The sequence below is a fragment of the Aethalodelphis obliquidens genome, unplaced genomic scaffold, assembly GCF_003676395.1.
Source record: "Aethalodelphis obliquidens isolate GAN/ISIS:26980383/991018 unplaced genomic scaffold, ASM367639v1 scaffold9, whole genome shotgun sequence".
Taxonomy (NCBI): Eukaryota; Metazoa; Chordata; class Mammalia; order Artiodactyla; family Delphinidae; genus Aethalodelphis; species Aethalodelphis obliquidens.
In genome coordinates this window covers 45,965,743-46,080,585 of record NW_020837953.1, presented here as the reverse complement: position 1 = coordinate 46,080,585, position 114,843 = coordinate 45,965,743, and the positions used below count along the sequence as shown (strand labels likewise).

At 50.2% G+C, this 114,843-nt stretch overlaps 2 protein-coding genes across 3 annotated transcripts; both read right to left on the bottom strand.

Moving 5' to 3' along the window:
- Positions 1 to 15,832: 15,832 nt before the first annotated feature.
- Positions 15,833 to 34,770, bottom strand: SLC2A7 (solute carrier family 2 member 7; the record flags this gene model as incomplete). Its single annotated transcript, XM_027108312.1, is given in 17 exon segments — positions 15,833 to 16,054; positions 16,657 to 16,730; positions 16,733 to 16,780; positions 18,577 to 18,605; positions 18,607 to 18,641; positions 22,309 to 22,389; positions 24,673 to 24,722; positions 24,725 to 24,782; positions 25,423 to 25,520; positions 25,523 to 25,609; positions 26,089 to 26,159; positions 26,161 to 26,209; positions 27,713 to 27,865; positions 28,668 to 28,758; positions 28,761 to 28,797; positions 31,131 to 31,291; positions 34,681 to 34,770. Coding segments are annotated over 17 exon segments (1,434 nt in total), but the record flags the coding sequence as incomplete, so codon positions are not given.
- Positions 34,771 to 43,672: 8,902 nt separating this feature from the next.
- SLC2A5 (solute carrier family 2 member 5) lies at positions 43,673 to 105,092 on the bottom strand. Of its 2 annotated transcripts, XM_027110291.1 has the most exons (14): positions 104,954 to 105,092; positions 103,927 to 104,284; positions 91,311 to 91,524; positions 60,567 to 60,665; positions 59,608 to 59,768; positions 54,703 to 54,827; positions 49,408 to 49,560; positions 46,591 to 46,716; positions 46,292 to 46,479; positions 46,063 to 46,173; positions 45,486 to 45,587; positions 45,112 to 45,187; positions 44,533 to 44,660; positions 43,673 to 44,440 (listed from the first exon to the last, which is right to left on the bottom strand). In XM_027110291.1, exons 1-14 carry the CDS (start codon positions 104,973 to 104,975, stop codon positions 44,237 to 44,239), a joined length of 2,067 nt encoding a protein of 688 aa, XP_026966092.1. In that variant the 5' UTR covers positions 104,976 to 105,092; the 3' UTR covers positions 43,673 to 44,236. The 2 variants fall into 2 exon arrangements, with proteins under 2 accessions (XP_026966092.1, XP_026966093.1); XM_027110292.1 differs by lacking the exons at positions 91,311 to 91,524; positions 103,927 to 104,284; positions 104,954 to 105,092 and adding an exon at positions 77,793 to 79,862.
- Between the last annotated feature and the right edge of the window lie 9,751 nt (positions 105,093 to 114,843).

Below are 114,843 nucleotides of genomic sequence, written 5' to 3'. Positions count from 1 at the left end.
AAATCAAGGCGTGGACAGGGCCACGCTCCCCCCAAAGCCTCCAGGAGAGAATCCTTCCTGCCTCTTCCAGCTCCTGGTGGCTTCAGGTGTCCCTTGGCTTGTGGCTGCATCCTTCCAGCCTCTGCCTCCGTCTTCACCTCACCTCCTCGTCGTCTCTGTGTCTGTGTCCCTCTGTCTTTCTCTTATTACACTTGTCATTGGATTTAGGGTCCATCTCAATAATCCAGGACAATCTCATCTCAAAACCCTTCACTTAATTATATCCGTGAAGATCCTTTTTTCCAATAAGTTCACGTCTACAGTTTCTAGATGGACGTATCTTTTTGGGGGACTGCCATCCAACCCACTGCATGTGGTGAAAGGAAGCTTTTCCTGGAGCAGTTCCAGCTATTAAGTTCAGAAAGAATCATCTTGCAACTGAATGAACAAATGGGCCCAAGAGCTGATCATCACTGGTCCCTAACACCAGCAGATGGAAGGTTGACGGGGTCTTCATACCATGGATTTAAGGACACTTAGCAGGGTTAACGCCACTTGACGTGGAACAAGCTGACATTCTGGATGTCTTGGAGTACCCAGCACTGCCCATGAGGACCAGTGGCAAAGAGAATTTTTTTTTTGAACCTGGATGTAATTAAGGCTTTAACTATAACAAGCAGTTTTCAGGAAATTCGGAGGATAGAAGAACGTGTATTCACCAAGAAGATATAAGCTCCGTGACAATGAACTCCAAGGACCTCAGAGGAGTATCTGGTGCCTAAAGGTGCTCAATGAAAAGGTGCTGAATGAATGAATCCAGACTGTATAAACGAATCCTAAAAATCAATAAAAAAAAGGCCCAGCAACCCCAGAGCAAATCAGAAAAGAGGATGAACTGACAATTTACAGAGAGAGAAAATGGGAAGGATCCATAAATATGTGAAGAGTCTCAGTCTCACTAGTAATTGAGGTAATAAAAATGAAAACCTTAATGCGATGCCATTTCACACCCCAGATGGGGATCTGACGATACCACATGCTGCTGAGGTTGTGGAGCAAACTTCCTCCTGCTGGTGGGGGTGTGAGCTGCTCCAACAGCTCTGAAAGCACTTGGACGATACTTGCAAAATGTGCATAGCCTATGACCCAGAAACCCCACTCCTAGGGGTTTACGTTAGAGAAACCTGCGTATATGCATGAGAAACAAAAGTGTTCGCAGCAGCAGTACTTGTAATTGAAAAATAGGGGAAATATTTTGAACAGGATCACGTAAAATAACATACTGGGCAGCAGTAAAGAATGAATGAACCAGAACTACACCTACCAACATGGTAGAAAGTCACAAGCAACAAAATAAGTAGCAGGAAAAATATAGTGTTGTATTATTTATAAAAGCTGAACAATAACAAGGGAATTATATACCTACATAATTTTAAGGTGTATTTAAAAATACACAGTAAAGGTGATTCATAAGAAAAACTCCAAATTCAGAATGTTACTGAATGCACAGTGAGGCCAAACAAACCGAAATGTCAGAGTTTGGAGCAGAGAAAGATTTGTTGCAGGGCCATGCAAGGAGAATGGGGGGCTCGTGCCCCCAAGACCCTGAACTCCCCAAAGGGTTTTAGCATAGCATTTTAAAAGGCAAGGTGAGGGAGGGGCATTGTTGGTCGTTGCAGACTTCTTGGTGTTGGAATCCTTTGTTCTTGCAGCTGTCCACGTGGGTCAGGTCATGATGTTCCTGTAAACCTCCAACAAGAAAAGTGTTATTCTCTGTTCTGCAACTTTTTATCTGTGTATGAATGGAAAAGTGTTATAACCTTAAAGGTCAGAGCCTTGAGAATAGGCTATCCTATATACTTCAGGCTATAGGCAACATTCTTAAATGGAAGCAAAAGTACTAGAATACAAAGGTTGAAGTAAAAGAAACAGATTTAATATGGAGTCAGATTTGTTCTTCCCTATTACAAGAGTAGTGGTTGCATCCAGCATGGGGAGGGAGGGGTGGGAAGAAAGAGCCCTCAATTGTGTCTGTAATGACATTGCTTAAAATGGGTGGTGGATGCATGGCTGGTCATTACTCTTTGTTAATTACTATTTATTCCTTTTAAAATATGGAATCACTTTCCTACTCAAAACCCTCTAATGGTTTCCCATTAAACTTTGAATCAATTCCAAAGCCCTAAGTTTGGTCTACATAATTTGGCTCCTGGCTACTTCCTGGACATCTTCTGTTACCACTTTCCCTTTTGCTCACTGAGCTCTGGCCATACCAGACATACCAAATACGGTCCAGCCTCAGGGCCTTTGCATATGCTATTCTCCCTGCATTGAATGCAGGGCATAGGCTCTTACTCTTTCTTGTTATGCTTCTCTACTCACATCTCCACAAAAGCCACCAGACCAGCTTTTGTTTTACCCAAGAGATTGACAATGAACTTGAGATGACCCTGGCTCTCTTATGAAGCACTGCAGTGGGCTGCTTCTTCACCCTCCTGAACTATGATACCAGGGTTGGGCCCATTGCTGTGTGGTCATTTAGGGCAGGCGCATCTGTGGATGGGGGAAGAGGTTGTAAAATGACTCTGGACCAGATGTGTCATGTAGAAGGGGGGGCATTGTCATTGCGGGTAGAATCGTGGTGGTCTCCAGGGTCCTCTCCTATGAATCCCTGGGCTGGATGAGCCACGTGCTCTCTGCAGCCTCCCTGGGCCACCAGCAGATTGAGACATTGCTCTGGGGAGACACACAACTCCAAGTACAAGGTGTGAGGCTGGTGGAGGCTTTGGGATGAGCTAGGCAGGAATCAGACTCAGCGTTGACCCAGCTTCTAGGGACATTTTAATTACATAAAATTAAAACCCACTCACATTTATGTTGTGCTTCAAAAGTTACCAAAAGTTCCCACAGACCTTATTGAAAGGCTGAAAATGAAAGTTTCTAATCATCAATTGATATTTTTATAACTTTTATAGAACCTATAAATACTACTGTTTAATCGTATTATTACTTACTGTTAATTTATGATGCTAACTTTTCACTATTACAAACGACACAGAGTAGGAATTTGGATGAATTTAGTTTAAAAACTAAAAAAAACCCAACTAAGACAACAAAATTCCCCAAAACACCAAACACCCAAGGAAAAATATAAAATTGCTTCAGGTGGTATTAATCTGGGGCTAATGTTATTTCTCTAGATTGTCACTGTGAACACTTTTTAAACTAAATTGCTGTCAACTTTGTTTTCCAAAAGTTTTCTCCTGGGAGCCGCTGAGGATGGAGAACACATCCTCTCCCGGTGAAAGCAGAAAGAATCTGCTTTTTAAACAGCCTTAAAAACAGCTGCTGGTTGTCAGTGGGAAGAAAGTCACCTGGCCGACTGCCCCCCTCAAGGGCAAGGCTGGGTCCCCCCGGGAGCAGAAGCTGGGAAGACCACCCCCCTTAGCGGGCCCTGGGATTTCAGAATTCCCAAACTGGTTTCTGTGAGTTCGTGGTTCTCGAGAAAAGTTTTGAGAAACAAAATATCCCTTAGAAACGGCCCCTTAGCTGTTCCATGGTGTTCTCAGCTGATGTTCCTCTCTCACCAGTGCCAGAAATTTCCCCAAAGGCCTTCTGTGTTAGTGCCATTTTGTGAAAAACTAACTAAAGCAAAGGTGTTTGTGGAGGACGCATTAGAGGGCTGAGCGGACGGGCTGCGTTTGCAGGGAAGATGCTGCCCTCCAGTGGCCACTCTGAGGATGGCGAGGTCCATGCCCAGGAGACCTTGGCTATCCCGTCCACCCCTCCCGTCTTTCTTATTGGTAAACTGGGATACACAGGACCCCTAAAGGTCTCCTGTAAGTTACAGGCATGTCAGGGACAAACAACACAGTGCATGTTCCTGGACTACCATCCTTTCTCACACAATAAGATGTGGGATTGCTCTGGGCTATGGTCCCTTTTGCCTCTATGTCCTGCTTTTAGAATTTCAAAGCACTGTCACCCTGGATGATAGAAACCCAACCGTTCCCATCTACCCTCTTGTCACCTGGGGGGCCACCTCCCCTGCCCCCGCTGAATGGACAAGGCTGGCCACTCAGATGCCCCCTCTCAGGCCTGAGTTAGCGACTTGAGGCCCAGCTCACATGAGGCCGTGCAGAGGGGCCCAGGACTGGTACCTGGTAACCCCACACCTCACATAAGTGAATGTTGGAGGAGCAGACACCCTGCCCTCCCAGGGACAGCTGTGTCCAGAGAGAAGGAGGCAGGTGCTGGAGAGCAGCAGAGAAGGACCTCCAGGACCTCCAGAGAGGGGGGTCAGCGTGGCTGAGGTGGGGGGTGATGATGACCTGCTGGTGACCACTGGTATGGGCTGTACTTCCTGCCCTTGGAAATCCTGCCCCCCGCCCCCCCCCCCCCAGGTCTTGACTGAGCAAGCATGATTGCATTTTTGTTCTCCACAAACACACAATCCCCAACTAAGACACAATACATCTTATTTTGTTGGAGCCTCTGAAGCAACCAGGGATGCTGGAGGGCCTGGTTTATCTCCAGTTGAAGAAACTGGGACAAGAGAGTGTGCTCTGACACACAGCATCTTAGTAGGGAAGCGCGAACTCGAAGTCCTGGGCTGCAACCGCTTTCTCGCTGACCCGTTCGACTGTTGGAACTGACTTAGGGAACAAATCAGGAAGAGGCATGGTGTTCATTTTCCGGGGTGCAGCTCAGCAGCCTCAGCTCCACCAAGGAATACCCCTGGGCTGAGTTTTAGGGTGTCAGGACCCCAGCATCTCCCAGAAACATGGTAAATGTCCCGTTGGCTCCTGCTCCAGAGTTCCCCACCCCACTGCTGATAGCATAACAGGCTCCTGGGGGTGGAAGCTGAGAGAGAGAGAGGCCCCCCACTGCTCCAGGGTGGGCTGCTCAAGCACTGGCCCCTCTTTCAGGGGGGACGTGGGAGAAACCTGCTGATCACATCTTTCTTAGAGGCAGACACACGTGGGCAAACAGAGCCATCATTAGGCCCTGGATCAAAAATACCAGATGGGACCACTAGCCTTTGTCAAGAATGAAAGAACCCACCATCCATGGAAGGGCCCCTTGAGGCAGTGCCCCCTCCTCATGTACAACAAGGAGGGTGTCATATGTGCTTCTCACTCTGTCACCGCCTCTCCACCTGGTGAGCTCCACGTCACCCTTCAGGATGCAGTATTCGTACCCACGAGCTAGGGCACCCATATCATGCACGTTTAAGAGCAAGGAACAGAGGTGAGGAGGCTAAGCCATTTGCTCCAGGTGCCTCGGGTACCAGATGGCAGAGCAAGATCTAGAGCCAGGCCTCCTGTTCCTTAGGTTAGTTTCTTTCTACTCATTTCCCACTTGAGGAGAACCACAGGGCTCCTGTCAGAAGTTTATACCATCAGAGATTAAAAATCCTTTATCGTCAACATGCTTCTCTTTGAATCCCCAAATGTGCTATTGAGCACTTGAAAGGTGGCTGGTGCAAATTGAGATGTCCTGGGATTTCACTGACTGAGCATAAAAAATGTCAAAATATCTCATTAATAATTATTTTTATGTTGGTTACATGTTGAAATAATGTTTTAGATATGTTGGATTAAATCTAGAATATCATTAAGACTAAAAAAAAAAACCCACAAGCTTCTCTTTGAAAATGAAAACACTACGGGGAGTTCAAAGATTAGGCTGTTACCAGTTATTTAAATCTTAGTGTGAATTAAATGGCATAGCTCAAGCCCAGTAAATATTTGCAAGGTGAAGGACTATGATACTTTTCCTTTGGGTTTAGAATGGTGTTTTTTTTTTTTTTGCGGTTCGCAGGCCTCTCACTGCTGTGGCCTCTCTCGTTGCGGAGCACAGGCTCCGGACGCGCAGGCTCAGCGGCCATGGCTCACGGGCCCAGCCGCTCCACGGCATGTGGGATCTTCCTGGACCGGGGCACGAACCTGTGTCCCCTGCATCGGCATGCGGACTCTCAACCACTGCGCCACCAGGGAAGCCCCAGAATGGTGTTTTTTTCTTTTAAAGAGGTTCATAGAATGCATTATTAAAAAATTAATTAATTAATTTACTTTTGGCTGTGTTGGGTCTTCGTTTATGTGCGAGGGCTTTCTCTAGTTGTGGCAAGCGGGGGCCACTCTTCATCGCGGTGCGCGGGCCTCTCACTATCGCGGCCTCTGTTGTTGCAGAGCACAGGCTCCAGATGCGCAGGCTCAGTAATTGTGGCTCACGAGCCCAGTTGCTCCGCGGCATGTGGGATCCTCCCAGACCAGGGCTCGAACCCGTGTCCCCTGCATTGACAGGCGGACTCTCAACCACTGCGCCACCAGGGAAGCCCCAGAATGGTGGTTTAGATGAGGATGAAGAGGTGGGAGTAATTTGGAGTGTCACAGGCTGCTGGAGGGCTAGGGTTGATTGCGTGAGGGCCTGAGGTTGTTGGCTTGAGGGTTCATGGATACAGTGATGAAAGAGGGTCTGGAAGGTGAGAAGGCACTGGAAACTATTTTCTCTGTGGTGACCCATGGTCTATCGTCCAAGCCAAGGGTTTGAAGGGCTTCAGAACTGAGCCAAAGGAACCTCCACCTGAGCCTGGTGGGCCGTGAGGCCACCGTACTGAGCCTCATCTCCTTACTGGGCTCTGGATCTGAATCTAGGAACCTCTGGGGCCACAGAAGAAGGTTTGCTAGGGCATCAGTGGGGCTGTTCCTGGAAGGATGGTGGTGGTAGGGGAGGTACAAAGTGAAATGGATATGAAGACACAGCCAAGGTCAGACAGCTCAGGGGCCAAGCTCTGTGGGCAGAGGCAGGACTGTCTGTGGCTGAGGGGGCATGGCCTGGGACCTCTGAGAGCCCTGAGTGCATGGATAAACCTGTGGATCCCACCCTACATCACAGGAAGAAGGAACCACACCTGGGATTTTGAGCACCTATATGGGCCTCAGGGGGTCTGTGGGCATTGTTAGTAAAATAAAATTAGGATGCAAGTCTTCCAAATGTGTATATAAAAGTAAGCAAAGTTAATCAATATAGCAAAAGAATGGAAATTGAAAAAAGAAAATAGCAAGAACATATAAGAAGCAAAACATAAAATAAGATGCCAAAGAGCAAAACATTGATTATAACAAATATAAATGGATTAAACTCTGATATTCAAGGGCAAAGACTCAGATTAGATCAAAGAACAAAAAAATCTAGAGCATGTCTAAAACATAAGACACAGAGAGGTTAAAAATACAGGGGTGAGTGCTTACATACCAGGCAAATGCAAACAGAAAGCAAGTCTTGGTTGCTTGAATGTAGAATTCAAGATTAAAAAGTATGAAATATAAGTTGAAAGAGTAGCTATAGCATATATTTGAGATGTTGTGGTATGATCAAGTTGGTGTTTCAACAGCACTGGCTGAGGGTGCCAGGAATACCCATTCCTGACCCAGAGCCCCCTTCCTTAGAGGTCTCTGTGAGGAGCAGCTAATTCTCTTCTTCCTCCCCAACACTCAGTCCACGTGCTTTGGGTGGGGTGGTCAGTCACGTGCTCCATCTTTGTTGGCCACAAGGATTGTTTTCAGGGATACAGGGTTCCAAGTGGCCCAATCAAAGCCAATCCCAGAATTTGGGGGAACTCAACCACAACATGCACAAAACTAAACTCAGGGTTTTCCTCCACAAAACCCAGTATCCTTCTTGTGACCCCAAACTCTAAATGGTAGCACAATGCACCCAATGAACGATGTAAAACAAAAACAAAACAAAACAGCAAACCTTTTAAACATCTCCCTCTTCCTCACCCACCATCCAATCCACTCCTAAGTCCCATTGATCTTATCTCCTAAATACCTCTTAACTCTCTCCGGTTACCTCTATTTTCCATTGACCCCTTTCAAGTCCATCATCCCTTCCCTGGGCTACTAAAGCAGCCTCCTCATTAGTCTCCTTATTTCCACACTTGGTTGCTCAATTCCAATCCAGCTGCTGTCAAAACAACCTTTCTAAAGTGGAACGCTGACAGGGTCCAAGGGTGAGACTTGAGTGAGGGCCTTGTGTTAGGTTAGGATCATCGGGAAGGCTTGTTAAAACACAGGTTCCTGGGCTCCACTCCAGAGTTTCTGATTCAGGGGGTCTGAGGGTGGAGGGTAGAATCTGTATTTGTAACAGGCTCCCAGGTCATGCTGACGTAGCACTTGAGAATTGCTAGTGTCGCTTACCTAGTTTACCAGAAGTCTGCATTGGGGTGTGGGTCTAAATCTCCAGTGACCTGTGAAGAATTTCTCTGACTTGCTTTGTTCCTTAAGAAGCTATTTCATTCAGGACTTTTGTTTTCAGAGACAGAAAACCCAAATCAAGCAGGTTTCGGGAACAAAGGAAATCTATTGGTTCACTGAACTGAAAAATTCAGGTGAAGCACAAAAAAATTCAGGCTCGGTGGGATTCCAGCTCACACCATGTCGTCAGAACTAAGTTCATCCTCCCTCAGCCCTGCCCTCCTCCCTCTGGCCTTGTTCTCACGAAAGTGGTCCCTCAAAGTGGGCGCCAGAAGCTCCAGGATTCTGTCCTCTGGGCTCAGCAGCCAAGATGGAGAAGTTCCCAAGATGGAGAACTGGAATAGGGACCCCTATCTAAAGTGGGACCCTAGGGAGAATACCTTCAGCAAAAGGGAGAGCAGGACACAAGTCCACCCAATAAAGGGAGACAGCATCCAGGTCTCAGATCTAGGCGGAGGGTGAGAAGGTGGGCCTTGAGCAAATATTCATAAACACCAGCTGGCCCTTCCCTGCCTTCAGGGTTCAAATTCATATTATCTGTTTGTTAAAAGGACTCAACAATGAAAACAATAGAAAAACACATACACCCAGCTAAACCAAAAAAAAAAAAAAACCAACTAGAAACTTCAATGGCCCCTCCTGGTGCCTGACAGGAGCACACACAGAAATGTTTTGGGGACAATTGCAGATATTTGAACATGGCAGAAATATTAAATGATATGAAGGGCTTACTGATATTTGAAAAATTTTTATGTGAAATAAAAGTATTTAATAAAAATATGACTTTATTTTTAAAAGATCCATAATGAGGTATTTAGGGATGAAATTCATGATGTCTGTAATTTACTTTAAAATATATCCACGAAGAAGGAGGAGAGGAAATATGGCAAATTTGTAAGTGTTTTTTTTTAAAAAGTCATTACTGGGACGTATCTAGGAGTTTGAGGAGACTGGAGCCTTTCGAGACCTGAGAATGAGGACTAAGGGACTGTGACAGGCAGAGCGGGGAATAAGCACTGGAGTCTGGGACTCTCTTACTTGCTCACATTCTGTGCCCTCACAGGGAAGCAAAGACTCTAATTGCCAAGTCAGGAAAGTCAGCAGGAGCCCTGACCCCTGTCCACTCCTGTTTCCAACCTTGGCCAATGGTGTTGACCCGTCCCTCTCAGAAACCAAAGCACACAGATCCTCCCCCAGCTGGTGACCTAAGCACAGGGCCAGGGCACCAGCACCCACCAGTCTGTGCACGTACAGACTGCCAGCAAGAAAAGTCTTTCAGCTCAAAGGCCTGGACCACTCTGAAGCTCCCATCGGGATGACGGGAATGATGGTGAAAATGTTCTTGATCAGCGGGGCTCCCTTTCTGGAGCAAGGGCATGACCTAGGGTCAGACTCTGGGGACAGAAGGTGGTTGAGACGGGGGTATCCCTCTTTTTTATAAATATATATTATTTATTTATTTATGTAATGGCTGCACAGGGTCTTAGTTGCAGCATGCAGACTCTTAGCTGCGGCGTGCACGCGGGATCTAGCTCCCCGACCACGGATCGAACCTGGGCCCCCTGCATTGTAAGTGTGGAGTCTTACCCACTGGACCACCAGGGAAGTCCCAGAGACGGTGGTATCTAACTTTGACATAAAAACGCAACAAACTGAATGACAAGGGGGAATGTAATGGGTGAGCATCCTTACGGAGATGCCGGGAAGCTGTCTATGACAGGACAATGGATGGGACAAACACAAAAGTGAGGACCATGGGGCCCACCTGCAAGGAGGAAGGTTTGGGATCAATGTAGGAGGAGCGTTTTATGGCATAAAACTGCTGACACCAGTTGCCAACATGAATACGCACGCACTTCATGCCGGCCGCTGTGCAAAGTGCTTTCAACATTGGCTTAGTTCGGGTTCCCCGGAAGCAGAGCCTGAGTCAAGGGCAAGGAGTTCATTTGGAAAGTGGAAGAAAACACGGCAAGGGAGTGGAGAAATGATCCTGGAAAGAGCAAGGAGCCCATGAAGGGTGTGTTATGGGGCCAGCTACCAGCAGGCATCTGTTGCTTTAATCCCAGAAGGGACATGAGGAAACATGTAGAACACACTCAGATGGACCTGGCGGGGGTCGTGGAAACCAGAGCATCTATACACCACCTCCATCAGCCAGCGGTGCAGGGCACCCACCACCCAGCTCTTCGGGCTCACCTGGGCTCAGAAAAATGCCTTCAGGTGAAGAGAAGGAAGGCAGACATGGACATAGAGTGTTAGCCAGAGCACGCGGAGGGTGTCTGCCCCCCACACGTTGACACATATAATCCTCTCGACAATCCTACAAGGCAGGTGCGAATACTATTATTATCCCCATTTTTCTGATGGGAAAATGAGACAGAGAAGTTAAGTAACTCACCCAAGTGCAGAGCCCGGAAGTCTGCCTCCAGAGTCCATGCTGGAATGGGCTGTCTTTGGAGGTAGTGAACTGCCTGTCAATGGAGGTATTCAAGAAGAGGTCCGATAACAACTGCAGGGATGTTGAACGAGGGATTCCTACTGGGGACAGGGACTAAGAGACAGCTAAGACCCCTTTCAGTGTTGAAATCCAAGATCTTATCAAGAGGCAGGGGGAGTACCTGAAAATCTGGTCCAGACAGACAACCTAGGAGGCTCTGATGCCAGAAGATGGGGGTGGGTGGGTGGCGGCCTAGAAGAAATCTCTGCTAAGTGGGTTTTCTAGTGGCCACCTGGCTCCACATCTTGAGGAGAACCCTGGGGAACTGCTGGAGCCCAAACCTTGCTAGCCGTGCAAACAGCCAGCTCTTCCTGATGACCAGGAGCGTGTTCGCCTCAGGCAACCTCCGATCCCACTAGCACAAGGATGGATCCACCCACCTCCTAGGCTCAGGGTCCTCATCTGCAAAATGATGGAGGTGATGGGACCCATCTCTGGTTCCTCTACCACCGAAGTTCTGTGATTCTGGGTTCAGACAAGGAAGTGAAGGCCAAGCTTCTAGAACAGTCCAGGCACTCTTGGTATAGCTGAGAACAGCACAGTGTGAATTACAAAAAAGCCTGGATTATGGCATAATTGCAAAATAGTGAATGTTTCCTTCATTCAAGCATACAACGAATGGCAAATTAATTGTTAATCAAGTATCTATGAGAAGAGGTCCTATGAGTCCTGCTTTATACATAATTAATTTTCAATTGCCAATATTTTCATTGTTTTTTTGTTTGTTTTTGTTTGTTTGTTTGGCTGAGCCTTGCCATTTGTGGGATCTTAGTTCCCTGACCAGGGATTGAACCCCGGCTCTCGGCAATGAGAGCTCGGGGTCCTAACCACTGGACCACCAGGGAGTTCCCCAGGATTTTCTTTTATGCATGAGAACTGAACTGGTATGGTTCTTTAAGAGCTAGTTTTCTTTAGAGGACTCGCCACTCCTCCCTACAAACTGCCGGCCATGGCACATCAAGTCCAAGTGCAACTGCGAATTCCCAAGAGTGAGATCTGGCCATACGGGATTCCGTGCGGCCTCGCCCTGAGGACTTGGCTCACTCCCTTCCTTCCCGGGAACCTTGATCTGGGCATCCCTCCTTATCTGCAGAACCACGTCTTGGCAGCAACTGGGCTTACGTGTAAAGATGAGTGAGTCTGTGCAAACCAAGCAAAGTACAAGAACTATTCTTCATTCTCAAACAAGACACAAGTCAGGGGCACATGGACTGACTCGGTCTGAACCCCAAAGCTCAGAACAACACGGATGAGGCTGCACGGGGAGAGGCTGCAGCTGTTACAACTTGGAGCCATGGGTCACCTGACCTCGAATCAAACCCAGTCAACAAGCATTTATTGAACACCTGCTAGAAGTGCTGAGTATGGTCAAGACTTTGCTCTCAAAGGCTGATCCATCTCCACGGGGTGGACAACAGAGGGGCTGCTGTTCCCATGCAGCTGACAAGGGGAAGAAATCCCAAGGAATTCAGGGACTTGCTTTAGGGTCAGGATGTCTATGGCAAAGCGGGGGCTGGACTTCAGGCCTCCTGCTTCTCAAGGTCGCACAACTCCCCACCACGTGCACAAGTGCCAAGAGACAGCATGCTTTACTAATGTGAATTTTGAAAATGTTTTTATTAGCCAGTTTATTCCTTATTTAAAATGCACAATCTGATGTTTTGACATCTGTACACATCCATGATATTATCCCCACAGGGAAGATAGTGAACATTTCCATCATTCCAAAATTACTCCCAAGCAACCACTGATCTGTTTTCTGTCGCTATAGATTAGTTTGCATTTCCTACAATTTTACATAAGTGAAATAATATAGGATATACTTTTTTGTCTGGCTTCTTTCATTCAGCAGAATTACTTTGAGATTCATGCATACTGTAGCATGTGTCAACAGTCATATCTTTTTATTGCTGCATAGTATTCGACTGTATGGATATACCACAGTTGTTTATCCATTTACCTAGGGATGCACTTTGATACTGTGTCCAGTTTGGGGCCATTACAAATAAACCTGCTATGCACATTTGTGTACAAGCCTTTGTATGGACATACGGACATAGGCTTTAATTTCTTTGGGTAAATACCTAGGAGGGAATGCTGGATCGTATGGTAGATGTATGTTTAACTTTGGAAGAGACTGGCAAACTGTCTTTGAAAGTAGCTGTACCATTTGCATTCCTAACAGCCGTGTACCAGCAAGAGTTTCTCCACATCCCCGTCAATACTTGATGTAGTTGGTCTTTTTAATTTTAGGCATTCTAAGAGGTAGGTAGAGGTATCTCATTGTGGTTTTAATTTGCATTTCCCTAATTACTAATAATTTAAGCATCTTTTCATGTGCTCACTTACCATCACATGCCTTCTTTGGGGAAGTGTTTATTCAAATCTTCTGCCCATTTAAAAACTGGAGTCGTTTGTTTTCTTATTATTCAGTTTTGAGAGTTCTTTATACATTATACTTCTAGATACAAGTCTTTCTCAGAGATATGATTTGCAAATACTTTGTGCCAGTCCATGGCTTGTCTCTTCATTTTCATAACAGTGCCTTACAAATAGCAGAAATTCTTAATTTTGTCCAAGTATTGTCCAATTATTATAAATTTGTCCAATTTATCAACATTTTCTTGTATGGATTGTGCTTTGTTGTTTTGTGCAACTCAAGCTCACAAATATTTATCTCTTATGTTCTATTCTAGAAGTTTAATTTAGTTTCATTTAGGCTTATCATCCATTTTGAGTTTTTTTATATATGATGTGAAGTATGGATAAAAGTTCTTCTTCTTCTTCTTCTTCTGCTTTTTTGTAGTTGCACCAGAACATTTGTTAGAAATACTATCCTGTCACCATTCAATTGCTTTGGTCAAAAATCAGTTGTTTATATCTAAATCCGTTTTGATTACTGTAGCTTTATAATAATTTTGACATCAGGTAATATGAGTCCTCCAACTTCATCTTTCTCAAAGTTGTTTTGGTAATTCTAGCTTTTTTGCATTTCCACATAAACTGTAGAATCAGTTTGTCAATTTCTATGCCCCCCCCAAGACGTCCTGCTGGGATTTTGATTGGAATTGTGTTGAATCTATAGATTAACTTGGGGAGGATTAAGCCAACCTTGCATTCCTAAAATAAATCCCACCTGGACAGGATATATTATTGTCCTTATAACACTTTATTATATTCTATTTAAAGTTGGTTAATAATTTTCCTATCTATGCTTATGAGGGTGTTGGTCTGTAGTTTTCTGTCTCTAGTTTGGTTTTGGTATCAGAGTAATGATAGTTTCTAAAGTGATTTAAGAAGTATTCCTTCCTCTTAATTTTCTGGAAGAGTTTGTGTCACATTGGTATGATTTCTTCCTTAAATGTTTGGTAGAATTCACCAGTAAGTCCATCTGGGCCTGGAGTTTCCTTTGTGGGGAGGTTTTTAACCATGAGTTCAATTTCTTTAGTTGACGGAGGACTATACAGGTTATCTATTTCTTATTGTGTGGCCTTTGGCACTTAGTATCTTTTGAGGAGCTTGTCTATTTCATCTAAGTTGCCAAATTATTGGCATAAAACTGTTCATAATATTCCCTTCTTATCCCATCACCTTGCTGTATTCTATTGGGTAGAAGCGAGTCACGTTTATCCAGGCTCAGACTATACGTTCACTCCTACCAATGACAAATGCACCAGACCATCTTCTATGCTACTCCAGAGGCAGCTAATGTGTTTGGATGACCCTGGGCTCACTCGGCCAATATTGTGGTGGGTGTCTCCTTTATTGTTTTGCTCTTGCACCACCAACTGGGTCCAGCACCATGAGACCTGGGCTTCCACTTCAGGACAGGCTTATCTGTGGCTCATGGGAAAGGCTGGTGGAGAAGACCTCTAGATGGGGTATGTGATCTAGGAGGGAGGAATCATCATGCTGGGGGAGAATCCTGGTGAGCTCCTGGAATTCCTGTATGAAACACCCAGGCTGGATGAGCCACAGGACCTGCTGGGGCCACATCTTGAACCTCCTGAAGATTCAGTCACTGCCACAGGGCATTGGACACATTCTTGTAAAGAGAATGAGGCCTGCGGGGGGTTGCGTTCTGGGATGAGTGTGCTGGGGGGCTCGGCTAACAGATAGGTTATAACAGTAATCATAAAAATAACCCCTGACATTTGTAAAATGCTTCTTAACTTACCCAGCGTTTCCACCTGGTTTATATGAGGCAAGAATGATGAGCCTTAACTCAGGGATGCAGAAACTGAAGCTAAACAAGATTAACTTACTTGACAAAGGACCAGAATAGGCAAAAATGTTGGGGCCCCAAAAAAGATCTTAAGATGGTTTTAAACGATTTCTGTAAATTTTTTGACATGCCTCTGTTCAAAAGTTGCAGTCTGATTCCACCCACCCTCAGTGTGGGCTGGAATTAGTGACTAGTTTCTAAAGAACAGAATGTGGCAGAACTGATGCTATCTATGTGATGTTCAAAGCCAGGGGTGTGAGTGTATGTACCATTTTGTTTCTCTCTCTCCTTCCCCCACACGCAGGAATCCAGCTACCAAGGTATGAGGAAGCCCAGATCATGCGTCAGTTTCAGCCAGCATCAACCATCAGAAATGCGAGTGAACAACTCCTGCAATTTGTACACGCTGACCAGGATTAGCCCTGCAACCTACAGCTACAGAGAGAGAGGAAGCCACCCCAGGAAGGCGATGGGATCCAGAGCCTTGGTTTCTAGTTCTTCGATTCTCTGACACTTTGATCAGGATTCAGCCTCCATATCAAATGCTGAACTTGAAAATTTTTACTTTAAAAAAGTGTGTGCAGCCACCATTTGAGTTTTGATGCTGATGTAGAATTGGAGAATCTATTCTTGCCAATCAATACTCACGTTACCTGCCCGTCCTCCTAGGTCATTCCTCCCAGGGTTAGCGTTGGAAGCTAACTGCTTCTTAACTAAATCAGGGACCCAACTGGAAGACCAAAGTCTTCCATTTGCCCCTGGGGGCACGGAAATCTCACAGCAGTCACCCTCCCTCGAGGCCTGGGGCAGGGAGACCCTTCCTCAGAGAAGGAAGCCTTAAATGTGCCACCTGGGGGATGTGTGGAGCCACTAAAAGGAAGTCTCCCTGGGAGGCAGAGACGGTATGTGAGGCCCAGCATCTGTGATTTCTTCTTTCTTCTCCAGAAACTCCACTCTGTTTCTCTGGGCAAAAATCCGCTTTATCTCCACACATGTTCGGCCCTTGGTCTCAGGAATGACCACGTAGATGTAAACAGCAGTGAGGAGGCAGATTCCGGCAAAGATAATGAAGCTGTAGGCACCACTGACCTCCTAGGCCAAGAGACAAGAAAACAGGAGGGGACGGAGGAAGAAAGGAATGCCGGGGACAGCTCTGGGTGAGGGCTCTGTGAGTCACACAGGAGTTTCTCAGTGGCCAGTTCTACTTTACACCCAGAGGAGTGGAAGAGCTGGACAACTGGGTCCTGCCCTCACATCAGAAAGGACTCGGCCTTTTAACAACAGGGACAGAATGTCCTCTAGACTTGACCGCACACCTTCAGAAACAGAGGAAGGAGGTGGACGTGGGGGAATCGTTCCCTCACCCTGGCTCTAGCTTGCTTTGCACTTGGCCGACCAGAGCCCCTACATAATGAACGCGTCACCGCCTGAATGTGGGACCTGCCTTCAGTGGTGGGAAACTGGCGTACTTACAGTTTGGTTGAAGTGGCGCCCTGTGTGTTTTATGGACCTTGGAGAGTCGCCCCCCCTTGTCGAATTCGCAGATGTTCTTAGCAGACGAGGCACCCCTGCCTATTTCCCGGAGCCCCTTCTGCCTGGGGCGGGGCGGGGGAGGCAGGGGGTGCAGGAATTGGGGGCAAGGGGCCGCCCCCCCCCCCCCCGCGCCGTGCTCCCCACCGCATGTCCCCACTCACCTGGATGGACGGGAACACGAAGCCCACGATGACGCTGGTGAGCCCGAGCACGGCCCCGTCCACTGCGAAGGCGGCCGCGAGGGCTGCAGGAAGATCTCGGTCCTCACCACGGAGGGCACGGGACCTGGGGGCAGAGAGCGCAGGACCAGGGGAGCGGAGAGGGGCGTGGAGGGCCCTTTAGGGGCACAGTCTGTTCCGGATGGCCGAGGGAGGAAGTTCACATCTCTCCTCCTGGGTGCGCCCATAGCTGAGCTTCGAGCTGAGCCTCTGAGGGCCTCAAGGTCACACCAAGGCCGCTCTTCCCCGTGGTGGTGTCATTTTGAAATTCGCAGACAAGGGGAGGGGGAGCAGAGCTGAATGAGCGCTTGAGCGTGGGACGTGCTGCCCCCTGTGGTAGATCTGGGGAATGGCAGGCACCTTGCCTTGGGGCAGTTTCTCAACCTTTTTTCATTCAGGAGTCTTGTCTAAAATGTCTAAGGCCATTTTTCCCCCTTAATCACCATCCCTCATGAAATTATAATACAACAGATATACTTTATATCCGTTTATATACAGTAGGTCTATCTATGACTTTATATATTCATTATATATTAACATATTATCTATATTCTTTATTACAAAAATAAGATTCTCTCTCCCCCCAGTTAATTTCCGACCCTTGAAGATGGAGAGGAATTCAGAGCCCCGGAATGAGCTGCCCTTGGGAAGTCAAATGGGAAACTCCTACAACTGGCGAGGAGGGGGCCCCTTCCTCAGGGCTTTGTGCCCTAAAGGGGTAGCAGTGAGGGAAGTTATCGACGCTGCCCTCCCTGGCCTCCTGCCTCCTGCCCCCTGGGGCCAGGCAGCCAAGCAGCTCTTTAGGAGGTAGCTCACATGTCAAATCAGTCCACCATCTGATCCCACATCTGCCGGCACAGCTGATTACTCCTGGTCTTCCAGGAGGAGCCCGAGGCCCAGAGAAGCACAGTGGCTTCCTTTGGGAAACGCACAGGCAGTAAGGGGTGGAATGGCCCAGAACCCAGGTCTCCTGACACAAACACCAGCACTGCTCCCACCAGGCCCTCCTGCCTCCATATTGGAGGTGTGCCGGGAAGGCTTCCTGTCGAAAATCCCACTTAAATATCCTTCAACACGACGGTGTCGGTCTGATTCACAGCTGCATCCCCAGTGCCTGGCGCAGCAGGTGTTCCATCAGCGTGTGTTCAATGGATCAATACCTTTATTTTGGCTTATGGACAGCTCTTTCAAAACCAAGATTCTGCAGGGAATATTCTAGTCTTAGGAGTCAGAGGGGTCTTTCCGCAAGCAGTGGGGACTGCGTTAGATTCTCAGGAGGACACACAGGGGTGGGGAAGCCTGGAGTCTGGACGCTACCCCCAAGGAAGGTGGAAGTGAAGGCCCAAGGCTGCCAGCACATGGACACGGGGATAAAGCAACACAGGACTGTAGCTGTAGGCCAGGGGACCAAAGACAACTGAGCCCCGGGTGGGCTGTGGGCTTGGAGGCTAACGTGAGCATGTAGAGGGTTTGGATGTAAACTGAGGGGCCCCCAGTAGGGTCTGGCTGGCAAGAGCTCCCTCTTTGCAGAGGCTCATCCCCTTCTTGGGCACTGGAACTGAAGCTGGGCAACTCTGGGAGCCACAGGAGATTGGGGGGCCCCAGCCTGGCCGTGGCACTGGTTGGAACTTAGTAAATGTTTGTTGAATGAATGAATGAATGAATGTGAGCTGGAATGGCCTTTCAAGAAAAAGGTAAACTGAACTGAGAATTCCAGTGTGGGTGGGGCTTGTGTAGGAACAGGGGAAAAGGTGGAGAGAACATCATGAGAAATACCAGTCAAGGGCATCCATTCATTCAACAAGTACCGGGCACCTCCTGTGTGCTGGGCCCTGGAAGGAGGTGGGGCATGCAGGTACTCACTGGGCCCGATGGAATGTCCTGTGATGTAGGATGATGCCAAGGTAAGACAGCTCAGGGACCGTGCTCTGTGGGGAGAGGCAGGGCTGTCCGTGCCTGAGAGGCCCAGGCCTGGGACCTCTAAGAGCCTGAGGCCAAGAGCCCCACATGCGGACAAGCCCACATGCGGGCCTCACCTTCCTGCCACAGGAAGGAGCCACACCTGGATTTCTGAGCACCTGCGTGGGCCTCCAGGGCTCTGAGGGCAAGAGAGGGAAGATGAGACCAGGAGTGAACCTAGCATTCTAGTCAACGGGGGCGTCCGGGAGCTGTACCTGATTGAGAGAAACGTAACAGGAGGAATGCCGACCACTTATTTATTTTCTGCCCTTCACAGATGCTAACCCACTGAATCTTCTTGACATCCCTCTGAGGGAGGATAATATTGTTTCAATCCTACAAATGTGGAATCAGAGCACAGAGAGCCTGAACACAGACAAAGAGGACACTGGGTCCCTCAGGGGTCAAGCAATGGCCCAAGTCAAATGATCAGCAGCAGATGGAGCTGGGACCCGGATTCTGCACTCTCTGCTAGAATCCTTCTAGAAGGCATCAGACCAGGAGAGCTGGCAGACCCCTATCTCTGCTCCCCACTACCAGGGCAACAGATGACACATACTCAGGGTGAACAGACCTCAACCAAACTAAGTATGCAGGTAACGATTTCACTACAGTTATGAAAAACGCTGAGAAGGTGGGGTTCGTGCAGGGCTGGCGGTGGAGGTGAACCAAGAACGACTCCTTCAATGAAGTTGTCTCCAAGGGGCAAGGTGAGAGATGAGCTGGGGGAGGGGCAGCCTCCTAGAATGGATGACTTGGGGATGAAGAGCCAGCCTGGCCGCTGAGCAGAGGCGTGACGAGCTCTGATTCGCGCAGGCAGGCAGGGTGGGGTCCATTTCAATATTTGAAGCAAGAGAGGAGTTGGCTGCAGCTGGAAGGGATATCCTGGGTCTGGTGCCACCTGGGTAGCTGCTGGTTACGTTTTCAGGCAGAGCCAACAGGACTGGCCAATGGGTTGGAAGGAGAGAGTGAGTGAGAGAAAAAAAGTTACCGGGGATGCCACCAAGGTCTCCAAAAGGCAACTGGCAACTATCTCTATAGATAATGTCCAGTTTTATTTACTTCTTTTTACCTAAGTCCCTAAATGTTCTAAGAACTTAGATTATTTTCAAATGAGAAAATAAGGTCTTTAAAAAGGAAACTTTGATTAAACCAAAACAGGACTGTAACTAGCTTTTTAAAAAAAATCACTTCCTTTTTTTTTGGTAAAGATTTATTTATTATTTATCATTTATTTATTTTTGACTCCGTCGGGTGTTAGTTGTAGCACACGGGATATTCGTTGTGGTGCACGAACTTCCCTCTATCTGTGGCACGCGGGTTCCGGAGCGTGTGGGCTCTGTAGTTTGCGGCACGCTGGCTCTAGTCGAGGTGTGCGGGCTTAGTAGCCCCACAGCATGTGGGATCTTAGTTCCCTGACCAGGGATCGAACCTGCATCCCCTGAATTGTAAGGCAGATTCTTTACCACTGGACCACCAGGGAAGTCCCTGTAACTAGCATTTTCCTCGATAGCTGCATCATCACCCTTCACCTCGCCTGTTCCTCCACAGGCTCCCCTGCCCTGCTGTTCCCTGAACACAGCCAGCTTTGTCCCCCTGAAGGTCCTTGCACTCACCCAGGAATTAAAAAGGAAGTCATGATGGAGAGGACAGCTTGGCAAAAAAGGTGAAGAATGAAGACATTGTCTCTGAATTACAAGAATAATCTCTTCGCACATTCTCATCCTCACATACGATTGCAGTTTCAACTACAGACGGTACCCTGACTTAAGAAGGTCCAAAATTTTCAAATTTACCATGGTGGGAAAGTGATACACAGTCGCTAGAAACTATACTTCAGGGAGTTTCCTGGTGGCACAGTCGTTAAGAATCTGCCTGTTAACGTAGGGGATGCAGGTTTGATCCCTGATTCAGGAAGATCCCACATGCCACGAATGGCCACAACTACTGAGCCTGCGCGCCTAGAGCCCGTACCTGAGTGTAGCAACGAACACCCAACGCAGCCAAAAACAAATAAATTTATAAAAAAAAGTAAGAAACTGTACTTTGAATTTTGATCTTTTCCCCGGGCTATCAATAGGCAGTACGATCCTCTCTTGTGATGCCAGGCAGCTCCCCGTCAGCCACATGATCATGAAGGTCAGTGACAATCACGCTGTTTTTCACTTTCTGTACAGTATTCAATAATTTACATGAGACATTCAACACTTCATTATAAAATAGGCTTTGTGTTAAATGATTTTGCCCAACTGTAGACGAATGCACGTTTTCTAACCACATTAAAGGTAGGCTGGGCTAAGTGATGATGTTTAGTAGGTTAGGTGTATTAAATGCTTTTTTTTTTTTTTTTTTTTTTTGTGGTACGCAGGCCTCTCACTGTTGTGGCCTCTCCCGTTGCGGAGCACAGGCTCCGGATGCGCAGGCTCAGCGGTCATGGCTCACGGGCCCAGCCGCTCCGCGGCATGTGGGATCCTCCCGGACCGGGGCACAAACCCATGTCCCCTGCACCGGCAGGCGGACTCTCAACCACTGCGCCACCAGGGAAGCCCCTGCGTATAGTTTTAATTGTAAAGGCACAGTTACTGCAAAAGCAACAACAGGGCAGAAACAGCTGAGGATATACAAAATGCTGTCTGCTTTCAGAATATTTCATACTATGGCCATCCTATGTATTTTCAACATTTTTGTATAACACGTATAACAAAAATATGCTAAGAAAATGACAAATTAGAGTGACGTATTTCTTGTTGGGCGGCCTTTTGTGTTTTAATCTCGCTCTGACACTGTTCCCAGTTACTCCATAGCCTCTCATTGCTTCTTTTCCTACTTCTTTCTGATCTGGGCTCCAAGATATTTTTAATGGTAGAGACCGACATGCTTGTTGACACGTGTTAGGATTTCAAGATGAGAGCTCTACCCCATTTTGTACTCGCGGCACACATCAATCAGACCAAGCTCACCTGCCAGCACCTCACCTTCCTTCATGTCCCCCATCCTAACCTTCCGGTTGGCCTGTGAGTGGTGTTCCTACTGCAGTTAAGGTATCTTTCTCTTCGTCTTCCCGCATACGAATGCGTTTGGTCCCTGGTCATCACTTATCCTCACGCTAGTGTAGAGTCTGCCGTCCACGCCGACCTCCGTCCTCAGTTTCTTCTGCTTGTTGAATGGAACGACGTCCGATCTTCCGTCTCTTTATTCTACTCTAGATCATTATTGGTGGACATCTTCTAGTGCAGTGCGCTTAAACATTTGCATATTGAAATATATGTTTTATGGAACTTCTTGTTTCTCCTTTACTTCATGGTTAGGACATTCGATTTAATTATTTATTTGCATGTACATGGGTAGGTAATTGAAGTCACCCACGAACTCTACTTCAGGACGGGGCGTTACATTGCACACGAAGGGGGCGTGGAGTTTGACACGCAGAGTTTGAGATCACTGGCCCTAGCGGTGTGGGTTCTGTTACAGGGACCTCCCACCCCCGCTGTTCATCCTCCCCTGCGTGCTCCGGCCCCCGTCCCACCCCTCTGCGTGCTCCGGCCCCCGTCCCACCCCTCTGCGTGCCCCGCCCTCCGCCCCACCCCTCTGCGTGCCCCCGCCCCGTCCCTTCCGGGCAGAAGAGCGAGGTCCGACCTGGAAGCTCAGCGCCGAGACGCGGATGCCTTAGCCGACCAGCAGGAGGCGCCGCCTACCCAGCCGCTCGACAGCGCCTGCCTGGAGGGGAAGGACGGGCGATGAGGAGCCTCGACGGCACCAGGCGGGGGGCGCCCGGAATTCTTGGGCCTGGGCCACCACTATCTCCTCAGCCCCTCCTTAAGTGCCCGCTCGCCCCTGCTGCCTGCTCCGTGGAACTTAGGCCCTTATCCCGACGGGAACTTGACGTTCGTGCCGCAGACTCTGCACCACTACTCCTCCCTGTCTCAGGCATCTACAGACCCCGGGTCTAGGCTCCTTGACCACCTCTCCCCCGCCAGCCCCCCGCACTGTAATAACTATGTTTTCTAGTTTCTGCGTCTGATGCTTTGACATCTGGGGGCCTTCCTGACGCTGGAGGGACTGCCCCCCACACACCGTTAGCCGGTTTCTAGAGATAGCAGACCGCTCAGCTGTGCGTGCGCCTTTCACATGGAACCCGCCCGGAGCCGCCCCCACCCCACCCCACCCCCTGCTCCATCAGGCTCTCACCTGCCCCCGCCGCCCCCAGCCAGCGTCCCTCTGCCTTATCGCCCAGGGCAGGTACCAGACAACCAGGAACAGCCCGGCATTGGTGCCCGGGAACCGCCTGAAATCTTTCAAACTAGGCAGTCCTAAACCTGCTTACCCTGCCTTGCCTGTTCCTTCCCACGGAAACCATAAGAAAGGCTCTTGCCCACGTACTGCTGTCCGCCCCCCCCTCCCCGCCAGATGCTTCTCCATGTGGCCTTGTGTGCACCTCTCTCCCTTGGGAACCGTGAGCAACGCTCTTTTCAGTGGCAATCATCTCACACCCCCGAGATAATAATAATGCCTACATTTTAACATAACCCCCTCCCATTACCTGCTGCTTCAATTCACGTCGAGGCCGCCCAGAATCTGGCCTCACTTCATGAGGGTCCCTCTCACCCCCAGGTACTTTCTTTTCCACTGTCAGGACACACACCTCCTGATCAGCCGGTACCTTCTCGAATATTCCAAGCTTGGACAATGCTTCGTCCGACCAGCATGCCTGCCTTCCTTCTTGTTCTAATGCCCTTTTCATTCTACTCCATCCTCACCTGTAGCACCCACAGCAGTGCTACCAGCAAGGCATCACTGTCACCCCACGCCAGGCCCTGTACGGTCACTTTACACGTCCCCTCCGTCCTTCCAACAACCCTACAGACGGGGATTATCACTGCCATTCAGTGAGGGCCCAACAGGAGCAAAACGGCAATCCCAGGATTGTATAAACGAGGTAGAGGTAAGCCCAACGTCTCCTTCTGTGCTTAGTACCCAGACACCGCTCCTCAGGGAGAGAGAGGGAGGCGCCCCTGTCTTTCTGGCTTGGCTTTCTCCAGGTAGGATGATGGGGAAGAGGGTCCTAGTTATGACGATGTACCCTAGAGGAGGAGGGCTCTGAGGACAGAGGGTGGACCCTGCCCTAGAGGAAGGCGAGGGGCTACGGGAATCCGCTGGAGGAAGGGGTGCACAGACTCCCGGGAGGGTGGAGAATTGGGCCTGGGGGCCTCCCAGCTCCTCCCATTTCCGGCTCTTTTCCTTCACTCGGCCCTCCCCACCATGCTGAATCCTCTGAAGTTTGATTGGGGCTTAAACTGGCTCTGGGGAAAATACAGATAAGTAATAAATAATTTTTTAAAACACTTTTAAACTCCAAGGTAACTCAAGAAACAGGAACTAAAATAATAGTGAGATAACTCGGAAAAGTTCTAGAGAAAGGACCATCATGGTCACTTGACCTTGTAAATGTCTATTCACATTTTTTTTTTTTATTTTTGGTACACGGGCCTCTCACTGTTGTGGCCTCTCCCATTGCGGAGCACAGGCTCCGGACGCGCAGGCTCAGCGGCCATGGCTCACAGGCCCAGCCGCTCCGCGTGGGATCTTCCCGGACCGGGGCACAAACCCGTGTCCCCTGCATCGGCAGGCGGACTCTCAACCACTGCACCACCAGGGAAGCCCCTGTCTATTCACTTTTTTAACACAGGCATAAGTGGTTCAGATTTTAAATATAAAACTCTGAAATAATAGTTTTATGCCAACAGTAACAACACGTGCATCAGTATACTGGGTATTTCAATCACCGTAACCATTGTACAAAGGAAGAAACTTGAATTTTAAGGTGTTTAAGTGGCCTGGTTAAGGTCACACAGTGGTAAGTGTGGGCACGTCCGAAAGTCTGTGTCACTCCAGTCACCCCAGGAGCAGTGCCACCAGCAGTGGACCCTGGGGGGCTCTTCTCTGTCTGCGGGGCACCGACTCAGAGATGCCCAATGGGAGGGACGCTTGTGGGTGGCTCACCAAGATGAAGCTCATCCCTGTGTTCACCACGCTGGCACCCACTGTTACGGGGAATGAGCCCCTCCATGCCAGCCGAGGGAGGCGTAGATCACGTCCGCGTAGTAGCTGACCTAAAACAAAAGCACAAGGGCTGCGAGGAGAGACCTGAAGGCCCAAGCCGCTGACAGCCTTCCTGACTCAGTCAGGACACACAGTCCTGAAAGCCTAGGGGACCCCTTGGACAGGAAGGAGGCAGTAGGTGGGAGAAAAGAGCCGTGACCTGAAGACTTGAGACCTGGGATGGAGGCTGGCTCTGCCGGAGCCCGGGTTATAGCTCTTCCCCTCTCGGGGCCTTAAGTTCTGCATTTGTAAAATGGGACCCCGAGAATTTTCCCTCTGTCGCTTTGTTAGTCTATGATCTCAGGCCCCACAGAATGACCCCTCGCCTCTCATTCCAGGCCTAGGCAGCCCCAGGCTCAAGCTTCTCTCCTGGCCCAGCCCCAAGGATGTGGGCAATGCAGCACTTCTGAAAGCCACCACGTGCCCTGGCTCCTGCCTGAGCTGTGTACCACTCGATGTCTCCCGCTGAGCAACCGTGAGTCCCCGAGGGCCTGATGCCATCACTTCCTGACACTTTCCTTAAGCACCATATGGGTTACGCATCTAGTCTCCGACATTTCTGGAAGCAGCCTCCCAGCCCTGTTTTTGCAGATCTTCACCCTTCGCCTACACCATCAATAGATACAATTATAGCAAAAGAACTGCGCATACCACGTTGACCCTGCAGAGCTGCTGGCCGGCCATGGGCAAGACGATGGAGACCAGCTGCCAGTGGACAGGTGGACACGTGAAGAGGCTGAGCACAGACAGTGGCCCTCGGCCCTCTCGGCCTGGTCCTCCACGCACATTTCTTCCATCTCGTCCTCCACGTCTGCCCAGCCTCTCAGCTTCCGCAGAGCTGTGGGGAGCAGAGCGGTCCCCTCCTGTCGCTGACAGCAGCTGACCCAAGGCTTAGAGAAACACAGGGGCACAGGTCCCCAGGAGCTCGGCCCAGCCCTGGCCACAGGCTCCCCGTTTTCCCAGGGCAGGATGCTCATTGGACCCCAGCTAGGTCCCCAACACCATGACCGTGTCCCCAGTCACAACCCCACCCCCACCTGGGCAAGCTTGCAGAAGTCAAGGCCCACCAGCCATGATGCTGGCTCTCACCATGTTCTCCACTGGACCAGACCTCAGAGTTGCCCTGGACTCCCCAGTGCCAATGGCACCTCTGTCCCGTCCCACTGGTGCCTGCGTTGTGGAGTGCATTTCCCCACCCTGCCCCCTGCCCGTTCTCTGCTTCGGGCACTAGGGAGGGATGTTTGGCGGGCACGGGGAGGCGGCTGGGAAGTGAACATGGTGGGAGGGTCTTGACAGAGCAGCCTGTATCTCCAGTACCTTGTCGAACTTCTTCATCTCTCTTCTGAATCAGGGTGGACCTGGGGCTCTCGGGGAAGAATGGCAGAGGGGAGCCAAAACAGTGCGGGGACCCCCGTGAGTGCTAAGAGCACCGGCCAGCCTGGAAGGACCCAACACTGGGGAACCCCTGCCCTTCAGCTGACCTTCCGCATGTCCCGGCTCTGTCCTGACTCTCCTCTTACAAACTCACTCACCCACATTGTTCCACCCCTCCGTGAGAGCCAAGGACAGCAGGGACCTAGTCCTTGCCAAGATGTGGCTGCCCAGAACCCACCCACAGCAGGGTTCCACATTTTAAAATGGAGAAAATAATTACAATTTTCAGAAGATCTGCTGTTAACTCATTCTGCAGGAAGAGTATTGCTTTTCTTAGGAACAGCATATGATTTAAAAGTGTGAGCCTTGGAAAACGTGAACCCATGTCTTGTTTCCTAACTTTATGGCTGGAAATGGCATAATCTCTGCCTTGCTGGAGGCTGGGGTCGAGGAGGGTGCTGGAACCAGCACTGTGGCTGTGTGAGCTCCTTCTGGAAGGTCTGGGTTAAGGAGGCAGCACTGAGACTCATCTAAGCCTTACTAGCTATGATGGGAACTGGAAGAGGCATTTTACTTCTCTAAGCCTCGGTTTTCTCATCAGTAAAATAAAGATGATGGTGATGATGATGGTGATAAAGTGCCCCCTGAAGAGTGGTGAGGGGTGACAGGCATCGCACACTAGGCATCACTACAAGGCAGCTGTTGGCAGCAACGGGCCCAGCCTGGCTTCCCCTTCAGCTGCACTGGGGTAGTTTGGGAATCGTTAAAACTAATGACCTTTCACTGAGCACGACTGGGTCCTGAGTCTCTTCAAGGTACTCTGGGGAATACAAAGTCATAAGTCCACCCATTAAGGAATTCCTGTGGAATTTAGGTAACTTGAAAATGTTTACGAGGAAAAAAAAATAAAGAAACCCCACTGTGTTCTTGTGGGCCTTTAATGCTGGCCTGCATTCCAGCCACACTCTCGGGGCCATTCTCTCGCCCACTCCCCCAGAGGGCCATTTCCCCCTTTCTCCTCTGTCCTAAAGCTTCCCTCCTGCTTCCCCAACCCTCCCTCTCAGGCAATGGCCTGGCCACCTTCCACTTGGAGAGTAGAGGCAACCATCCACCCACGTGACAGTGACCGTGGCTGTGCGCCTGCCCCTCCTGCATCATTGCCCTCGCTGCAGGACCATTCGCACAGCGTCCCAGCTGAAAAAACAAAGCGAAACAAAAAACCCTTCTCTCCAGCCTGCTTCCCCTTCCAGCTACCCCCCAACTTCTCTCCTTCCTTTACAGCAAAACTCCCAAGAGTCGTGTGTGCCCCTTGTCTCCGATCTCCTCCCAGCCCCACGCACAATTTGTCCCCATCGCTCACCCAAACTGCTCTCGTCAAGGTCACCCGTCTCCAAACAAGCCACACATTGCCCAACCCAAAGGGCACCTCTTGGCCTCACCTCACTTGATCCGCCAGACACGTGGGCACAGCCGAGCCCCATGTGTCCAGACCCTGCCCCCTCGGCCCCCCCATAGCTCCCACGCTCCCTCTCACCACCACCCCCGGACCTTGGTGAGCCACAGGTACCTGTAGGGTTGCCCAGGATGGCTTGCAGGCCGAAGATCTGTGCTAGGAAGATTCCCACGATGACAAACACCTCCATCATTGTTCCCAGAGCACCCCTAAGGTTCTTGGGAGCTAACTCTCCCAGCTACATGGGAAGGGCACTGTAGGAGGTGCCTGGATCTAGCAAAACAAAAACCAGGGGAGGAGAAAAGAAACAGTCCCAGCCTCCTGGGGCCCCGGAAACCTGAGATTTAATTAATCTCATAGTCCCTGATTTCTCTGTGGCATCAGCACCACTGACAGGCAGCCTGTACGCCCCCCACCTCCCCTCCACGGAGATGGAAATTGGCCACGTGGACTTAGTTCGCACTAAGAAGGAAACCTTTCCAGAATCCTCAGACTCCCAGGGGACACGGCAGGATGTCCTCTCCTTCCTAGCTGCGGAGCTGGGGCCACTTGTTACAGGCGAGACTGTGTTCCTGGGATGTGGGACTGAAAGATAGGTCTTTTGCTTGGGATTATTTTCTGATTTTTCTGAAGCACAGGTTACTTGTATCACTTTTGTTTTTTTTATAGAAGAAACCACCCTAGTTAAGAAACCTTGGTCCCCTGCTGACAGTCCCCAAATTCTGTGCTCTTTTGCTTGAAGCTTCTCACCCTCCGCGTGAACTAGACACCTTCCTTGGAAGATACCTTGTAAAGCCTTATCAGTTTGTACTTCAAGGTAAAAGTGTGTTTTTAAAGATCTTCCCCTGATAGAGTTTGTTAAATAAGGGGAAGGGGAGAGAGAACATGAGGTTTTCGAGAGTCTGGGGATGGAGACAAGAGGATGCCCCCAAAGGGAAAAGAGCCATTCAGAACCAGGAAGACCCTGCTGCCCCTGCTTCCCGCCTTGGCCAGTGTGTCTGACTCAGACCCTTCTCCCCACAGCTGACCCTGAGCATGGGCTTGGGGCTTCAGCCATCACTGTAGGTACCTGCACAGAATCCCAGTGCCACTCGAGAAAAGATGATCAGCTCGGAAGGTTTGGTCACTTTGCTGACTCCCTTCGGGATGGCGGGATGGCAGGGATGGCGAAGTCTTTGTTGATCAGCAGTGTTCCCTTCCTGCAAGGACAGCAGAGCCCAGAGGGCATGGGGGCTGAGGCAGCAGAAGCTCTCCTGACACCAACTCCTATTCTCCAGGGCAGCCGTTACAGGAGTGCCGGAACGTGCCTGAGAAAGGCTGATGGCTGGGAAGCGCGGAAAGCAAGGACCAGTGGGCAGAGGCCCCAGGAAGGGAGGTTTGGGGTCAGCAGGGGTGGCGGGAGGAGCGCGAGCATGCTAACCATTGGAGCTGACTGAAGACAGTGAGGAAGGAGGAAGGAATGGGCCTGCCTCTGCAAGGAGGGAGCTTCCTATCACTGGTGGTATTCAAGCAGAGAGTAGGCCGGATGAAGACTGTCAAGAATGGTGAACAGGGGAACCCCACAACAGGTGGAAGACAGAGCTGGATTAGATGATCGCTAAGATTCCTCCCAAGGCTGAAAAACCATGAGTCTACGAAGTGGGGGGAGGGAGTGTCTGAAGAATAGAACACGCTGGATGCCCCTGCCTGTCTCCCAGGATCCATAGCTACATTCCAGACTGTGTTCTGTGCCCCATGCTGACTGGCATCGGTGGCTCCCTTGCCCCCCTCATCCCCACATGTGGCTTGGATTTTGCCAAAGGAGAAAACAGCAGTGGATCAGGAAGGAAGATGGTGGCCCAGCTATAGGGTGGCTGCTGGCTGCACCACCCTTGGTGATCTCTCCACACGCTGCCCACGTTCGAGGACCATCAGGGCCCTGAGTGACACAGGTGCATCATCTCTGAGGCCAGGAGTGGAGGAGGGGGATCTCTAAACAGAAACCCAGACACCCCTCCTGGGGGGACAGTCGTAAGAGTTCTACAAAAGTCCCCTTCTAGGCAACACTGAGGACTCATCAGATACACAGACTGGTTTTCTCAGGCCACTTTTCTCTTCCTGGGGTGGCCATACCTCTGAGAGAACTGCCATCCAAGCCCAAACTCAGAGCAGAGGATCAGCCAGCCCAGAGGCTGCAGGTCAGGAGAGAACAAACAGCCCACACGAACCCCTTCCTGGTGACCAGGAAGCCTTAGCTTAGCTCAGGGCTGGTCCTGGCCCCACTAGGGCAAGGCCAGCTCCACCGCACCAGCTGGTCTCAGGGTCCTCATCTGCAAAATGAGGGCAATGATGAAACCATCTCTGAGGTCCCAAGTTCTGTAACTCTGGGTTCAGACAAGGAGGTGGGGGCCAAGCTGCTAGAACAGTTCAGGCACTCTTGGTGTAGCTGAGAACAGCACAGTGTGAATTACAAAAAAGCCTGGATTATGGCATAATTGCAAAATAGTGAATGTTTCCTTCATTCAAGTATACAACGAATAGCAAATTAATTGTTAATCAAGTATCTATGAGAAGAGGTCCTATGAGTCCTGCTTTATACATAATTAATTTTCAATTGCCAATATTTTCATTGTTTTTTTGTTTGTTTTTGTTTGTTTGTTTGGCTGAGCCTTGCCATTTGTGGGATCTTAGTTCCCTGACCAGGGATTGAACCCTGGCTCTCGGCAATGAGAGCTCGGGGTCCTAACCACTGGACCACCAGGGAGTTCCCCAGGATTTTCCTTTATGCATGAATACTGAACTGGTATGGTTCTTTAAGAGCTAGTTTTCTTTAGAGGACTTGCCACTCCTCCCTACAAACTGCCGGCCATGGCACATCAAGTCCAAGTGCAACTGCGAATTCCCAAGAGTGAGATCTGGCCATATGGGATTCCGTGCGGCCTCGCCCTGAGGACTTGGCTCACTCCCTTCCTTCCCGGGAACCTTGATCTGGGCATCCCTCCTTATCTGCAGAACCACGTCTTGGCAGCAACTGGGCTTACGTGTAAAGATGAGTGAGTCTGTGCAAACCAAGCAAAGTACAAGAACTATTCTTCATTCTCAAACAAGACACAAGTCAGGGGCACATGGACTGACTCGGTCTGAACCCCAAAGCTCAGAACAACACGGATGAGGCTGCACGGGGAGAGGCTGCAGCTGTTACAACTTGGAGCCATGGGTCACCTGACCTCGAATCAAACCCAGTCAACAAGCATTTATTGAACACCTGCTAGAAGTGCTGAGTATGGTCAAGACCTTGCTCTCAAAGGCTGATCCATCTCCACGGGGTGGACAACAGAGGGGCTGCTGTTCCCATGCAGCTGACAAGGGGAAGAAATCCCAAGGAATTCAAGGACTTGCTTTAGGGTCAGGATGTCTATGGCAAAGTGGGGGCTGGACTTCAGGCCTCCTGCTTCTCAAGGTCGCACAACTCCCCACCACGTGCACAAGTGCCAAGAGACAACATGCTTTACTAATATGAATTTTGAGTGACAACAGCACCCTTCTTCTTTACCTGCCTCATTTGTCAACCAGCAGGCCAATAAGCAGGGACCCCACCAAGACGCCCAGAGGAGACATGGACATGGTGCAGGACCACAGCAGCAGCATGACTTTCTTGTCCATGAAGGCTCCGTGTCGCTCAAAGTAGGTTTCATTATAAAAGGACTTCAAGACCTGGAAGACATTGCCCCATCCATAGACAATCAGGTAACTCATGAGAGACCAAGAAGTAATGTTCTCAGTTGCCCCTGGTCATTGTCCTGAAGGATGTGTCTATCAATACGCTCAGGACACAATTGATTCTCTGTTGTTACCTGGAGATAAAAAAAAAAAAAAGCCTACAGTATGATGGGGTGAGATGAGGAACCAGGCTGCTCAAAATGTTAAAAATTCACTGTTGGGAATTCCCTGATGGTCCAGCAGTTAGGACTCCAAGTTTCTACGCCAGGGGGTGCAGGTTTGATCCCTGGTTGGGGAACTAAGAACCCACATGCTGAGCGACATGGCAACAACAAAAAAATTCACTTTGCAGAAACTTGCTGTGCAAGAGGCAACATAAGAAATATTGTTACTTCAAGACAGTATAGTACTGGCACAAAAACAGAAACATAGATCAGTGGAACAGGATAGAAAGCCCAGAGATAATCCCACACACATATGGTCACCTTATTTTTGATAAAGGAGGCAAGAATATACAATGGAGAAAAGACAGCCTTTTCAATAAGTGGTGCTGGGAAAACTGGACAGCTACATATAAAAGAATGAAATTAGAACACTCCCTAACACCATACACAAAAATAAACTCAAAATGGATTAAAGACCTAAATGTAAGGTCAGACACTATACAACTTTCAGAGGAAAACATAGGCAGAACACCCCATGACATAAATCACAGCAAGATTCTTTTTGACCCACCTCCTAGAGGAATGGAAATAAAAACAAAAATAAACAAGTGGGAGCTAATGAAACTTAAAAGCTTTTGCACAACAAAGGAAACCATGAACAAGACGAAAAGACAACCCTCAGAGAGGGAGAAAATATTTGCAAACAAAGCAACTGACAAAGGATTAATCTCCAAAATACACAAGCCCCTCTTGCAGCTCAATATCAAAAAAACAAACAACCCAATCCAAAAATGGGCAGAAGACCTAAATAGACATTTCACCAAAGAAAATATACAGATTGCCAGGAAACCCATGAAAGGATACTCAACATCACTAATCATGAGAGAAATGCAAATCAAAACTACAATGCGGTATCACCTCACACCGGTCATAATGGCCAGCATCAAAAAGTCTACAAACAATAAATGCTGGAGAGGGTGTGGAGAAAAGGGAACCCTCTTGCACTGTTGGTGGAGTGTAAATTGATACAGCCACTATGGAGAGCAGTATGGAGGTTCCTTAAAAAAACTAAAAACAGAACAACCATATGACCCAGCAATCCCACTACTGGGCATATATCCTGAGAAAACCATAATTCAGAAAGAGTCATGTACCACAATGTTCATTGCAGCTCTATTTACAATAGCCAGGACATGGAATCAACCTAAATGTCCATCGACAGATGAATGGATACAGAAGATATGGCACATATATACACTGGAATATTACTCAGCTATAAAAACAAAACAAAACAATATTGAGTTATTTGTAGTGAGGTGGATGGACCTAGAGTCTGTCAGACAGAGTGAAGTAAGTCAGAAAGAGAAAAACAAATACCGTATGCTAACACATATATATGGAATCTAAAAAAAAAAAAAAGTTCTGAAGAACCTTGGGGCAGGACAGGAATAAAGACGCAGATGTAGAGAATGGACTTGAGGACACGGGGAGGGGGAAGGGTAAGCTGGGACAAAGTGAGAGAGTGGCACTGACATATATACACTACCAAGTGTAAAACAGATAGCTAGTGGGAAGCAGCCGCATAGCACAGGGAGATCAGCTCGGTGCTTTGTGTCCACCTAGAGGGGTGGGATAGGGAGGGTGGGAGGGAGACGCAAGAGGGAGGAGATATGGGGATATACGTATATGTATAGCTGATTCACTTTGTTATACAGCAGAAACTAACACACCATTGTAAAGCAATTTTACTCCAATAAAGATGCTAAAAAAACAAAAAAGAAATATTGTTACTAATTGTATGACTTTGGGCAAGTTCTACCTCTGTAAGTCTTAGTTTCCTCCTTAGTTATAGAAATAATATATATCCAATAGAGAATTTAAGAGCTTCACTGTGATATAGGGATGGTACATTGCTTGACTGAGAAAAAAATGTTCCTTCAATGGTAATAATGATAAGTATATTAATATAAGCCATGAGCAACTACTGCAGTACCTCCTATAAAGCAGAATTAAGTGTAGCTATAAAGTAATGAGAGTGATTTTTTTTTTTTGCGGTACTCGGGCCTCTCACTGTTGTGGCCACTCCCGTTGCTAAGCACAGGCTCCGGACGCGCAGGCTCAGCGGCCATGGCTCACGGGCCCAGCCGCTCCGCGGCATGTGGGATCTTCCCGGACCGGGGCACGAACCCGTGTCCCCTGCATCGGCAGGTGGACTCTCAACCACTGCGCCACCCGGGAAGCCCAATGACAGTGATTTTTAAAAGTAGAGCAGGACTCATACACCCAAATGCATGGGAACAGACACTGGGTCCTGTTCTTGCCCTTTCAGGGACCTTCTTCCTGTAACTATTCCCTGTCTGTCCTGCATCACTGGTTCCTTTATTTTTTTGGCCACGCGGCATGGCTTGTGGGATTGAAGCTTGTGGACCCAGGTTCAATCCCTGACTTGGGCCCTTCACAGTGAAAGCACCAAGTCCTAACCACTGGACCACCAGAGAATTCCCAATACACCTTTCTTTATTGCATCCTTCTCATCACAATACAAACATGACTCTTGCCCTATAAAACCCTAACACAACCCCCCTTCTCCCTTCAGTAAGCTTCATTTTTTGTTCCCCTGTACAGCAAAACTCCTTAAAAAGCTGTCTCTCCTCCACTCTGCCCATTCTCCCCGAACCCACTCCAGTCAAGCTTTTGTATCAACTCAGCTGCTCTTGTCAAGGTCACGCATGCCCTCCATGAGGTCAAAGCCAGTGGTCAACTCTCACGCTTCATCTTTACTCGTCATCAGGGCCTGTCCCTCCCTCCTGACTCACATGCTTTACTAGGCCTTTGGGAGACTCTTTTTCCTTTGCTTCCCCTCACCCCAATCCTAACCCCTAAGGGTTTAGTCCTTGACTCCATCCTCTTTGTCATCTGCAAGTGGTCTTCCCAGGGGAAAGGCAGTGAGACTAAGGCCCAAAGCGACTGGGCAGGGAATCCAAGCCCATCTCCTCCCACCCGCTTCCCAATGTGCCTGGAAAGGATGACATTGTGGGGGGGGGGGGGGGGGGAATAGCCCACAGCTCTAGTCATTCCCTGGTCTGCAGAGGCCGCCTCCCAGGACTACTAGAGGAAGGCAGCTGCTTCCGGAAGAAAGCTGGTGGCTTCCGGAAGAAAGATGGCGGCTTCCACACAGCAAAATGGCCGCCTTCTCCTGCCCACCTCTTGCCCACCCACCTTGTGCAGTGTATTAACCACAGCGATGTTGCAGCCGTATTGGAAGGCCTCGCCAAAGGCTGTGCTCGGCGTGGCCAGCACCAGCGTGGATTAGAGGCGCTGCGGGAGAGGAGGTTTACGGTCAGGGACTGGGAGGTTAGTCCTGGGACTTCCGGAAGTGGGGCCGAGGCTGGGCTGGAAGTGGGGGTGGAGGACCCCAGGCCATGTCCAGGGGAGTGGGGGAGGTGCCGGAGGTTGGGGGGAGTGGATGGCATCATTTCCTGTTCCTTGAACGAATCCCCCTCCTTAAAGATACAGCTATGCGTCTCCTCTGGGCCTGGCCCTGGATGAAGTAGGGGAAGCTTCAGGAAAAAGGTCCAGCGTACTGTGCCCTTGAGGAGCTTATATTCTAGTGAGGGGAGGCCAACAAAACAAAAACACAGACAAGTACGAGACCTCCAAATAACGATAATGCTATGAGGACAATAAAACAGGTAATGGGGTAGAAGCCAGTGGGGGACAGAGAAGGGGGCTTTCTGAGCAGGTGCCTTTAAGCTGAAACCTGAAAGGGTGAGGTGGGCCTGTGAGCTGCTGCGGGAGGAGTTTTCAGACAGAGGAAGCAGCAAACAGAGGCATGGCTTGCCTTTCACTCCTGGACAGGCCCTGGGGAAAACCAAGGCAATCACGTTTCCATGGCTACCGCAGCACCCAAGGTAGTTCCCGGGAACTGACCCCCGGGGCCAAAGTCTGAGGAGGGGCCAGCAGAACTGGGGCAGGGTCTGTGGCTGCCTGAGTCAGTGCCACCCAGGGCTCCACCACGGTGCAGAGCCGTGGCCCCAGACCATCCCCCCCTCTCTGCTTGCCTGTTACCTATACCTCTGACCCCCACCCCCACTATCTGCCTCACTGCAGACAGCCCTCAGCCCTGTGCAGCCAGCAAACCGGCCAGGCAGACAAAAGCAGGATTTGGGCAACTTCAGAGGCTGGGGGAACGGGACGGGGACAGGGGTCTCCCACACTTCCCTAGAGCTGGACTCAACCCCTCCTCTCTTGTGTCTGAACTGGGATGTTTGGGGAAGCTGCTTCCCCCCCACTGCTCTCCCAGGGCTGGTGGCTCCCCAGGAAAGGCAGGGGCAGGGTTGTCCTCTCCTTGCTAGAAGCTTTTCAGGGGTCTTCCTCTCCCTCCACAGTCCCCTCACCTGGTGGCAAAGGAACAGTGGCAGTGACAGTTTCCTAGACTCGGCACTTACCCCTTCCCTGGGGTGGGGTGGGTGGAGGAGTCCCTGTCCCTCTTTTTCTCCGTCCTTGTTCAGCTGAGAAACAGGTGTGCTCTGCCTCCCAAGTGACACCTGGGTCCTGCTCTGTGTTGACAGCCTGGGGCCTGTGAGACTTTATTACCCTTTTGGTCTCTGGACCCTGCTGACTTTCCCCAGGAGAATATTTTCCTTGGACGTGTTGATAAGATAAAGATTCACACTCAGCGTGAATTTTGTCTTTGTCTCCATCAAGTCTCAAACCAGAAACTCTCTGGTTGCACCAAGGAGAAGAAAAACACCACCTGCCCTGGGTCCCTAGAAATGAGGTGTCTTGGAAACCAAGTCGGGCCTGATTGCCGGGATCCTTTATGCGTCTCCTGTGTTATCTCTCCATCTGTGCTTCCTCTTATGAATTTGGACTAATTGTCCATTTGGGGGAAAGAGCAAACTAAATGCTTTTAAAGAGATACAACTTAGTTATTTCTACTTACACTTATTAGTATTAAATAAGTCAATAAAATATTGAACAAAAAAAGTGCTTATTTCAGAATTATCACTATTAGAAAGAGAAATATCATATGATATCACTTATATGTGGAATCCAAAAAGAAATGATACAGATGAACTTATTTACAAAACAGAAACAGACTCAGAGACTTAGAGAATGAATTTATGGCTACCAGGGGGGAAGGGTGGGGGAAAGGGATAGTTAGGGAGTTTGGGATTGACATGTACACACTATTATATTTAAAATGGATAACCGCTGATCTATATTTCTATTTTTGTGCCAGTACCATACTGCCTTGATTACTGTAACTTTGTAGTATAGTCTGAAGTCAGGGACAGATGAATGGATAAAGAAGATGTGGTATGTGTATATAATGGAATATTACTCAGCCATAAAAAATGAAATTGGTCATTTGTAGAGATGTGGATGGACCTAGAGTCTTTCATATACAGTGAAGTAAGTCAGAAAGAGAATAACAAATTTTGTATATTAACACATATATGTGGAATCTAGAAAAATGGTACAGATGAAGTTATTTGCAGGGCAGGAATAGAAAGGCAGACGTAGAGAACGGACGTGTGGACATGGGGGAAGGGCAGGGTGGGCTGAATTGGGAGATTAGGTTTGACATAAATCCACTACCATGTGGAGAACAGTTAGCTAGTGGGAACCTGCAGTATAGAGCACAGGGAGCTTAGCTCGGTGCTCTGTGATGGCCTAGTTGGATGGGACGAGGTGGGGGGAGGGAGGTCCAAGAGGGAGGGGATGTGTGTATGCATATGGCTGATTCACTTCGCTGCATGGCAGAAACAAACACAGCACTGTAAAGCAATTATACTCTAATAATAAATAAAAATAAAATAAAATGGATAACCAACAAGGACCTACTGTATAGCACAGGGAACTCTGCTCAATGATACGTGGCAGACTGGATGGGAGGGGAGTTTGGGGGGAAATGGATACATGTCCATGTATGGCTGAGTCCCTCTGCTATGCACCTGAAACTATCACAACATTGTTAATCGGCTATACTCCAATATAGAAAAAAAAATTAAAAAAAAAAAAAAAAAAAAAAAAAAAAGGAATGATCTATATTAGCAAAACAAAAACGTAGGGAATAACTGGATAAATTATGACAAATCAACTGGAATGCCAGGCTGCCATTTCAAGGGATAATTATGAAAATTACGTAGGGACGTGGAGACATGTTATGAGCGTCATGTTAGGCGACTAAAGCAAAGTACACTTGTGTGCCTGGGTAAAAACGTGTTGGCATGTGGACAGCAGCGTGACGGCACATGGACAGCACATGACGGCCACCGGGATAAGAGAACATGGGGGCCTTATTTCTCCTAACGGTCTGCTCATGACAATTTAGGTATTCTCCCAAGTGCTACATGTTTTGTCTGCTGTGCCCCTCATCCCTTCTGAGGCCTTACTAGCAGAGTGTTAACTCTTGGGAAAGGCCTGGGCCCGGGACACTTCCCTACCAAGACATGAAGAGCCCTCACGGCCTGTGCTGGGCTTTTCACTCTGGGAGGGAGTATCTTTCCGTTTCAGGCTCAGTGTGCGCTCCAGGGTTCTGCTTAAAGCACGTTCAGCAGTGGCCAAAGGCAGGCCCCCAGCTTCTGTATTTCAGCCCTCACGGGGTGGGGCGGGGAGAAGGTGGGGTCCTCCCACGCAGCACAAAGTGGGGCGTGTGCAGCCTCCAGGGCTGTGCATCCACTGGCTGGGGGGTGGCGGATGCTTGGCCGGGAGCTGGATCTGGCACGTGCTCTCTCTCCTCTTTTGCAGTAAGTAGACGCTGTACGCCTTGAGCATGGTGTGTGAGTGCTCTGTCCTCAGCAGCCTTGAGTCATGCGCTCCTCTCTCCCCTGGGGGGCACCTCCCTGCCTTTGAACCTTGGCTGTACAGCCTGGTCCCCAGTGAGCAGTGAAATCTTAACATTTCTATTTCTACCACGTCTGTCCAAGGCCATCTAGGATTTTTCTATCACGTCCCTGAAAGTTCTTCCAGCCTCTTTCCATTGCCCCATGCCAAAGCCACTTCCATATTTTTAGGTATTTGTTACAGCTTCCCCTGCTTCTCAGCACCAAGATCTGTATGAGTTTCCTGTGGCGACTGTAACAAATTACCACACATTTAGTGGGTTAAAACCACACAAATGTATTACCTGACAGTTCTGGAGGTCATAAGTCTGACAAGGGTCTCAGTGGCCTTAAATCAAGGTGTCGCCTTTCTGGAGACTGTAAGGAAAGGCCATTTCTCTGCCTTTTCCAGCTGCTAGAAGCCTTCCTCCATCTTCAAGGCCAACAATATCAGACTGAGTCTTTCTCATGCTGCCGTCTTTCTGGTTCTTCCTGCCCCCTGTGATTACACTAGTCCCACTTGAATAATCCACTGCAGTCTCCCATCTCAGGGTTAGCAGACCACAGTTATCTCTCAGTTTGTTCCTAAAGGCTCTCGAATGCTAGCCCACTCCATCTTTCCACTTTATCAGCCGAATTCTGTATCCTTTTGGCAGAAATCACAATACCTAGTCACAATGCTTACAGTCTAATAACATTGATTCAACACTGTATGCCTCTCCTCCTTTCTCTGAGTCAACCGCAGCAACAAAGTCAAGCTGATGGCAAAACCAAGCTCCTTCCTGCTGTTCCTTCCGCTTGAAACATTCCTCCCCCAGGTCTCAGGTCAAATGTCACCTCCTTGGGGAGGTCCTCACTAGCACCACCCTTTTGAAAGTAATCCACACCCCTCACCCGGCGCTCTCCACCGCTTTGCCCTGAGCACTATCTGAAACGACCTCCAGTATTTGCTTACTTGTATTTTTGGCCATTGGATCCATTACATCCACTGGCTGGGACATAGTAGGTGCTCAACAAATATTTGTTGAATGAGTGAATGTCCTTGATTCATGATGCTCCCTCCCCCACTACCCTCCAAACACCTTATCCTCCCTTGCTATACAAATCTCACCCATTCTTAGAGGCTCAGCTCACCACATTTTCCTTGAAGACCACTCCAGGTCACGTCCATTCAGTCAACGTTTACTAAGTGCCAGCAAGTGTCAAGCTCCCAATCAGCTATCGGAGCTGCTCAGATGGTTAAGACAAGGCTCAGAGCAGACTCAAAACTAGACACAACAGTCTTCTGTCGATTCTCATTGCCCCATAATTCCCATTTGCATGTGGTTTGCATCTTCCTGCCTAGACTGTAAATTCCTTGAAGACAGCAGATGCCACATAGGCAACTCTGCCGTGTCCCAGTGCTGAGCTGGATGTTGGGTGACTGGAGAGCCCTCAGCAGCACTTGATCAGCTGGTTAAGGAATAACAGGGGAGGGGAGGAAGAGGAACCATCCACGGGTAAGAGAACCAAATCACCACGCACTTTTACGATGAAACCCATGCAAGCGAGGGTCAGAACGGCAGCCACCTGCCGCCTCATTCTTCCTCTGGGAACTGAGGAACCAGCCCTCGAGGAAGCTGATTGAAGATGGCAAGACTCTGTGTCACTTTCATTCCAAAGTGGGACTTCAGACTCTGCCCTCCAAGCTCTTCCATAACAAACATCGCCAGCGCTGCAGCCCTCCCATTCCTGAAGTCTGTCTGCTGCTGGTTAAGTGACATCAGGACAGAGGGCAATGTAGTGAGGTTTCCATGAAGAAAAATCTATTCGATTTAGAGGACTGAAATTTATTCTGTGGTCACATCCTCCCTATATAGTAAAATGCCCTTTCTTTTTTTTTTTTTTTTTTTTGCGGTACACGGGCCTCTCACTGCTGTGGTCTCTCCCGTTGTGGAGGCTCCGGACGCGCAGGCTCAGCAGCCATGGCTCACGGGCCCAGCCGCTCCGCGGCATGTGGGATCCTCCCAGACTGGGGCACGGACCTGTGTCCCCTGCATTGGCAGGCGGACTCTCAACCACTGCGCCACCAGGGAAGCCCTGCCCTTTCTTTTAAATCACCTACTTCTCATTATGATAGTAGTTGAGAGTTATTATTATTATTTTAGGTTTTTTTTTTTTTTTTTTTTTTTGCCACACCACACAGTGTGGGATCTTAGTTCCCTGACCAGGGATTGAACCCACGCCCTCAGTAGTGAAAGCACGGAGTCCTAACCACTGGACCACCAGGGAATTCCCTATTTTAGGTTTTTACTCACAAAATAAAAAGTAGGCAGCCCAGCGCTAGTTCACCCAGTTTTGGTCTGTGAAATCCAGAAGTGTGGAAACCACTGGTGAAAGCTACCTGCCTCATGGGGTTATGAACGTGTTGCCTTGCGGCTGGCAACTCCTCCAATTATGCTCTCCCTACATCATCTCAGCCTCTCGCTGCTCTGCTCTCGCTCTTAAAATCCTCCCAGCCAAGACTCATCGATTCAAAACACCCTGCTGTGTGCTCTGGGCACCGTGGATACACAGCAGCGAACAAACAGGGTCTGTAGCCCCTCACCGCCATCCCTCAGGGCTAACTGCCCTGTCCTTGACTGACCTTGAACGGCATCCACGGACCTCCCATCTCCCCACATTTTCTAATGGAGTGGCTCTTTAAATTGCAAATCGGATCAGAATTGTCTGACTCAAGTCAGCCAGTGACTTCCCCTCATGTTCAGAATAAAATCCCCAATCCTCCCGGTGGCCTGCTGAGTCTCTGCCAGCTACCTCCTTCCTTTCCCTTTCTGCTGCAGCTGTTCCACCGACCTCTCGTCACTCCCGAGCTGCGGCCAGCCCTCTCTCACTTCAGGACGTTTGCACCAGGCCGGTGCCTGCGCAGATTCTCTTGTGGCTGCCCCCTCGCTCCCTCAGGGAGGCCTTCCTCCCCCTCCCTGGAGAACAGCCGTTCTCCACCTGTCACCCTCACGCTACCCGATCTTTCTGGATCGCACCTCTCACTCAGCGACATGGTTTTCTTCACTGTTGCAGCCCCAGTGCCTGGAACACAGTAGATGCTTGATAAGTATGTATGTTTCCCCCAAATCTTCATCCTTGCTCTTCCGGCTTCAGAGCCATACGGTCAACTTCCTTCTAGATGTCTGCTGTGTGTACCGTGAGCTCCCCCATCTCAACAGGTCCAAAACTGTTAGTCTTCTCCCAAAACCTGCCGCTCAGCTCCCCAAACCATTCGCCATTGGCCCCTGTTAGAAACCTGGCACGTATGCCAGATGCCTCACCTGCAGTGGCCGAGGGCCCCTAACTCCCACCCAGTCTCTCTGAATTCTCCCTCACTTCTCGGCCTCACCACTGCTGGCTTTGCAGGGCCCTTATTATTTCTCACCAATCGGTCTCCCTCCCCAAGTCATGCCTGGTCTTGTTACTACAGCCACACTCTCTGAAACTCAACGGTCACGTACCACCAGGTTTATCTTTATTTTTTGGCTGTGTTGGGTCTTTGTTGCTGCGCACGGGCTTTCTCTAGTTGCGGTGAGTGAGCAGGGGCTACTCCTCGTTATGGTGCGTGGGCTTCTCATTGCGGTGGCTTCTCTTGTTGCGGAGCACGGGCTCTAGGCAGGCGGGCTTCAGTAGTTGTGGCACGTGGGCTCAGTAGTTGTGGCGCACGGGCTTAGTTGCTCCACCATGTGGGATCTTCCCGGACCTGGGATCGAACCTGTGTCACCTGCATTGGCAGGCGGATTCTTAACCACTGCGCCACCAGGGAAGTCCCGCCACCTTTATCTTGAGGACAAGGTTCAGGCTCAGTGTGGCTCACAGAGACCTACAGAATCTAGCTCGGGCTTTCTGGCTTCACAAAGCTACCTGGCGTTCCCCTCAAACCCTCTCATCTCTCTGTGCTGTTCCTCGCCTGGAATGACCATTCTTCTCTTTCCTACTGCATTTTCTCGTGGAGAAATCCTTCTTGTCTTTCCAAATTCCCCATCTTCCTTCTGTGCAACCACAGCACCAGGCCCATCTTTTTCTCCTCCTGTTGTATTTTACCAACGCATGTAAGTCCACATGTCTATAAATATTTCTGTGTGTAGCCACCTGTGTCTCTATGCAGCTGAACAATATCTCCAACTCTAGTCTATTACCACATGGATCATTGTAGACTCTCTCTCTTGGCTTATCTGTAATTTCCCACTGCAAGAGTGAGATGGTTCCCAGCATCTGCCATCCGCTTACTTGTTTAATCCCAGTATTCATGCAGAGTGGGGTCTCTCACTGTATTTTACCTGTGTGTTTATTTGTCTACAAGATCAACATCCCAAGCGCTTAAAAATAACTAAGTGCTTAATACACACCAGGCACTGATCTAAAAGCTACAAGCATAGAATTTAATTCTCATAACCAACCATGTGAGGCCTTTACTATTAGCTCAACCAAAAAGGAAACTGAGGTACAGAAACACCAAATAAGTTGCCCAAGTCGCTCAATTACTAAGTGGCAGAACCGTGGTTGACCCCAGAGAATAGACCCGCAGAATCGTGAGCTCCAGAGCCTCCCCTGGGTTAGAGGTGCTGCAGGTAACATGAGCGGAATTAATAATGCCACAGTCCCTTAATTCTGACGTTCTGGCCTTACTGTTTCTCAGCACTGCGAGCTGCCATCTATGGTTGTTTTCTGTGCCCCCTCACACTGTAGGTCCCTGTGGCAGAAGGTAAGGATGGTTCAACCACAGGATCGTCTAGGCCTTCACTATATTTGTGAGTCATGGAATTCACCACCTGGGGAATCCCCATTCCACCCCCAAGAACACTGCTCCCAACCCCACCTCTGTCCCACCGGCCCCTGGCCTCTGCCTCCCTAACTCCCGGGAGAAGATTTCACATCCTGTCAGAAGCCTTTCAGCAGGCGGTCCCTCCACTTCCCTTCCTACGCCTCAGTTTTCTCCACCTTTTTGTACACACCCTCTTCACACACACACACCCCCCTCTACGAAAGCCTCTAGCTCTGCTGTGTGTGTGTAGGGGGCACTGCCTCTTTCTCCCGACACCCTTTCCTGTCCACCTTCAGGGCCCCTCGGTGTTCGCTATGCACCTGAACACATGCAGAGGCTTCCCCAACCTTAAATCTTAAAAATCTCAGCTTTGCGACCACCTCTTCTCTCACTCCTCCCCTTCTTTCAGCAAATATCGTCTGAGCGGCCTCCTCCATGCCAGGCTCTTTTAGGCAGTGGGGATTCCGGGATAAACAGAACTGGCCAAACCCCTGCGCTAAGGGGCTGACACTCCAGTGCAGGCAAGCTGTTTGAAGGAGCAGGGAATGCCCCTCGCCTTCCACCGGCTCACAGAAAAGCAGCACGTCTTGGTGAAAAGTGATCATATTTGTTTTATTGAGTATACAAAGGCAATTCTATTGTCCTCTAATAATATAATTTGGGAACAATAATCTCTGACTTGGTTAAAGTCTCCACAGGGACCTGCTTCCCAGATTCCTAGACTTCATGACTCACGACATCATACTTTTCAAAACTAGTGTTTCTGGAGATGGATCTGACAAGAGGATGGATTCCACCCTGAACATGGGCCCGTGGCCCCCGGAAGACTACGGGATTGGAGAAGAACTAGTTTCTTTGGCCACGTTTGAGTCCTTCCATCTCAACACCATGGTAAGGGCTTTCATTATAAGAGCCGGTGTTGCCAGGAGCCACACAATGGCTGACCCAGCATGGCTGAGGGACAGCTGCCCGGCATGCCTTGGGGTTGGTGATGGGTCAACCTGGAAAGAGACAGCCTGGCTTTAAGAACTGCACAGAAGCCCTTACGACAGTCTCATCAGGGCCTGCCTTCCACACCGGACTTGTCCTAGTTCTGGATTCATAGCCCAGGAGGGAATCTCCACGCAGACCTGATTCACAGGCTCCTCCTCTCGAGTTACTGCCCCGCAGTAGAGGGCGGAAAGTCCTTTAGCTCCTCCTTTTCTGGGTGCACCTCTGACATTTTGTTCATCTTGGTGAAGATCTCATTGATTTCTATGAAGGTCTTGGACTTGGTCTCGGGGACAACCAGGAAGGTGTAGATGGTGGTGAGAACACATATCATGGCAAAAATGATAAAGCTGTAAGCTCCGAGGCCCACCTGTGGGAGGGAAGAGGGTTCGTGTTCTTGAAAAGGTTCTCGATTTACTGCTTGAGTATTTTGGGCCTCTGGGGCCCCTGGGTGGCACTTACTTGAATGAATGGGAAGATCAAGCCCACAGTGAAGTTGGAGAGCCAGTGGACACTGCCCCCCACCATGTAGGCGGCCGGCCGGGAGGACTGCAGGAAGATCTCGGTGATGAGCAGTGCGGGGATGGGACCTGGGGAAGAAGAGGAAGAGCTGTCTTCCCTGCCGGCCGAGCAAGCCCACAGAGGGTCCTGGAGCCCCTGCCCGTGCAAGGTTCCAGAGGCATCCGGCCCAAGGCGGGGCAGTGTGTCTCCAGGACTCCTGGTCTCGTGGAGAAGCAGTGTGAGAAGGCACCTAGCAAGAGTCGGACACAACAGGCGACATCCTGTGATGTCCCTAAAGGGGGCCCATGACCACCTGTAAGGCTCTCTGTGCCGACCACACGGGCACCGTGCTCCAGCCTACACAGGCTGCTTTACCGTCCTCGCTCAAAGCCCTCTGCCACAAGAACACAGGCAGAGAAGCCATTTGGGCCGAATTCGCCCCTCCCTGGAGCCTCTCTAAGGAGCTCAGGTCAGCAGTTTCTAGGGCTGGTGGTACAGGAGGGGGCAGTGAAACCACAGAACCAGCTCTGGGGTACATACTGGGCCCAAGGGCATGTCCTATGACATAGGAGATGACGCAGGCGATGCTGACGTAGGGCATCCAGGATATTGTGTCCTGTGGGGAGAAAACAGAGTTGGATCACACCTGGCAAGGCGGAGACAACCTGGGACGGGAGCGTCAGGACTCTCGGTTCCCGGAGGGCCAGTAGCTCTGCCTGGGTTGGGAAGGCGGGCGCCAGGCACCTCCTTCTACAAGCAGCGCCACCTGGATGCCCCTGGAATACCGGCTGGAAGTGGGAAGTGCGCTGCTGGGGCGGGGATCGGGGCTGCACGGGATCCCCAAGCAGCGGACTCGCGCATGCGCACGAGGGCGCAAGCCCCCCCGCCCCCGCCCAAGGCGCCCCCTTCCTCACCTGCAGAGCCAGGGCGGCCGTCAGCACGCAGCAGGCGGTGAAGCAGATGGAGAAGCCTAGGAGGAGCAGGAATCTCCTCCCCAGGAGCTCCACCACGAAAACCTGGAGGGAAAGGGCGAGGAAACGTGGGAGGCTCAGCAGGCCCACCTCCCCTGTGCGCCCACCCGCTCGTGTGTGTGTGTGTGTGTGTGTGTGTGTGTGTGTGTGTGTCCTTGAATGGCCAGCGGGCCTCCGCACTGCGCAGTCCAGGGGCCCCATTTGTCACACGGTGGCCCTGGCACAGGTAGTTGTCCCCAGTGTGAGACGTTGGAGAAGAGCCGCCTCTCACGGCGGTAGCTTACGGAGTGGACGGTGGGGACGGGCCTCCATCTTTGGGGCCACAGGCTACCGACCCCCCCCCCCCCCCCCCCCGGCGAGAGACAGGCTGGCATCTGAGGACAGCCCAGAGGCTAGAGAGGAGGGACCGAGGGGCACGTCGCCACTAAGCTCCGGGCTCCTTCCTGGGCCAAGACTCCCCTCTCTCAAGGTGCCCTCCATCCTGGTGGCAGACAGGGACTCGGCTCCCGGGGGCACTCACGGCGCAGACGGTCATCAGCACGTTGACCGCGCCTGTGCCCGCCGTCACGTACTGGACATCCTGTGCCCTCACCCCGGCGCTCAGGTAGATCTGGTCTGCGTAGTAGTAGATCTGGAAGGCCACCCCCGAGGCTGGTGAGGCCGGCCGGGCAGCCTGGACCCCTCGGCGGATCCCTCCCCGACCCCGACCCCGTGCCTGCCCGCTGCCCCGGCCCCGGCTGCCCTGGTACCGCGTTCACTCCCGACAGCTGCTGGCCGCCCATGAGGACGACGATGGAGATGACCTGCCACCGCAGGGACCTCATTCTCAGCAGCTTCAGCACGGAGATGAAGCCCGCGGCCTTCTCGGCCCTGTCCTCCTCCCAGATCTCCTGTGTCTCGGCGTCCACGTCGTCCCAGCCGCGCAGTTCCCTCAGCGCTGGGGGAGAGAGCAGGGAGGGCGCTGGGGGCTGAATCACGCAACCCCCCGCCCCCCAGCAAAGATGCCGCAACCTGCGTCGTTTCTTCCGGTCTCCGGGGAAAGCCTTACCGTTTTTGGCAGCCACGTCATCTTTCTTCTGAATGAGCAGGTACCTGGGGCTCTCGGGGAAGAAGGGCAACAGAAGGAGCTGCAGTGCCGCGGGGATCCCGGTCACGCCGAGGAGGATGGGCCAGCCTGCAAGGAAACCAGTCCTACGTGAGAGCTGGCGCCCAGCCTCGTCTCCTGCTTCTCTCCGCCTCCAGCCCCACGGAGCCGCTCTGGCCCATTATCCTGATTGGTTTTCTCTGGAGCTGGAGCTTCTCTTCCGTCCCCAGCACCTAGGATGGCGCCTAACCAAGAGCGGACACTCTAAATACTTAGAGAATGGAAGCTGACGAACAGCCACTACCCACCTATCAGACGAACAAAGTGAAAACTTCTGACAACACCAAGCACTGACGAGAATGTGGGCAGGTGGGAAGTGTCCACACCGCTGTGTGGACACGTGGCATCTTTAGGGGACAGTCTGGCAGGAGCTAGTGATGCTGGACACCCACGTGCTCTAACCCAGCAGTCCCGCTCAGGAACGCACGCCTGGGCCACCAGGACACCGGAAGGACAAGGGCAGAGAAGCACTGATTATAGAAACAAAACCCAGAAACAAGGCGAATGTCCACACAGTAGAATGGACACATACATCTTGGTTCATTCATAAGATGGAATTTTATACTGTGGTGAAAATGAAGCAAGTCAGGACAGGAGCCAGTCCCACCAATGTGATGTTGGGTGCAATGTGGTTCCACACGATGTGGTTCCACAGTATTAAGTCCGGAAACAGGGAAAATTAACTCTGTCTTCTAGAAAAGTGGTGAAACTCTTCTAGGGAAGAGTAAGGATGCGATGATCATAAATGTTGGCATGGTGGCTCCCTTTGGGGGCAGGAAGGCTGTGATTGAGGGGCGCACAGGGGGCCGGCGTGGTTCTAGTTCTGGGCCCTTATGTATGTTACATCACTCAATAAAAACGGTTAAATAAGTGAATGAGTGGTTCAGGCTCCTTCTAGGAGCTGTGAATGCCCGACTCACCCCCTTTTCTCCTATGCAGGTGATAACTGCAGACATCTGCGTGCCAGGCACTAGAGTCTAACGGCTTTTCACATGTAGCCCACTTCCCCATCATAGCAATGTCTGGAGGCAGGTACCAGGATCAACCCCATGTTACACCTGCAAACACTGAGGCATGGAGGGCATGTAGCTCCCTTGCCCGAGATCAGTTATTTGGAGCAAAGCCGAGATTCAAACTCAGGCACATTGAACCCTGAATCCCCATCCTCCCAACCTTCTCCCACCTCTTGGCTCTGAATCCAGCGCCTAGCTGATCCGGGTCCCGCTTCTATCACCCTTGCACAGGCTACAGCGAGTATGGACGTGCCAGCCATTCGGGCCGTTGCCATCTGCCCTCTGGCCCCCACCCCGCCCCCGACACTGAAACTCTTCTCATGAGATCTCAGTGACCCCTAACTGCCAAACCCAGACACCCTGTTCCAATCTTGACCCCCGTGACTTCTATGCAGCCTTTGTGCTGTGACTGCCCACTCGCTTCCAAGAACTCTGACTATTCTCTCTGGCCTTCCTTCCTTCTTCACTGAGTACCTAGAATGTGCCATGAATTGCGCCGGAGATTCAAAGATGAGGAAGGCTAAGCCCTGCCCTCCACACTCTTGTCTAGAGGAGGGTACCAAGGGCTGATTAGTCACCATAAAGGATGGAGGGACAAAGTGAGAGTCCACCACCACACCTGCAGCTCCCTGCATGCACAAAGAACTTTATGCTTCCATCCCCTCTGCCCACATCTGGAATGCTGGTCCTACCCGCCCCCCCAAGCCCAGGTCCTCTCTGAGACCCCCTCCCTGGGTGGAACCATGGCTGCCTCCCACACACCACAGAGCACTTCGCAGGTGCCAGGGATCCGTGGCTGTTTCTGGGTGCAGCTGGTTGGTTACGTGCCATCAGCGGGGGACAGGAACCTAGCTCCTCCACTCCTGGGCCCAGCTCTTTACAAGGGCGATTGAAAGGTGGGAGAGCTGGTAGTTAAACTCGGACTCAGGCCTGCACTGCCTGCATTTGTGTCCTAAGGAGACATTGGACATGTGATCCAACTTCTCTATGCCTCAGGTTCTGCACCTGTAAAATGGGTACAGTAATAGTACATGCTTCATAGGTTGTTTGGAAGATTAAATGGATTATATAAAAGACTTCATGTCTGGCCCATACGTTTTGACTGGTGCTTTGTTAGTGGTGATTTCCCTTTCAGAGGTTCGAGACCCAAGAGGAAAGAAAGGGAGGTCATGCAAGAACAACGCAGTTATGAGTTGCTGTGCATCTACTGTGTGCCAGGCCCCAGGCTCTTGGGGTGCGGGGATGTGCGGCTCTGAAGTCTGGGTCTGGTGTGGATACCAGCCCTGAGGCTCACCACCTCACCCACGGAGGCTGGGTCTTGTGACCCTCTTTCCTGGTCTGTGATGGGATGATCACGGGCCCCTGGGCAGCTGCATTGCTGGGAGGCTCCAGTGCAATGGTGCCGAAGGCCTTAAGCACAGAGCCTGGCACCCTGGTAGCCGTCATTACCACGCCCCGGGTCCCTGTGTGACAGCCACCAAGCAACAAGAGAAAGATAGCAGCACCTCCTGCGCCCTCACAACTCCCTCATCCGTGTCCCAACAGGGACTAGAGAACGTCAGTCTGTCCCCACCAACTTGTTCAGGCCCGCTCTGGGCAACCTCCAGCTCAGCACTGTGGGGTCAGGGCTGTGCAGGGGCCCCGTCGTTTAGAGAGAAAAGATCAGCTCATAGGAACGGGCTGGGGGTCTGAGGTGTCCTGAGCTCACCTTCTTCGTTTGCGAGGAGACTCCGAAGACCCAAGATCTGGGCCGCAAGGATGCCGACGGTGATGAAGAGCTGGGGCACCACCCCCAGGGCCCCCCGCAGGTTCTTAGGGGCCAGCTCCCCTAAGTACATAGGGACGACATTGGAAGACAGACCTGGGAGGGAGGGTGAAATAAAGACACCATCAGGAAACATTAATCTGGCAGGGATGAGCTCTGTCTTCAAACACATTTATTCTTCCTCAGCAATCGCATTAGTTGGGCTGAAACTGTCTCAAAACTGCAGGACTAAGCAAACCACCCCTCTTGCAATCCTTAGGCCTTCTAACTTTAAGAGAAAATAGTCTGACCAAAGAAGTTCATGGACAGTGCGTTTGCTTCCAGACTGGTGTCACCTGGGGACACAGGCCACCCGGACCTCAGGTCTTCCCTCCTGATTGGCTTGGTCTCGGAGAGGAAAAGCCCCGGTGTGGTTAGACTCTCTCTCCTCTCTTGCTCCTTCGGGGGGAAACCTGTTACTAAAAGGCCAAGGACCCCTGCCCACCAGCTTTACCTTCTGAGACTGTATATTACATAATAGGCTGATGCACAGACATCGAAGCACAAGCTTTATTTGTCAGTAAGCACTGAAAACTTACATATATATTGTAGACTAACTGCATTCTGGGATTTGTGTAATGACTGAACTACTTCTGACTCCTCAGTATTTGAACGTGTTGGTTTTCCCGTCTTACTGATGTCTGACCCCCTTATGAATAGGTGAAACAATTTAATAGGCTCTAAAGTATTTTCACAGATATTATCCCATTTAGTTCTCCTCAAAGTCCAATGAAAGGTTGGGGGTCTGGGAGGAAGGTCAGATGGGTTGTTACTGGTCCAAGTATCGCACGTGGAGCCAGAGGCAAGCTGGTGCTCAGAGAGACGTGGGGTCTGAGAGGGAGGCTGTGGCCAAGGGCAGACCAAGGGAGACAGTGTGGGGTGAGGGGAGGCTGGAGCCGCTGGTGATGGGAGGGTATTTTATAGCACTGAGATAAGAGGAAACTGACGGCCAAGTTTTCAGCTCTGCAATTCTGCCCAAGGGCATCTCTGCTTAGTATTTTATTATTATTATTTTTGGCTTTTTTTAAAACATCTTTATTGGAGTCTGATTGCTTTACAATGTTGTGTTAGTTTCTGCTGCATAACAAAGTGAATCAGCTATACATATACATATATCCCTATATCTCCTCCCTCTTGAGTCTCCCTCCCACCCTCCCTATCCCACCCCTCTAGGTGGTCGAAAAGCACCGAGCTGATGTCCCTGTGCTATGTGACTGCTTCCCACTAGCTATTTTACATTTGGTAGTGTATATATGTCCATGCCACTTTCTCACTTCGTCCCAGCTTACCCTTCCCCTCCCCATGTCCTCAAGTCCATTCTCTATGTCTGCGTCTTTATTCCTGTTCTGCCCCTAGGTTCTTCAGAACCTTTTTTTTTTTAAGATTCCATATATATGTGTTAGCATACGGTATTTGTTTTTCTCTTTCTGACTTATTTGACTCTGTATGACAGACTCTATCTAGGTCCATCCACCTCACTACAAATAACTCAATTTCGTTTCTTTTTATGGCTGAGTAATATTCCATTGTATATATGTGCCACATCTTCTTTATCCATCATCTGTCGATGGACACTTAGGTTGCTTCCGTGTCCTGGCTATTGTAAATAGAGCTGCAATGAACATTGTGGTACCTGACTCTTTTTGAATTATGGTTTTCTCAGGGTATATGCTCAGTAGTGGGATTCTGCTTAATATTTTAAAAGGGGCATCACAGTTCATTAATTAATACCAATTCTTTCTGATTTTCAGACAAAGACAGACAGTCTTTAGAGCAGCTCCTAGGTGTCTTGTGTGGTGGACGGGGGGGACACTGCGGGCCCAGTGCTCAAAGGGCTATGGAGAAAGCGAGGCCCTCATGTTGCCCGGTCACCATTCAGGCCCTGGTGGCCACTTCTCAAGTCCAAGTGCTTCTGAACTTAGTTAATAGCAACTGGAGAGACAAACACCAGGAGGTTTGTGAAGAGATGGGATTCCCTTCATGTCGGTGGAGAACAGTCTCATTCTGTCTTAAAAACAACTCCACGGGGCAACCCCCGGCCAGCCTGTTCTGACACCAAAGCCAGAGAAGCAGCTTTTAAAGTTTAAATTCCGTTAGTGAAAGTCTGAAGCGTTCTTACCAAAGGTGTTGACTGACAGCAAACCAGCAAACTGAGCATCTGGGGGTCCAAGCTGCATTGACCCTGAGCCCCCTTGGTCAGAGTGGCCGTTTACTTCGTTTTTAGGGTGTCTAAGTACCACGGGGCTTGATGACACCCTTTCCTGACTTTTCAGGAAATACGTGAAGGAATGAACAGCAGATAGATTAAGCTTCTGCTGGAGTTCTTCAAGTATGACCTGAAGACACAGGGGGTTCCTGACACCTTTCAGGGGGTCTGCGAGATCAAAACGGTTTTCAGAACCGTCCTGAGATGCTACTTGTCCTTTTCATTCTCGTTCCCTGACCAGTTTTCCAGAGATCACACGCCCTCTGACGTCACACCAACAGAACACAGAAGCAGGTTTGAGAACCTGGCTGTCTTCCGTTAAGTCAGACACTCAAGAGATTTGCAAAAATGTAAAGCAGGGCTTCCCTGGTGGCGCAGTGGTTGAGAATCCGCCTGCCGATGCAGGGGACACGGGTTCGAGCCCTGGTCTGGGAGGATCCCACATGCCGCGGAGCTACTAGGCCCGTGAGCCACAACTACTGAGCCCGCGCGTCTGGAGCCTGTGCTCCGCAACAAGAGAGGCCGCGACAATGAGAGGCCCGCGCACCACAATGAAGAGTGGCCCCCGCTCGCAGCAACTAGAGAAAGCCCTCGCACAGAAACGAAGACCCAACGCAGACAAAAAAAAAAAAAAAAATGTAAAGCAATACCACTAAATTTTTTTGTTTTAGAAACTAGAATTATTTTCATAAAGACATGTAATGGGCTTCTTAGTGCTATCTTAAAATGAATTAATACCTTTCTTGGTTGCAATTTCTAACATGGTAAATATTGAGCAGTATAACACATACGAGCTCCTTAGAACCCTCAATAATTTTAAGAGTGTAAAGGGGTCCTGAGGCCAAAAAGTTTGAGAACTGTTGACCAGAAGTCATGCTTATTTAAAAGCAAAGGTTGGTTGGGAATTCCCTGGCGGTCCAGTGGTTAGGACTCTGTGCTTTCACTGCCGAGGGCCTGGATTCAATCCCTGGTTGGGGAATTAAGATCCGGGAAGCTGTGTGGCATGGCCAAAAAAAAAAAAAAAAGCAAAGGTTGGGATGTTAAACTGTGATCTTTCTATTGGAGCCTAACATTTCTTTTTTGGAACCAACTCTGAACTGTTGGCTGTCAATAGAAACGTCACAGCACCTGTCCGCTGCTGACAACTTCCAGGAATCGTCCATTTTTCATAAAGCTGAGCCCGGCTGCAGGGAAAAAGTGCAGGAGCAGGGCCAGGCACCTCGGGACTCCTGGCCAGATGGTAGATGAATGTCCGGGTGCTCTCAGGGAAAGCTAGAATGAATGAAGTTTGCCAGGGGGCCCATCAGTCCCTCCTTGAGGTGACCTCTTCTGTCTTCGGGAATCTTGTTTTCCTCTTCATCTCCCCAGCCCTGCAATCCCTCGCCACTTCCCCCAATACCAGGCTCCTTGCTGTCTCCTCTATTGTCAGTAAACTCCAGGGAAGGGGTTTGCTGACATCCAGCCAAATTATCCCTTCTTCATCCCCATCCCTGTGTTTGGAAGGAGAACGAGTCACTTGAAAATGCCACAGCCTGGTGGGGGGCGAGTGAAGTGCCCAGGGTGCAGCATTTCCAGGGGCGCTTACCCTTGGGGGCCCACCCTGCAGTGCACGGCCCCGAGAGTGGGCACCTCGCTTGCCTCGATGGCCCTGGCCCTTCTGCCTACAGAGGAAGCCAACCTGAAGGAAGGCCACGGCATGGCTGAACCATGTCTCTTCAGTCTGAAGCCATCATGGGGGAATTTTCTATAACCAGGGAAACCCGGCCTGGGCAGAATGGCTTTGGAGAGGTTACTACCATTAACTCTTTTCTGGTAGAGGGATTCATGCATCTGATAATTTCTCAAGCTTTTTTGACCACAACTCACGGTGCAAAACACAGAAATACATTTTACATCCAACTTGGTTCTCACATATGTATAAAGATAAAGAACTGAAACAACGTTTCAAAAGACAATCCTTGGGCTTCCCCGGTGGCGCAGTGGTTAGGAGTCCGCCTGCCAATGCAGGGGGCGCGGGTTCATGCCCCGGTCCGGGAAGATCCCACATGCTGTGGAGCGGCTGGGCTGAGAGGCCCGTGTACCACACACAAAAAAAGACAATCCTTATCTTTACTACACGTGACACAGTCTACCCTAGTTAAAAGCAAAAAAAAAAGAAAATACTGTTTGCTGAACGGATGTCACCACCCACCAACTGATCCTGAGACAGGCTGGGATCTGGGACCCTTTGCTGCAGTGTTTGCACCTGGACAAACATCTCCTTGAGCAACAAGCTGCAGAGAAACTATAAGGGACTAAAAATAACTGTGTGCATTTGTAGTTGGGGCAAATTATGGACAAAAAGATACAAAAAGACCAAAGAAAACCCAACTGTCACCTCTGAAGAGCCAGGAGAAAACACTGGATGTCTTGAGCACAAGCAGTGTACTGCGCATGCCCCCTGCACTCAACAGCACAAAGGGGTGGGCAAAACACCCAAGCCACCCCTCTGGCCTGATGCCTGGACACACCTCTTCCCTCACCCCATATAAGGAACGAGCTCGCCCCCCACCTCGGGGAGTGAGCAAGGGAACCTCTTACTTGTTTTTGCTCCCTCCTGCGGCTGCAGGGGCCCCAACAAAGCCTTGCCTGTATTTCTTGTCTGGCCTCTAGCCAATTTCTGTTGACTGGGGAAGGCCAAGAACCCTGGTCAGTATCAGTCCCAACCTGCAGTTTAGAAAACATTGAGATAAAGGACTGGTTGGAAGGACCAGTCCTGTCCTAAGATTCTGTATCTCAGTCTTTCAAAGAACAGCTTTCTTCACAGGAAACTCCACAGTGAAGATCTGCCCACGGTCCACACACATCCCTATAACGCAGGGGCTTAAGCGTCTACCCACAGCAGAGGTGTAGGAACAGCGTGACCCTATATGCTTCAGAGACCCCAGACTGGTTCAGACGCCAGGTGCCTGTTCTCCCTCCCTCTGACCACCCCGAATCACAGAATGGTTTACCTGCACATATTCCCACCAAAAGTCTGGCCACAATTATCATCTCAAATGACTTGGCAACTTCACTGCATCCCATTAAGATCGCAGGCACGATGGAAAAGATGTTGTTGAACAGCAAGGTTCCTTTTCTGCAGAGGACAAAATACCAGTCGGTTTGGTTTAAGGATCTGCCACTCCTTTAACAAATGTTTGCCGAGCACCTACTCGGTTACAGCAGTTGCTGTTGTGTTGTTCGATTTGCTGTTGACCTAAGATGGATACAGGTCCAGCGCATGGCCTGGTGTGGGAATATTCTCTGTGGGAGCAGATGTAAATGACCCAATGCAGAGGGCATCAGTAGTGAGGAGCAGAGGGAAAGGCTCGCATATTACAATACAGTAAAGGGTTCTGCCACCATAAACTAACATGATTTTAGTGTAATCTTGAAACCCAGACTGGATGAGGACATTAAAGGAAAGGTTTAGACCAATCTCACCTATCAACATAGATGTGAAACTCCTAAATGAAATATTAGCCAATTGAATTCAACAGCATATATAAGACTGTTTCAAGGTTAAAAACACCATATGAAAGATTGTACTGGGGAAAAATATAGGATTATCAATTGAAGTAGCAAAACAAGTCAATACAATTTGATATCGATCATGATTTAAAAGAAAACCTTAACAAACTATAAAAATGAGGGAACTTATGTAAGCTGATAAAGGGTATCTCCTGAAAACCTATAAAAAAATCAAACTTAATAAAACTTACAAAACAGTCCAATTTAAGTCAAGACTGGAGTAGGACTTGGGCCCTGGAGAGCCAGACAAAGGCAAAGGGAAAGCTTCTCTGGAGAAGCCCCTCCCATTGGGCTCCCCAGGAGTCCCCCAGCCAGGTACCCCCACCCCCTGAGATGAAGCGTCACCATTACAGGACACACAAGACAATCCACCCCCTGCAAGAGGCCGCACATACAAACAGCACAGCTTCAGACAACAGGATCAGATAGAAGCCATCAAATATGTTTTAAATGAGTGGCGTCATAAAATAAGGACTCAAAAGCGTACTATAGAAAGAACAAGAACATGCATAAAACAGAACTACCCAAAACAATAGCAAAGAAGATAGATTTTAAAAGCAAATGAAAAATATAGTCATTGAAATAAAAACGTAGTAGGTGAATTGCAGCTGAGGAAACAATTAATGAATAGGAAGGCAGACCTGAGGAAGTTACATAGAAAGCAACAGAGAGAGAGAGAGAAAAGATGGGAAGTATGACCTATTAAGATAGGGAGGATTATAATATCACTAGTCACAGTAGCCAGAAGGTGGAAGCAACCCAGATGTCCACCGACAGATGAATGGATAAACTAAATGTAGTATATTCATACAACAGAGTATTATTCAGCCTTAAAGAGGAAAGAGATTCTGACACGTGCTACAATACGAATGCACCTTGAGGGCATTAGGCTAAGTGAGATAACCCAGTCACAAAAGGACAAATCTTGTAGGATTCATTCATATAAGGTCCTTAGAGTAGTCAAATGCACAGAGACAGAAAGTTGATTGGTGACTTATGGGAAGATAAGAAAGGGGAGTTATTGTTTAATGGGTACATGGTGTCCATTTTTGTAAGATGAAAAGTTATAGAGATGGGTGGTGGTGATGGTTGCGGAACAGTGTGAATGTACTTAATGCCAAAAACCTGTACACTGGACTTCCCTGGTGGCGCAGTGGTTAAGAAGCCACCTGCCAATGCAGGGGACACGGGTTCGAGCCCTGGTCTGGGAAGATCCCACATGCCGCGGAGCAACTAAGCCCCTGCGTCACAACTTCTGAGCCTGCACTCTAGAGCCCGCGAGCCACAACTACTGAGCCCGCATGCCACAACTACTGAAGCCCATGTGCCTAGAGCCTGCGCTCCGCAGCAAGAGAAGCCACTGCAATGAGAAGCCCGCGCACCACAGCCAAGAATAGCCCCCGCTTACCACAACTAGAGAAAAGCCTGCAGGCAGCAATGAAGACCCAATACAGCCAAATTAATTAATTAATTAATTAAAATTAGGGGAAAAAAACAACCTGTACACTTAAAAGTTGGTTAAAATGGTAAATTTTATGTTATGTATATTTACCACACTTTTTTTTTTTTTTTGCCGCACCGTGCCACTTGTGGGATCTTAGTTCCCTGACCAGGGATCAAACCCGGGCCCTGGCAGTGAAAGCGTGGAGTCCTAACCACTGGACTGCCAGGGAATTTCCACCACAATTTTTGAAAAATAGTTTTTTAAAGAAGTCTCTTTACAGACAACAACAACAACGACAAAGGCACGGAGGAACTTCCAGAAGAATATAGAAAATGGAGGAGAGAAAAGATCTGTAGAAATGATGGCTGAAAACTTTCCAGAACTGATGACAAAGACATGAAACCTCAGACAAGGAACTGCCATGAGTTCTGGGATAAATAAATCAGCCATAGCTTACTCATGAAAGGGAAGATTCAACAGTGTAAGGATGTTTAGTTTTCCTCCAATTAAATGATAAATCCAAGTCGATTCCAAGCAGAATTCTTTTTCAGGGATTTCGATAAGCTGATTTTTTTTTTTTTTTTTTTTTGCGGTACGCGGGCCTCTCACTGTTGTGGCCTCTCCTGTTGCGGAGCGCAGGTTCCGGACGCGCAGGCTCAGTGGCCATGGCTCACGGGCCCAGCAGCTCCGCGGTATGTGGGATCCTCCCGGACCGGGGCATGAACCCGTGTCCTCTGCATCGGCAGGTGGACTCTCAACCACTGCGCCACCGGGGAAGCCCTCGATAAGCTGATTTTAAAATTAACACAGAAGACTAAAGGAACATGAATAACTAAGATAAATTTGAGAGTAAGTGATTTTTTACCTGGAAAAAAATTAAAATAAAATTGGCCTTCCCTCTCCATTCACCTATTACATACAAAATAAAATTATCCCAGATCTATCTGGGAAAGACAAAATTGTAAAATCATTTTTTTAATTATAGAAGATTATCCTTATGACGCCTGGTAGGGAAGACTGTCTTAAGACACAAAAAGCAAAAATCATAGATGAGTTAAATGTGACCACTTGAACATTTAAAGATTTTGTATCAAAAAGATACTACATGTACAATTAAAAATAAAGCAACAGGGCTTCCCTGGTGGCGCAGTGGTTAAGAATCCGCCTGCCAATGCAGGGGACACGGGTTCGATCCCTAGTCCGGGAAGATCCCACATGCCGCGGAGCAACTAAGCCCATGCGCCACAACTACTGAGCCTGCACTCTAGAGCCTGCAGGCCACAACTACCGAGCCCTCGTGCCACAACTACTGAGCTCCTGTGCCTAGAGCCCATGCTCCACAACAAGAGAAGTCACAGCAATGAGAAGCCCGCGCACCGCAACAAGAGTAGCCCCCACTCGCCACAACTAGAGAAAGCCCACGTGCAGCAATGAAGACCCAAAAAGCCAAGGAAATAAATAAAATAAATAAATTAAATAATAATAAATAAATAAGGCAATGGATTGAGAAGACATGTGCCGGATACAACAGAGTACAGTGTGGACGTTACTTGCACAATGTGCTCAGAAGTGAAATTTCCTCCCAGCACCTCTGTGCCTCCTTTTCCCATGTGTGAAGAGGGGATGGGGCTTTTGTAAGGATTAGTGCAATTAGTATCCCCTAAAAGCACTTAGGATAGAGGCTGGCAAGTAGGAACCCATCAATTAATTGTTAGCTGCTACTGATATTTAAAGAACACTGATAAATCTTTAAGAAAACCACAAACAACTGAATAGCATTTATCACATTTTCAATTGGACTAGCAACTGTCAGCTCCATCTTCAGACCAGACGGCTAGTCCTTCACTCAGGAGAAGCATCCTGCAGATCTGTGACTTGACTGACGCTCTGCCCACCGGTGGTCCACAGGGAGAACTGTGCGTTCAACACCAACCTCCCAGCAAGACTTCAGGACCTTAGATCCTGAACCACAGCTTGTATGCTTCTATTCTCAGATTCTTTTTGAAAAAGACTGGAGAAGGAACCGAGGTCTGGGGTCTGGCCTTGAGCTCACTAGATCTGTGGCTGAGAACGGGCACTTTACCTCAACCCGCCTCCGCGTGCCCATCCTCGAAGGGAGGGGCCTGGAGGGGAAGAACTCTTAAATACTGTTCATAACAAGGCTGCTTGCTCTCTCACGCCCATGGAATTTACCAGGGGGGTGGGAGGGCTTAAGGACCTTTCTTGGAATCAAATACAGAATCTCTGATGCTTCTAGAATTCGGGGCAAAGATTTAAGCTCTGCTCTTGCCACTGATGACACTCAGAGTGAGGGTCGCCCTGGGACCACACGGTCTCACACTGAAGGGCTTGACATTAATCTCAGCCGTTTCAGAGTTTCACAGGAATTTAATTTGGGCTACATTTTGCCTGTAACTGGATTCCAAGGTAAAAGAACAGAGCAGTTAGCTTGTGTTCATTTAGGAAGCAGAGTTCAGGAGCACCAGTCTATGGTCTGCATTGGGCCTGATGTCTTGGCCATGCCATCTGGCATTTGACTCTTCTAAAGGCCAAAAGGAAGTTTTGGAAAGGACGATTTCAAGGCAAGAGAGGGTAAGAGCGGGAGTGAGTCCTGATCTCTGAAGCACTCTCTGCTCTTTCCATGCCCACCCCAGACCCTGAGACCCATCACCCCCACCCAACTCCAGCCCTGAGACCTTCATTGCCTAAGTCCCCAAACACTTGGTCAATGTCTGGTCTTCTTAACCACATTAGGAAACAACCACCAGGGAAGCCCAGGAAACAAAAATCATTGCAGCAATCATTACCTGGTTTTAGGATAATGATTTCTGCTTTAGGCCCAGGTTTTAAACTCTGATGCAGTCTATGAGTTTCAGGGAGTTGAACATTCACCTTGCCTTACCTGCCTAATGTATTCACCAAGGGGCCGACCATGAGGGAGCCGAGGAGGCCTCCAAAGGGAAACATGGACACAGAAATCGACCACAGCAAGGTCAAGGAGAATTCGTTTATGTATTCACCGATTCTGTCATAGTAGGTCTCGTTATAAAATGCTTTCATGAGCTGGAGAGCAAAGCAAAACAGAACACCAAAATAATGTGAGCTGGTTTTGCAGAAAGAACAGTGTAAGTTGTTGGGCCACCCGATGGGATGAGCTGGGCATGTTGGAACATCAACACGATTAAGTGGAGGAGAGGAATGAAGATTAACAGCAATTAGCAGGGGGCACCCATGCCGGGGCGGGCGGCTGGGAGGCCGGCCTCTGATGGGCAAGCTGCCAGGGATGTTTCTTTTTTTTTTCTTTAAAGAATTTGGTTGGTTCTCTTTATTATTTATTTATTGATTTGGCCATGCCCCGCAGCATGTGGGATCTTAGTTTCCCAACAAGGGATCCAACCCGCGCCCCCTGCAATGGACGCTTGGAGTCTTAACCACTGGACTGCCAGGGAAGTCCCTGCCCAGGATGTTTCTAACCCCAGAGAGGAATGACTCCAGGCTTCCAATCACGGAATCAGTGCTGGATGAGCCTGGTCCCTCCAGACTCTGCTGTGGATTACGAGGCTGCGGAAGATCAGAGTGCCCCCAAACCTACCCCCCACCCCTGGAGGCCAGCCCACCATGTGTCCAGCCAGGCCTGGCTCTCCACAAGAACCTGGTGCGTCCCCAGGACCCCGTGCCTGTGCAAGTCCCTTGGGCTTGCGCTGTTTATTTCATGGGTTTCCCCCACCCTTCACTTGAGGTCCCACTGTGTGCCCTCAGCGTCTGTACAGTCCCACCCTAGTGGCCACCCGGGGAACCGGCTACTCCAAACCCACCTCCCCGTTCCCGGGGGGCTGCGTCTCGCCCACCATAGCGACCTACCTCGGCAGGGGAGTTAATAGCGGCCACGTTGTACCCATACTGGAAGGATGACCCAAAGGCAGCTATCAGCGTCGCCAGGGCAAGCACTGGTGTCAGCCTCTGCAGGAGAGATCACGGCTTTAGGTAAGGAAGCAACCCGGGCTTCCAGGGAGCTCCTGATTTACTCAGAGTCTTGCAGAAAGATGGATGTAATGGGATCTGAAGACCCGTGGTCTTTCAACCACTCCGTGTCTGGAAACCTACCCTCCACGCACCTTGGGTGGAGCAGGTTTCTTTGACCGTAGCACTTAAGCCTGGATAATCCTTTGTTGTGGGAGGCTGTCCTGTGTGCACTGTAGAGACACACCTCACCCCATCTGGGACAACCTAAATGTCTCCAGACATGGCTAAATGTCCCTGGGGGCAGGTGGGGAATCACCCCTGGTTGAGAATCACTGGGTCTCAACAAAACCGAAGGGTCACCCCCTCCAACACACCACCTAATGACTGAGCTGCTCCTGCGACATTCCTGCGCGGGACTGCCTCTGCTGATTGCAGCAAATGCACTCAGGCACTGCTGCAAACACAAACCCCCCAAAAAGTCAGAGAGAAAATGTGAAAATTTTTAATTTTTTAGGGCCACTGATTAACTTCCTTTAGCCTCTGGACTGTTGCTCTAAGAGGCAGAAGGCACGGTGAAAGAAATATTTAAATATAGACTTCTGGGGACTCTTAAACACACACATCCTGTGACGATACCCCCTTTGACACCTGGGTAACTGAACACTCATTTAAGACAATCTTTAATGACACATGGGAATTCATTAGTAAAAGAATGAAAATTGGGAGAAAAATAAAAGTGGAAAGAGCTTTGCTCTTAGAATCTATGGATCTCAGTTTGAATTTGCTCACTGCCACTTTCTGGCTTAATTTCTGTGATCTTCAGTTTCCTCATCTTTAGCGTTAGGATAATAACATCTCTCGGAGTTATTGCAAAGATTCATTATGGAAGCGTCTAGCTGTGGAGGTGAATCCACTGACTGGGGTGGGCCTGGGCTCTCTGAACCCACCATTGACGCCCTTCGTCCTGTACTACAACCGAGGTCCCCATCACATGAGACTCAGCCCCTCTGGTGGCGAGCTGAGGTCCTCATGTCTCCCCTGGGCAGCATCCCCCCGAATCTAAGGGGGAACCTCTTGAGAGAGGCAAGTAGGAGCAGGACAGGCAGAGAAACAGTGGGCACCTGGGCCTCGCCTCATGCCCGGCGGGGACTGCTGAGCTAGTGGCCCCCTCCCCGACCCCACAGAGCAGGTGCAGGACCCGCAGGAGTCCTGGTCAAGAGCAGAACCGCAAGTGAAACTTTGCCCGTCTCGCCTCTTCCACCAAATAATTAACAAATGCTTAATTCACAGGAAGTTTCTGGTAAAGATGATAAGAGCCACAGACAAGGCAGCCTATCAAGGAGCAGCCGGCTCTGGTTTCCAGTCTCTCCTCAGGCCCCACCACCCCCTCGGGCCAGGGGGGCAGCAGGTGACAGAAGTGGGGGGAGCAGGGGATGGTGCCCAGGAGGGGAGGCGGGTTCCAGGGCTGTTGCTACACCGTGTTTTCTAAAGGCAGGGGGTACACAAGTAGGCATACCCACCCCACCCCCAAAACCCCACCCAGGAGGTAGCATGGGGCCAACCATGTTACACTTCACCTTCTGAAGTGCTCTAGGTATTCATTCATTCATTCATTCATTCACACATTGAGCACCCACTGTGAGCCAGCCATGGTTCTAGGTTCTAGCTACTAGGGATATAGTGGAGAAGAAAACAAAGATCCCTGCCCTATAGCTGTCCTATTGCTTGATATGGTGGAAGGGAGGAAGGAAGGAGGGGAGGGAAGGAGGCGAGGAAGGAAAAAAAATGTTGATTAAAATTTCTCCTCTTCTAATTCCCTTCCCAGTAAATGATAAACTATAAATGCACCAGGCTTCATTCATACTGCAGGTGCAACTCCAACATTCTGCTTTGATGGGTCCTAAGGTTTGAAGTCCTTAGCAAAGCTCAGTGGGGGAGCTGGCTGGTGTCCCAGGCCTCATGCCCCAGACTGGGGGGATCCTGCCAGGTACGTGGATAGCCAGCTCTCTGACTGTTTTTATGGGATTCTAGCAAAAATTATCAGAGACCTCACGCTGTACAGTGTCTAAGCCTAGAGCACATAATTCAACTTCTATTCCTTGGCTTCCTCCTTGAATTCAAGCCATAGGCACATTCTAAGGACCCGTAGGAATCAGGGCTCACCCTTTGTGGAAATAGCAAAGACATTCTGGGTAAGTTCTCAAGTTCTTACCGACCTTGCTGGTCCAAATGCCTTCATTCTTATGAAACAAAATTATTTTTAAGGCCGGAAAAGAAAAATTTAGCATAAAATGTTCTCTGCCATTTAAGCTACTATCCCCTCCCCTTTAGTGTGCATTAAGCATATGCATTACACATTAACTAGATCCCCTTAGAAGACACAGGAATGCCTACTCACACAAAAAAAGAAAAGAAAAACAACAACAACAAACAATACCCTCCTGGCACCAGCAAGCTAAATCCTTAGGAGATAACATTCCTTTCCCAATCCTGTAAGGGGTCACAATAACTCACTACTCACCTCGTTAGACTATGTAAACTGTCATATGTTACTTTGATGTATAACACTTCGTCTCAAAAATTATATAACTGTGCTCTGACTTCTAACAGGAAGAACAGTCCTCAGAGCTTTCTTTTTTTTTTTTTTTTTTTGCGGTACGCGGGCCTCTCACTGTTGTGGCCTCTCCCGTTGAGGAGCACAGGCTCCGGACGCTCAGGCGCAGCGGCCATGGCTCACAGGCCCAGCCGCTCCGCGGCATGTGGGATCTTCCCGGACCGGGGCACGAACCCGCGTCCCCTGCATCGGCAGGCGGACTCTCAACCACTGCGCCACCAGGGAAGCCCCCTCAGAGCTTTCTGAAAGACTGGCTGCCAGGTTATAATCCTCAGGTTGGGCCGAATAAATATTTCCTTTCTTTCTTAGATTGACCGTTGATTAATTTTTTTTCATGGACGATGCAATAAACATTGCATTGCATATTTATTGACAGCTGTCTATGATCTGTGTACCATGCTGTAGTCCAGTGAGCAAAACAGCTGCCCTCAAGAAGACTGTGGTCCAATGGGAAAGACAGACATGTTTTTAAAACTTCATAATAATTTAATAATGAAACTAGAACTGGAGTAAGTTTTATGAAGAAAATCCACAGAAGTGGTTAAAGAGGGGAGTCAGGAAAGTGACTGAGAGAGGATGGGGGCCCGGGTAGGGGAGTGGCTGAGGCAGGGGAGCAAGAGGTACCAGCTTTGAGGACTATTTAGGAAGTAAAGTCAAGGGATTCGGTACCCCTTGAGAAAAATGGAAATCAAAACCACAACGTGATACCACTTCTCACTCATTAGGATGGTTAAAACCAACAAGACAGGTAAATGTGTTTACGAGGATGTTGAGAAAATTGGGACCCTCTCACGTTGCTTACGGGATTGTAGAATGGTGCAGCCACTTCGGAAAAGAGGCCGGCAGTTCCTCAAAAAGTTAAACACAGCGTAAACATATGACCCAGCAATTCCACTCCTAGGTATATACCCAAGAGAATGAAAACACATATTCATGCAAACTTGATCACAAATGTTCATAGCAGCATTTTCATCATAACCAAAAAGCGGAAACAACCCAAATGTCTATGAGCTGATGAACTGATAAGCAAAATGTGGGCTATTCATGCAATGGAGTATTATTTGGCCATGAAAAGGAATGAAGCACTGATACTCGCTACAAAGTGGATGAACCTTGAACACAAGCTACGTGAAAGAAGCCAGTCACAGAAGACCACCTGGTTCCATCGATGTGAAATGTCCACAATAGGCAGATCCACAGAGACAGAGATAAATCAGTGATTGCCCAGGGCTGGGGGAGAAGAGGAGGAGATGGGGGGAAATGCGGAGTGACTGTCAGTGGGTAGGGGGTTTCTTTTAGGGGTGATGAAAATGTTCTAAAATCGATTGTGGTGATGGATACACAACTCTGTGAATAGATATTGAATTATATACTTTAAATGGGTGAATTGTATGGTCTGGGAGTTAGAGTCTCAATAAAGTTACTATATAAAAAAGGCATGTAGGAAATTCAGGGCTTAAGCTTTCTTTTTCTTTCTCCTCTTTTCCTTTTCTTTCCTTTCCAAGAGGGGAAAAAAAAGAATTTGGTACCGGGCAGGATTAGGGCATGAGGGAGGATGTCCAGGTCTCCGACCATCTTATTGAAAATGACAAATGGCTCAGTGGCCTCAAGACGTGAGAGGGGACCCTCCTCAGAGGCCAAGGGAAGCCGGGACTATGAACTGTGCTTTTGAGAAAAACTAGGAACCAAATCCCTCATGCCCAAGGTAAACTGGCTTCCTGTTTTTCAAAATGCTGAGAACATTCTGAGACTTCAGTGAAGCAGCCACCTTCAGGGCTAGCCCTCTGACAGGGTGTGATTCAAGCTCTCTGGGAAGAAGGCCCCACCCAAACCATTTCTCTCTTAGGAATTTGTCTCCAGTTTCTCTCTCTACCACCAGAGAGACACTCTCAGTCTCAGACTTTTCTTTGTCAGGCGTCTCCAGTCAGAATGCAAATATGCCTGGAAAAGTGAGTCCCTATGAATTATTAACACTGTAAGTCACTCTATCACACTATGGAATGAACCCAAAGTTTCACAAACATTCCTTGAGGTCCGAGTGACGAGGGGAGAGAGGAGAGACAAACGTCATAACATTTTAGAGCTGGAGGGGCCAGGTGTTGTCGCTGCAGGGGGTTTACAGCGTGGCCACTGCAGCCCAAGAGCAAGGGGTTGCATCCTGCCTCTCCTGCTGCTGGCTGTGTGGCCTAGGGCCGGCTACTAAACCTCTCTGTGTCTTGGCTCCTTCATCTGTACAATGGGGACAATGATACTGCCTTCCTCACAGGACTGATATGGGGAATAAGTGAGTTCATATATGTGAAACAGGCCCGCAGCTGGCTCGTGGTGGTACACGCTCCAAGCATTACACACTATATCACGGTTTGCTATCAATATTAATGATTAACGATGAGGACCCAGAGGGGAAGTTAGTAGCTCAACGACACTCAACTAGCTGGTGGTGGAGACACTCCACGAAAAATTCTGTTTTCACTTTCCAAAGCATTTTGGCTTGTTTTTCTAATCATCTTATTTGTTTCTTTCAGGCCGAGAGTCCTTTTTCCCGGCGGAAAGCCCTTGATGCCCACCAGATTCATGTCTTTTCTCCTTACATATGAGGAACCCAAAGTCCAGTGAGGCCGTGGTCACACAGCCACCAGGGCACAGCCAGCCAGGCCCTCCCCACCAGCCCTGCGCGGCCCCTGGCAGCCCAGCCTCTGTGGCCTGAGCTGCCGCCCCGCTTCCACTCAGCTCCCAAATCCCTCCTTGGCTTCCCTTTGTGGTTTGAAGGTTCTTGTACAGTCACCACTGGAATAGTTCTGTCTTGACGTCTCCTGGGACACCCGGCGTATATTCACCCAAAGGGCCAGGTCTGCCCTCAGGCACCTGGGAAGGGGCAGCCTGCATCCCCCTGGATGGATCCCTGGAGGAGGCCCCCTTCCCTGGGGGACTGCAGGAGCAGGTGGCTGTGATCAGCCCATATCTTTTGCACGTGACCGTTGAATCATCTCCTTTCCAAATGTATCGTGCGTTTTCAGGGGCCGCCACGCAGGGTGCTTCTGTTCTTTTGCAGTCCCACCCGGGGGCACAGCTGGGCGGTGCACTTCTTTGAAGAGACGGCACAGACCAGACCAGGGCCCCCCTGACCCCCAAATCCCTGAGTTCTTATTACCTCACAGCTCGTTTTCTATAACATAGAGGCGATAACATTTGACCTAACACGTTCTTGTTGTCATGAAGTCCACAAGACAATCCCTGTGGAGTGACGCAGTAATCTCTAAAGCAGGCAATCTCGTGGGCGAGAGCGCTACTGGCATCTAGTGAGTAGACACCAGGGATGCTGCTCGACATTCTACAACACCCAGGCCGGCCCCCCATGGCCAAGAACTATCCGGCCCCCAGAGTCAGTAGTGCTCTGCTCTAAAGGATGGTCACAAAATAATAACACTTATGGGGGATCCACTCTGTGCCAGGTAATTTACACACATGGTCTCATTTACTTGTTCCAGCATCCCTCTGAGGTGGTATGGTTATTACTCCCATTTTATAGGTGAGAAAACCAAGGCACAGAGCAGTTAAATAACTTGCCCAAGTTCCCACAGCTAGAATAGGATGGAGCAGGAATGAATCCCAGGTACTTCTACCTCTCAGACCTGTCCTTAATCTGTGAGCTACAGAGCATGGACCCAACCTGCCTATGGCAAGGCTCTCCTGTCCACGACTGAATAAATAATAATTTGCACAAATAAGTACCTCCCCCATCAATATAAGCAGATGCTGTTGTGATGAATAACATGCAAATTTCTTAAAAGTGTTAATAAATTTATGTTACCTTTCTGTCCTTATGCATTTTCCTCAATCAAAAGACTCTAGGACTTCCCTGGTGGCGCAGTGGTTAAGAATCCGCCTGCCAATGCAGGGGACACGGGTTTGAGCCCTGGTCCGGGAAGATCCCACATACCGCGAAGCAACTAAGCCCGTGTGCCACAACTACTGAGCCTGCATGCTGCAACTACTGAAGCCCGTGCGCCTAGAGCCCGTGCTCTGCAACAAGAGAAGCCACCGCAATGAGAAGCCCACGCAGCGCAACGAAGAGTAGCCCCCGCTTGCCGCAACTAGAGAAAGCCCGTGCGCAGCAACGAAGACCCAATGCAGCAAAAAAATAAATAAATAAAAAATTTAAAAATTTATTAAAAAAAAGACTCTAAAAGTACAACAGCAATTATATGGAGGGCAAGGGTGGGTGGGAAGAGGTGCAGAAAAATCTTTCGTCTCTAAAAGAAAAGGATTCTGATTATCTAAAAGGGAGGGAACCTCTGCTACAGGTCTGAGTTCAATTCAAATCCTGCAACATCTTTTCTATCTTCTTTTCGTACTGGCTTAGTTCTTCACCTGCTGAAAAGGTTAGTGAAAATGCCCTGAAGCGAAAATCAAAACAAATCAAAAAACTCTCACAGGCCCTATTGTAAGGATTTTGTTGCTGGTTTCCGAAGCCCTTCACCTCAAGTTCTTACGGTGAGGGAAGTTGTGACAAACTCTTCCTTTGAGTCTCATCATTTCGGTTCCAGCCCCAAGAACCTCTAAATCTCAATGTGTCTAAATGTCTCCTCTCTCTAGCCCCTGTAAAAGTCCAGCTGCTGGGTGAGCTCTGAGGGGCAGGTGCCCCAGTGGTCCTCACCGTGCACAGGGCTCCAAAGAGCATCCCCAGCAACGCCGAACAGGCCCTACCGTGGGGCTGCTGCTTGCTGTCTGGACAGCAAACTTACCCCTTCCCTCCTGACTGCGTCCTCTTGCTCCATCTTTGCTCTGGAAGCGCAGGGTCCTGCTTATTTCCTTTCAGCCCAAATAACAAATGCACTGAATGGCGAGAGAAGACATTCTGGCTGTACTTTGGCCAAGCCAGGTAACAGCCAATAGCATTTTTATAGGCGGGCTAAGGCAGAATAACCCTTTCGGGAACCCAGAGGTTTGTCTCGTTTTCGCTTCTTCTTTTAAGGGAGATGTCTGGGGTCTAACTCAGCAAGTGGGCACCCCCCAGGGACTGCAGGCGCAGTGCCTTCCCGATTGGGACAGTCTGCGGTATTTCCTTACTGCGAAAGTCAGGCTCGTGGTGAGTGACTGGAAGGGTTATTTCCGTCACAAACACATGGAAAGCAGCAGGTTCCAGTGACCCTACAACACAGCAGGTAACATGGGGGCAGGAGATGGGGTCATTAGAGGCTTCTCAGGAGTGGTCCCTGGCAGGAAGCCTGCAGCCAAATCTCTCCACTAGGAAGTTGGCTTTTGCCCAAACTACCACGCAACACTTTTCTCAGAAAGTTTATTTTCCTTTTTAAGGAACTCAGAGTCGCCTAGAGATGAGATTTTCCGTGTAATCATCACTATTGCAAAAGCAGTAAATATTTCAAATCCCTTTATCTGCAGGGCAGGGAAAGTGAGTCACAGCTGCTCGTCTGGGTCCTCCATGCGTGGCCAGGCCCCTGTCGGCCCCCTGTGCTCAGCACGTGTGCGGCTGCCATGCGGCCACCACACCAGGTCAAGTGGCCAAAATCCAGGGCAGGCTCGCAAAGCCGATGGGCTTTCATCTTTACCGGGCACGTTCCCTGTTTTATTTGCTGTGGCGCAAATCCAGTTAATGTAGTCACATCTTCCCCTGTTCACCTTCAAATGACAGTTAACTGGGGGTCCACTGTGTGTCGGGCACTGGTCTTGGCATCAGTGGCAAACTCGGGAATTGTCATCAGGTGTCTCTGTGTGGGAGGCTGAGAGGAAGGTGACAGCGTGTGTGTGTGTGTGTGTGTGTGTGTGTGTGTGTCTGTGTCCCCATTCACGTGGGGGGGGGGGTTTGGGGGGATAGGGAGGTGTTGGGAGCAGTGGGGGGCGGGACTGACCGTTTCCTTTCTCTAACTTCATTTCCTGTCCTTTTTCTCCTGGGTCACAGCCCTAATACCATGATTTCCCACTGAGGTTTGGCAAGACCAGAGGTTCCCAATTATTTCAAAGAGTTTTGAAAAATTCTGCAAAGAAAATGCACTTTAGTTGCGGGGTGGAGGGCGGGAGAGGGGTGGGGGGGTGAAGGGAAGGGGACAGGTTGGGAAAGCAAAAAGAGCTGTCAGAAGTTTGCCACCATGGGTCATTGCCAGGTCCAGAGGAAATCAAGAGAACCACTTCTAGGCCCAGAGCTTCCACTTCGCTCCCTGGGGAGCTGAAAGCTGAGAGATGGGGCTGGTGTCGCCGATGCAGACCTCCCCTCCCCCGGCCTCGACCTCCCACCTGGAGTGGAGGTGGTGGGAGGAGCCGGTGGCACGGCCTGGGACGGAGGGGGCTCTCCTGTCCTGGGGGGGTGGCGGGGGTGGAGCCGCAGTACCTGGCTCGGCGGCCCCGGGGCAGCGCAGGTACAGCCTCGGCGTCACCAACGCCTCAGCGGCGGGAGCGCAGCGCGAGCGGAGAGAACGCGGCGGGGAGGCCGCCGGGATGCTGGGCCGTGGGGCGCTGTCCCCTCGCCCCTGCCCCGGGTTCCCCTCAGCCCTGCCCGCGGCCTCCTCAGCCCGGGACCCTCGAGCCCCGCGGCGGCCAGTAGACACCGAGGGAGGGCACCTGGGGGCCCCGGAGGGCCGGGAACGGTCGGGAGTGGGCCCAGAGCTCGGGGACTGTCCCCACCCAAGTCCTCTGTGTCCCCTGCCCGGTCCTTCCAGGCCCCGGGACCCGGGCACAGCAGCCTCGGGGTCTCAGGCCGCCTTTAGGCCCTTGGGGGAAGGGGGTCCTTTGGGCGCCCAGGGATCTGGGGGCTCAGAATAGGGAGTGGCCCACTGGTCCGAGGCAGGGACTGTCCCTGCTGGGGTCTTGCAGGACCCTAGCGTCAGGCCGACCTGAGGTGTGTGGGCCAGGCTCGCCCACTGCAAGTGTCTTTTTGGTTTTGTGAACTTTCCACGTTTACTTCTTACCCGCGGGAGCTGAAAACGGGGGCGGGGAGGAACAGGGTGTCCCATCTCTGGCCCTCGCCCTCCCCACCCTGCCCTTGTCTCTGTCCTGCCTGCACTAGGAAGGGGACCTGCCAGTTGAAACCTATTTTTGCCTTGGGGTTTAAAATGACAATAATAAACAACACTGATTAACCCAAGGATATTTTGGTTAATTGCACATAGCAGGCCAAGGTGTGTCACAGGAACACGTACTAATGTTTCCAAGAAACGGACCTGTGCTTGAAACTACCTCTGTTGAGAGCCAAAGAATCACTTTTAAAGTCAAAGGAAAGTGACCAGACCCGCGTTCTGCCAGGGCCTTCCTGACTTTCTCTTTCCCATCTTCCATACAGTTTGATTCATTACAGGGAAATTATATTAGGATTTTATCGTTGAGGGAGAAAAGGACCCAAAGCTAGTTTTCCTCTTTCTTCGAGGGCTGTGTGTTAGGTCCACCCTAACCTGTCACAGTGGGGAAAGTGCTTGCTAAGATCCTTGCTTGTCAAGGATTCTGACGTGAAGATTTGGGTCCCAGATCTCAATTCCCAAATCATTATTATTAACATATATTATTACTATTAAACGTTATTATTAACATAAAATGTAAATATGTTAGCACAGGAATTTAGAAGACTTATCAGAATCTGAAAACAGTGGTTATTCTGGGATGTGAGATTGGGAATGGTTTCAATCCTAGCATATGTTTACATTTATATGTACTGAGTCTACTACTGTCCTAGAGGGGGGATACAACAGGGTGCAAAAAAGAAAAAAAAGCCTTGTCCTCAAGCAGCTTAGACTCCAGTTAAGAGAGCAGAATTCAGTCAGATAAATACACTGATGAATTTATAACTATAAAAGAACTCTAAAGAAGGGGGTTGAGGGGCTGGTCAGGGAAGGCTTTCCTAAAAAAGTGAGCTTGGGGCTTCCCTGGTGGCGCAGTAGTTGAGAGTCCGCCTGCCGATGCAGGGGACGCGGGTTCGTGCCCCGGTCTGGGAAGATCCCACATGCCGCGGAGCAGCTAGGACCGTGAGCCATGGCCACTGAGCCTGTGTGTCCGGAGCCTGTGCTCCTCAACGGGAGAGGCCACAACAGTGAGAGGCCCGCGTACCGCAAAAAAAACAAAACAAAAAAAAAGTGAGCTTTAGCTGCGATGGGAAGGAAGGATGAATAGAGCTTACCTAAGCAAAGGTGGTTGGGGTGGGGACGGGGTGGTGGAGAGAGCCTTCCAGATAGGGAATAGTACGTGCCAAGGTCCTGTGGTACAAGAGAAATTGCAATCAGTGTAGCTGAAGAGCACAAAGCAGAAAGGAAGGCTGGATGGAGAAGGCTGGGGAGGTAGGCAGGGCCAGACTGTATTTAGCACCTATAGACCATGTGAAGGAGCTTCATTTTTGTTCTAGGAGCAGAAAGAAGGCCTTAGAGGGTGGAGGGTGACCAGATTTGTGTTTTGAAAAGTTTACTGTGGCTGCCTAGAGGAGAACTGATGAGGGGACAAGAGACCAGTGGATTTGGGGAAGAGGAGAGGGAGGTGTTCTTTGCTGCAGAGCAAGTGAAATATGCCAGTGACTTGGACCTGCGTGGTGGCAGAGATTAGAGAAGCAAATGCATCTGAGAGACATTTAGGTTGTAAAATTGACAAAACTAGGTGACTGACACCAAGGGGAATTAAGAGGATTTTTGTATCACTTTTAAAATAAAACAAAAAATAAAAATGGTCTATCTGAAAATGAAGCTTTTCAGAATTAAAAAAAAAAGTTTGTATAGGAAAATTTAACCAGGATGTAAGCTGTTGAATTAGCATCACAAAGCAGGTCGGCAAATCCCTGGGCTGTTCTTGAAACCGAGCAGGACCCTGTGGTGCTCTTGGGCACGGAAGCCTTTCTGTCCCCCCACTTTCTTGTTTTGTAGGGAACAGACTCCAGCCTCCATGACCGTCCCTCAGTTCCAAAGGGCAGATTTGAACAGTTGCCAATCAGGGAAGGGAGGGGATGCAGAGACAAGGGAGGAACACCCAAGAAACAATAGTGCAGCCTTGGGGCAGGTCCTGGTTCTGCCTCAAGGGATGCACATGACAATATCTTTAAGCTCTTTATGGAACTAAAACCCCCAACAAATGGAAGATGTCAGCATTCTTCATTCCAGAGAAGCTTTTCAAGAAGACCACATGAGGCCAGATTAAAGGAACCACAGAAGCTCATCAGATTACCTGAGACCAGATTAAAGGAGTACAGGCTCTGCACACACCCTAATCTTATCAGCAACCCCATCCTTGAACTATAGCTATAAAACTCCTCACCAAATCCTCCCGGGTTGGGACATATAGTTTGTGAGGGGCGCGAGCCCACTGTGTCCCCCTTTGCCTGGCAAAGCAATAAAGCCATTCTTTTCTACTTATTCCAAAACTCTCCGAGATTTGGCACTAGCACACAGATACCGAGTTTCCGGCATCATTCTGAGACCAGATGATACCAGGACTTTAAGTCACTCTTGGTCTCATCTCTCCTAGGAATGTTCTGGAATTTTAAAGTTTTGTCGTGGGCCTCTATTGTACAGACTGCTGCGGCTCCCCCAACCCATCCTCAAATCCATTTGCCCAGTCCTTCTAGTAATAGAATTTGGGGCAGGACCTGAGGCTGCCCAAAGGAAAGACTAGGTTTCCCATCACCCTTGCGGTTGGCAGGGACATACGACAAGTTCTATCTAAAGCGACGTATGTGAAGGTGTCGCGTACTGGCTTGTAAGAACCTTTCTCTCTTCTTTGTTCCTTTTGCCATCCTGCTGCCTGGAATACGGGTGCCACCAGCTTGGGCCACAAGGGTGAGGACACACAGGACAGAGCAAGGAGATGGAAGGAGCTTGGGTCCCTTCCCCTTCGAAGTGCTGCTCCTACCCAGACCACTGCTTGGACTTTCCATGAAAGAAAAACACCCCTCTTTTTCATTTTCTGTCACTTGCGGCCAAACCCATTTCTTACTGATATAACCATCAAACATTTGCCTGAAAGTCTGTTAGGACAGAAAATGGGAAAGGACTCTTACCCTTGAAGAAGCTGTGAAGACATCTCTCTCCCTCTCTCTCTCTCTCTCTCTCTCTCTCTCTCTCTCTATATATATATATATGTATGTATGTATTTGTTTGTTTTGACTACAGCCTAAATCGGGTTTTAAAATGTGATGACATGGCTCTCAACTGGAAGCGAATGGCCTAAGAACACTCATTTTAAAGAAGAAAGTGAGAACCCCCTAGCTGCTGGGTGCAAATGTCAGTGGAGATTTACCCAGGCTGCTGTTTTCATTAGGACTGTATTTGTTTTTGTTTGTGTTCAGATTTTAAAATTGCCTGGGGGTCTGCCCCAACCCTATTTTCCCCTTAAATCCTGTTATTTACTTCTGTGGCATATGATGGAAAGTGGAGTTCTTTGGGAACATGTGCATCGCATTATAGCAGAAGCGCCTGCACGTGCCTCGGAGGGCACAAAACGAGGCTGCTACCAAGGTGCAGAGTGTGTGTGGATTGCTTGATTGGAGGGAGGGGTGGGAAGGCAGGAAACAGCTCTGGGTCATCCCCATTCCAGGTGTAGATAAGGAAGAAGTAATTAGCAGGTGCCGGCATGCATCCAGCTATCTACACAGGCAGCGCTCCTGCTGCAGGGGGCCTGGTAGGATGGATGACACAAGACTTCCCAAGCCCAGTGCCCAGTGGGGCCAGCTACACCTCACCCAGGCCCGCCTGGATTCTGGCCATCGGAACCCAACTCTGCAACGTGGGTGGAAGGAAGAGGGAGAAAACAAGCCTGGTCCAAACCTTCTTGCTCCACAGGCCAAGATTTTATCAGATGCCCCCAAGGCAGAAAGGCTGTGGCTCATGCTGACACACCCGGTGAGTAAACTTCAGAGATGATACAAGGTTCCTAAGTTTTCTTTCCAAGAATAGAATTTGACCTCACCTATCAGAGTGCCCATGCACTAAAGAGTGACCTTTGGGAATCATGGACAGAATGCATGAAAGCCAGGGGCTCAGGAAGCTTCTCAGGGACCCAAGTGGCTTCGTTGGTTACACATTACCTTGGGTAGACAACTCTTTTTTTTTCAAACTGTGGTAAAAAACTTATAACAAAAATTTGCTTTTTTAGGTGTACATTTCAGTAGTGCTAAGCATACTCACTGTTGTACAACCAGTCTCCAGAACTTTCTCATCGTGCTAAACTAAGGCTCTATATCCATGAAACAATAATTCCCCCCAGCTCTGGCAACCTCTGTTTTACTTTTCGTTTCTATGAACCTGACTATTTTAGTTGTTTCATATAAGTGGGATCGTGGAGTATTTGTCCTTTTGACTGTCTTATTTCACTTAGCATAATGTCATCAAGGTTCATCCATGTCATGAGCAAGGATGTGGAGAAGCTGGAACCATTGTATGTTGCCAGTGGGAACGTAAAATGGTGCAACTGCTGTGGAAAGCAGTTTGGTGATTCCTTAAGAAGTTAAACAGAATTACCATGTGACTCAGCAATTCTACTCCTAGATATATTTTAATTCCAAAAGAGTAAAAACAGAAACTGGCACTCAAGCAAATATATGTATATGCATATTCACAACAACGCTACTCACAATAGCCAGAAAGGGGAAACAGCCCACACGCCCACCAACGGATGACTGGATAAACAAATTGTGATATATACACACAACAGATTATGCAGCTGTAAAAAGAAATGAAGTCCTGACACAAGCTACGTGAACCTCGAAAATATTATGCTAGGTGAAAGAAGCCAGGCACAAAAAGGTCACATATTGTATGATTCTATTTATATGAGAAATCCAGAAAAGGTAAATCCAAAGAGACAGAAAGCAAATTGGTGGTTGCCAGGGGCTGCGGAGAGAGGGGAATGGGGAGTGACTACTTAATGGGTGTGGGATTTCCTTTGCAGGTGATGCAGATATTTTGGAACTAGATAGAGTGGTGGTTATATAACACTGTGAAGGTACTAAATGCCACCGAACTGTACACTTTAAAAAGGTTAATTTTATGTGAATTTCTCCTTAGTAAAAGCGAGGGAACAAATGCTGGAATACTCTAGAATAGCATGCTACTTTGCCCGTGTCTTTCTGACTCTGGGGTTAGTGACCTTACATTAATAGTGTTAGAGGATAATTTTCAAGAAAAAAGGTAAAAATTATGACATTTTTCCTTCCAGTTTTATTGAGATGTAACTGACAGCACGGTTTGAATGTAAGGTGTACAGCATAATGGTTTGACTCTCGTGCATCACGAAATGATTTAGTGAGCATCCGTCATCTCCTATAGATACAAAATATAAGAAAAAGAAAAAAAATATTTTCCTTGTGATAAGAATGCTTAGGATTTACTCTCTTAACTTTCATCTATAACAGGGTTCCCCAACCCCCAGTACCGGTACCAGTCCAGGCCTGTTAGGAACCGGGCCGCACAGCAGGAGAGTGTGAACCTTCACCTGCTGCTCCCTGTCGCTGGCATTACCACCTGAACCATCCCCACCTGCCCCCCCGCCCCGTCCGTGGAAAAATTGTCTTCCACCAAACCGGTCCCTCGTGCCACAAAGGTTGGGGACCTCTGATATATAACATACAGCGATATTAATTATATTTATCATGTGGTACTTTACATCCCTAACATTTATCTTATAACTGGAAGTTTGTACCTTTGGACCACCTTCCTCCAATTCCCTTCCCCCTGCCTCTGGCAGCCACGAATCTGACCTCTTTTTCTGTGAGTTTGTTTGTTGTTTTTGGAGTACAATTGACCTACAGCGCTATGTTAGTTCCTGGTGCACAACACAGTTATTCTATATTTCTATCCTTTTCAAAGTGATCACCACGATAAGTCTAGTTACATGAAATAGGTCACCGTACAAAGATACTACATAGTTATTGACTATATTCCCCACACTGTACATTTCATGCCTGTGACTCATTTATTTTGTAACTAGAAGTTTGTACTCTTACTCTCCCTCATCTATTTCTCTCCTCCTCCCACCTCCCTCCCCTCTGGCACCTGCCTGTTTGTTCTCTGTAAGTATGACTGTGAATCTCTTTTGTTATGTTTGTTCATTTGTTTTGTCTTTTAGATTCCACATAGAAGTGAAATCCTAGAGTATTTGTTTTTCTCTCTCTGACCTGTTTCACTTAGCATAATACCCTCTAGTTCCACTGGCAAGATTTCATTCTTTTTTATGGCTGAGTAGTATTCCACTGTGTGTGTGTGTGTGTGTGTGTGTGTGTGTGTGTGTGTGTGTGTACCACCTCTTCTTCTTGGCTGTGTCTCCCAGCTTGCAGAATCATAGTTCTCTGACCAGGAATTGAACTCCTGCCCTTGGCAGTGAAAGTGCAGAATCTTAACCACTGGACCGCCGGGGAATTCCCACCACCTCTTCTTTATTCATATTTCAATGGACACAGGTTGCTTCCATATCTTGGCTATTGTAAATAATGCTGCAGTGAACATAGGGGTTCATATATCTTTTCAAATTAGTGTTTTCATTTTCTTTGGATAAATACCCAGGAGTGGAATTGCTGGGTCATATGGTAGTGCTATTTTTAATTTTTTAAGGAACCTCCATACTGTTTTCCATAGTGGCTGGGCCAGTTTACAGCTGGGCCAGTTTACATTTCCACCAGCAGTGCGAGGGTCCCCTTTTCCCCACATCCTCATCAACACTTACTTTTTGTCTTTTTGATAACAGCCGCCCTGAAAGATGTGAGGTGATATCTCATCGCATTTCCCTGATGATTAGTAATACTGAGTATCTTTTCATGTGCCTGTTGGCCATCTGTATGTCTTTGGAAAAATGTCTATTCGGATCCTCTGCCCACTTTAAAATTGGGTTGTTTGGGGCTTTTTGATGTTGAGTTGTGTGAGTTCCAGCATCAGTTACCTACAACTTGCAGAATTGTAAGCTCAAAGGTAGTACAAGGGCAGAGTGCTGTACCAGCGGGAAGGATGCTGTAAACCATGCGCGACTTTCCCCTGAAGCTCACACTCTTCCCTACAGTCCGTTGAAAAGAACCTCGGTGGGAGCATCGCAGATATCAGCACAGGCTGTAAATCAACGCCACCCCCGCCTCCCGCTGGTCCGTTGTTGAACGGTTACAGCGTCCCACAGAATCTAGTGCTACGTGACGCCCCAGGGCCAGAGAATACATTTTACGTGTCCAGCCTGAGGCCTTAAGGAGCATATTACGGAATCTAGAAGCCCAGTGGGTACTGCCGGGCCACCCAAGTTCTCCTTGAAGCCAAGCCCTGCAAGCATCCGCCCACGCTTTTGAAGCCCCCGGAACCAGAGTTCCTCTAGGTCTCCTGGGTCTGCAGCAGCCGCCTTACCTGGGAGCTTGTGAAAAATACAGACTCACAGACTCCACCCCAGACCCACTCAATCAGAACCTGCATTTTAACCAGAACCCCGGGTGGTCCCGGCTCTCAAGAAAGTCAGAACCACTGCTCCACGCTTTTCCTGAACGTGGCATCGGCGACTCTCCGTGGACACCCAGCCCCGAGGTCTCCTGGATCTGTGCCCAGCCAGGGCGGACTCACCCCCAGGGCTGACACAGCGTCCCCAATGCTCTCCTCGTCACTCATGTCACTCATCATGGCGCTGGTTGGGTAACTTCAGACAGCACCTGCCCTCCGATGCCCAACGCTCCCCGTCTGCTTTTCCTCCTGGAGTGGTGGTGCCGAGACAGGGAAGAGACAAACGCTGTCTGCTGGTATTTGAGAGAAGCTCTCCCAGATGCGACAGGTCCAGGCAAATCCAGTGATTTGCTGGGTGCCAGGGAGAAGAGAAGCTACAGAAAATGTTAGCGAAAGGGAGAGTCTGCTCCCATCTCTGACATAATGGTCATGGGAAATTCCCCAGATGCTTGTTAAATAGGTACTGCTCAACAAGAGCAGGTGTGAGATTGTTCCGTCTGGAACTGGGCCTGGGGCACTGGAAACAGAGGGGAGGATTCAGCTGTGGGGAAGGGGCAGGAAGTAGTAGACCTTTCAGGGGCTCTTAGGTAACACAAGAAAAGCTAACGGAGAATAATGACAGCTGCGTCTTGTAGAGCTTTCCTCTGGCTCAGTCCTTGTACTAAGCACTGGGTCTCATGTTAGTTTCATTATTATCTCCTTCTTAGATGAAATCGAGACTAGGAGAGGTCACAGTTCTTTGCCCATAGTGACACCATTAGGAACGGCAGAGCCTGGTTGACCCGGTTTCTCTCCTTCCAGAGCCTTGTTGTTCACACACCTGTCTCTCCTGACCCCCTTTCTTGGACCATGGTTTGTCTGCCAAGACATGGCTGGGTAAAGACGTGGCTGCCCTCATCAGCATCACTTTACTACTCCCAGGAGACTGGCCCAGAAAGCTATAAGTTGCAAGTGTCATCTGGAAAAAAATAAAAGCTCAACGTAAGGGCTGTGAGTTGAGTTTTATTCAGTATCTTACTGATGACTATGGCCCAGGATACAGCCTCTCAGAGAGCTCTGAGAAACTGCTCCGAAAAAGGTATTGGAGGAGCAGATATATGAAATTTTTTGACTGGGGAATACATGTAGCCAAGCCTACATCTTGTTAAAAGATTAATGCTAATCACAGAAAACAGATATCTCCAGTTAATGATTTTAGTGCTTTGCTATGCATGGGAAGGTGCATAGAATCTGGGGTCATCAAAATTCTTTCTCAGACATGTATCTTAACTATCTTGGGCCCCATGTGCCCCAAATACAGAGTACTTCATCCTGAATTCCTTTCAGGGTTTGCTATAGGTCAGGGGCTAATTACTTCATCCTTGTAGAACTGGAATTGTGGGCAACATTTTTTTGTTTCCACAAGTAACTTCTACTTCCCTCCAAGAACTTTTAAGAAACCATGCATTCTTTAACAGAAAGCATCGTGACAGTTTCCACCCAAAAACTCTTGAAATTCTTCACCTCCAGATGCTTACCCCACTATGCCCACTGATGCAAAACTGGGATATCGTGACCCTCGCCCAGTCCCCAGCACATTAAAAGGCCCACCTTAAACCACACTTCAAAAATGCTGCTAAAGGGAATTCCCTGGTGGTCCAGGGGTTAGGGGTCCATGCTTCCATCGCAGGGGGCACGGGTTTGATCCCTGGCTGGGGAACTAAGATCCTGCAAGCTGTGCTGTGCGGCAAAAAAAAAAAAAAAAAAAAAAAAAAAATTCACTAAATATCCCACTAAATGTCCCTCCCACTCTGAGGCCCTATTAAGGCCCTGTTGGGAGTGTTTTTCCTTATCCTGCAAGCAATGCACAGCTTTGCCTTATCAACAGGCTGGGCCGACTCTATGGGAGGCCTGCAACCTGTGTGGTCACTAGGGCCTCTGCTGAGAAGGGTGACCTCACTTGGCCCCAGATGTAATAAGAGCTCAGTAAACAGTAGCTGTCAGCTACTATCAATGTCCTGACCCCATAACACCAGGCAAACCTTTCCTTCATGGAGCCTGGATTCTGCTCCAATACGTGATTCTGAGTTTTGGGGTTTATTTTGGTGGGGGAACCCACATGCTTCATTCAGAAAGTCATTTAGGGACTTCCCTGGTGGCGCAGAGGTTAAGAATCCTCCTGCCGATGCAGGGGAGATGGGTTCAAGCCCTGGTCTGGGAAGATCCCACATGCCGTGGAGCAACTGAGCCCGTGCACCACAACTACTGAGCTTGAATGCCTAGAGCCTGTGCTCCACAACAAGAGAAGCCACCGCAGTAAGAAGCCCGCGCACAGCAACGAAGAGTAGCCCCCGCTCGCCACAACTGGAGAAAAGCCTGGGCGCAGCAACAAGACCCAACGCAGCCAAAAACAAACAAATAAATAAATAAATATATTTTTTAAAAAAAGAAGTCATTTACCTCTTCCTCCCAAACTTCTAACTTTTTGGATGTGAAAGGCTTAAGCCCCACGTGCATGCTGGGCTGGCCCTAGCGTCTCACTCTGTGCCCAGAACCGGGCAGGCTCTGGGGGAACCGGCCAGGTAGAGTGGTCCCTGGAACTTCTGGTCTTTATGGACACCGTGGCATCTCAGAGGTCTGCTTAGAAGGCCGTGGAGCAGAGGGAGGTGGTCTTCAGGGTGTCTGCTGGCTAAGGGCAGAAGCAGGGAGCCAAGCAAGAAGGGAAGAGAAGGGCTTTCCAGGGAGAGGGGACAGCATGGGGCAGGAGGGAGCAGCACCGTGATATTGTGATTTATCATCAGAAATACATATTTGGTCTTCATCCCATCCTGGCACATAGATCCTAAAATCTTGGAATCTCCTCAGCATTGAGAGTGTCTTTGTTATGTCAGTGAGGTGACTTTTGGAAAAGCCCCTAGGTAAGCAAAGGATGGGGCTGGTTGCCAGGGGAACCAACCCTGTGATTAGGGAGTTGGAAATTTCAGTCCTACGCCGCCAGTCTCCTGGGAGGAGAGAGGGGCTGGAGGTTGAATAAACCACCAGTAGCCAGTGATTTAATCAATCATATAATGAAGCCTCCATAAAAACCCAAAAGGACAGGAAAACACAGAGGTTTGGGGAGAGTAGGACTTGGAGGACATGGAAGTTCTGTGTCCCTTCCCCATACCTTGTCCTGTGCACCTCTGCCATCGGGCTGTTCTTGAATTATGTCCATGGTAATAACCAGTGATCTAATAAGTAAAATGTTTCTCTGACTTTCGTGAGTTAATCTAGCAAATTAATCGAACCCAAAGAGGGGGTCTCCAGTGGGAATCTCCAGCCTACGGGTGGTTGGGCAGAAGCACAGGTGACAACCTGGACTTTCAGTTGGTATCTGAAGTGGGGAGACTGTCTTTGGGACTGAGACCTTCACCTGTGGGTATGATGCTGTCTCCAGGTAGACAGTGTCAGAACTGAACTGCAGGACACCCAGCTGGTCCTACAGCTGGTGTCAGACGATTGCTTGCTGGGGTTGGGAGAAACCACAAGCATCACCAGCATGGAAAGGTGTGCTGTTTGCTGGGGTGAGGAAGGCGGAGGTGACTCCAGAGAGGGGGACTCCAGAGAGGAGGCCTGAGGGCTTGGACTGTTCACTGCATCCCCTGGAGTCCCTCAGGCCGGGTCGCCTGGCCAGACTGTGCCTTGGGTGGTGCTCAGAGCCTCCCTAAGCAGGATGAGGGGGCTGGTGGGAAGGTCGGGGAAGAGGTGATGAAGGGTCACCGAGGGGAGATGGGGTGGATGGGGAGAGGTACACAGCACCTAATGAGTGGAGGGTCTCAGGAAGGTCTCTCAGCGCCGGCCGGGAAAGGCTTCTTCCATTTTCTCACAGGTAAGCACGTAGCATCTGGTTCAAGGTGTGGAGACCAAGACAAGAGAGAGTAGCTAAAACACCCTCCCAGGTGGTTGCCCGGAAGAAACAGGACAGGACACTGCTAATTTTGTATTGTTTAAGTTTGTGTATGCTGTATCTTTTTGAGTGTAATAATTTTATTGTTTTTATTTTTCTAAATTTCTTTTTAATTTTTATTTTATACTGGAGCGTAATTAACAATGTTGTGTTAGTTTCAGGTGTACAACAAAGTGATTCAGTTATACATATACATGTATCTATTCTTTTTCAAATTCTTTCCCATTCAGGTTATTAGATAGTATTGAGCAGAGTTCCCTGCTCTATAGTAGATGCTTGTTGGTTATCTATTTTAAATACAGCAGTGTGTGCATGTCAATCCCAGACTCCCAATCTATCCCTCCCCGCCAGTTGCATCTTAATAACAAAATTAATATAAAAAAGATGCAAGGCATTTCTAGGGGCTGGTCAATGTATTTTTAAATTAATTATATTAAGACTTTATTTTCGTAGAGCAGTTTTAGGTTTATAGCAAAATTGAAGGGAAGATACAGATTTCCCACGTGCCCCCAGCTCCTACACCTGCACAGCCCTCCCCAGCATCACCACCTCCCACCCAGGTGGTACCCTTGTCACCTGGGATGAACCTGCACTGACACGTCATTATCACCCAGAGTCCAGAGTTCACATTAGGGCTCACTCTTGGTGTTGGACATGGTGTGTTTGGACAAGTGTGTATTGACAGGTATCCATCATCATAGGGTCATACAGAGTGGTTTCACTGCCCTAAAAATCCCCTGTGCTCCACCTCCCTCACCCCAACCTCTGGCAACCACTGATCTTTTTACTGTCTCCATAGTTCTGCCTTTTCCAGAATGTCCTATAGTTGGAATCGTACAGCATGCAGCCTTTTCAGATCGAATTCTGTCGCTCAGTAATGCATGTAAGTTTCCTCCATGTCTTTCCATGGCTTGAGGGCTCCTTTCTCTTTAGTGCTGAATAATATTCCATTGTCTGGAGGCAGCACAGTTTATTTATCCATTCCTCTGCTGAAGGACATCTTAACTACTTCCAAGTTTTGGGCACTTATGGATAAAGCTGCTATGAACATCTGTGTGTAGGTTTTTGTGTGGACATAAGTTTTCCACTCATTTCGGTAAATACCAAGGGGCGTGATTGCTGGGAAGAGTATGTTTAGTTTTGTAAGAAACTGCCCAACTCTCTTCCAAAGTGGCTGCACCATTTTGCATTCCCACCAGCAGTGAATGAGAGTTCCTGTTCCTCCACATCCTCGCCAGCATTTGGTGCTGTCGATGTCCTGGATCGTGGCCACTCTAAGAGGTGGGTAGTGGTATCTCGCTGTTTTAACTTGTGTTAACTGGTGGCACATGATGTGGAGCATCTTTTCACGTGCTTATTTGCTATCTCTGTATCTTATTTGGTGAGGCGGCTGTTAAGGTCTTTGGTCCATTTCTTAATCGGGTTGTTTGTTTTCTTATTGCTGAGTGTTAAATGTCCACTGTAGGGCTTCCCTGGTGGCGCAGTGGTTGAGAGTCTGCCTGACAATGCAGGGGACATGGGTTCGTGCCCCTGTCCGGGAAGATCCCACATGCCATGGAGCGGCTGGGCCCGTGAGCCACGGCCGCTGAGCCTGCGCGTCCGGAGCCTGTGCTCCGCAACGGGAGAGGCCACAACAGTGAGAGGCCCACGTACCGCAAAAAAAAAAAAAAAAAAAAAAAAAAAACAAAACAAAACGAAAAAGAATCCGCCTGCCAATGCAGGCGACAGGGGCTCGAGCCCTGGTCCGGGAAGATCCCACATGCCGCAGAGCAGCTAAGCCCGTGCGCCACAACTACTAAGCCTGCGCTCTGGAGCCCACGAGCCACAACTACTGAAGCCTGCATGCCTAGAGCCCGTGCTCTGCAACAAGAGAGGCCACTAGAATGAGAAGCCTGTGCCCTGCAACGAAGAGTGGGCCCCACTCGCCACAACTAGAGAAAGCCCACGTGCAGCAACGAAGACCCAACGCAGCCAAAAATAAATAAATAAAAATAAAAATTTGAAAAAAAAAGGGTCCGCTGTATATTTTGGTAACAGTCCTTTATCAGATGTGTATTCCCCCCAATCCCCAGTTTCACTGAAAAATAATTGACACACCTCACTGTATAAGTTCAAGGTGTACAGTGTGAAGGCAATTCACATACATTGTGAAATGATGACAATAGGTTAGCATCCATCATCTTGTATAGATACACAGATGTGTCTTTTGCAAATATTTTCTTCCAGTCTGTGGCTTGTCCTCTCATCCTCTTGACAGTTGATGTATTTTTAGCTTTACAAAATCCAGAAAGTAGAACAAATAAAAAAGGAACGCTTCTGGGAGCAAAGTTCCCAAGATGTAGCAGTTAAAAAAAAAAAAAAGACTTGATGGCAGGGCTGCAGGGCTGCGAAGGTCTGCACCGAACGAGGCAGCTGGCTTCGATGGCTGGTTTTGGAAGGCTGCTTCCTTCAGAGAAGAGCCCTTGTGCGCCAGCAGTTCCCGGCCACCGGGGAGCCTTAGTTGCCACTGCAGAGGGTCACCGGGTGTCGGGATAGAATCACGCAAGAAGGGAGACATGGTTGGTGGCCCAGTATCTGGAGTGTCTCACTCGTGAGAGTTTAGCCCTAAGCTGCGGGTCCTTGGAACTTGGCTCTGTTGATCCTCATATGGGACGGGGCCTTGGAATCTGTATTCTAAACACCACCACCCCTGCTCCCCAACCCAGACGAGGGATTCTATCAGGCAAACTCAGGAGAAGCTGGCTATACCAACCAGGTGGCCACCTACCCGACAGCATTTGCCCAGAGAGAAGGACACAGACGTGGTCTCCAGGGCCCAACCGTGTGGAAAGCTCTGGACCTGCCCCACAGCACAGGCCCGTCTGAGCCGCACTGCCGACCCGCACCCACATCAACGGCAGTCGGTTTACCAAATACACAAAAGAAATATAGTTTATTTAATTTAAAATAGCAAGACTTTGGCCTTGACCCAGACGGTCAGGGTGTGCATTACAATTCTGCACATGCACAAAACCTCCCGCGATGCCATTATGCCGAGACGGGAAGCCTGCAAAAATGTTCTTTTCTTGCTATGGACACAGGCAGAGCTCTGTCTGCACCCTTAACGCTGGGCCAAATCATAATCTTTATTAAAAAACAAAAACAGACAGACACAACTCTGAAGCACAAAGAGGCAGAAAGTGTTTCGTAAACCTGAGGAAAAGACCAAGGTTCAGCAAGTGCCTGAGAAGAGAGGGGCTGGGGGCTGAGACACAGCCCCTGTCCAGGCCGAGGCCACACAGCTGTGCCCGGGGGGTGAGGGTGGATAAACGTTAACTACACTGGCCGAGAGAGAGAACCCACGGGCGCCCAGCCACGTGTAAAAGGAACGCGCTTCTGTCTGGCTCTGATCCGAGGCAGGAGACCCTCCTGGGCTTCACGATGGTGCTGTTTGCAACGCTCCGGGCACCAGCACGAGCCCCTCCCCTGCCCGCATGTGTCCGCCACTCGCAGTAACATGTTCACCCGTCTGCAGAGACAGGGTGGGGAGCAGAGGGAGGGAAATGGAAATACTCAGCAGCGGCAACTCACAGGTGGAATGAGAACGTGAGGGAGGCCCGGGCACACGGAGATGTTCTTCTCTGAGCCCCGACTCCCTCTGCGGGTGTTTTCCGGCTGCAGCCGGTCTGGGGAAACCCAGGTCTCAGGCCTGTCCTTAGAGGCCATGCCCAGCGGGCATCGATGTTGCACCATTTGAGCCAAGGCCTCTGGGGCCCCCTTCAGAACAAGAGGTATTCGAGCATCATTCCCCCAGGGCCCATACTCTAGCTCAGCCGTGAGTCACCTTCTCTTTTGCAGCAAGCAACTTCCTGAATTTCTGCTCCATTCTAGAAGCTAACGTGAGGCTCTTTACCAGCTAGGCACCCATGATGAGCTGTAACGTCTTTAGGGGAACCCTGGACTCCCCTCACGTGGGCCATTTCTGTAAGGAGACCGCCTTACTGACAAGTAGCTTTCTGTAGGGCAGCCCAGAGCTTTCTTTGAATCCTAAAGGGATGTTTCACCTCTTGCTGATTTTCATAAAACCTTCTTTTAAAAAGGGAACCCAAAAGGAGCGTTTTGGACCTAGTTCTGTAGAGGACTATTACTTTCAGAGTCTCTTCCTATTACAGATTTTGCTTTTGAGAGTAAAAGAGGAATCAACAGGAGGGTGTGGCTTTGGTTTTAATCCAGAACCCTTTTACAGGTTCAGAAAAGCAGTTTTGCAGAGTTCTCATGGGCCCCAAGGGAGGGGCACCTATCAGGTTAGTTGTACTTTTCTTCCCCAAGGCCCCGCACGCACAGTGACAGTTACACCTCCCACTCTTAGCCAGTGGCTTCTGTGACTGAACAGAGAAATTGTTTTCTGACCTAAGACGAAAGGGTTGGTGGAAGAGTCATAGGTTATAGAGATACGGATGCTTCTTTTAAATCCGTTTTCTTTTGAATCACCCCATGATGCATGCGTCACTCTCCCCAACCAATCCCCCAAACCTTCACCTTCAGGGAGGAATCAGTATTTGGGTGTTCCCTAACCCTCTGGTCGCCTTTCCTATAAAAAATTAACCCAGGAAGTGAACAAGCCAGATCCTTCCCCGACTCACCCGTTTCAGTCTTTACAAGAACAGACCCAAGTGACAGTGGGGCGTCTGCGGGGACTTCTGCCAGTGGCCTCTTCCTGTCCTGTTCCAGCCCTTGCATTGGAGGAGGGGCCTGCATTTTAATTTTAAGTGCCTGGGGGAGACAGGAGTCTGGATCCTGGCCTCTGCTTGAAACTCAAACACAATCCATACATCAAGGGCTGGCAGCCCGTGGAGAGGATTCAGGAGGCCCCAGGAGACCAGCTGCCCTGCAGCTGTGTGCGGCTGTGCTCATGCTGGTCACCAGGGGGGAACCTCCTGGTGAAAGGTAACTGGCCCTTTCGTTGACCAGCAAAGCCATCCGAGAAAAGCCAGGCTCTCAGGGGAATCTCAACGCCCTGACAAACCAGGAGTCTGCTCTGTGATACTTCAGTGGGGGCCACGTCGCTGGTACCCCCTGACATTTTCTTGAGGATGGGTGCCCAGTGTACATATATCTCTATGTGCTTTTCCCACCGGTGTGGGTCCCTCCAGCTGTAAACAGTGCTGTGTGGTCATGAGGCCGAAGACGCCCGGACCGCCAGGCAACCTGGCAGTGATCGGGTCCCACGGGTTTCCCTGAATCTCAGTGCAGCCCTCATGCTGGCGAACTCCCCTGCGTGCAGAAGGATGCGGTGTGAGGGGGTCGTGCTTGAGGGTTGAGGAGGTAGACAAGCCGAGTCTGCGCTGCTCCCCACGGGGCTTGAGCTTCGGCAGCCGAAGGCGGACAGCGCAGCTGACGCCCCGCTCCCTGCAGAGGGGACTCGGCGCCGCCCGCCCCAGGTCGGCAGCACCCACGCACAGAACTAGGGGGGCAGCAGCTCAGGTGCTTGGAAGTTCATCCGCGGCCCGCCTGGGCCCCTGCGACTCGCCCGCCCGTTGTGGAGGGCGCAGGGGCCTTGGGGGGCCCAGCGGGCTCTCGGCGGCAGCGGAAGCCTGAGGGCAGCAGCAGGAGCAGAGGGAGAGGAGACGAGTCCGGACGGTGCGGGTGCAGAGGACAAACGTGATGCAGTTGGCGCCCCCCTGAAAGGTGTTCCCGATCCCCTGGCAGGGAGAAAGGGAGAGGCGTGAGTGCCGGGGCCGGGGCGGGCCTGAGAAGCACACGCAGGGAGGCCGGGAAGTGCTGGGGACCCAGGAACCGGTCCTCCACCCCTGAGGCTGGTCTGCGGGGGACCCTGTCCACGTGGGCCTTGGGCTGAGCACCGGGCAGGCCTGGACTTGCAGGCGTGTCCCCGGGTCTTCTGGGCTGGGAAGGACTCAGGGTCAGTCAACTCTCCCGGGGCTACTCCTAGGCCACTGGACAGCAACTCAACACCCCCGGGCTGCCCCCGAGCCACGCTGACCTTCCATCTTCTCTCATCAAGGCTCCCTGTGGGGCAGCGAGCAAGGCGAGGTGGGGCAGAGCCCCCGCCTGCCTGCCTGCCGGGGACAGGGATCTGACCCTGCTGACCCCCGCGGTCGGCCGGGAGCCGCGAGAGCGGGGCGGGGCGGGGGCGGGGCAGACCTACGTGCAGAACCACGAGCACTGGCGTCCGCACTGCCGGGGAGCCACAGAGGGTCAGGACGAACCGCACGGTGCTCCAGATCCGGAGGCAGACGAAGATGAGCGGGATGAGGGCCAGCTTCTTATCGGCCGCGGAGGTGCGGCGCTGGAGCTGGTGCGCCTGGGACACGAGGGGCCGGTACTCGGAGAGAGCCTCATGCTGCGCGAGGAGCACACAAAGCAGACGTGAGCGACGGGGCCCTCCCGCCCCCTCCAGCCTCACCGCAGGCTGCCCTCCCACCGGGACGCGGAGGTCGTGAGCCGCGCAGTACCTGAGGCCGGCAGCCCAGGTTCCCACCTCTGCCCGGTCTCCTCCATCCACTCTCTGCTCCACACCCCACGTGGGTGTCTAAAGCACGTCGGAACCTTCTCAGGTCCGAAACACATGCCTGCTCTCGACCCCCAGCCTGCTGCCTGCTTCCCCATCTCAGCTAACGGGAGCCCCGTCCTTCCAGCCGTCCAGGCCCCAAACTTGGGAGTGGCCTTTGGTCCCTCTCTCTGTGCGACAGCTCACGTCCGATCCATAGGTAAGCCCTGCAGGCCCTGCCTTCAAAACAGACCCAGACCTGGACGTCCACTGCCACTGCCACCAGCCCGGTGCAAGCACCACCACCCCTTCTCTGGAGAGTTGCCACTGCTTCTTCACAGGTCTCCCTCTATCTCCCTGACCACCCCACCCCGTCCCCACTGCAGTCTCACTCTCAACACAGAAGCAGCGTGGCTCGTTGAAAACCTAAGTCGGATCAAGCCAGTCTTCCACTCAAAGCTCTTGGTGTCTTCCCATTTCACACGTTCCTTACGATGTCCCCAACCCTAGTCTAGCTCTGACCTCATTCCTGTTACGTACCCACTGTTTACTCTTCTCCAGACACATGGGCGTCCGAATGCTCCAAACATGCCAGGCACACCCCACCCCAGGGCCTTTGCACAGGCTGTTCCCTCGAGCTGGAATGCTCTTTCCCAACCGTCTACGTGGCTCACGCCCTCACCCTCTTCAAGTCTTTGCTCCAGTGTTGAATTCTGGATAAGGGCTATCCTGACAACCTATTGAAACTGCAAAGGCGTTTCCCAGGTGGTCCTGTCCCCACCTCCAGCTCTTTATCCTTGTCTGCTTCTCATAGCTCTTCTCCTCCTCCTTCCTGGACGCCATTCACCCTCGTTTATCAGGCCCATCGCTCACGGTCATCCTCCTCCAGAAGGCAAGCCCCCCCTGCCCCCCGGCCCTGCTGTGTCCCCCCACCCCGCCGCCTGCCCCACAGCAGGGGCTCTGCCCGAAGCTGGGACAGGAAGAAAAGGGGAGCAGCCGCCAGCTTTGGTTTCCCTGCTCCTCGGAATGCCCTTCAGGGACAGGAAAGGCAGTTCCAGATCACAACCGAATTTCTAAAAATAGATGAAGAAAACATTGCTCCATAACAAAGGTGTGTTTTTGAGCCTGGTCCTCTGTGGGGGACACTGAAGGCGCAGGTAAGGAGAAGAGCCACACCCCTTGGCATCTCTGAGCACCCAAGCTGCTGCAGCTCACCTGCTCAGAGCACGTGCTTCCTCCCCGGGGCCTTCAGCACCCAGAGAACGGCACCACCCATCCCCTCCAGGACCACACGGGTGGGCGGGGGAGCTGGGCACTAGCCAGGGCTGCTGATCCGCTCTTCCTCAGGGCAAGGCTCGCCCAGTTCATTTATTTTTAGCTCTCCCTCCTAGCTAGAGGCAGGGAACCACCCGCACATTCTCACCTCCCTGCTCACTAGTATTCCTTTTCTCTGGAAACACCCGCAGAGCTGTAGGAGAGGACCATTCTCACATGGGGGGGGGGGTCAGCCTCACAGGCAGGACCCCAGGCTTCCTGCCTCCGCTACAGGAAGGGCAGGGAGGCCGACAGACACACGGGGGACTCCCCTGGTGCTCCAGTGGTTAAGAGTCTGGGCAGGAGGGAGAGCTGGCGGTGCCAATTTAAAATCTGGTGGTCAGGGGGACTTCCCTGGCTGTCCAGTGGTTAGGACTCTGTCCTTCCACTGCAGGGGGCACGGGTTCTCAGGGAGCTAAGATCTCGCATGCCTTGCAGCATGGTCCCCCCAAAAACACACACACACACACACACACACACACACACACACACACATGAAAAGGCAGCTGGGGGAGGGCATGGGGAGGTCCTGGGCAGAGCCTGGTGGGGCTCCTGGGAGCTTTCATCGGGGAGCCCGGAACCTTCCCAGGGCAACGGAAAAGAGGAGGTGAGAAGGGCAGCCCCGGCCCAGGCAGGAGACCAGCTAAAAAACTCTAAGTAGACAAAGAGGATCTCAGACCCACCGGTAAGCCCTGCCAGCATCTCTGTCAACGACTCCAAGCTGAGCCAGAAGAGGGCGGCAGGGAGGGGAGAGAATCAGGTGAATTCTGGAGTAAAAAGAGAACCCAAAGTGTGCATCCCACATACAGGGTGGCGATCACGTGTCAGCTGCGAGGAGCACCCTACACACTTGGGAATGACCGCTAAGCCAGCAGCACACCCGAAAGTCAAAAGTTGGGGACATTCTCGCCTACGATTACAGCCTTGAAAACTCAGAGCAAAACAGAAACACAGGCACCACACCAGCAGAATGAGCTTGGAAGTCTATCCCCAGAGCTTTCACGATGTTACTGCTCCAGCCCCGTTTCATCTTCCATCGTAATTACACTTCTCCCTCCTCCTAGGAGGGCAGGATCCATGCCTGAGCTCTCATTAGCATTCCCACCGACACACAGAGCTTTTGTGCATAGTAGATGCTCAATAAAAACACACTGAATGAATGGTTGAGCGGATCAACGGATGGGCTAACCTGAGGCTTTTTGGGGTAGCAGTTTGCTTGTGGCTAGGAGAAAGCCCATACTTTATATGTGCGGAACCAGTTGTCCAGAGCAAGGAACAATTTGGCCAGATCATCAGAGGGAACCATTCTTTCCTAGAATTTCTGGCCAGAAGTCTAGGAGACTTCAGAGCAGCCCAGCCTATTGATTTATGAATTCCTGACAGCCTGAAAAGTCTACCACTTATAATATTTTAATCATCAAGGAGAAAGAAGTGAGTTATTTGTATCGCTGATTGTGAAAGCCTGTGGCCTCCTCTCCCCAGGGGCACGCCAGTTCAATTCTTAGTTCATCTTTCATCCAAATTCCTCTCCAGGTTAAGCGACCGTGGTGATCTGTCCAGGAGGGGGCAATAGAGAGCTGCGGCCCAGAACACAGGCTGAGCCTACAGCCTCCTCGGCTTCACAGCAGGTCAGTCAGAGTTGGGCGAGTCTGGGGAGCCCCTTAACTTCGGTGAGCCCCCGTTTCCTCATCCACACACGGAGGATAACAGGACCCGCTCCCGACAGGGCTGCATAATTAGCAAACCAGTCAAGCCACGATGCTTATTAATTCAGTGCACGTCACGGCGCCTGAGGCACAGCAAAGCCTCCGTCACTCTGGTCGGTCACCAGTCCCGTCCCCTACGGCAGCCAAGCCCGACGCCAGGACACGGTGGCCACACAGAGCTCTGGGCCGGGGCCCCGCGGGGCACCTACCGCTCTGTTGATGTGCTTCCGGATGAGGAGGTAGATCACGGGCAGCGTGACGTAGGCGAGCATCTCCCACAGCTTCCCGGTCAGCAGCATCCAGAGCACGCGGTCCTCCGCCTCCAGGTCGATCCAGCACCAGCCCACGGACACGTCCGAGGCGTCGTAGCCGATCTTCCTTAGAGTGACAGCCGCCACGGTGATGACCAGCGGAATCCCCCAGCTGAGGAACAAGGAGCAGACAGGGGGCGGTGAGGTCAGACCCGGCTCCCGGCAAAGCCAGCGAGGGCGAAGGGACCGGGATGCCGTGTCAGCAGGAAGGACGGTGCTCTCCCAAGCGTGCAGCAGACAGTGTTCCCGGAGAAAGGAGGGGCGGGCGTCCTCAAACCCCCCCACCCAGCCCTGCTCTGCCCAAGCCCTGCCAAGCCCGGGGTGCCCTGGCCTCCCTCCCAAGCCCTTGGAGGCCGGGTTCTATTTCAGAATTGCCAGGCTCCTCGGAGACGGGCGCTGGGACGCCGTGGCATGGGGACGGCCGGCTCCTTCCCGCACCGAGGGGCCTGTTTACTGGCCTGCAGACACCAGCCCACGCGGACAAGCCTCACCCACCACCCCGCCGACAGGCCCCCCGGCCAGCCTGGGCCCAGGGGTGCACACACTGGTGGCCCGGGGTTGTCTGGGTCCCGTGCACCCACAGCAGGAACCAGAAGAGGGGCCCCGGGCTCCGGGCGGACACGTCTCCTCGGTCCTGAGCCCTCCTTGCTCTACGGGAAGGGGTGGGCACTGGCAAGGGTCCAAGGGGCCCACTAAAGCCCAGACCCTGGGGCGGGGGCCCCCTCTCAGCGCAGTGCTGGGCTGACTTTTCTAGAGTTTGCTGCAATGGCGACACAGCTGGGATTAGGGCTGAGCCCCAAGGCCCCTCCCCAGTGGTCCCCGCACGAGTCTCCTCGCCAAGCCTTTTAAATCAGTCAGGGGGACACACAGAAGCTATGTGGCGGCCCGGCAGGGTGGTTAAGAGCTTGGACTGCGATGCAGCAGGCTGGGTCCGAGTCTCGGCCCTGCCCCACGTGGCTGCAACACATCCGTGTTTTTCTCCACAGAGTGGGGATGATCACGGTGCCTGGAGCAGAGCATCGTTGCTGGTTGTCACAAGAATAAACTCATCAGCGTTACATCCAGCATGCGGGACAGGGTGAGCGTGTCCGCATTTACGACCAATGTTGTCAGTGAGGCTTGTCCCCAGGTCCCAGGATCCGGGCCTGCGGTGTAGCCACCAGGGATGATGAGGCCTGCGCGGTCTCTGCCCCCAGGAGGACACACGGGCCTACGTGGTAGGTCAGCTGCCCAGAGAATAAGCAGTAAGTAAATAGGACAGTGTCATCAGGAAAACGTTTAGTTCAGAAACTGGTTCTGTCTTAAGGGCTCTGTGTAAGGAATATCGGCTCTTTCTGAAAGAAGGTCGTAGAACAATGATGAGGCCACAGTTGCACTTAGTCTGTTACCAAAACGAGGCTACAAGGGCTGTGATTTTATAAGGGTCTCCAAATGCCGCAGGGCCGGGGACGAGGCAGGGCAGGGATGGCGAGGAAAGGGAGAAAGTCCGCTTCCTGGGCCCAGGAAAGACTTGGTACCTCCTCCCCTCACTGGCCTCTGCAGGAGGGACCAGAGCCTGGGGCGGGCCACTGGGTGCCACCCTCAGCTCTGCTGCCCCGACAGCCCAGCAGAGGCAGAAGCAGCACATCCTCCTTGAAGTCACAAGAGCACGGAAGGGGCCAAAACCCCATAGAAATTAAAGGATGGTGGGGACTTGCCTGGTGGCACAGGGGTTAAGAATCCGCCTGCCAATGCAGCGGACACGGGTTCAAGCCCTGCTCCGGGAAGATCCCACATGCCACGGAGCAACTAAGCCTGTGCGCCACAACTACTGAGCCTGCGCTCTAGAGCCCGCGAGCCAGAACTACTGAGCCCATGTGCCGCAACTACTGAAGCCCTGTGCCTAGAGCCTGTGCTCTGCAACGAGAAGCCACCACAGCGAGAAGCCCGTGCGCCGCAACGAAGAGTAGCCCCTGCTCGCCGCAACTAGAGAAAGCCCGTGCGCAGCAAAGAAGACCAAATGCAGCCAAAAATAAATACATAAAATAAATAAATTTATTAAAAAAACAAGGATTATGAGAAAGGTACCAAGTTACACTTCAAATGGATGGAGTGTGTCTATTTTAAATGTTTGTGCTATGCAAAGTTATTGATCTGGTGAGTTAATAGATATTAGTATCAAACCAAACTCACGCCATCCTGGGATTTTAGGACAACACATGTCAGCTATGAGCTCCACGAGGTGAGGGCCATGTGGATTCACTGCTCTATCTTGGCATCTACACCAGTGCCTGGCACACGACAGGGGCAAAACTAGGACCTGCTGAATGAATGAATGAACGAATGAATGAACTGAATGAATGAGTGAACAAATGAAGTTTGAACCAAGTGACTGAGACAGCTTTTCCCAATTTACTCTTTCAATATTCACTGCAAGGACTTTACTGAAAGGAGGTGAAAGGCTTTTAAAGGGCTGAACCGGAAATCCTGAAGTTAGAGATGGGAGAGCAGTGCTTAGGGACCAACACCCGGCAGGACTGGAGCGGAGGATTCCCACCCCAGCGGGATGGGAGAGCACAGGCTTGGTGGGAGGAAGCAGCTTCTTTCCCTCCTCAGCATCCCTACGGCCCCTGGGGACCAGGGCCCCTGGTGACAGCCCCACATTTCACAACTTTAGGTTTGTTGTACAAAAGCTACCCAGTGACGTATTTCCTCTGTGTTACTGGGCTGTGCCTGGAGCTGAATCTGTGATGGAAAATTGCTAGAGGGAAGACCAAATAGACGGCTTTGAAAGGGCTGAGCACGTGGGTTGATCAATCAGAGCTGCTGTTTGAACTCAAGCACAGACAGCAGCTCTGCTGAGGCCAGAAGCTGCCTGGGGAGGTACCTGAGTGGAGGTGGAAGAAAAGGTGACCTCAGAGAGCAGTGGGAATGGAGTGGGAGGGATGGTCTAATAACCCCGCCAGGCAGGCTCCACCAGACTCGTAATTTACAGGTACGGACCATGGTGTGCTGGTGATGTTTTAACATCAGAAAGACATCTACACACGCGTGTGTGTGTGCGTGCGTGTGTGTGTGTGTACGTACACAAACATAAACTGATTATGAATTTTACTGATCTAAAGGACGCGGGGCACACAATTTGTAAATAAGAATAAAATACACAATACTCCTTATCGTACATTCCACATAGCCAACTGATTCTCACAGGAGGCTTCCGTTGAGTTTTGCAGAACTCTGGTATCTGCAGCCAACCTGCGGTCGCGGTCAGCCAATGAGAGTAGTTCCGTGATGAGAAGGTGGCTGACCTTTTCATTTTCCTTAATGACTAAGATGGAAGTGAAATGAGGAAGACCTGGGGGAACAGACGAGAGCTGGGACTTCACTGGGTCGACTTGACATGAGCAACCTCTCTGTGGATCAGGTAATACTTTTCCAACACTGGAAGAATGTTTCTTCTTTTTTCCTGCTCTGGGACATGGCCCCTTCTCATCACCTCCCCCTGAAATATGCGGCTTCCCACCTGTCCCGACGTGGCTGCCGCCAGGGCTTAAGTACAGAGACAAGAAACACTTTTGCATTTAATCTTTACTACTAACACTTTCTCTATCACTTTCTTAAATCTAGAACAGGGGTCCAGCAAACTAGGGCCCTCAGACCAAATCCGGCCCAATCTGTTATTTATTTATTTATTTTATTTTTTAAATTGGAGTATAGTTGATTTAAAACGTTGTGTTAGTTTCAGGTGTACAGCAAAGTGAATCAGTTATACATATACATATATCCACTCTTTTTAAGGTTCTTTTCCCATATAGGTCATTACAGAGTACTGAGTAGAGTTCCCTGTGCTCTACAGTGGGTTCTTATTAGTTATCGGTCTTATATACAGCCATGCATATGTGTCCATCCCAAGCTCCTGATTCAGTCTGTTTTTTAAAATAAAGTTTTACTGCATACAGCCACACTCACTGGTTGTACATCATCCATGGCTTCTTCCAAGCTGCCAGAGCTGAGCTGAGCAGTGGCATCGGAGGTCGCATGGCCCACAGATCTGAAAATACTATCTGGTCCTATACAGGACAAGTCTGCTGACGTCTGCTCTACAAATCAACAGAAGTATAATTAGGGGACTTCCATGGTGGCACAGTGGTTAAGAATCCGCCTGTCAATGCGGGGGACACAGGTTTGAGCCCTGGTCCGGGAAGATCCCACATGCCACGGAGCAACTAAGCCCGTGCACCAAAGCTACTGAGCCTGCGCTCTAGAGCTCACGAGCCACAACTACTGCCCGCGCACCTAGAGCCCATGCTCCCCAACAAGAGAAGCCACCGCAGTGAGAAGCCTGCGCACCACAACGAAGAATAGCACCCGCTTACCGCAACTAGAGAAAGCCCAAGCGCAGGAACGAAGACCCAGCACAGCCATAAATAAATAAATAAATAAAATAATTTTTTTAAAAAGTATAATTAGGACCTAAGGAGTTTTGAGTATGTTACTTTTGTTTTTAATGCAATTTATTTAATTGTAAGTTTATATAATTTAATTTTTAACGATGTTCTATCTAACAATCAGCCCACAAAACGCCCTGAAATTTAACAATCGGGTCCCACAAGCCAGCTCCAGGCCACCACCGGACAGAGGATGAAAAGGATAGGGGGCTGAAGCTGCCCCGCCCCAGGTTCTCACCTATAGAGCCAGGAGAAAATCTCTTTGGCAACCTCAATACGCCAAGCTGTTCTCTGGCCAAGTGGCCACCCTGAGTTTTAGGTGGTGTCCAACTCTGGGAGGAACTCTACAGAGACATGTGTGACCTAATTCTCACTTTCCAGAAACGTCTACTGCTAATTTCTGACATGCACCACCTAACAGTTTTTTATCCCTCCAAAAAAATAAAAAGCAGCCCTCAATCAACAAACAAACAAAATCAGAACAAGTAAGATACAGCTTAACAACAGCACATGAGAAACAGACCAAGGGCTGTAGCTGACTGGGACCCAGAAGGTGTTTGGTCGGAGGGGTTGCCCTGATGCCCAGACATGGGTGATGGAGAATGGCCAGCAAACTGTCCTGCCTCCGTGTGGACACCTGGGACCCACATTCTAAACCTGAGACTGTGAAGCTGTCACCAGAGCGGGCATGTGAGGGCGTGCTGGGCCTGGAGCTGGGCCTCGAGTACTGGAAGACTCTTGGGGACGTCCTGCTAGCAGAGCAGACTCAGGCGGCTGAAGGAAAGGACAGGCATCCTGCTCAGTCCCAAAGCCAAGGGCTAAACCGGCAGCGTCCCCCATCAGGGGAAGGAAGCCATGTGACCACGTGCAGGGGATGCTACGAAAGGCACTGAGGAGGGACATGGTTAAAGCAGGTGACCAATGAGGCTCCTTCTCTCCAAACCTGTGATGCAGGCAGAGAAGAAGCATGGCTGGGGCCACCTAGATGGAGGGGGCCTGCAGACCACTCTCTGAGCAGAATCCCCCACTTGGAGGGGCACCAAGAGCTGCTCCCAGAGGGGCCCAGGCCCCAGCTCTCACGTGTGTTTGTGTGGAAACCGAGGCCAGACTCCAAGTTGGCTTCCTCCCCCTTCGGAGGCAGTTACAGGCTGAGTATGTCCCCTCCTGCCCCCAAATTCCTGTGTTGAAGTCCTAACCCCCAGTACGTTGGGACGTGACGTATCTGGAGACAGGGTCTTTAAAGAGGTGATTAGGTTAAAATGAGGTCACTGGGTGGGTCCTAATCCAATAGGACAGGTGTCCTTGTAAGAAGAGGAGATTAGGATGCAGGCACTCACTGAGGGATGACCGTGTGAGGACACAGGGTGCAGATGGCCGTCTGCAAGCCAAGGAGAGAGGCCTCAGCGGAAACCAACCCTGCCTACACTTGGATCTCCAACTTCCAGCCTCCAGGACCGGGAGAGAAGGGATGTCTGTTGTTTAAGCACCCCACCCAGTCTGCAGGCTTTGTCAGGGCTGCCACAGCAGATGAGGGCAGGTGCTCTCTACCAACTCTGGGGGAGAGACATGCCAGGGCAGGGGACGGCAGCCCAGCTCTGGGACACCCCCTGACACCCAGACCAGCAGAGCTGGGGGCCCTCAGCAGGCTTAGGGGAGGGGTAAACTGACAAACGCCCTGCAGACTGGTCATGAGCTTGGCTTTTGGAACTCGACATTCACTTTGTTCTTCAGTCGCCCCATGAGAAGTTGAAGCACCGCGGGATCAGGCGGTCGGTGAGCAGGCCGCGTCCCACACCTGGATTCCGTGGCATTTGTCAGACGACCACGAGAGGCGGCCGGTGCCCCTGAGAGCAAGGCTCTGGCTTTCCTTCAGAGTTCCCGGCCTGCCCAGCTGGGGATCTTCTGAAACAACCTGTCCCACCAGTCAGGGAGGGGGACACCTGTGGTGACAGAGCCGCTTTCACAGTCAGGGCTGGGAACACCCTTCCCCCTCCGCACCAAGGGCTCAAGGTCTGCTCAATCCACCGCTGGATTCCTGCACGCCCCCCTCCCCCCAAACCTCACCCTTACTACAGATCTCTGGTGTGGGGTGGCACCTGATGGGAAGGCCACAAGAGGGTCTTCTCCCCCCAACAGCAGAGCCTGGTCCATGTGCCTGTGGCCTATGGAAGGCCTTGAATGTGACCATGACCCCAAGATGCTCTGAGAACGAAACTATCCGGCAACCATGTGCCAGTTTTGAAAGCTCTTGGGAGCAGGACAGAGCCGGGCCCGGGCCGGAGGGATGCAGCTGCAGGGGGCACAGCCTGGTGCAAGGAATCCAGGCCCGAGGAGGCCGCCTGGAGGTTTCTGCCCCAGCAATGGGCTCTTATTGTTATGGGTGGGGCAGGGGGCAGGACGTGGGAGTTCAGGGTGTCAGCCACCGGCCAGGCCACCGCGAGGTCGGTCGCTCGGTAGCCCTGGCCGCAGAGGTGGGGAAAGGCGTCCAAGGGAACTTCTAAACACTCAGCCCCTGGCACGGGCCTCTGCAGCCCTGGCTCTGTGGGTGCCAAGGAGCACTGTGCAGCACTCAGGGACGCTCTCCTGCCCACCTGGGCCCGGGGTAGACTCTGACTCTGCCCTGGCAGGGTCAAGGGGCAGCCTCTGGTGCCACAGCGGGTGTCCCACGGACACGCAAATGCAGCGCAGAGACCTCACTGCAGCAGGGCCCTCAGCAAACAAAGCCGGTTTAGCTCTTGTCATTTTGGGGAGCACTGTCTGACGTGGGGTGCTGTTCACACAACCACTGGGTTCCCCCCCATTCAGACACTGCCCACTTGGGGCCTTGTCACTGGGCCCCGCTGTGAGTGAGCCAGTGTCTGATTAGAGAGCTTGCAGGCTCTCCCCTTCGGGGCCCACGGGTCCCCTTTTCTCTGCGCTGGAACGTCCCAATCCCCACAGCAGGGGTTTTCATGGTGAACTTGGGATGCCATAGACTTCTCTCTTCCTCCAGAGCCTCCAGCAAATGCCAGAGGGTGGGTGGGCACGTGGACCAGGGGTCATGCCCACACCTATCCCCACTTCAGTGGGGCCAGAAGAAACCCAAAGGCTGCTCGAGGCTGCCAGCTCGGCCTGGGCTCCCCTTCTGACGCGGCGAGACGAGGCGCCCCAGCCTGACCTCCCCCCGCAATCACAGGACACACCTGGCCCAGCGGTGAGGGGACAGTCCATGACCCTGCCGTACTGGTTCAGAAGGAGCCCACCACCTTGCAGGGGAAGAGGGGCTGAAGACTGCTTTTGATAGGCAGGTCACCTTCTGCAGGGAGACAGAGACGGTTTGGTGCTTATATTATCTGAAAGGAAATGACCCCGCCCATAGCTGCCGCAGGCTAAGCTGTCCAGCCCTTTCTTAGGTGAGAACTGCAAACACACGGTCACAGATGCTTATCCACATGCATGTAAGATGTGGGTACAGACTTAGAAAACAAACTTGTGGTTACCAAAGGGGAAAGGGGGGTGGACAAATTAGGAGTCTGGGATTAACATAAACACACACACTATATAAAAGAGAGAAACAACAAGGACCTACTGTATAGCACAGGGAACTATACTCAATATTTTGTAATAATCTATAAGGGAAAAGAATCTGAAAAACAATATAAATATATAACGGAATCACTGTGCTCTTCACCTGGAACTAACACGACATTGTAAATCAACTATACTGCAGTCCATCACTAAAACATGTGGTGTCGGGACCGCGCCGCCTCCACAGCTAAGACACAGTAGAAAGGGGCTTATCGCAGGGCTTTCCCTGAACACAGAATATTCTCACACTTTAAAAATGCGGCAACATCCGGAAGAGTCACTGCAGAATGCTGTCGGAATCAGGGGATGGGAAACCCTTGGGTGAGACTTCGAGGAGTTCCAGGAGGTGAACGGGCAGATAACACCTTGACCAAGCAATCAAAGTGAACATCACCGGGAACGGAACAAATCCAAGTCGCCAGCCACCACCAGGTAGGAAGCGAGAACAGGTTTCTGTGAGATTCCAGCCCAAGGTGCAGATCCTGAATCCACTCCCGAGGAAGCATCAGGCAACCCAGGTGAGGGAGGACGTCCTACACAATAACGGGCCTGTACTCTTCAAAAAGACCAGTCGTGAAACACCAAGGAAGACGGAAACACTGCTCCCGACTGAAGGAGGATAAAGAGACATGAAAACCAAGTCCCTTTGCTATCGGCGACCTTATTAGACAACTGGCAAAACCTCAACAGATCCACAATCAGATTTTGTTTCTTACCAGACACACACACATATTTCTTTTTTAGTTGCTTTGCCTTTTTCCTTCTTCACATAACACAATCAGATATTGGCACTGCTCCACGTTACTCTCTGCTTTGGGGAGGTGTACGTGGTCACGCAAGAGACTGTCCTTGTCTTTTGGAAACAAATGCACACTGAAGGATTTAGGAGTTGGGGGCATCAGGTCTGTCACTTACTTTTTTTTTTTTTTAATTTTATTTTTGGCTGTGTTGGGTCTTCGTTGCTGCACACGGGCTTTCTCTAGTTGTGGCGAGCGGGGGCTACTCTTTGTTGCGGTGCGCGGGCTTCTCATTGCAGTGGCTTCTCTTGTTGCGGAGCACAGGCTCTAGGCGTGCGGGCTTCAGGAGTTGCAGCACATGGGCTCAGTAGTTGTGGCTCACGGACTCTATAGAGTGCAGGCTCAGTAGTTGTGGCGCACGGGCTTAGTTGCTTCCCGGACCAGGGATCGAACTGTGTCTCCTGCATTGGCAGGTGGTTTCTTAACCACTGCACCACCAGGGATGTCCCTGTAACTTATTCTTACATGGTTCCAGGAAAAAAATAATTGGAGAGGATAAGTAAAGCTAACATGGTAAAGTGTTAATGATGGGGGGAATCTGGAAAGTTAAAAATAAACGATTGTTGAATTATCTCTCAGTTTAAAAAATTATTATCAAGGCCAAGAGACAAGATGGAATCCTAAAAGGGGAGCTGACCTTGAAGTTCTAACCCTGAGCCTCCTGCTAACAGCTCTGTGGGCTTGGGAAAGTCTCATCAGCTGTGGCTGGAGGGTGATCATCTCTGGGTGAGTCCCCTGGGTTATGGAGGATCAAAGCCTGATCCTTGCAAGACCTCAGGAGCCTGATGCAGCTTGTGATGCCAGGCAATTTCTCTGAGGATAAAGTCTAAGCTGCCCTCCTTCCCCAATGAGATAAAAGTCTTTCTGTAAAGGAAACTATGTCAGGCATTATGATGGGGTCCCAGGGGCCAGGCAGGCGCTTTGTGGGAACTTGCCTGCGACTCTCTCCAGCCTCCTGCGGTGCATGGCTGCATTTCGTTTTATAGATGGCTTTTCCCACTTAACGTTGTATCATACCGTTTAAAAAATATATGACTTATAGAGTTCATGGCCAGTATCTACTGGCAGCATAACACTTCTGGGTGGGGTGTAGTCTATAACTTACTGAGCCCTGACTTTTTGAACACTTAGGTTGCTTTCAAATTCTCATCACTGTGCTGGCTAACAATGCCACGCAAACTCCTTTGTACGTCCAACTTTGCATGTAATTTGGTTTATCTCCTTAGACTAGATGCCTACAAATAGGATTGCTGGGACCAAGGGGTATGAACCAAATATTTTCTACGTGGATTATTCCCACTTACATGGCCAATAATAATGTAGTAAAACGCCAGTTTCCTCTGCATTTATCACATTAGTATCCTGCCTTACTATTTTTTTCCTCTGATTTAATGAGAAAATGGTACCTCACTGTTGTATTGTTTTGAGTATTCATGCTTTTACTATTTCGTCAGAATGTCCTTTGTCCGTTTCTCAAGATATTTGTCAGTTTTTTTTTTTTTAAATCAACTCATAAGAACAGAGAGAGCAACCCTTTGTGTTGTCATATTTTAAAATATTTTCCGGGGGACTTCCCTGGTGGTCCAGTGGTTAAGAATCCGCCTTCCAATGCAGGGGATGCGGGTTTGATCCCTGGTCAGGGAACTAAGATCCCACATGCCGTGGGGCAACTAAGCCCATGTGCCGCAACTACTGAGCCCACGAGCCACAACGACTGAGCCCGCGTGCCACTAGAAAACCTGCGTACCACAGCTAAGACCCGACACAGCCAAAAATAGATAAATATTAAAAAATAAATAAATAAAAATAAAATATTTCCCAAGACTGGAAGGTTTGAAGAAGAGGACTGATTTGCAGTCATTTGAAATGGTTAGCGAGTGGGTGCCTGGGCTTCCAGAGGCTGAAGATGAGATTTCCCATGCCAAGAGGTCCTTCAGCAGCAACAAACTCATCCCCCAAAGAAAGACACTGAAGGGTCCTTAGCAATACAGTCTGGGAGGACCTAGGTCAATACATGAACCTGTTGGACAGGTCTTACCAAGTCTCACACCAGCAACATGAGTGCTGACTTCTGACAGGGAATAAACTGTCAAAGTCCCTTTCTAGCTTGGATACAAGTAATTTTCTTTCTTTCTTCTTTTTTTTTCTTTTAAGAAGCAGGTGGATCACATTCAACAGACAAGACGAACAATTAGCTTCCCTTTTATGGCCAGAGAAGGACACATGGGCTTTCTTAGGAGGCCTTCCCTAAGCATCACAGAAAACATCCCTAGAAGTGAAAAGAAAGGTTTCTTAGGAAATGTCTTTTCTATAGGAGCTGCACCAGGTTCTCTTTATCACTTGAAAAATACGTTGTATTCAGTATTTTTCAAAAGAGGGGGAAAAAGACAAGAGAATCTTGCAAAGAAAGTCTTGGGCTCCTTTTCAAGTACACATGAGCTCCACGCTGCCCACAGCCAACCAGCCTGCCAAGGACGGGGTCTCCGAAATGGTTGGTGGGATCAGGTTGTATGCGGGAGGGGGGGAGGCAGCCCCGCTCTCTGTGGGTCTCTGCAGCACCTGAGGCACATCTGAATGGCTTGCTACAAACATTTTGACTTGAACAGCCGAGAAGCAGGCCGTTTAGTTTCCCAGGGACCAGCTGGCCTCCATCCAACAGCTCTGAGACCTGGAGGTCAAGTGACTATTGCAGGCTTGTGACCTCACTGCTGTGACACCCAGGTGACCTGTCTCTACCAAAGTGCTGACTATCTTCAGTCCCTTGGAAAGAACTCAAGTATTTAACAGAGAGGACCTATAATTAGGGCAGCATTTGGTACTCTTATCTGGAGGAAGGAGAAGAGGAAAGAAGCTCTATAAAATTCCTGCCTTGGGTTCACCAGAGGACACCACCAGATGTTTGAATCTTGAAATTACACCAGGAAGGGGCCAACCTTCTTCCATAGATGAGGGTTACTTGGATGAGACCCTTCAATGCCAGGGCAGGACAAGGCCTCGGTTTTCTCTACTCTCAGAGACTCCAGGCCGCTGGCTGCCCTCTTCCAGACCAGCCTCTGCCTCTGACCTCAATTTCAGAGTTGCTGAACTCTGGAAAGAAAGTAAGATCATCTAGAACAGAGATAACAAGAGATTGGGGCCTGCGGTTTAGAGATGAGCAAAGATAAACAAGACTGTCCTTCCTAAATTTTACAGCGGAAGCACTGCATCTGGCAGAGGGCTGGGTGGACGGCAGCCTGAGAGTGGCTGAATGCACCACACCTAACTCATCTCCCAGCCTGACCAGCTGCTTCCCCCGATCCCCATGGTCAGCAGAGATGGCAGGAACGCACTGAAGCAGGAGGCCAAGGGCCCAGAGTGGCCTCGCCAGCTCTCCAGGTGCTTCCAAGTTACCAGGGCCACGCTCTGAGGGCGAGCTCTGGCCCCTCGCACCTTCCAGGGGCTGCGCTGAGGCGCCCACCTCACTGGGAGGCTATGGCGGGGGCCGCTTCAAAGGGGCGCCCCCTGCGGCGATGTTCAGGACAAGTTCATCTCCCAGGCAAGCCTAGCATCATTCTGCTGGCCCAGGGCTGTCCCGGGACAGGAGCAGACACTGCCCGCTGGGCGCCTGGCCAGGGGTCCAATCAAGACGCAGGGCCCAGAGGGTGGCCAGGGCCACAGGGTCAGCAGACAGGATCCAGGCAGGGGTCACTGGACCCGAGGGAAAGCAGCGTCGCCGCCACCCACCTGACGACGTGGAAAGCCCAAAGCAGGCGGCCGTCTCCGGGGCCGCGCGAGGTGCGGACGATGCTAAGATACAGGTAGAGGGCGATGGCCACCGTCCAGAAGAAGGAGCTGGTGTTGGCGAAGGTGGAGAGCGCGCCCTGCAGCACGCAGTCCCACGAGGGGCCCTCGAAGTCCTGCAGCACCCCGTAGAAGTAGGAGGCGGCCGACAGCAGGTCGGCCAGCGACAGGAAGAGCAGCAGGCGCCGCGCCCGGCTGCGCAGGTCGGGCCACAGGGCGTGCGTGGCCACCAGCAGGCCCGAGCCTAGCGCGGAGAGCGCGCACGATAGCAGCACCACGGCGCGCTCCGACGGCACCAGCTCTGTGGGAGGCGCGGGAGGTGGCATGGTCAGGAGCGGAGCGGGCCGGGGCCGGGTCGCCGCCGCCGCCGCCGCCGTCTGGGCACAAACCAACGAGCCGCTCACATCCCGGTGCCCGCCCCGCCCGCGTCTCGGCCCCTCCCGGGCCCTCCAGGTCCGCCGCCCAACCGCCCAGCGGCCACGCCACGCCCCTATTCCTAGGCCACGCCCACCCCTCCCGCCACGCCCCCGCGCCCTCCACGCTCCACCCCGCGGCGCCCACGTCCGGACCCCGGCCGCGCCCCGCCCCCGCGCCCCACCCTCGCCCTCACACCACGCCCCTGCGTCCTCCACGCTCCACCCCGTGGCCCTCACGTCCCGACTTCAGACCCGCGGCTGGCCCCGGAGCCTTTCCCGCGAGCCCCACCCACGCCCCGTTGCCGCGTCCCTGTGCCCGCGTCCCTAGGCGCTCCCCGCAACCTCCGGCCCCATCCCCAAGTCCCCGCCCCTGACCTCCCACCACACCCCTGGCACCCACGCTCCACCCTGCAGTCCCCACGTCGTCTGCAGCGCCGCATTCCTCCCCCCCACCCCCCACCCCCCGCGCATCCTCCAGAGGCCCCTGCTCTTGCCAGCCGACTAGGACGTTCAGTCCTGGGGAGGGATGCACTGACAGTTTGGGCTAATATTACCTTCTTTCTTTACGGCCAGCATGTGTGCGGGGGGTGGGGGGGGGTATCTTGTGGGGGTGGAGGCAGCCTTTCCACTGGTAGCAACAGCAGCTGTCAAAGTGATCCTCGTTCCTTAAGCAGCCACACCGGAGGTGTTCGCTGGTTAGGGTGGCGGTGGTTACTTCCTGAACGGAGTGTTTCCAACTTTTCTTACAATGAGCACGCTATTTTTTAGAATAAAGCTTATTGTGTGAAATTGTTTTAAAGAAATTGAAACATTAATTCCCAATTTTACTGGGTTTTCTTTTTTGAAAATTTCATTTTTAAAAATTTGGATTACCATTCACGTGCCGTAAAATTGGCCCTTTTAAATGTACAATCAGTTATTTATAGCATATACACAAGTTTGTGCAACCATCCTCATTATCTAATTCCATAACATTTTTATTGCCTCAAAAAGAAACACAGTCGTGTCAAAAAAGAGGTAACAGGTCCCAAGTGGTGTCGCTTGTGCTACGCGTCACCAAACCAAGACTTTAACCTAACTGCTGTTTCAAGCTCTCCTACGAATGTAATCTTAACCAGTCAGTCTGGAATTTCCCGGTCAGCACTAGTGAAGTAATCCTTCTGGTAGATCCCTGTCATCCCCCAAAGGAAGGCGACCTTGCCTGAAATACTCAGCTCTTTGCTGGACTCATTTCCTTGTCCCATCTCTTCCTGCCTGTAAAAGTCTTCCCTTTTGTACGGCGCTTCAGAGCTCCTTTCTATTTGCTAGATGGGACGCTGAGTGATTCATGATCGGTGAATAAAGCCAATAAGATCTTTACAATTTACTCAGTTGATTTTGTTTTTTAACAGTAGTCACTCCCCCCCCCCCGCCCCCCGAAACTACTAATCCACCTTCTGTGTCTATGGATTTGCCTCTTCTGGGCATTTCACAGAGATGGAATCCAATAGGTGGTCTTCTGTGACTGGCTTCTTTCACTTAGCTTGTTTTCAAGGTTCATCCATGTTGTGGCATACATAAGTGCTTCATTCCTGTCTACGGTTGAATAATGTTCCATTGTATGGGTATCCCACATTTGTTTTTCCATTTATCAATTGATAGCCATATTTTGGCTATTATAAATAATGCTGCTATGAGCATTCATATACAAGTTTTTGTGTGGACATATATTTTCAGTTCTCTTGGGTATATACCTAGGAGTGGAATTGCTGGGTCATATGGTTACTCCATTTTTAACTTTTTGAGAAACTGCCAGACTTTTTTCCAAAGTGGCTGCACCTTTTTGTATTCCTACAGCAATGTATGAAGGCTCTAATTTCTCCACATTCTCCTAACACTATTTATCATCTGCTTTTTGATTCTAGCCATCCTAGTGGTGTGGTGTTTCATTGCGGTTTTGATTTACATTTCTCTAATTAATAGTGATGTGGAGCATCTTTTCCTATGCTTACTGTCCACCTGCATATCCTCTCTGGAGAAATGCCTGTTCAAATCCCTTGCCTATTTTTAAAATGGGTTGTATTTTTGTTATTGAGCGTTAAGAGTTCTTTGTATATTATGGATACTAGACTTATCAGATATGTGATTTACAAAAATTGTCTCCCCTTCTGTGGGTTGTCTTTTCTTTTTTTTTTTTCTGTGGTACATGGGGCTCTCACTGTTGTGGCCTCTCCCGTTGCGGAGCACAGGCTCTGGACGCGCAGGCTCAGCGGTCATGGCTCACGGGCCCAGCTGCTCCGCGGCATGTGGGATCCTCCCGGACCTGGGCACGAACCCGCGTCCCCTGCATTGGCAGGCGGACTCCCAACCACTGCGCCACCAGGGAAGCCCTGTCTTTTCATTTTGATAGTATACTAGGAAGCACAAAATTTTTATTTTGACGATGTCCAAGTTACCTATTTTCCCCTCTGGTGGTTGTGCTTTTGGTGTATTATCTTTGCTGTCATATCTAAGGAGCCAGGGCCTAATCCAAGCTCATGAACATTTACACCTATGTTTTCTCTCTTCCCAGGATGGCACAACTTTGGTCACTGTAGCTTTCTGTAGTAAGTTTCGAAGTGGGGAAGTGTGAGTCGTCCCACGTTCTTGTTCTTTTTCAGTATTACTTTAGCTGTTTGGTGCTCCTTGCAATTCAGTATCAATTTGAGAATCAGCTTTTCCATTTCTGAAAAAAAAAATCCAGCTGGGATTTTGGTAGGGATTGCATTGAATCTGTATATAAACTTGGGGGAATAATGCTATCTTAATAATATTAAATGTTCTTATCTATGTCCGGGGGATGTCTTTCCATTTATTTAGGTCATCTTTAATTTCATTCAATGATGTTTTGTAGTTTTCAGTTTGCATTAGATTTGATTTTGCATGTGATTCATAAAAGGCAAAGTTTATCATCTGCATAGATTATCTTTTCGCACCTAACTTTTAAAAACATTGTGTTATGAACTATGCATACTGACAAGTACCTAAAACACAAATGTACAATCTGATAAATAATTATAAAGCAAATACCCACCCAGAGCAAGAAATACATTACCAGCCCACCAGAAACCTCCCCCCAAGCCTCTTTCTTCCCCCTTAGTCATTTTTTTTTGCTTTTCAAAAACCATTCATGTATGCATCCCTAAACAAAATAGTATAGCTTGACTGTCATTGAACTTTTTTTTTTTGGCCACGCCATGTGGCTTGTGGGATCTTAGTTCCCCATCCAGGGATTGAACATGGGCCCTCAGCAGCAAAAGCGTGGACTGCCAGGGAACTCCCTGAGCTTTATATAAGTGGAATAACACCCTATGTTCCCTTTTGTGTCTTCTATTTTTTTTACATGTATTTTTAAAAATTTTAATTGAAATAGTGTTGATATACAATGTTGTGTCAGTTTCAGGTGTACAGCAAAGTGATATATATATATATATATATATATATATTCTTTTTCTTACATTCCCTTCCATTATAGGTTATTACAAGATATTGAGTATAGTTCCTGTGCTATATAGTAGGTCCTTGTTGGTTATCTATTTTATATGTAGTATTGCGTATATTGTAATTCAAAACTCCTAATTTATCTCTCCCCCCACTTTCCCTTTGGTAACCATAAGTTTGTTTTCTATGTCTGTGAGTCTATTTCTGTTCTGTAAATAAGTTCATTTGTGTCATTGTGTCTCTTCTTTTTTTTGCTCAACTTATTTTTGTGAGATTCATCCATGTTCTCACACGAAGCTGCAATTCTTTCATTTTCATTGCCATCTAGTATTCCATCATATAAATAAAATATTTATTCATTCTACTGTTTTTGGACATGTTGGGTTGTTGGACAAGCAACGCTGGAATGAGCATATATTCTCTTTTAATCAGGAAAAAAGTTACTAGGGACAATTCTCAGCAGCTGAAGCAAGCGTATTCATGGACGTTGCTCTGCAGAGGTCGAAGAGCAGCTGCTTTCCTTCCGAGTCACTTAGGAAGCCCCTGACCTCCTCCTGAGAGGACCCCAGACCGTGAACAGACCCGGGCTGTCAACGAAGCCTCTCAGCTCTTTACTGGCCTGAATAGTTCTAAGCTCGGATTGTGCAACCAGCCTCAGCTTTGGCACATGGCCATGCAAGAGACTGGAATGGACTCTTCCTGGATCAGAGTCATTTAATCCTCAGGGTATTGTGGGGACAACAGGGCACAGGAGAGGACTTTTCTCAAGCATCTCGGTCACAGATCAAGCCAGACTATATCCTTCCTGCTTTACTGAGATGAAACCCCTTTGCCCACCTCCCCAGGTGAGCCCTTGGTAATTTTACAAACTAGTTTGATCAAGAGAATGCTTGGTTTTCCCTGCACTGGAAAACAACATTCAAATAATGGTCACACTTCCCACTATAGGGAAAGAATGGGAAAGACATTCAATGATACAGCTTCAGATCGCTTAGATTTAAGCTTGATGCTAATTTTCCGTAGTCCGTCCGATTGCACCGATATTGCCCGGATGGGTGCAGGGACTAAGCAGGAGGTGAGAATCACGACTCCCAAGTTGCTGGGTGCCCTTAAGCCACATAGTGTGGTCTCCACCAAAGGGAGCCAGGGGCTCCGGATGCCCTGGCTCTCAACAGAGTTCCCGGGCTCTGCTTTTCCCATCCCAGGGGGCTTGGTCCTCCAGGGAGGCATGACCCAAACAGCAGACCCAGAAAAACCCCAGGCTCCAAGCTTCCACTGATGGTTCCTGCCCATATGGAACACGATGTCCTATGAGCCATATTTTAAATTTCTGGTATCTCAGTCCTCCCTCTCCCTCTCCTTCCTTGGAGGAATTGGTAAGAAACCCAGAGGGATTCTTCTTGTGACCCTGAGTCATCTCCCTAGTGTCTGCACCAAGCCAGCCGGTCCTTGCCTGCTGCTGCATGTCCAATGTCCCAGAAGCCATGTCTAAAGGTCCTGGCACATCATGACAGGCCCCCTTGCCCTGCAGTAGCCCTGGCTGCAGAACTAAGGGGCCCAGCCCCAGAGAGGCCCCATGGCCGTGGCCAGCGGTTCGGGAGCAGATTGGCTTCTCCCCTGTCTTCCCACCCCAGTAACTGGCACAAGATGCTTCTCCTCTGACAACGGCAAAAGGGGTGGCAATTTGGAGTCTCTAAATTGGAGGGTCTGTAAATGATTTTCTGAGCTCAACTCCAACCTAAGTAACAAGCCATGTATGTGATTTTTAACACGAGAACAGAAGAGGGACTTTTCCTCACGTCACTGGTAGAAATGTGGGCTGGTCACCTTTCTCATTTCCCTCTTTGAAGGTAAATATGGCTCATCTTGCCCTTTTCTATGTAGGTACCACAGAAAGCAATGGCCACGGAAAAGGAACCTGGTTCACGTGGGCCCCTCTCCATACTCCCCGCTCCAGTATCCCCAAAGGAGGTAGTGCAGCCCCTGGCACGCTCATGTGACCATTGGGCCACACAGATGGAAGACCAGGACAACCTGACCAGCCACGTTTGTGCAGTTGTTACCCATCAGGGTTCTTGGCCTCCTTGATCAATAGAAATTGATCAGAGGCCAGACAAGAAATTCAGGCAAAGCTTTACTGGGGCTCCTGCTGCAGCAGGGAGGTTGCAAGAATAAGCAACAGGTTCCCTTGCTTGCTTGCTTCCTGGGGGCGGGGGGCGAGATGGCTCCTCATATGGGGTGAGGGGAGGGGCGCGTCCAGGGGTCTGGCCAGAAGGTGGCTTAGGTGGTCTGCCCACCCCTTTGGTGGTGGTGTGTGCAGGGGGCATGCGCAGTACCCTCTTTTTGCTCCCGGCTCTTCAGAAGTGGCAGTTGGATTTTTGGTCTTTTGTATCTTATTGTCCGTAACAGCATGCACACAGCTATTTTTAGTCCCTCATAGTTTCTCTGTATTTTGTAGCTCGAGGAGACATTTGTCCAGGTGCAAACACTATAGCAAAGGGTCCCAGGACCCAGCCTGTTGCACAGTCAGGGGCCTCTTCTTCAAGGGGCACAGCTGGTGGGTGTATTTTCCTACAGATGAGACACTTAGGTCTCAGTGAGATGTGTTTAAACCCTCCCCCCTCCCTCCCCATCACCTTGAGCCTTTCCTCTCCCTATCCCAAAGTCCCCAGCTTGTTGTGTACCCCACCCTCCTGCCTGCAGAAACCCTGAAGACCCTGCTTCTGCCAGGCTCTTACATTGCACCAGCTCTCGGAGTAGCCACCACTGCAGTTCCAGCTACCTGGGCCAAATTAAAGAATAGCCGAGCCACTGAAGGGAAAGTCTACTTTCCTTTGTACCTCTCTACTTGGGGACTCACTTTGCAGGTGGGACTGGCTGCAAGTACATTACTGGTACCAAGAGAGTGTGGAAGACTCAGGTTCTAGCCCTGCACCTCTGTCCTGGCCTCGTTGATGGGCAGGATTCTAAAGATCTTCCCACTCAAGATTCCTGTGCCCTGGTCATGTCATCAAACACTAATCCAGGTACTGCTGTGAGGGGATATTGAAGATGGAATTAAAGGTTTGTTATGGTCTGAATGCTCTCACTCCCTGCCACCTCCACCCCTCACCAAACTCATATATTGAAACCCTAAACCTCCATGTGATGGTATTAGCAGGTAGAGTCTTTGGGAGGTAGTTAGGCATAGATGTGGTGTGAGGATGGAGCCCCCATGATGGGACTGGTGTCTCTGTAAGAAGAGGAAGAAACACCAGAGCTTCCTATCTCTGTCATGTCAGGATACAGCAAGAAGACAGCCATCTACAAGCCAAGAAGTAGGCTCTCTCCAGGAACTGAATCTGCCAGCACCCTGATCTTGGACCTCCAGCCTCCAGAACCATGAGAAATAACTGTCTTCTGTTTAAGCCACTCAGTCTGCAGTATTTTGTTACAGCAGCCTGAGCTAAGTCAGGTCCCATGTCAGTGGCCCCTTAAGATACGAAGATGGTCCAGGTTAGCCTGAACCCTCTAACAGGCGGAAAGTTTTCTTTGGCCAGTAGCAGAAGAGGAAGTCAAAGAGGGTTGAAGCGTGAGGGAGATTCCATACGAGGGAGATTCCGCGTGAGGACCCAGCTGCCAGCCGTGACGTTGTGAGAGGGCCTGTGAAATGCTGCTGGGGATGAGAGAGACCCAAACACCGCCAGCCACATGAACGAGCTAACACAGCCGCCAACGCTGGAGTGTGGGACCCTGAGCAGAAGACCCGTTGAGCCATGACGGACTTCTGACCTGCAGGGTCTGTGAGATAATAACTTGGTGCTGTTCTATAAGCAGCCAAGTTGGCGTAATTTGTTACAAAGAAATAGAAAACTAATACACCACATGACCCGAAGGGGCTCCTTAACCTTTCTAAGCCCCCATTGCCTCATCCAGAAAACAAGGACAGAAAATCCACAGGGTTGGGCTTCCCTGGTGGCGCAAGGGTTGAGAGTCCACCTGCCGATGCAGGGGACACGGGTTCGTGCCACGGTCCGGGAAGATCCCACATGCCGCGGAGCGGCTGGGCCCATGAGCCACGGCCGCTGAGCCTGTGCGTCCGGAGCCTGTGCTCCGCAACGGGAGAGGCCACGACAGTGAGAGGCCCGCGTACCGCAAAAAAAAAAAAAAAAAAAAAGAAAAAGAAAATCCACAGGGTTGTGCTGAATAAGGGACTTTGGGGCTTGTAGACAGAACCCTGGAGATGGGGCTAAAAGGCCAAAGTTGCTAGTTGTGTCACCTTGAGTGAGTTACTTAACTTCTCCTAGTCTCAGTTTTCGCACCTCTAAAATGGAGCCAACAGCAGCTATTTCCTTAGTAACTGAGGGGTAGCTGGGCTCATGGCCATCCAGCCAGAGACTACATTTCCCAGAACCCCTTGCAAGGAGGTGTGGTCACCTGACCAAGGCCTCACCAATGAAAGGAGAGTGAGGCATGTGGGCTTCTTTGAGGGTGGACCTTAAAACATGGCACATGCCCTCCGGGTCCTGCCACCTCCTATGACTGGAACAGTGAGGTGCCAGCCACACAGCTTCAACAAGCAGACGGGGAACATGACCTCCAGGATGGTGGAGAAAGAAGACGGAAAGAACCCAGGTCCCTGAGCGAGGGGGTTGCTGAGTCACCCACTGACCTCGCATGTGAGAGGGAAATAAACATGTGTTTCCTTATAGCCTTGGGGGCCTTTTTGTTACCGCAGCCTGATCTCTGCCTTAACCAATTCAAGCAACTAATACAGTTAGTCCCCCACATACGAACCTTCAAGTTGCAAGCTTTCAAAGATGCGAATGTGCATTCAGGCGTGAGTGACATTGCAGCTCGCCCTCCGTCTCCTATTGCTGACGGCCCTTCAGCTCTACCATCTCCCACCTCCAGTCAGTAACTCTTCTTGCCTGTTCACTCGATGCCAGCCCCTGGATGCCAGCTGTTGTACTGGACTACTGTACTTTTTAAGGTACTGTATTGTAAGATTGAAAACGTTTTATTTTTTGTGTTTGTTTTTTATGTATTATTTGTGTGAAAACTATTATAAACCTGTTAGAGTACAGTACTATATAGCCGACTGTGTTAGTTGGGTACCTAGGCTAACTTGCTGGACTTACGAACAAATTGGACTTACAAATGTGCTCTCGGAACGGAACTCATTCGTATGTAGGGGACTTACTGTACAGGGAAAACAGGTCCAAGGGTGGCAGTGAAAACTTGGGGATGCCATGTAAGCGTTGATTAGCCCAGAGCCCCCTTTTCACCCAGGATTTTGTTTTGTAAAGTGGAGCTATTATACAATCCCAAGTGATTTGTCAGTGCTTCTAAATAAATATTATTTAAAGAATATTCTAGCAGTTCAGTGAATCAAGGGATTCTAGTAATTTATTCATTCCACAAATATCTGTTGAGCCCCTACTAACTGCCTGAAGATATAACATTGAACAAAACAAAACACCCGCCTTCAAGGAGTTTTCCTGCTGGTCAGGAGAGAGATGATAAAGAACCAACAAATATATAATGTGTCAATTAGCAGTAAGTGTGGGAGAGAAGAGTAAATAATGGGCGCTGGCATGCTGGTGGGGGTGATAAGCGTGCTCTGTACAGGTGTGCAGAGAAGATCTCCCTGATGGCGTGGCATTTGAACAAGATCCTGAGGTGAGGGACTGAGTCCTGGGAGACCCAGGGGAAGAACATTCTAGGCAGAGGGAACAGCATGTGCAAAGGCCCTGGGGAGGACCATAGTCTATGCTGAGGGAACAGCAAGGAGCCTGTGGAGGGGGAGCAGAGGGCAGAGAGGCAGAGCGATCATGAGGGCCCCGTAGTGAACGTGAGGACCTCAGCGTTTCACACTGAGCGACACGGGAGCTGAGCAGGGGCGTGCCGTGAGCTCCCTGTAAGGACTAAAGCCCGGCTTAGGGGCTACTGCATCATCGAGGTGAGGGATGACGGAGGCAGAGGTCATGGATATGTTCTAGATGCAGAGATGACAGGGTTTACAGAGGGGTCAGATGTGAGTGTGAGCAAATGAGGAGTCAAGGAAGATTCTAGACTTCCAAGTGGAAAGTCGGAGCCGCTCTTCCCTGGAGGGAGCAGACGTATGGGGAGCCATGGCAGGAGCTCAGTTCTGGATGTGTTCCATTCCCTCTGGATGAGCCAAGTGGTGGGGGGAGGTCGGAGTTCGGGGAAGGTCCTACCTGGAGATAGAAATCTGGAAGCAGTTGGCGTAAAGATCGTGTTTAAGCCATGAGACCTGAGAGCTCCCAGGGACCAAGTGCAGAAGAGACATCTGTGGAGGGAACCCCGGGCACTGCAAACTAGGGTGAGCCAGTGTGACCAGAAAGATGTCGTTAAGCAGGGCCTCTTTTTATTGTGGCAAAATATATGTCATAAAGATTGCCATTTTAACAATGTTGAAGTAGACAATCCAGCAGCACTGATAAGCTTCACAAGACTGTGTCACCATCACCAGTATTTCCGAAACTTTTTCATCACCCCAAACAGAAACTTTGTACCCCTTAAGCAATAACTCCCCATTGCCTCTTCTCCCCAGCCCTGGCAACATCTACTTTCTGTCTCTATGGATTTCCCTTTTCTGGACATTTCACATCAGTGGACTCAGACAATAGGTGTCCTTTTCTGCATGGCTTCTTTCACTTACTAGAACGTCTTCAAGGTTTATCCACGTTGTAGCATGTAATGGCACTTCATGTCCTTTTATGGTCAAATAACATCCCATTGGATGGATATTTTGCTTATCCATTCATCTGTTGATGTACACTTGGGTTGTTTCCACCTTTTGGCTATTGCTGCTATGAATAAGCAGTGACTCTTTTTTTTTTTTTTTGCGGTATGCGGGCCTCTCACTGTTGTGGCCGCTCCCGTTGCGGAGCACAGGCTCCGGACGTGCAGGCTCAGTGGCCATGGCTCACGGGCCCAGCCGCTCCGCGGCATGCGGGATCCTCCCGGACCGGGGCACGAA

Coding starts and splice junctions, on each gene's coding strand:
- SLC2A5 (XM_027110291.1), bottom strand. CDS start 104,975: ATGCTGGCCGTAAAGAAAGAAG. Junction 60,666..91,310: donor GGAAGCACATCAACAGAGCG/GTAGGTGCCCCG, acceptor TCTCTCCTGCAG/AGGCTGACACCAGTGCTTGC. Junction 46,717..49,407: donor TCTCCTCGCAAACGAAGAAG/GTGAGCTCAGGA, acceptor GTTTCCTTGCAG/GCTGGCCCATCCTCCTCGGC.